This window comes from Uloborus diversus, chromosome 6 (assembly GCF_026930045.1).
Source record: "Uloborus diversus isolate 005 chromosome 6, Udiv.v.3.1, whole genome shotgun sequence".
Classification (NCBI taxonomy): domain Eukaryota; kingdom Metazoa; phylum Arthropoda; class Arachnida; order Araneae; family Uloboridae; genus Uloborus; species Uloborus diversus.
This window is the reverse complement of record NC_072736.1, coordinates 125667172-125796133: the sequence shown is the minus strand read 5'-3', so window position 1 is coordinate 125796133 and position 128962 is coordinate 125667172. Positions and strand designations below refer to the sequence as shown.

Below are 128962 nucleotides of genomic sequence, written 5' to 3'. Positions count from 1 at the left end.
TTGGTTGATCGGATTTTTGTGAAGGGTCTGTTAACGGACTCAAATATCCTCTGACCAGACCCCTGAAGGATTTGTGATGTGGAAGTTTTTTTTTATTAACTTGCCTAATAATTATTGGGGAAGAGGAAATTGAATCAGTGGTTAATTGAATCAACCCCTTTAATGAATCAAATTGTCGAAAACAGAACGAAATCCTGCTTTATTGAATTGGCCGTTTTATTGAATCAGCCGCTCAATGGAATCAAAGCTATTTAGAACAAACGTAATTCATGTAAGGGGCAGCCAGTGTAGTGGGAAAAAAAATCCTGGATTAGCCCCTGCATAAGCATATAGCCGTAAAAAATGTGGTGTCACATTTCTCGTTACTCCCTCCCTTTTAACACATACGGTTACAATTTCACAAACCCTTCACCCAGTGGCAGATACAAGGGAGGGAGAGGGTCATGCCCCCCCCCCCCAACCGCGGGGAAAATTTTCAATATTTGCTTGAAAAAATGAAATATCAAAATTTTTTGAGCATTACATGAAGTGGTGGACACAAAGAAAGAGGGAGGGGGTCAGGGGAGTCATGCCCCCCCCCCATCTGCGACAACACTTTTTAATCTGTTATAAGAAGGGATTGCAATACCGGACCAAAAATGCAATATCTGTATTCGATATTTTTTTAACAGGATACTGGAATACCAGTATTAATACCAGTTTTAGAAATTTCCCCAAAACATAATGTTTTGTTGCCATATTTTGTTATTTTTTGCAAAAAGTACATTGTTTAGTTATTTTGAACAAATGTAAAATGAAGCAACAAATATCATAATAAAAAATCCATAATAGCAAGAAACATAATGCATTTATTTAATTGTCACAAAACCTGGAAGTCATTTTACTGAAATATTTCTTACAGTTGAAAATATTCTTCCTGAATTCATGCAGGCCGGTGATACTATTAATAATTCGCAATACACCTCATGTATTGCCTGGAAGTCCTACATTTTTAAACAATTCGGTCTTTAACTCGCTGATTTCGGCAAAATCAGTTTTGTGAGTGTGGGTGTTTCTTTTGTATTGTGGGTAGGGTTTTTTTAAAATCATTATTTATGGAACTGATGTGATATACCCCACCCTTGGCGACTTTTTCCTGTTGGCGCCAAGAAAGCGTCGCCAAGAAAACGATGTATGACGACATATGTCATACATCGTTCTTAGCGATGCTTTTTTAGCGCCAACAGGAAAAAATCAGATAAAAAAACATGATCAAAGCACTTCAGAACACAATATATATAAAAACAACATAAAAGCACAACAAAAAACATCACGAATATATGCTTCAAAAATGTAGAGGGCCGGGGTTTTTTGTAAACATATTAAAATACAATGAAATAAATTATTGTATTAATTACAAGTCGAAATTAATGCATTAATTTTTTTTTCATCATTTCTCCGGGATACGAGCCCTTGGTCTCATAGTACTTTCGTAATGAGACCTCGGCTCGCCGGCCCTGCCTCGGTCTCATTACGAAAGTACTATGAGACCTCTGGCTCGCCAGGACCTCGCTCCGCTCGGTCCGTTATCCCTCCGACTGTTAATATACATTACAGTCGGAGTATGGTCACAGTTATGTATATTTTCATGGAGACACCCAAGGGTGGCTCCTTCCGTTCAGTGTACAATAATGACACAGTTTTAAGTGTGAAATATGCACCATTATTGTGCAGATTTATTAATAAAATTCAGCATTTTTAAGAGCACAACCCAAAGAACTTTCAATTGTTAACATAAAATTCAGTACCTAAAGGAGGCACGTTAATAGAATGTCTAAATAATTCGTGGCATCGATAAGAATTAACTTTTAGAACAAAATAACCGTACTATTTCTGTAAAATTAATTTACATACAGTAAAAATAAAGTTAAAAACTACAAGAACCCCTCAAGGATTTGTAAAAACAAAGAATTTTGGAAGTGAGAGGTTTTTTTTGAATTCTAAAATAAAGAACTTACCTTTTTATATGGTATAAATATTCACACTCAGTCTAAAACAATACATCATATGACAATGGCACGTTACAGATACACACCACGTTGGAGTTAACTTTTAATTAACCTTCAAGTTTGAAGAAACTGGCATTTTCTAATGTTTTTACTTCAAAACACAACTACTGAATCTAAACTAACACAAAATAAGCATTCCTGTAAGGTATATTGCACAAAACAACACGTATCTCTCCTGCGTAAAACCAAGTAAAGAACCAAAGTAAACAAGTTCGAACAAGTTTGCCTTCGCGTTGCCAACCACAGGTTAGTTTCACCAGGGATGCCATGCTTAAAAATTTATCGCCTCATTGGCGAGAAAAATATTTCAATTTTGTGCAAAAAATGGGATGTCGCCAAATGGGGGGGGGGGGGGGTATATCACATCTGTACCTTATTTATAGCTAATTATAACTTCTTTGAAGGACAGTTCTTTTTCAGTATTAGCATCATATTCAACGAATTCCTCTTTGTCAGAATAGGTTTGTGTTTGCTTTTATTGACACTTCAAAATTCTTTATAATTTTGTAAATATCTGAAAATATGTTAAAACTGATTATGACTTACCTCTTTTCAAATGTTCAAGGTGTTGTAAATATTATCTCGCTTGGTATAAGGCTGATTAGCAAGATAGCACACTAATACCGGTGATAAAAAATTACTGTTTGTTGTACTATATAAGAAGAAAAAGTTTTTCACAAAATTCTGTACAGTTGAGACAAATATGTAAAAAAGTAAATAAAGAAAGAATTGTGTGCAATTGATGGTTGGAATACCTTGTTCATAGCACAAGCACATTCTTATTACACTTAAAATTAATTTTCAAACAGGGGCAAGTCAAGGAAATGGGGAAAATAAAAACATGGTTCGCATAAACTCACAAAAGTGCGATTCATCACACCATCTGGCAGGGTTGGCAAGTTTCTGCCGAGGTGGTTAAAACCACTGGTAGAAACCGGTTAAAACCGGCATGGCTTCTGCCACTGGCACGGCAAAAACTAGTTTCTGCCGGCAGAAAGCCAACCCTGCCATCTGGTGATGAAAATATTATTTTGTAACCTTTCCGCTACTTTTATTCATTGATATTCTACAAATTCGGGCTTTTGAAGTCAAATCTTTATTGCAATAGAATGATTTTGGTACTATCTCATTGAAAAAGAAATTTATATTTAAAATAACAGTAGATATCTAATTAATTAAATCGACCAACTCTTTAATTAAAAACTATTTATTATTTTTAGCAGATACCGAAAATACCAGTATTCTACCCCATCAAATACCGGTATTTCAAAATTACAAAATAGCTCCAAATACCAGTATTCGGTATACTGGTATTGTAATCACTAGTTATAAGGTTCATTGCATTTGAGTAGTAAAAATTGCTGCTTGAAAAAGAAAGAAAAGAAAGCCTGACCGAAACCACAAGAGAGAGTAATAATTTTTGAATTCCCTTTTTTTTTTGGGGGGGGGGGGGGGTATTACATGTCACTTTTCTATTTATATGTAAGCAGTAAAATAGCTCTGCTTGAGACAGTCTCTTTTTCGTGGCAGCTGTCTTCAGGCGCCAGTATAATGAAAAGAAGTGTCTGCTGCCCGATCGCTTTTTATAGAACAAATTTAATCACTGATAGTTTTTGTACTGTGTCATTATTTTTTATGTAAAGTCTCTGTAGATTATTCTTTTCTGTTGTGATTTTTAGATAGTTTCGTTTTTGTTCATGCTGAGTTTATTTTTAAATAAGCTGTAAATAGTTAGTTTAAATCAGTGTTTTAGACTTAAAGTCGGGCAAGAAATGTAAAATTTTAGTATCGCATTTGCCCGAAACCTCGATACACGAGGGTTTCCGTAAATTAGCCCATCATATTAGACGGAAATTGTGCTGAAAAAAGCCGCATTTGTTTGAAAACTAATGAAGCGTTCAAGTGACAAAACATTGTTGTCTTTTTTGAAAAGTTTAAAAAATTGATGAACCCAAAACCTATGGAACATATCCGGAGTTCTTTTTACAACTCTGAGACTGTGACGTCTTCATTCGCCTCTGATTTTTCTACGATTGAAAAGAATCAGTCTGTATTCATCAATGTCCGAATTATTTTCATAAAATATTTAATTTGTAATAAGATTTTTGCCCCATTTTTTACTATTATTTTGTGAAGTTTATTGTATTTTTCTGCATACAAGATGGATGTGTGTCCTGTGTCGAGTATTATGCTAATGTTTAAACAATCTCTAAAATATTTAATGTCATAAAACCTTTAATTTTTATTAGATTTTCGTCGTATTTATTTATTGTATTGTGTTGGCTGGTGTGAATACTGGTCTTAATAGGTTATAATACAACTTAACTATGTCCTTTTAATCTATTGAATTATTATTAATAAAGTTTAATTAATAATAATTTTAGTATTTAATTTATAATAGTTAAAACTAAGTTTTCAACCAACTAATGGCCGATTTTGTGCTTTTGTTGACACCTAAAGAACCCTAAGTTCAAGAAAATGAAAGACTACATTCTTGAGCATGATCCCCTAAAATGAAATCCTGTATCCGCCTTTGCCTACACCCCTCGCAGAGCGTTACATCATTTGTTAATGACTCCAAACTGTCAAGACAGCAAAGAAAGAGGTTCAAGTAGTATTGTTCAATTGTTTAACAAAACCAAGATAATAAGTTATAATGATGAAACTATCAGTGGAATCACTAAGAACAAAAGAAGAGTGTAATACACATTGTGGAATTGAAGTACTTAGCAACAATTAATTTTGATTTATCAGGGGTCTGGCCAGAGCAAATTTGGGTCCCTTAACGGACCCTTCACAAGAATCCGATCAACCAAAACAGACCTTTCACAAATATCCGATCAACCAAAATGGACCCTTCACAAAATTCTGGTAAACAAAAACGGATCTTTCACAAATTGTTTATTGAAAAAGCAAATCTCAAATTAAAATAATACAGCATATTTAAAGTTAAATTAGAGGAATCAACTTATACAAAATCAGCTAATTTTGCAAAAGAAAAAAAAAATCGGCACTCTTGTGATGCTCCTGCAAGCCATAAATAATTACTACCGCCAAATAAATATAACGCCTGTTGTTAGTTTCTTTGAAAGAAATTAACAGCTGAAAGTCAGTTTGGTTTATAATTTTGCTTGTTTGTTTTATGCTGCGGTGTTGTTGTAAACTTCTTTGGAAAAGCGTCAACATTCTCTGAATAGGCGTAGTAAGCACTTTTCTTCCCACTCATGATTTAATCATCAATAATATACAGCGAAATGAATTTAGAACTGCAAAGGATCGTATGGTTGGGGCAGATGTGATCGCTTCAGATAGGGTTACAAAATTCAAACTTATCGCCACTTAGTGTCTGGTGGTGCGATGTTAAACTGTTATTTTGGAAGAAAGTTATATGGGTTTGGTTTTTCGATACTAAAAAGGATAATTAACTTTAAATAAACTTTTATTTACCGTTATTTTTTCTATAGATGCCTACATTTTGAAAAACGCAATCTTTTTACATCCGATATGAGAATCATACTTTATTCTTTTTTTCAAGCTAACTTCGCTTTATTAGGATGCAAATAAATGAAAAGTCTCTTTATTTTTGTAACAAAGCTAATTTCAAGTTTTTAAAGGGGAATTCCATCTAAAAGGGGGATCTCAATCGAGTCAGGTTTGACACCTTTTTAAAGTTTTTTTTTTTTGATTTTATAGTTTTTTCATGATCAACTAATTTTCCAAATTCAGTCCTTTTTAGTTAGTCATTTGGTTGAAAGCTGTGATGTTTCCGGAAATATCCAATTTCCACAGAAATAAATAGCAACAGTCCAGTTAAAAAAAAAAAAGAAAAAAAACTCCCACGTGAAACGATTTTTATTTTTGACACCCAATTTGTGGGAAATGTCTCGTTTTTTCGCGTACAATTCTTGAAGTACTGGCAGAACAATTTTGGTCAAATGATTTTACGTTGCAGAACATCGTAAAGTATTCTGCTTTGAGGCGGACCTTGTGAGAAATCCTGGACATACCCCTGTTTATAATACCTCTTAAAAATGTTTTATTCATACTTTTCCGTCAAAAAACAGACTCTGAATTGAATAGTTGAAGCTAGAATGTTTTCAACATGGTTGACATAACATTATTTTTAAACATTAACTAATTTTAAGTTTCTTCAAAAAAAAAAAAAAAAGTTTCAAAGCAACTAAATCCAGTTTAAAATTGTTTTTTTCTAAAAAAAAATGAATTAATTACAAAAGCTATTTTTCGAGTTATTTGCTATCGTTACAGATTTCCCAATTTTTATGGTGCAAGTTTTTGTTATTTTTATTTTATTTGTTTAATATTTTAGTTGTTTAATTAATTTTGTATGAAACATAGTGAAGCCTTTTATTCACAAAATAAAAAAAAAATATGTATGCATATTTAATATTCTTATGAAAATCCTTCATCTTAAAATGAAGAACATTTAAAAAATATTATATGTTGTTAATTTGTCTTTTATATCTCTCACTTGGTGTCGAATCTAACTCTTAATTTCTGTACAGCAAATGTATATTTGAAACCTTTCAAACCATGAAAATTTAGTGTGTTCATTGCAGTTTATTTTATTCTTTTTTTTTTCAGAAAAAGTTAGATCTTTGTATAAAAAGTGCATTTCTCTCGTCTGTAACTGTATTCAAAACCAGCAATTTGGAGAGGCTGCAAAACTATTATGGATCATGAGCCAAGAGAAAGCATTTTGTGACCACTTTTACTACAAAGTACGTTAACTTTTAAGTCATCTGAAATTTACAGGTAAATCTTTTGTTGGCATGAAACAAAATGGTTAAGCACATATTGAAACTTCTTGGAGCAACCACCTGCTGTACCAAGCGAAATTGGTTGTTATGAGTGCCGGTTGCTCAATTGCTCCAAGAAGTGCCAACATTAGATTGCTTAAACAACTTCAAGAAAAATTTTAGGATTAATAATAAACAATACTAGAAACAATTGTTCATGCTTTTATTTACCGAAATTCACTTATAGGAAGGATTATACATTTTAAAGGCTACAAAATCACCCAGCATGGTATGACAGGTGCAAGTTGCTTCTTTATTAGAAAGATTTTCCCTAAACTTTTATGGGGTTCATATAGATGTATATGAGCGAGAAAAGTTTAACATTATTGAAAAAATAACTAAATTAAGTACTTGTCTCACAGTCGAATGTACAGTAAAACCCCTCTTAACGGACACCCCTCAAATGCGGACACCCACTATTATGCGGACAATTTTTAATTCCCCGATTCCAAGGCAAATAACACTATTAAACCCCTGTTCAGTGGACACCTCTCTTTTGCGGACAAAAAAAATGTGTCCCGTTAGTGTCCACATTGGAGGGATTTCACTGTATTTTTTAAACTTACATATTGTTTGCATAGTTCCTTATTTGGTTATACAGTCAACTCTCAATAACTCGAAGTCGCAAAAGACCACCTAAAACCTTTGAGTTATTGAAGTTCCATTCCCAGCCTTCTCAAGAATAATTTCTAAGCAATAAAGTTTAAAATATTTCAATGTAATAAAGTGTGAATAACTTTTCATCCTTTTAGCTTTGGGCTGAAGAGTCACATGCTTATGCTCACATTTCATTGCATTGAAAAATGGGTTCCTTGTAAACCTGAAACACGCGTCTGCAAATTTTGTGCAATAAAACATTGTTATATTTTACTTAATTTTAGGTGTTGATGAAATGTTCTGATAATGAACATTGAAGTTATGCCACCTCACATGCAATGGCATGAGTATCATTGTTGGTGATGTCAGAGCGTTACGTGATCACAGATTTTTGCATTGCCGATTCTTGACTCTTGGAGTCGGATGCTTCCGATTCCAACTCCTAATTTGGATTCCTCCGCCAAAAAAAAGAAAATATTAATTAATGTGCCCTTTCATTTCAAATCAGACAGGTAGCTCTGAAGTGTCTTATTTATCATGTCTAATGGTTATATAAAATATTCCAGAAGAGTTTTGCTAACAATTTTTTCTCAAAGGCTTTTTAAAATTCAACAATTTGGCCATTCTCTGAAATTTAGCAAAACATTCATTTTGAAGAATATTTAATGTATTCAGTCAATTTCTAGGGAAAACGAAGGAACAACAATTTATTTAGATATAATTTTTAAAAATCTTGATGCCTTTAAAAAGTTTTTTTTTGATCGACAAAGAATGTTTTATTGATCTCACTTTGCCTGCTAAATATCGGTTACAGGGTGTTGTCATTTCAACTAATAATTTTAAATAAGAACATTATTTTTGATGTTTATTTCTGTTCTTTTCACTACAGCGTTGCTGTGATCCCTATTGGCTGTGTGATTGTTAGATGTGTGTCACATGATCATTTTTAATTGCATTTAATAACTTCTACAACAGAATCATGCAACTGAAATTTATGTGTTAAAATTGATCAGAAATTGAACCCTACTTTTGTTATAAAATTTTCTGAGCAGACCTTCATGGGTTTTAAAACATTAATTATTTGCAAAGTTTTGGCATAAAATATTGTGCCATATCTCTTTCATCAATTTAGACAGGTCAACTTTCTCCAATAATACCTTCTGACCATTTAACCATTTAAAGTTATATGATAGCCAAACAAATTGTAAAATTTGAATCTATCCATTAGGGTGGAACGAAAATGACCTTAAATTTTTTTTTCAAATTTTTTGGTTTGCCGTAGGGGGGAAAAGTTGTCATTTAAGTTTTAAAAGAAGCAGAAGAAATTTCATTGCTTTACTACAATATCTTTAGGTGCCGCAACGAGCTTAAAGTTTGATAATTACCGAAATTTCCATTTAACAATGAAATTCCTTTTTATGCTTTCCTACTGTATATAACGGCACAAAATATGGCAGTGAATACATTTTTTAAGCATTACATTCGGAAAAAAATACTAATTAAAAAATACAGTTAAAAAAAATCATAATCTCTACTAATAATAAAGCTGAAAGTCTGTCTGGAGATCTAGATCTCTGTCTGGATCTCTGTGACGCGCATAGCGCCTAGACCGTTCAGCCGATTTTCATGAAATTTCGCACAAAGTTAGTTTGTAGCATGGGGTGTGTGCACCTCGTAGCAATTTTTCGAAAATTCGGTTTTGTTCTTTTTGTATTCCAATTTTAATCATATTTACTCGAGCAAAATTATAAGATGGGCGAGTAAATTACCAAGTTGTTATAACGTGAAACCGTACCATGGGCAAGCCAATTGGCAAGAAATTCTTCTTACATTATTTGTAAATATACAAGCAAACCAAATGACCTTTTAATTTTTCTACAACGGGCAAAGCTGTGCGGGTATCACTAATGTACTATAAAAGACATTAACAATTCCATTTTTATTATTCAAAGTATTCTTAATGATTGTATATAAATGGTTAAACCTGTATGATGTTTGTGTCTACTTCTTTGACACATTAAAGTTTTTTTTTTCTGTACAAAATAACACTTTCTTCCAAGTAACTCTTGAGTCAATTTTTCGTGTCCTGCGACTGAACCATACATTTTAAGAGCCGCTTACGGGTTACAAGTTTCACTTTGAGAGATTCACTAGACAAATGTTTTACCAAGGGGGGTTCGGTTATTTCATTTTCACCCCATGAGATCAAATCGATGTAATCTTAGGCAGTATTATTATTTAATTATTTGTTAGTATTATCATATAATTATTTGTTGAACTTGAAACTTCTTAACCCCGCCTCTACTTTGTGTTCTTGCATTCAACACACGTCGTAATCCAAGTTCTCTTACATTTCTACGCTCTTTGCATAACATAGCCAAATGGAGATTTTCTGTTGCATCAAAATACCCATTTCTTTATGTAACCTGGTCTATAATATTCTTAAAATCATGAGAGAGAGATCGTGAATGTAAGATACATTCAAATAAATGTTTAGAGCCGTAAGTACGAGAAGGTTTTAACTTGATGTTAAACCACACAGGAGCATACGCATTGCCCACTTGATCCGTACAAGAAATGGATCCTTTCTTGAAAATGTATGAATGAATAATGATTACTATTAATATATTTCAGTATTATTATTTGTTTTAAACAATTTTCCCGAAGTGCCACGCTCATATAAAGGAAACTATACTTTACTACACTTTAACAATGTACTGAGTCAGTCTTGAGATTTTCAGTCGGACTTTTAGTTGCCACGTATAATCGAAATATACGGTTTGCAAATGTAAGTCATCTGGAGTGGGGAAGTTTTTTCAGGTTCCTTGAAGAGAAATCTAGTGAGCAAGTCCCACTTGATATACTGAAACACATATCCAATACATATTTGTGATCGGTACTTATATCCTGTATGTTCTCAAAAAGAAGGTTATTTTTAATGGGTAAGGAAGTAACCACAGGAAGATTAGAACAGGTTTCCAGCTATTGACTTAGTTTGTCTTTAAATTCGTTTGATTCTTTTGTTTTACCATCTAAGAATCCATTAGGCTTCTATTCCTGTTACCTCAAAGAAGCTCTTGACCAGATGTAACCTATTCTGGAAACTAAAAAGTCATATATATTTCACTTACAGAAAGATCTTTTCCAGCCGCACTTTTTAGGCCGTGTCTAATAAAATAGTAGCATTTTATTATATCTTCGTAAGTGGGTAGTAAAACTTCATTGAAATCGCTAAATATTCCAAAAATAGGACATTCTGACATTTGTCTCGTCTGCACTTGTTTAGACAGAGCCATTGCAAATCACAACAATGAAGTTCTTACCAACTAACGAAATTTTACGTTACTCACTAACTCAACTCGACAAAGAAATTGACACCTGATCTGAGCTTGGCCCCACTCACACAAATCACTGCTTACCAGCCCCGCCCCATTTAAACATCAACTGCTGCAATGACTCAAGCTCCCAGATGCCAGTGCATTCGGCAAAAAGTGGGTTTTTGCGAAACTTACTTTGCTCTTGCGGCACCTCAAGACATAATCCGAACAACAAAAAAAAAAGTTATTGTGCGACCTGTTGAGCATAAAAATTGCTTTTCGACAGCATTTGAAGCATAAAGATAAATTTGAAATTTTTTTAAAAAAAATTAAAATGTAGCAAAAATTGCAATTTTGTAAAACTTTATGCTCTTTGCCGCACCTCAATACGTGCTTCAATATTTTTCATATTTTTTTACATCTTGCTTGCATGAAAAGGCAACTTTTCCGCACTACGGCAAATTGAAAATCAAAAACTTTTTTTTTCGTTCCACCCTACTATCCATGCATCCAAATTTTAAGAAATACCTCAATTTGTTTTGCATGCTCTTTAAGAATTTTGATTTTTAAAAAATCTGGCATTTTATTATTTAACCTGAATCGTCTAGAATACTAATTATGAATAAAGCTGGGTTGTGAGAACCTAGCCTCTTGGCAAGATTGACAATAAACAATAAATTTGGCAAATTTATTTTAAATTTCAAAACTATTTTCATTGGGGAAAGTTTGTAGGCTCTCTTTGGAAATATTTCTTTGTTGAACTCTGAAAAATGTATTTTGTGTTCTCTGTGGTGATGCTAGGAAAAGTGTTAAAGTTTGGGGGCTGTCCTCGAAAAATTTGTGATTTTGAAGTTTTAAAAATACCTTCAGTACAGGCCGACATGGCTTCTTGTTGGCCCTATGCACATTTTTAGGTTTTATTTTGAAATTTTAAAGATGGAGGCTGGGTGTTCTCCTTCAAAAAATTTTCGAAATTGAAGGCCTGAAAATAAAGCTGAAAACTGGGAAATTTGGTTAGTAGCCAGTGGCCGGTAGACTCAGTTTTATTAGTAGCCACTTTTTAAAACTGCAACTATGTTTCAAATTTTTATTAATAATGAAAAAAATTATCGTAATATTGCTCACATGCAAGAAAGGTGACACAACCAAAAAACATCAAATTTTACAGTAGAGACAAAAAAAAAAAAAAAAAAAAAAAACCTTTTAGTACAGTGCAAAACAAGGAAAAAGTTCAGTTTTAGAGCATTAGTAAATCATTTTACAATCCATAGGGGCCTTTATGATGTTTTTCTTGTTGTAAGCAACATCTCAAACTGTTATACATTTTTAAATTAACTGCAAAATATGTATTTTGAGTTGTGTTACTTTTTCTGTGCATGAGCACTTTATTAAACATTGTTTTCTGTAACCTGCCAACTATTCATGAGCATATTTTGTTGTAAGTTACCGCCCTAAAGCCAGGGCTAAGGCAGAAATACTTAAAATACAACGCCAGCTCAGTTATTCCATCCGAGGACTGCAGTTTCGTGCTTTTTAGCACTCATCAGCCCGGAATAGGAATTTTTCGCCTCCAGCTCGTGTGATTCCTATTCCGGGCTGATGAGTGCTAAAAAGCACAAAACTGCAGTCCTCGGACGGAATAACTGAGCTGTCGGTGTGTTTTAAGTATTCATGAGCATGTACTAGGAGATGTATGCAAAAGGCTTTTAGTTTTTAAATATGACTGGTAAAAGACATAAAAAATCTTGCACGATATGTTTCTGTTAATTTCAAATCTTAAGAAAAATGAATTTGTGTTAAACATTGACACTTCACAAACTTGATAACAATGAATCTATGATATTGAGAATAAAAAATATAAAATGAAATTGTTCATACTTGTAGCATCGCACTAGACCACTAGAGTATAATTAACTGGTATTTGTTGAATAAGACTGATGATTTAAAATTTTCATTAGCTCATTCTCTTTTTCTCTCGCCACCCATTTGCGCAAAACTATTAGCGCATTTCGAATAACAATGAAATTAAAATACCACGTGATTGCTGAGCAGCCATCGCAAGGCAGGTAGCACCTGTAGGGTTAAAAGTGCAAATGACAGTACACTGCTGCAGCTGAATTTCTCCCTCTTGCGGTGGGGAAAAGAAATACATCGGGGTAGCTCGGAACAGGGGGAGGGGAATGTGGTTCAATTGGGAATGCAAGTAGAGTGACTGAGCAAGAGTGACGACCGAGGGAGGCGATGGATGACACATTTTTTAATCGCCACTTTTGCAACTTTAATCGCCACTTGGTGAGCGGCTACCAGGGTTGGTAAAAAAAACCGTTTTTTTCTTCAAAAAAACCAAAAAAAAACGTTTTTTTTTTGGTTTAAACCGGGTTTTTTTTTGGTTTAAATACTATTTGTGAGAAAAACAATTGATTTTCGGAAGGTAATTAAGGTTCCATGTAATTAACAGTTATTCAATCCTCACATTATACCTAATTTCTTGATTAATTAAAGAGATAAGAACAAAATCTTGTAACTAAATTAAATAATTAAAATAGCTTTCTGCAGGGAAATATTGATTGAAATGTTTCACTTGATTAACATATTAGTATGCATGTATATATAGACCCTTTATGATACGAAATACTTCAAGAAGTGGTTGTGATGCGGGTTAAGATAAAATATAATGAAGATCCAAGAAAAAAACTTTATAAAACCAACATAATATAGATAATTATCGAATAAATGTAAAAGTTATATTTTTAAGCATAATCTTTTCAAAAGAACAATTTTCAAATTTTTTCTTTCTGATCTTACATAACGCTGATTTTTATATACACAATGTCGCAAATATTGAAGTAAAGCAAAATGTACAACAGTACATGATTGAACAGTCAAAAAATCGATTGCTGTTGTACTGACAAAGTTAAAAAAAAAAAGTGCTGCTCTATATTCGACTCCGTTCTTATTTTGGAAAGACTTGGAAAAGATATCGACTATCGCTAAAACAAAGAACCAAATCAAAAATACAAAAATTGGTGTAACATGTCTTAAATTACAGCTTATTTACTGGCATACATGTTGCATCCAGCATTGAAATTTAAAAAATATTAAATGCAAACTCTTTAGAACAAATAAATGTGTAGCAAATTCTATTTCAAGAAATTTTTTTTTTCCAAAAACGTTATATCTTCTGCAACAGTGACTGAGTGGTGGAAAAGCCAGGAAAAAGAATTTGAAAAATACAATGCAACCGTCTTTAAAAGTCTTCAACATTACTGAAACCAGCTTCAGAAAAGTGCAGTGCATATATTTCATTTAGATAGCATTCATAACTCAAAAATTGATTAGGCTCTGGAAAAGCTTCAAAACTTGCTTTTTGTTCAAAGTACTAAATAACATAAAAATAATATTAATTTATAACGTAAAAGTTGCTATGTATTTATGCATGTGTTATTTTGGTGTAAAGTTGATTTTATGTAATTGTAAAAAGATTTATACACATATTTCTGAAATGAGTTGAATACATTACATATACAGGGTGTCCGAAAAGTCCTCGACACATAACAATGGTATTTTAGGTTAAATGTGTCAAGGACTTTTCGGACACCCTGTATATTTATTTATAAATGTAATTTTACAGTTTTTGTTTGTAACAGATTAAAAATATTTTGCTTTAAACCAAAAGAACCGTTGTTTTCTCCAACAGTCTTTAGAAAAAATTCATTTAGTTGAAAGCCTTGAACAAAAAGACTAACTTTGAAGCTTTTTCCAATCCTAATTTGTTTCTTATTCAATATGTGTGGGGAAATCAATGTAAACCTGTAAAATGGATTTTTTTTGGCTTTTTTTTTTTTAAACCATTTTTTAAAAAAAACCGCATGTTTTTTTAAAAAAACCAATTGGTTTAAACCATGGTTTAAACCAATGTGGTTTAAACCAAACAACCCTGGCGGCTACCTCTAATTTTCAGCTTTACCTGAAAAGGTATCTTTTGGCTGTTACTTAGTATGTCTAACAATTTTACATAAATCATTGAAGGGTAAAATTTCTTTATGTGTTAGAATTTTTTTTGTATTTAATTGTTAATAATTATTCTTTTTTTAGGCGATCATGATTGTCTTTGAAAATCTGCAGCTAACTAACAAAAATGAACTAATATGGACATTTGTGAGGTAATTTTGTTTTTGGAAAATGATCATTTTGAATTTTACAACTTTCTCTGTGTTTCATACAAATCTATTTTTGTATAAAATGGAGTAGGGAACTTGAAAATAAAGTGAACATTATTAGTTGAATTTTAATGATTTTCATTTTCCAAGAAAATGAATAAATTGACAAATAAAACACTTATGACACCTACAGTTTTTCAGATTAATACATTTCCATTCTTACATATGTTCGTAAATAGCTACCATTTTATGTGTACCTTTTGGTTACCTTTTGGCTAATAATCTGATTCCAAAAAATTGTTTAGTTGTGCAGAAAATGTTAAAAATTTTTTGTTCTTGTAATAGTTACTTGTAATATGGCCTCACATCGCTCCTATATTCCTATATTTTTCTATAAATCCAAAAAAGCCTATTTTTTCTATAGTCTCCTTTATTTTTTTCTACCCGCTTCCTTGAACTTCCTATCCCCCCCCCCCCTCCCTAGATCTTCGGCCACCACTGTAATTTCGACTAAAATACATATGTTTTGAAAACATACCATCACAAATAACGTGCTTCGCCAAAAATTTCTTGTCTTGTTCGAGATTTCAATTCTTTCACATTCTGTGAAGATTTCAATTATTTTTGAAGTTGATGTTTATTTTGGCTCATACTATGTTAAATAAGTTTTTCGTTCTTTACTTCACAAATGTTATGTATCATTTAACTTTTATTTTTGTTGTTGAACCAAATCAAACAAGAAAGCACCTATTTAACACCTATAATTTCGGATTTTGGTGAAACTTGGCATGTTTGGTCCTCCTATGCCTTTAAGAAAGCTTGCAAAAAAAGTTGATGAATCTCAAATGGTTTAGGTTTTACAATCTGTTAAAGGTTTTGGTTCTTCCAGGTTTTTATGATTTGATGAGGAAGATGTTGTCAGTTCTATTATGGAAAATAAGTTATAGATTCACTTTATGTAAGGAATCAAGAAAAAAATTAGAGTTTAAACCATTAAGTACATTTGCCATTAAGTAGACTTTGTTGACCCACAAAAGGCAAAGTTATTGGGAGCCATTTATTTTCAAAGTAGAAACATAAAACTATTATTTAAAAAAAAAAATATGGCACAATTGACTTAAGGATCTAAGGTACATCATATTAAAAAAAAAAAAAAAATCTCGAAATTTTATAATTTTTTGAATTTTTTGATTCTGAATTTGGGGTTTCAAAACTGAAAACGTAAAATATTCAACTCTATCAGTGATTGGAAGTAGAGCGCTACAAATAGTGGCGCTACTGTATTAGCTACATTTTTTAGTAGTTTGTAGTGTAGCGCACTACTTTAAAAAAACTAGTGTAGTGAGTAGTTCGATACGAAAAAATATTAGTTTGTAGCGATTTCTGGAAACTACTTTTAAATAAACTTTAAAGAAAAGAAAAAAGAATCAATCAATTAATCAAGGTTAAATTTGCCTGTCGCAAATTTTACACAAGTACATCAGTCTACGCAATGAGAAATAATACGACTCATAAAAATACAAGCTGACCTCGGGCATATAATTTTGACGTCATACATGCTATCTGTTTGACACCATTTGTTTGTTTACCATCATAATTTTCATGTTTCGCCAATATTTGTATTGAACAGAACTTGACTTAAAAATAAAAGTATATGAATTAGCGATAACCGCCAGTTTAGTAACGCCTTTGTTTTTTCTGGCTGCCGAGAATGTCCTGTGGACGAACGCTTTAGATTTCAAAGAGATTATTGTTCCAATACTGTAAAAGCACTTATTTTCACGAAAATTAAGATATCGGTGATTTCACAAGTTGAAAATTTTACGAATTTTATATAGACAGACCGAAAGTTGAAAAACAAAAGTATTTCGCGAGGCTTAAATTTTTGAAAATCACGAAAATTAAAGTTTAGCAAAAATAAGTTCTTTTACAATATTCGAAATAAAGAAGCAACTGTAAATGTTATAGAACAGGATGATATTGAATTGTCCTGGCCGGCTTACAATAAATACGAGCATTACAGTGTTATGAGAGAGTATGATAATGGACATTTTTCATTAAAAAAAGAAATATTAGATAATCATTAGTAATATTCCATGTTCAGATGAGCTAATTTATCAATCTAACCTTTTTTGGTTCAATCCTCTTACAGTGTGCGTCGTGTGTATTAGGATGTTCTTGAAAAATCGTCTTATATTTTTCCTTTTCCATCAAAACCCCGGTAGCAGAAACTGAGACGCGAGACGTGCGTCGCAGATTTTTCAGCGACCTGCGGACAATTTTTTACAAAACAACAAAAAGAAAGAAAGAATAAATAAATAAAATTTAAAAAAAAAAAAGAAATACAACTTGGCAAAGATCATTTAGAGATCAATTTTTGACCGGAAAGTCGATGGATTCTTTCAGCACATCAGCTAGAAACATAGTCGCTATATTTGGTCATTCACAAGATCAAAGTAGATAAGATGCTTAAGTGCCTAAGTTTTCAAAAACGAAGCAGAATTGGATGTTTTATTTAACAGCAAACTAATGAAAATAACTTAAAATGTGCATCAAATCGCTTTTTTTTTTAATTTTTATTTTTTAAAGTAATTTTCTTTAGAAATGAAAAGTTTTAGATTTAAAATTTCACCTTATCCTCATTGCTTTGGACGCAAAAGCGCTAAAAACTTTTCAACTAAAGTGTAATCTCATGAAGACTTTTGTTTTTAAATTATTTTTTTGCAACAAATTCAAAAATTTATATCTTAATTTTCGGCGTAGTCGCCATGTTTGGTCCTTCCCAAGATGTTGGTAAGCAAGACTTGGTAAGTGCCTATGTTTTCATAAACATAATTGGATGTTTATTGCAATGCAAACTGCTGAAAATTATGCAAAATTTGCCTTTTTTTGGATAATTCTTAATTATTGTCTTAAAAAATGCAAAATTTTATCTTCAGAATGTTATCTTATCTTCATTGTTTTAGAGGCTAATGTGCTAAAACTGACTATTTCATCTAAGTTGTAGTTTTTTAAGGATTTTGAATTTTTTTCTACTTTTATGTTAGAAATTCAAAAATCTATTTAGAATCATTCATTTTTCTTGTTGACGCCATGTTTGGTCATTTGCAAGATGGGAATAGACGAGACTATTACTTCCCTAAGTTTCCAAAAACAGAATTTAATGTTTACCTCAATACAAATTATTGAAGATTACATATAATGTACAGTAAATCATGTTTCTTTTGAAATGATTTTCATAAAAAATGTGAATTATTACCTGCACAATTGTATTTGCTTTGGAAGCTTTGCTGCAAACTGAAATATTCATCTAAAATGCAGTTTCCTGCCAACTTCTCATTTACTAATTTATTTATTGATTCATTTTCTGAAAAAAAAAAGTTCAAAAACCTATTTTAACTTAAATTTCCCACATTTAAATAAATATGTATTGAATAATTGCTTTTCATAGTGCGCAGAGTTCTATTTATTTTTATGAAATTAGTGAAAACTGTCCCCCCCCCTTTTTTTATACTTTAAAATGCGGCGACAGTGGTGGCCACTAAGTTTTTCAGGTCTAGCGCCCCTGGCCAGTTGGAAAATTTCTGAGTCTTGACCTTTACTTGTGTATTTTATGAAAACTTAAAATGATTAAAACTGATAATGATGCTGCAGATTGATTTCAACTCCCCAAAATAGTGTCGCAGACTGGCTAGAAAGTTTCTGCTACTGAGTTCAAAACAATATGTAAAAAGAGTTTCATATAATTTGAACAAGGCAACCTGTGCCTTTTGTCTGAAAGTGTGAACCAGCACTAATAGGGGATAAGTTAAAACAAAAAAAAAAAAAAAAAAAAAATTAGAAACTCAAAACTTCTGTTGATAAAACGTTGTCCCTATACCCCACACCACAAACACATTTCTTCAAATTGAAAAACATTTACGTATCCCATACTTGGTGTAAAATTTATCATTTTCTTCAAAATATTGTTTTTTGTTTTTTGTTTTTTTTCGATGTATTTTTAGCCTACTTTCCCAGTAAAAGTCAGAAAAAGAAGAAAAAAGCATGAAAGAAGGCTTAATGTATCTTAAAAATATCGCGAAAAACAAAAAAAAAGTCAAAAATAAATAAAATAATTAAATAAATATTGAAAAATTAAAAATTGGAAAGTAGGGTATTGAGATAGGGAAAAATGTCTGTCGGTCTGTCTGTCCCCCCCTAATAACTTTTGAATGAATAGTCCGATTCGAAAAAACTTTTTTTTGTTCGAAAGATCTCGGCGAGGACACCTCATTCCCATATTTCACTTTTTGATTGTTCAATTTTGAACAGTTCAAAAAAACTTAACATTAGCTCCTACAGGGAAATTCAAGGGAATTCCGAACTGTGAGGCGAATTTGCTTCAAACAAACTTTGTAGGAAAAAGCTTTTGATGAAAAACTTGTACAGGGGTCTGTCCAGGATTTTTCACAGGGTCCGTTTTTTGTGAAAAATCAAATAATTTTCTTTAAAAAAAAATTTTTTTTTTTTTGGTAAAAACGTAAGTTTAGACATTTGAGATAGTGGAAACTGAATCATTGACACTTAAAGTTGAGTGTTTTCTCTCTTTTCTGTTAAGAATATCATTCTTGAGTGTTTTTCTAGTATTTGGGGAGAGGGGGGAGGAGGCATCGCTCCCTGGAAGATGGGCACCCCTCAAGTATCAATATTTATCTATCATTCTACATCATGTTAAATTATACTAGAAATGTTATTTGTATAATATTTAAAATAACTGTAAGAAAAAAAATTCAGGCAGGTTCAGCATTTAACTTTTTAACCCAAGACACTGTTTAAGAGCAGAGTTTCGTTTAAACCTTATAAACTCTGTGATTTTTACAAAAATAAAAAAAAATATTTTATTTGTTTACCTCTTAACTAAGCGTACTAAACATCGAGAATTCGAAAAATCAGATTTCCACAGCGGATGCAAAGAGATTGCAATCCTTAAAGTGAAGGCATTAAAAGTATAAAAAGGGCTTGTAAATCTAATTTTTTGGATAAAATTATTTTTGAATTGCATTTTAGAGTCCTATGATAAACATATCATTAATATCTGGACACAGTTGAAGGAAAAATAAATAAATAAATAAAATAAAAAATAAACCATCAATTCAGCATTTTAATTATTGACTCATAAAAGAAAATGGAATTCCACTTTAAAAACTTGAAATAAGCTTTGTTACAAAAATACAGAGATTTTTCATTTATTTGCATCCTAATAAAGCGAAGTTACTGGCTTGAAAAAAAGAACAAAATATGATTCTCATATCGGATGTAAAAAGATTGCGTTTTTCAAAATGTAGGCATCTATAGAAAAAAAAAACGGTGAATAAAAGTTTATTTAAAGTAAATTATCCTTTTTAGCATCGAAAAACCAAACCCATATAACTTTCTCCCAAAATAAGTTCAACATTGCACCACCAGACACTAGTGGCAATAAACAGTTAAACATCGCACCACCAGACGCAAAGTGGCGATAAGTTTGAATTTTGTAACCCTATCTGAAGCGATCACATCCCCCTCACCCCTACACTGCTTTTTACTTCTAAGTTCATTTCACTGTACATTATTGAAGATTAAATCATGAGTGGGGAGAAAAGTGCTTACTACGCCTATTCAGAGAATGTTGACACTTTTTCAAAGAAGTTTATAACAACATCACTGCATAAAACAAACAAGCAAAATTATAAACCAAACTGACTTTCAGTTGTTAATTTCTTTCAAAGAAACCAACAACAGGCATTATATTTATTGGCCGTTGTGATTATTTATGGCTTGCAGAAGCATCACAAGAGTGCCGATTTTTTTTTTCTTTTGCAAAATTAGCTGATTTTGTACAAGTTGATTCCTCTAATTTAACTTTAAAAAAGGTTCCAAACATTATCGTTTTTATACAGGAAATATGTTGTATTATTTTATTTTGAAATTTGCTCTTTCAATAAATAATTTGTGAAAGATCCGTTTTTGTTTATCAGAATTTTGTGAAGGGTCCGTTTTGGTTGATAGGGATTTTGTGAAAGGTCCGTTTTTGTTGATCGGATTTTTGTGAAGGGTCCGTTAATGGACCCAAATTTGCTCTGGCCAGACCCCTGTTGTAGATAAAATATCTTTTTGATTTGAACAATTTTTCGTTCAATATTGAACAGTTCAAATCCCCTAACATTAGCGCCTACGGGGAAACTGAAAGTCAATGTAGATTCCGTACTTAAAGGCGGATTTACTTCAAACAAATTTTGTTGGAAATAGCTCTTGACGCCCAACTCCAGACATCGACTCTGAGAATTTAGGGGCACTTGACTCCGACTCCTGTGCCCAACAATTAATCGGACTCCGACTCCCCGACTTGGACTCTGACTTCGTAGCTTTGGCAAAAATTTATACGCGGAGGATAAATGACTGACTCCGATTCATAGATATTCGACTCCGACTCCGCAGCTATGGTTTTGACTGTGAAATAATTATTGTTGATGTGACTTATTTTTTACGCTAAAGTTTTAGTTTAGGTATTCAGTTTTCGGTGAATAAACTCGAAGTCATTTATGTTTCCACATAAAGATATGCGCAGACGATTTTTTTTTTGACAATGAAAATTATTTCTTTAAGTTGACATTTTATTTTTTTTTATTTTTTTTGGTAAGTGCATTAATTCATTTAAAAAATTGTTTTTGGCAACAGGGGAAAAAGAAACGATTTTTTTTTGATGTATTTATTTTAATGAGCTTGTTAATTTTAATTATTGTTTTTTCGTTTTGTAAGCTGTTAAAGATCTTTTGAATGGAAAAAAGTGTATTAGCTGCTTTGTTTAAAAGTTGCTGCTATTTTATTTGTTCGTTTTTTTTTTTTTTTTTTTTTTACGCATCTATTTTCTTTTTAGATGAGTGAGGAATATTTTATTCCTAGAAACCAGCTTAAAGTATTTTGAAAATATGTTTGAAAACATTTGCGATTTTAGCTATTTTTGAGAATATTGATCAGGTACTAGAAAGTAGTATGGGTATACGGGAAAGTAGGCTCGTCTAGTTCTAGACAGAACTTCTTGTTAAAAATGTGAAGTAAATTTTATGAAATTATCAAGCTGAAAAAAATAAACATAAAAATAGGTAATTAGCGTTAAATAGAAATTTTTGCTCACCTGCAATATTTAAGCCCACACAGTACTCAAAGATATATATTTTTTTCAAGGGTAAGTTAAATTTTTATTTTAATTATATTATTTTTTTATTATTCATTTGCAAATATTTATCTGAAAATGTGTTCGCTAATAATTTTTGAACTTGATATTTTATTTAAATGCATATGTAATTTTTTAAAAGTTGAATAGAAAAAAATCAATATTTTGAAGAAAATTTTAAATTTTAGTCCAAGTGTGGGATGTCTAAATGTTTTTAAATTTGAATAAATGGTTTTGTGGTACATGTGGGGTATGTGGGCTATAGGGGTAACATTTTATCAACAGAAATTTCGAGTTTCTAAAAAAAGTTTTATTTATTTATTTGATTTGGCCTAGCATACAAGTACTGGTTTACACTTTCAGAGGCCAGTCAGCATGGGTTGCTGTTGTTCAAATCATGTGAAACTTTTTTTTCACAATTATTTTGAAATAAGAGGAAAAATACAAAAGGGTATGCAATTTGAAAAATCGACTTTCAGTTTTTGTGGGACACCCTATAGTGTGTATGCTTTTATTTACTTATTTTTGAAAAGTAGCAAAGTAGCGACTACATTTCAAAAGTAATTTGTAGTTGCTATATTTAAAAAAAAGTAGTTGTAGTTAACTACATTTGTAAAAAAGTAGTTGTAGTTCGCTACGAAAAAGAAAAGTAGTTTTCCAACCACTGAACTCTATATCTTTTTTTCTTGTTTTGCTTAGTGATGCTGGAAGATTAATTCTAATAAATAAAAAAGAAATCCAGTTGGAATACATTATTTATGGCTTGAAAAATAATGTACCTGATCTTCGGCTTGAATCTGAAGTGAGTAGATAGTAAAATTAATCTTGACTATTTCAAAATGTTTTCCGACCAATTGGTGCTCTGTTGATACAAAATTCTTTTTTGTCTACCGATATCATTTATTCTGTTCAATTTTTTAAACTTAAAAGCAAAACTTTAATTTAAATTTAGCAAAAAACAACTTTTGAAGATTTTTTTGTTTTCTTGTTGTTTAATACATTGAATGCAACTTCAATTTCTGCTCTCTTTGTGTAAAAAATAAAAAAAAAATAAAAAAAAAATAAACCCTATAATTTACATGATTCAAAGCAAGACTGCAGAGTCTGAAGGAAAATGGCTGACTCTGACTCCTTGATTTTAAGATGTCCGACTCTGACTCCGACTTCCGGTTTTATTTATTTATTTACTTATTTATAATTTTTTTTCCAATTCCCCCCCCCCCACACCTCATGGGAAGGAGGAAAAACCTCTAAACAGAGATTGAAACATTAATTTCTTATTATGAAAAAGTTGCAACTTGAGAGAAAACAAAAAGTAATTTGACTTTTTGCAAAGTCAAAAACCTTTCTCAAAAAACCTTTCTCAAGAGGGAGCAGTCCGCCAGGGTGACACCCATCTGATGGGTGATACCCCAAGTTAATTTCAGATTTTACAAAAAATAGAAATACTTTAATTCTGAAAAATGTCCATAATAATTTCAAAAATACATTTCATCAATAAAATTTCGACGAAAATAGGGCACTATTTTGTGGGGAGAGGCCTGGTACATGTACGTCTGAAGCAAATTTTACGCAAAATGCGGCGTTATTCAGTTTTGTACAACTTTAATTTTTATTGACTGCTTTAGAATTAACCGTTGTATGAAGATTTTAAGATTAACTGCAATTATTGAGTGTCGTAACCCAGAAATCATATACTTATTTTTTCATACATTTTAGGGAGAATCAAACCTCATAGATACAGTGTTTAGATTTAAAGACACATTTTATCAGATCTTTCTAGTGTGATTTATATTGTTCTAGTGTACCCCTTCCCCTCCTAAAGAAAAAAAACTATTCACGTATTCAGTTGTTTTGAACTTACGTAATTCACTCTTATTTTCAATGCAAATATGTAAAGAAACTTAACGTGTTGTTACTTATTTGAATTTTTAATGTTTTTTATAAAGTATCTCTACTTTTATGCAGGCAATAGTGACTAAAAGGATGAAAGACAAATTGTACAAAAATGAGAGACTAGACCCTATATTGGATGCTTATTCCAATATGATTAACTATATAGACTGGTGCAGATACTTGACTGGTTTGTATGATGGCTATTTGTGTATTTCTATTTTAATTTAATGTTGGATTTTTTTTACAATCAACTATATCAGATTTTATGTTTGATTTGTGTTTTATTTGAATCACAATAACTATTCACATTTAAAAGGTAATACTTTAAAATATATAATTGCTTGAATAAGAATGTTTGTTTAATGTAGATTCTAAAATCTGATCAGTTAATTTTTATTTTAAAATGCAGTAGTCTATTATTTTTACATTGCAGGAAAACCTCGATATCTCAGGTCTCTTGAGAAGAGAAAAAAATTCAAGACATAAGGTTTTCGAGTTATCAAGGTTTTGAAAAAAATACTTCAGTAACTCTTAAAATTACATACACATAAGTTGTGTATGTTTATTTACAAACTATGCAACCACTTTGCATAACAATAAAACAAGTTATTCTTTAGCATTTTACTAGATTTGAAATTTATTTACACCTGTGTTTTGATTTAAGAGTGTTAATTTTTTCAAATTGTTACTAGAAATTATTAAACTGGATTGTTAGCTGCTTCTGACTAAGCAGACTTCATACTTTTCATTTAAAAAATTTTTTTTTTTTTGTCACAGATTTTTTTCAGTAACTTGATGGTTTTTTATTATTTTAAAAAGTGTACAGGAAATGTTTCTGAAATAAACAGGAATCTCAACTTTCTTTTTTAATCTACAAACTTAAAAATTCAAATTTAATCTTGAACCAATAGCACATTCAAAAGCTGTTTGCTTGAAAGCTGACAAAAAATTGATGCCATGTTCTCAAAGTGAACATCAGAAGAGATCTAAACTCTGACAAAAAAACAATGCAATAAAGAAGACTTTTACAGCATTCCCTTCATACTCACACACACATACACACTTCCCTATTATCTCGCCTCAGTCCTCCATTCTTAAAATTTCCAAGGAAAAAAAAATGATTAACTACTTGCAAATGTCTCCAGAACTGGTTTTACTACAAAAATTGCCAAGTAAAAACGGCAATTGAAACTGGCTTCTGTTATCTTTATGAAACTTGCTCACCTAAAGTGAAACTTGCTTCTGTTATCTAAATTAACCATTTAGATTTTAAAATGTGCAAGGAATCTAAACTCTGAGGGATACAATGAGATAGAAAGGACTTTTGCAGCATCCCCCTCATACTCACATTCCCCTAATATCTTGCCTCAATCTCCTATTCTTAAAATTTCCAAGAAAAAAGGATGAAAAACTATCATCAAATGTTTCCGGAACTGGTTTTTCTACAAAACCTCCAAGGAAAAACAGCAATTGCTTCTGTGAAAACCTCGACATATCAATGTTTTTGAAAAATAAATTTTGAATGGGAAATACAAGGAATTTTTATGAAAATGAAGGTTTATTCTTTCTTTTTTTTAGATATTAAGGGTTTTGAGGTAAGCAGGTTCGAGATATCAAGGTTTGACTATAATTTTTTTCATTATGCCACCAACACTTGTCTGAAATGCACATCAAACAAGTTATGTACCCCCAATGCTCATGGTATAACGCTTTGAATTAAGTATCACTCAACAAAATAAAACTATTTCTATTTTTACTATCTAATATTGTCTTGCTTACCCAAACTGTTAAAGGATTTTAAAATTTAAAGATTTTCTAAAAGTTAAGCTTGAATAATATACAGTAAAACCGTCTATGACGATGCTGTTGGGACCTAAAAAAATTATTGTTTTAGACAGTTTGACAATTTATGATAGCATTTTCTCCTCTACATATTGTGTGCACATAACAAAATAAGTTTTATTTTTTTTAAATAATGTTTTTTAAGAATTTTAAAATTTATCTCTATAAAAGTATTATAAATTATTTTGTTTTAGATAATTTAATCATTTAATAATTTTAAGTTTTTCTAGTTGATTAAAATAGAAATTGAAAACATATATGCATAACACAAGGGCATTTTAGAAACTATTAGCATTAGGAACACCTTTAAAAAATAAAATTTTGATCAACAGTCAATATCACCAAAAATGGCCCCTTTTATTCATTTCTGATTGGTGACTTTTTTCTGCTGCATTTTAAATATTTTCCTTTAAAAAAAAAAAAGCTATGGTTCAAAAAGAAATACAATTGTCTTGAAGCATCCATCGTGCTTACATCTTTTGATATCTCATATTCAAAACCTGATTTCTTAAGATAGAAAAAGCTTAGTAATTAAATAAACGTTTTTTTTTTTTGGGGGGGGGGAATATATGAATTATCGTTATAGACAGTTGCATCTGAAATGTAATTATCACTGTAGGCAGGTTGATAATACATTGAGTAAATGAGAATTTTGTCGGGGACCGAAAAACATGGTTGTAGTTATCGTTTATTGTTATAGAACAGTGTTGTTATACACAGGTTTCACTGTAATGTTTAGTGCTGTGAATTGGGAAAAAACTGAAATCATGTGTTTCATTTTAAAATAAATGATAGCTTAACTCTAAATGAAATATATTTCAGAAGAGACAACCCCAGAATTATGTGCTGATGCAGCAGAAAGAGCCATAGTTAATTTAATGAACGTTATAAAGAGTCCTGGACAATGGGATATTTTTGTACTGAAAATAATTGAAGTATGGCCATCATTTATGTTTTTATATAAGTGATTTATCTGTGTAATTTTGTTTAATAGTGTGTATATTCTGTTTGAAAGCTCACAGGTTTAAGGAAACTAAGAAACTTATAAAGAAACAACTTTTTTTCCTATGGCAATGAACTTGGATGTAAAAAAACTGTAGGAGAAAAAATGGTAAAGGAAGTAAAATGAGAATCAATATGAGAGGAAAAAAAGTGTCTAATTCCAGATTATAGCATCCTAAGCTTTCTCAACGGATGAAGCCTCATGTAGTGCTCTGCAATAAAGAACATAGTGAAAATTTATAAGCATATCATTCAAATTACCTACAGAGACTGATAAGAAGCATTATCAAGACTGGATGTATAGGAGAAGAAATTAGGCACCATTTTGCAGTACTACAAGCCAATAATTCTAACTCAACCAAAATAAAAAAAAGTAAATTAATTTGAATTCTGAAATTTTTTATTCAAATTACGTGTTTTGCAATCACGAGTTGCGACAGGACCCTGCTCATTGGGGACTATTGTTTCTAGAAATGGCTCCTGTCCCCCCAAGCCTGCCCCTCCTCTCGGGCATATGTGTATAGTTGTGTGTGTGTAAACCTGTGTGTATGCACGTTGATGTATGTGTATGAGCTTGCATGTGTGCAGGACATGGACGCCACCAACCAGAAGAAGCAGATTCTGGGGGACAGTGCTCAGGACCAGAGGAGCAGCGCCTGCGGAGGACGGTGGGCGGCAGTGCTGCTGAGGGAGGCGGGGGAAAAATAAAATCAGAGCGTAACGTCAAGGACAGTCAAATAAGAACAATAAGCAATCATGATTGCTCAAAAAATTTTACAGCCTCTGAAGTCCTAAGATAAAATTATAATAAGGTTGGACTAAAAGGCAAGCCATTTTTTCTCTATGCCAAGAAAGTTAGTGACCACTTTAGAAAGTTATTTCAGAAGTGTAATATAAAGACCACATGTAAGCCCATACTGAAATTGGGCTTGTAGTTAGTAAAATATCTGACTGCCAATTAGGGACACTGCTATCCCAAAACACTCACAAAAGTCAACCATTGCCAAGTATATTGCTGTTCCTGGACGCCTTTTTTTTTTTTTTTTTGAAGAAACTGAAGTACTTTTCATAACAGTTCATTACTTTCCTTGTCCACAAGGAGAAGCAATAGAAATCTGTAAACATCCAAAAACTTTAACAGAAAAGAAAACATAAAGTTAACAAATTTTAGTTTCCAATAACTCGGAAAGTATAAAGCTAGATGTTCTCTTAACAGTAGATAGATCCGCCAATTTGATGTTCTCTCAAGATCAAAAAGGATAAGCCAATCAGAAGTCCTCTCAAGACCATAAAAGTAATCCATTCACAGACATTAACATCAAATTTGAGATTGTGCTGTATTCAGCAAGGAAGATCAATATTGGCATACAACTTCATGAGAAGATTATTTTTTTGAATTCATTTGTGCTCTGAAGAAGTCTGGTGCTTATCAGGTAAAATTTATCCAGAAGCAACCTAGATGAACCACAGCTTGGAGAATTATTGCAATATGATGGACATCACCCTTGAAAGCCATGACCCTCACACTGACAGAAGTTTCCAAAACATTCTCAATAGAGAATAACAAGTAAAATTTAATGATAAATAATTATTGGGATTCAATCTTAAGTTTTGTCTAATAAAACAGTTATTCCATCTTATTCAGACATATTTTATTGCTGAGAATACTTTCATTTTTGCCTAAATATTCCAAGGAGGAAAAAACCTATTAAAAATCCAAAACATATTCAAAAATCCTTCAAGTTGTCCTCAATGTTAATAAGCACTGAGTATTTATATAGAAATTTATGGATCTCCTCATAGGAAAAGTTCTATGTGTTTTTATTAAAATGTAGAATTACAACATTTATGTCTATGTTTTCAAAACATAGATGTTTTTCCCATTGATGTATGAAAGTTTATGTATTGTATTTATTATTTTCTCAAAAAAAAAAAATAATAATAATAATAATAATAACCAAAAAAAAAAAAAAAAAACATCCTTCTGAAGATGCTGTTATGCTAAAAATTACCTTCCCATAATGGCGGAGAACAGTTACAATGTTAATCAACAATTACAACATCCATGCCATTGAGAAAAGTTAGCTGTGTTCAACAGTTAATTATCTAAAGAAGTGAACTTCAGTGATGCATTGCTTTCCAAATAAAAATATGTATGGACTTCTTTTTTCTGCAAAATGTGAATAGTGTCAATTTTTAATGAATTGTGCAATTTTTAGAAGTTAATTGTAGTAATGTTCAACTTGCCAGTCTGGCAGCTGTTATTACTATTTATTTGTCTAAACCAATAAGCTAAACTAAAAAAATTATACTTAAAAAAAAAAAAAAAAAAAAACATTAAAATCTTTAAAGTGTCCAGAGCCAAAACTTAGAAGTGTTATAAAACTCAGTGTTGTTCTAGGAAATTTTCTAATGAATAGCTTTATTAGAAGACATGTTATTGTACCTCACTACATTCCTTTTTTTTGTTTTAGATGTTGATATATTATGAGAAGCATGATGAGGCTGAAACTGTGTTATTAACTTATTTAACATGGAATCCGAAACACATAAATTGTTATATTTATTTATGTACATATTTGATTTCATACCATCCTGATTCTCCTCTTCTTATGAAGAATTTAGAGGTTTGTATTTGTTTCAAATTTTGACTGTTGCCATTTAATTTTATCTCTCTCTCTCTCTCTCTCTCTCTATATATATATATATATATATATATATATATATATATATATATATACACAGGGTGCCCACAAATAACTGACAGCAAAATTCATTCGTGCATAATTTGCATTCAAGATGTTCATTAGTGTTGGCAACACTTAATAATTTTAGTTTAATTCTATTAGCAATAGCGCAGACGTTTAAATACGTTTTATTCTTTGCATTAGCAAGATGGACGTTAAACGACGTTGCAATTAAAAGGTAAGCAGAGTGGTGAAATTTTTAAAAAATTGAAGTATTTAAATGTGTCAGAGAGATTAATAGAAAGAAATTTAAAACGGTTTAAAGAAAGAGGTAACGTAGAAGTAAGGCATAGTGGTGGAAGAAAATACTGTGTATGAACAAAAAACCTAATAAAATGTGTCTACGAAAGAATTCAAAGAAATCCTGCTCAATCTGCCAGAAAAATGTGAAGAGTCTAAATGTCTAAATTTGTCAAAAAGTATGACAGGAATCATCATAAAACAGGATTTAAAATTAAAAGCTTACAAGAAAATGACAGTCCATGGATTAACAGAGAAAAATCAAGTTGAAAGAAGAAGAAAGTTCAAAGAGCTGCTGAAAACACATGCTGCTAATGAGATAACTTTTTCGGATGAGAAATTATTTTTTCAACAAGTATCTCATAATAGGGAAAATAACAGGATTCATGCAACATCAATGTAGAATATCAGTTCAACTAAAAGAGGTTCCAGAAACCATTTTCAGTAATGGTTTGGGGTGCTATAAGCAAGAGAGGGAAACTGCCCCTTCTTTTTATTGAAAAAGGTGTGAAAATTGACAAAAATTATTATTTACAAAAATTATTGAAATCTCACATGATTAAAGATGCCTAAAAATTATCTTAAACGTATTCATTCACATTTCAGCAAGATTCGGCACCCACCCACAAAGCAAAGATTGTTCAACAATGGTGCAAACATAATTTTCCATCCTTGATTTCCACAGAATAATGACCTGATCTCAATCCACTAGACTGTTGCATATGGGGATGTATGGAGAATAAATTGAAAAACCTATAACCAATGTCCACAATTAAATTAAAAAATTTACTACTAAAGATATGGAACGAAATTTCATTCTCTGTAGTGCATGACGCTGCATAAGCCTTTCCATAAAGATTGTCATCTGTGGTTACAGTTAAAGGCGCGAGGATAGAAACCATTACTTAAACATTGAACAGCAATGATGTTAATTTTATTTGACATTTATTTTATCATTATAGAAAAACTTGTATTACAGTAATAATTTTTTTTTTGAACCGTCAATTATTTGTGGGCACCCTGTATATATATAAAGGTGAAGATGCTTCTTTTTTTGTTCATTTCTTTCTTTGTACCCAATGGCTAGGAGGCCCTAAAGCACCTACAGCCCTGAAACTTGGCACAAAGTTCGAACGTACCCCAAGGGTCTGCACTTCAAAGCCGGAATTCTAAATTTTGAACTAGTTTTGTTTTAAATAATTTTTTAAATTAAAATTTGCATTTTGCCTACTCGGGTGGGGGAGGGGGTGGGTAAAAATCCCTTCACCCTGTAATCTTATATTTCATTGGAAAGGTTTTTTTTTCTGAATAAGGAGATGTTTGTTTCATTTCTCTAATTAGAATAGGCGATACAAGCGATTCTAATTGAGCCAATTTTCAAGGCTTGGCTCAATGCAAAACTACATTACATTACGGCAAAATAATCAGTTTCAGAAATTTCATTCTGTGACATCATGTTCAGCATTTAGTGACATGTTCTAAAGGTCCATTCGGGATTTTTGATTTATTTATTGCACATTTTAAACAAATAAAACATACGACATTTTCTTTTTTTTTCTGACGACGAGTTTTGGACGTCCCATGAGATTTTTTCCTTTTCTCAAACAATAGCTTTTCCCACAGTGTCTTAATTTTTTTAAAAACATTTTGGGGAAAGTTGGCATTATTGTTTATGGATGTGTTACTGTTATTATTTTAGATTAAATTAATTTTGCGTACGCCAATTGATTTTCTTTCCGTTTTCCTGCATTTGTAATGCGGATATTTTAATGTTTTGTCCAATTGTTTAAAATTCCAAAGAGATTTTTATATATATCTATATATATTTTTTGAAAAGGTGTTTATGCCTTTTAGTTAAAGAAAAATTATCATTTCACTTCAGAAGGAGGGGGGGGGGGGGGGTAAATTTTTATTTAATCAAGGGACTTTCCTCAAATTCTTAGCACGGGCATAGCTGTGCATTTACAGCTAGAAGAACACAGAAGAGGATTTTTAAAAATATCTATATAAAATCAAAATATTTTAACTTTAATTATTAGTGACAGTTAAACAATATTTTAAATGCTTTATTGAATGCTTTCAATTCAAATAATGCGATTTTCAGATGCAAATTTTGCTTTTTCATTCTAGGTTTTAGCTCAACTCTGTCCTTCAGACGAAAGAGTACTTATGTTGATAGAAAAGAGAGCATTGCTAGGTATATTTTTTTAAAGAACCTATTTGTATTTTAAAGCATGCTTTTGAACCAAAACGAATGATAATATTTTCCAAATCTTGCAAGGTGAAGTAAACCTGGAAGTGCCGAGCGCTCTTTTTGTAAATCAATATTCAAATGTGTAGGATGGAATTTTTTTAATGAGGCTTATATACTTATATATATTTATAACTGGTCATTCCAGAAACTAGCTTCAGAGAAAACCTGGAATACTCAGAGAATTTGAAATCTTCAATTCTCAGAGAACTCTTGCAGGAAAATACAATTTGTATATAAAGTGTGGGAAAAATAACTGATCACCTGAAAAACCAAGTTTTTCCCTACATGCTCAAAATTGAAATGCATACTGTTTTTCAGCACGAGACAATCCAAACTGCATCAGATTTAAAATTTGTGCTCAGCAGAATAGTTACTTTTAGCACACTATAACTTTTTCTTTGGCGCTTAGATAGGTGAGCTGTTATTTCGTCAAACTGTGTGTATAATGGTTTTTAATGATGCTCATGGTCAGGGGCATGCACAGAAATTTTGGGGCCGTCACAAATGACTTTTATGGGCCCCCTCCATATTATTTACGCCAACATCCCTACATATATTTCACCCCTCATTTTAAAAACCTCGGGCTCGGGCCAACAGGTATCCCTACCCCTTTCTGTGCACTCCCCTGCACATGATGCTTACTGGAGCCTTCTGTCTCGGATGTCTTACTTATTTGAAAATTTTTGTTTTGATAGATTAGTTTTTTTTTCACTTGTGCAACTGAGAATTCAGTCATTCAGGAGAACTTTGATCCACAATTTTTCCCCTTTTTTTAACTGTCCTACTCAAATTTTTATAGTGTTTATTGGAAGTTCCTATGTTGTGCAGTAGTGATAGCATTGGTGTAAGTTCTAAGATTCATCACATTTAATCATTTATTATAAGGAACAATAAACTGGTAAAAGCTTTAAAAGAACATAAAAGGTTAAAGCTTAAATAAAAACAGATAAAAGTTGTTCATACATCCATAGCTAAGAATCGTGAGCTTCTGACACGTTTGTTCTTTTCACTATGACCTCTAGCGACAAGTTACTCAACTGACTTCACTTCACAATCTTTTATTTTGGTTCGCGCATCTGCATGGCATTTGGTGCCATCACAGTGTTAATTAATCTATTGGAATTAAATTGGAAAAACTAAAATAAAATAAAAATCTTCATTAGTAGTGTATAATTGTGCAAAAATTAATAAATTATGATTAAAAGAAACATAAATGCTTAACTTGGTTCAAAATTGACCTGCCACTCAGAATGACTTTGAATCATGTGAGAAATGTAATGTAAAATAAATTGTCTAAATAAAAGTAGTGCAACATTGAACTGGAAAATTAATTTTCAATGTATTTAAAATCTCCCCATTTTTATTTCACAGCAGCCCATAACTTCTGTTATTTATTTCAAATGCACAGAATATTACGTTGTTTGACAATAAAATATCAACAATGTAAAATCAACACTCAACATCATCTTTCAAACAGTAACTTCATGATGTGCACAGTGTTGGCAATTTATTTCTTTAAACTCAAAGTGGAAAACTGCTACGATAAGCTTGACAGCAGAGGGCTTTGCACCTTCCTCAAATTTTTTTTTTAAAGTTACATGTCCTGAAAAATATGAAGTTGTTTAATGTTAACACACATGGTCACTCCAAATGACTATGCATTCAAGTCTAAAACTGATAATGAATAAAAAAACTCAATTATTATAGCACAAGCTTCTTTGGTGATTGCTGTTTAGTATTGCAAGCTCTAAATTTTCTGCATTCTACAGCAGGGTTCGTTGATTTAAATCAGCTTGATTTAAATCCCTATTAAAATCATGATTTAAATCAAGTGATTTAAAAAAATCAAAATCAGCTTGATTTAAATCACTATTAAAATCATGATTTAAATCAAGTGATTTAAAAAAATCAAAATCAGCTTGATTTAAATCACTATTAAAATCATGATTTAAATCAAGTGATTTAAAAAAAAAAAATCATTGATTTAAATCAATTGATTTTCTTAACAAAATCATTAATTAAAACCAGTTGATTTTATTTTTATAAATTAATTTTGCATTTTTGGAATGCATTGCTCTAAATTTAACTGTACAGTTTTACAATCTGAACTTCAACAGGCAGAACTACATAGATCATCCCTCTTTCTGTGTATGTAACAGATGTTTGCTCTTGAAATATTGCTTTTACTCCAAAATTGCAGTTCAGAACAAAATAAAAATTTGCAGTTTTTTTAATGCACCGTGACTAATATAGTTTCGAAAAGTAATTGTTCAACATATTATTTTACAGTAAAAGCGCACATGATGACGGAAACCTTTAAAACAAAAAGCATTGATCAAAGCATTAAAACAAAATCACATCTTATTTAAGCATTACAACGTATTTATAAATCTTAAAAATTTATTGAATAGTTAGAGAACGTATCCTAATTTTAAAAGTAAGCTTAATGAATTCATATATTGTATGAAATATATTGTTTATAAATGTAAAGTAATTAATATCTACAAGTTTTTGAAAAAAAAAAAAAAAAAATCTGATTTAAATTAAAAAAAATTCGATTTCTATGATTTTTTAAAAAAAATTAAAAAAATTCACGAACCCTTTTCTACAGACTTGTGTATTAAATCTCAAATTAATACAATATCTAGATGCTTCTTAATGAAGTTATTTTTATTTATTATTATTATTATTATTTTTTTTTTTTTTGTATTTATACCTTTAAGTGTGATAGAATTGATGTCTTTGTTTTTGTTTAATACTTTTCATTGTGAAATGTGTTAGTTCTCAGGTTCTTTACAATTAATAAAGCATCAAAAGTTAGGATGATTAAGTACATATGAGACAGTTAGTCATTAATCTGGAGGTTCTCTGAGTGTATTTTATGTTTGAGATATTGGCTTAAGTACGGAATTTACTCAAAGGATTTTTTTTTAATGGATACAAATGTATTTTAACTGCAAAGGTTATGGCTGTAACCATACTTTAAAGAATTGAACAGCTATGGCTACATTAAATAATAATTTCAAAACTAACTATTTAAACTAACTTATAGTTCTGTAATTTTTAATGATATAAAATCTGATTTTTTATCATTATCTATCATTAAAATCACATAAATCATTTAATCATTATCAATCATAATCTATCGATAGATTATGATTACTTAAAAAAATGAATTATTTTTTAAGAAATCATAAATTGACTAAAGCTGTGTAAAGCCTGAAAAACTACAGTCATTTATGTATTAATGTATAAAAATATATCAACAGCAAAAAACTTTTTTTTTTACAAGTGCGTGAAAATAAAATTATAGGAGATTTATAGTCCAGAGGTTCCCAAACTTCAGACCTCCACGCACCCTCTCCGAAAAATTTAAGAAATTTGTGGACCCCCCCCCCCCCCCCGTTGCAGGCCAAAAAATGATTTGACATACTAAATCTATTTTTTTTTTCTGATATATTTTGACAGTTTTTTCCTTAAAACTTATTTATTCATTGTTCTGAATATTTTTCAGAGCTTTTGTCTGGTTTCCATTTCCTACATTATTATTTTGAGTTATAGAATTAAAATTCTATTTGAAATTCAATTAAGAATAAGAATGCTATCACCAAACTACTACAAGTTTACTAATAAAAATGAACTTTTGAAGTTAGTGAACAAAACACTGTTAGCCTAGTTTAAGTATGTTAATTTTTCATGTGAGTTGTATTTTTATAGCGTATTAGGATTTTAATTATTAACTACTAGTCGACCCGTGCGGAACTCCGCACTGTGCTTCAAATCGTTTCATAAGGCATTTCGCTCTTTAAGAATTTCAAAGGAAGAACATTATGAAGAAGAACCGAAAAAAAAGTAAGCGCAGAAGAGAAGGCATGTAATTTAAAGACATCAGTAACAAAACCTCGTTAAAAACAACGTTGTGATAATTTGATCATAGCTCCCCTTTTAATCGTACATATTTTCAATGCAAACATAAATGTCATTAAAAGTGTGGCTGAGTGGTGACTCGTGAAAAAGCAATAATTGTGCATGTGAAAAAACAGGTTATGGCAAATACAGTCCTGCACATGTCAGCATCTGACGGGAAAAAAAGAAACATTAAAGAGATATTTATTGGCACGTATTCGAATTGGCGCCATTCTGACTAACAGCCCGACACCCCAACAAACCTAGCAATTGCGCCTTCCTTTTCGAAAGCTATTCATTGAAGGAATGAGTAGTAAAAAACAGCAAAAAAGCTTTTTGCCAAAAAAAAATAATAATAAGATCATGCATCTGTGTTTTGTCATTAACCAGCATGATACGATTAAAATTATTCGCAAAGCATGGAATTTGATTAAAGAATGACGAAGATCTCACGTAGCGATTGAAACAAACATTCTAGAGAACTAATAAATTTGATTGAAAATAAGTGTTTTTATCTTTGAATATTGAACTATTTCACATAGAAGGTTGCTTTAACCGTTACGGCTTAAAATGCCCTCACATGTTTCTCTTTTAATCGAACACTTAAAATTCAAAACCAAAACCAGTTGAACCGAGTCCGTTCTTAAGTGTAATTTTTCGAACGTAGACAAAATGTATTTTTTTTTTCAGCAGAAAGCAGAGGAGTAGAAAATAATTTCTTGCTAATGAAGTAGATAATACTTTTAATGCTTTATATCGTATTCGCGCGAATAAAAAATTAAAGGTTTACTGAGTGAAACTCGTAGTTTTAATCGGGCGTAGTATTTTTTCATTTGTACAAAAGGTCGAACACTGCTATTAGAAACATCTACATTTTAGCATACAATAAAAATGTTTTTCTGCACAAAAAGGATTTCTTTAGGTAAATCTAATACTTTTTTATGCTTACATTATGTTGAGTGGTCTGGATGTAGTCAAAGAACACAGTTCGATTAACAATCAACTTATCCAAATGATAACTGTAGCCTGCATAAAGGAGTCGAAACACCAAGTAGCATTCCCACTGCATTTTATTAGGTGTGTATGTTATGAGCACATGTAATGCGTAATACTAATATAAATTTGATATTATGTCGGACAGCCCAAGCTTGCCCGAAGTTCAGATAGTTTATAGCCGAACGCTCTACCGAAAAAAACTTATCAATTAAACCGAACAACTAAGTCCAGTGCTGTTAAGCTTTATTAAAATATGAACACACACAAAGGCTATTTTTTTTTTTTTTTTTTGCCGAAAGCGACGTAAAAAATGGAAAACTGCATTAGAACTTTGCTTTAAAAATTGCATAAGAACTACAGGCAGCATCAAGGTTTTGAAACAGCAAGAGGCGATTTCGAAAACTTGAATTTTCGACCGTAAGTCTTTTTTTCGTCATTGGACAGCCTGATAAGTTTTAAAATGAGAGGGGATTAATATATAAGATAAGATATTGAAGAAAAATGTTTTTATTTTTGAAAATTTTTACAATTTGTTATCGCAGGCTGTTTAAACTGTTATAACTTAGATGACAGCATGTGTTCATCATTTAACAGCACGGTTAAAATACAAAATAAATTGAACTATGCTCTTTTTTAAGCGTAGCTTTTCGAATGTAGTAAAAATGTGATAAGCTATTTGTTTTTTAGCAAAAAGAAGAAAAAATATATATTTTACCCTTCAAATTGAGGTAGTATTTTATTTATTTGTACAAAGAGTCAAAAACTCATTAGAAGAATATATATTTCAATATACGATTTATAATTTTTTTTCTGAACAAAAAACAATTTTATTGTAGTCTGAAATCTTAAACCTGTTACTTATATTTTCGCCTACATTATGCTTTAATTTTCTTTCCAGAGCCAAAGCTTCAAAAAAAAAAAAAAAAAAAGTGCAATTTTGAAGTAATTTAGCACAAAATCACTGAATGTTTTCATATCAGCAAGGAGCATTTCCTTCTCATTTATTCTATTCCCTCATAGTTGTTATTCATTTAATTCAGTGTTCATGTAATGCGCGATATTTCTCTAATTTTTTTGTTGCAGATTGTCCGGACGTGGGCCCGAACACGTAATCTCCTGGTTACGAAGAGAACGCTCTGCCGATCAAGCTACTCAGCTCTGTTGGTCATAGCGCAAATTAAAGTTATAAGTTTGACCGAAAACCTTATTCTGGTTCTTTAAAACAGGTTTTTCGGCTAAAAGAAACAATTTTTAGACCTTGGGTCTATTTTTGGTCAGTAGCCAGCACCATAAGCTATAAAATTAGCCGTAAATCAAAGAAATCGATCAAGAATTGAGGGGAATTTGGCGTAGAAACCAAAAACAGGCTACAGAAATAATATATAAGGATGGTTCGGGCAAACCTACCCTGGCAGCACCTTAATGCTGTGATTAGGATCTGCGTAGTCTTCACAATGCTGCCTGCTTAAGTTTGCCTCAATTATTGGGAGCTACCACCCTCCGCTCTACTCTTCCTCATAAATGTGATTTCTTGTTGAATTAAAATCTCGATACTTGTCCTTCAATCTCAATTATACTTAACGTTTTAGCTGGATAGCACTGAGGAACCCATGGCATGGACTCGCAGACCCCGGGGGGTCCATGGACCATAGTTTGGGAAATTCTGGCCTAGTCAAAGCAAAAAAAAAAAAGGTAGTACTCAATAAAGTGCTTTCTCTCTCTCTCTCTCTGTCTTAAAATTTAAGAATTTTGAATCATAGGCAACACTAAGGGCCAGTCAAAGAACACTCGTACTGTTTTAGTTTAATTTCTGATTGAAGGAAAACTTTTTTTTTTTAGGGAAAAAAAGGAAAAAGAATTTGAAATATATATTTATGTTCCTGGATTACCCTTCAAATGCAAACAATATTAAAGCATGGCAGTTAATAGCTAATGTACTTCATCAAGCTGTTTCTAGGTAAGAGACTGTATAAAATATGAGTCACAGATTAATTTCTTTTAACTGCGTCATTCTTTTGTGATTTTGTGTCCCATAATTTTACTCCACTCATGGTTGATTTTCTTTGCTCTTACTCATAATTAATGAAATTTTTGCTCCCTGCACTTCACATTAAACTCCTGCTAAAAATTAAGAGGTAACTTCCTCAACTTTCAAAACCACATTCCATTCACCTGCTGCAATGCTGCACTCAAACGGGAAACTCTGAAATTACATCCTCTTGTGGCATGGGGGAAATTTATAACATAAATTCAATAAGAGTGAGTGCTGCTTTGCCAATTCATGTACAAACATGGATTTTCCTTATTTTCAACATGGTATTTCTTAAGTAATCGTGTTTGATATCTCTATGTTTCACTTAAAAAATACAATAACAATTGTGGCATTTGCAATCATTCAAAAAAATCAAGCACCTTTTAATTGTATAAAGTGAAATATGCTGTTTTTTTTGTGATTTTTAAAGTTTGAGCATCTTTTATATGTGCAATTTAACTAAACTATTATGTCCATCACTTTTGATATACATTTGTTTGATACTGATTCTCTGCAAAATATTTTTCTTCTTGTGAACATTGTTTCTGAAAGTGTCACAGTCAAAAGTAACTATCGGTTTTGTAGTATTAATTACAATTTTGTACATTTAGTTTCATACAAAAAATATCAATAACAATATCTCAAAAAAGTTTCAAAGTTAAATCTCATGTTACTTTTTTAGCAATAAATCAAGTGCCTTAAAAGTCATCAAATCTTCATGGCAATTGCGCAAAACATATTGGAACTACATGTATTTTAATGTATCAAAACTTCATGAAAATAATGAAATTAATATATGTAAAATTCAAGTGTTAAAGATACTCGAACCAGGTGAGTGAATCTTTTCTTAACTAGGTATTTTTTGCCTTGTTTTCAAGTGCAATTTTTCTAATAGTTGTCTTTTTCAACAAAGGTTGGGTGTATTGGGGAAAGGAGGAAAATGTTTCATAGGAAGAATGATCATATTTTTGAATATAGTTGTTTCATTGTCTTTTTTTTTTTTTTTTTTTTTTTTTTTTTTGAGATCCCTTAAAATGTTGAACTCTAGTATCTCCTTCAGTTTTGGTCACAGATTTTTTGTGTTGGAATTACATTTCAACGGAGATTAGTTCCTAAGTATAAAATAGGTGACCTAGGGTCCGTATAATAAGTAAGAATTCGTATTTTTTCAATTTTTCTTTTTTGCTTCAAACTTTCAATGTCTTAAATCTGCACATGTTTTGACCATTTTTGCAATTGAAAGTATGCATATAAGAATAACCGTTGCGGAAATAGAAATATCTTAGGTAGAGATGACCCCTTCCCCTCTCAGTTTTTGAGCTATGAGAATAACCCTGGAATTTTGGGTGTGTTTGTGTGTGTATATGTTGGTACCAGTGGTTGGAAGTAGTGAGCTACAAGTAGCGATGCTACTTAGTAGCTACATTTTTTAGTAGTTTGTAGTGTAGAGCACTACTTTTTAAAAAAAGTAGAGTAGTGAATAGTTTGCTACAAAAAAGAGTAATTTGTAGCGATTTCTGGAAACTACTTTGGAATGAAGTTTCAAAAAAAAAAAAAAAACTACATTTTCAAACGAATCTGACTGGTGCAAGTCTTACTCGAGAAAAACTTGCACCAATCAGATTCGTAAGATTGAAAAATATGAGCTGACATCTGACACATTATCTTGACGCCATACGTTCTATCTGTTTGACGCAATTAGTTTGTTTGGCATAGAAACTTTCACATTTCCCCTATATTCGCCTTAGATGGAGTGTGGTTTAGAAAGAAAGAAAAGGAAAATTTTCCATTTCATGTAAACTTTGTCCATTAAGCAAAAAGCTTTCGGTATGAATGCCGTCGGACATGCTGTCGAATCTCAAATTACGGGACGGATGCATTCCTAAACTCTAGGTTGATATTTTGTGTTGTGGAAAAGGCTATCTATACAAATTTTTATGAACATACCAATTATTTAGCACTCTTAAAAACACCTCTTAAACTGTTTTAGCCCATTTCTTAACTTCACATTACCAAATTTAAACATAAGAGTACTGAAATTTTACTGCACTTAAAAAAAAGCTGTTACTGAGTAAAAATACGGTTAAGATGCACAAAAGCAATAGGAAAGAATGGCATAAAATAAAACAGTATGTACATTACGCATAGTATGTAGCAAAAATAAAATGCAGCACAACAAAAGTACTATATAGTAGATACAGTAACTTTTTCGACGCACCTTTTAGTTAAAGCACGTCAAAAATCTGTATATTTCTTAGTTTGTCAGAAACTTTCTGTTTTTCCTTCCATTTTCAAACTTTAGATAAACAGCTCGCTTGTATGAAACGAGCCACCTGCGGCGACCAGCTGCTTCGCCTTTTAACTCCATTAGAGCCTGTTCACATATCGGCCGTCCGTTCCGTCCATCACGTTTTATTCCTCACAAAACAGGTTTTCTTTGTTGGTTGCCATGACAGCAAGCCATCTTGTACGGGACCGGTTTCAACCAGAGGAACCTTGATATCTGACAACCGTCAAAAGTTAGGACAGCATTTCATTGATTCCCGCCAAGCAGTGCGCTCTTTTCTCTGGTGGGTGAGTTCAGCCACATGATTGATGTGCGGCGACCGAATGTGAATGCTACTCTGTTTTCGTCGGCCGTCCGTCACGTCGAAAAACGGGATGGACAGGACGGATGGCCGATAAGTGAACTGCCCTTTACCCTTTCTATGCAAGCAGCCACCTATGGTGTCTGTTTGGCCTTCATGTCATTCCCCTTTTTACGCCAAGATTGCCGCCTTTGGCAGCAGTTTAAATAAAGTTCACTGCAATATTTATCAATCAATATCTATCTTTATCAATATGAATATGAATAAAAAAAATTCTGTATCTATCTCCAATCTATTTTGTTTTCTGCCATTCACCTTTTTATGGCAAGAATACCGTCTGGGGCGGCTTCTATCTACTTATACAACCTATCTCAAAATTTTCTAATCCATCTCTATTTATTTTAACCTAAAAAAAACTCTCCTATGTTCCCCATAGTGTGAGAAAAGTAGCAGCAAAAGAAAAAAAAATGCTATTTTTATTGAATTAAATACCCTGGCAGCGCTAGGTACCTGAAAGTAAAATAGTATTCCTTTTTTATTTTATATTCATAAACTTATTAGTAATGTTACAATTTTAATTCAGATTAAAAGTGCTCAATTTAATATTAAACGTTGGTCAGATAAAAGAAAATGTTTTATGACTGTGCACCAACTAATACATATTTTGTATTTCTCAATTATATAACTATGTAAAAGTAGCTAACAGAAGAAAAATGAGTAAAACAGCTAATGCTAAATTAATTCCATTAAAACTGATAAAAATGTGAAATGAAATGTTAGGTATAAATAATGAAAGAAACCTTAATTTTAAGGCTACATATTATAATAACAATACATTGAAACCTCTCTGAGCGGCCACCCTTCCGTTCCGCAAAATTTCAGCCTTTCAGAGGGGGTGGTTGCTTTAAAGGGTTTTTGGTACAATTGTAATATAATTCTATAATACATAATATAGGCAAGTCTAATACATAGAATGAAGTTTGACGCCATTCTAAAAAGGAAATAGTATATTATTTTTTATTGTTTACATTTTTCGAAGAAAGGATATAATTTGCGACTTAAATTTTCAATCCTCTCCAACAATTGTTCACAAAATCAAATTCAAAATGTTGCTTGTTGAAATTCAAATGTTTTTCAATTCAAACTGACAAATAAATTGCTCTAACCAATTTTTTGTCATTGCATCTGAATTTTCGATGACTTTATTTATTATCCCCTAAATCATTTCAGTTGAAAGTTTAGTTTGCTCATGATTACTCAACGTATTAGTAAATTGATTGTCAGAGGCCGAATTAGTGCCTGAAAGGCATAAAAATGTATTTGCTCAAAAGACGTTAATAATACACACAGCGATTAGTTAATTTAAACCAATCCCAAACTAATATTAGATTTGATTGAAAAACGCTTATTTTCTCTGGCTTGTTAACCAGAAAATGTTTGTCTCAGTCGACAGTGTAATTATCAAAGCCCTCCATTGCTGTTTCGTGCTGGAAAGAATTCGAAATCGTACTCTATTTATTCTCTCGCTGATTTTCCACGTTCATATTGCTCAGAATTTCAATATGTAGCTCAAGATTCAAAATATGATCTTCAACAGTATTGCAACTCAAATTACACATACACACTGACCAACTAATAAAATAAATATGAGTGATATGTTTACTCCAAAATTATCGGAATTTGTTAAAGGCCAATAAGAATTCTCCTCTTTGAACTTGGTTGCGTGGGCATTGCTAGGGGTTTTTTTAATATCAAGTCTATAGGCTAAAAAATCCGTGCTGCAAAAAAGTGGCCGTTCAGAGGGATGGTCGCCCAGAGAAGTTTCACTGTATAAGAAAATAAAGAGTGTTTTGAAGGTGCATTTACTATTTTGAAGACTTTAGTTTGTGCTGTGATTGAAAATATCGGATATATCAAAATATCTGATATATATCAAAATATCGGATACTGTTGATATTTTCCAACTGTGATTGTACTTGAGTTTGTCTGGGAGAGAAGGATTGCCTATACGTACTATGTGTATGACGTACTATGTGTATACATACTATGTGTATGATATGTATTTACTATATGCCTTAAAACTAATTTCTGTCATATATTATCTTTATAGGTCATCCATTTGTTGAAGCATTTCAAGAATGTTGTTGATTTGTCATCGATGAATCCAATTCATCGTTCTTCAATTCATGAGACTTTGAAACCATTGGTTATTATTTTTTTTGTAAAAAATTTTTAAGGCAATGAGCTTACTTGTCACATAATAATGAAGTAATAAATTATGTTTTTAAAAACATATTCTAGAACTAATTTTAGTAGATTTTATTTATTGATTTTTCTGTAAAAAGTAAAACTGTTGATTTACTCATAAGGAAAAGTTGTGGTACCTTAGAACGACAATTGTACAATTGTTAAATAAAACAGTATCAACCATTTAGCCATCACTCTAAAAGGTAAAATTAGTAGTTGCCACCAGAGCGACTAAATGGATAAAATAGATATTTGAAAGATAATCTAGCCATCACCACCTCAAAAAATAACAAAAGGACTTAATTGTTAAAAATTTTTAAACTAAAACCAAGAGGCAGCCTTTATGAACTAATTTATTAAAAATACATACAGCGTGTCGGAAAAGTCCTTGGCACTTATAAAAAAATCGTAGAAAAGCAATAAATTGTTGCATGAATATGCGGTTTGAACAAGAATACTTCACAGGTTCACAAATTTCCGACATTGTAAAAATGTTTAAAAAGAAAAAAACGAGAAAAAACTTCCAAAATATGTTTAAAGGTGGCACTGTAACGTCAGAGTATGAAAAAGTTGTATGTGTGCACCATTTGTTGCTCAAACCACATCTAAACGGTACTAAAGTTCATCCCATGTTCTAGTCAGCATGGACTGCAGACACAGATTTGGTTATTTGTTATTTGCTTTTTTTCAGATCTTCAATGATAGCAGTGCTACACAATTTGACACACACACACACACACAAAAAAAAAAAAAAAAACATGAATCTGAGGAGAATTATAATGCAAACCGTATCCATACAATTTGTTGTTTTTCTATGAATTTCTAAAATGCGGAAAGGATCTTTCGGACACCCTTTATATTGTTTAGCAGTGAAAGAAAAAAGTGACCACTGTTTCATAAAAGTGGCTACTTAATGAAATTATTACTACCAGCCACTGGCAACATAAGAATTTGCCTTACATATACAGTAAACCCTCATTCAGACCCTATTAAACTGAAACCAGACTTCACGACTTCACTTAATATGGATAATCATTTCAATGTACATACTGTATAAGTAAAAGACGAGTTAGCGCAATAATATATTTTTGTAGACCGTATTTTGTACTTTATTTTCATAATTTTCTCTTATACAGTTCTATATTTCAGTCTCTTGAATTAAAAGTAAAATTTTTACTGCGTACAGTTTATGTACCTTGGCTTAGTTTATAGATTATTTCGGGTGACCTGAATCCTCTATTAGACTGAATTAATGAAGTTCTACTGTATTACAATAAAAATTAGGTAAGGTATCAATGGAAATATATTAAAGACTTTTAAATTATTGAAATCTAGGATACATCTTTTAACGTCATGAAAGAAAATGGATTAGTTTAGAACAGTGAAAATGCCAATAACGATCTAACAGTGATGCAGTATGCATTCCATTCAGAATTCTATAAAAGAAACTTTCAAGAACAGGGTTGCCACTCAATGCTATGGAAGAAATTCCCTTTGTTTTCCCTGTATGAATATGAAGCATTAAAAATGAGCAAACACTAATATCTGTACAAGAGTCATTTTGAGGTTATGAAATTCAGAAAAATTAAAGTGGGTGGAATCAGATGAAACCTTTTATAGAGATAGATATATGTAAGGGCTTTATGAAAAAAATATTGGTCCTGAAAAATAAAGACATTTTTTGAATAGCACTATATCCAGGGTTCGTACGGGTCATGGAAATCCTGGAAAGTCACGGAAAAAAAATAAGCAAATTTCAGACCTGGAAAAGTCATGGAAAATTGAAATTTTCATTCCAAGTCATGGAAATTCATTTCAAGTCATGGAAAAAAATTCCTGGGCAAAGAGAAATAACAGTGGCTAAAAGAGCATAAGAAATCTTGAATGAGTTCACAGTATTGCACATAAAACTCGAAAATTGAGCGCTCCCAAAAGCAAATCTGTGTTTTGAAATCTCCTTGCATCCACTTCCGTAGCAGCCGTTCATCTTTTTTTGCAATGTGATTTAACTGCTTGGAAATCACTCATTTTGAATTAACCATTATTTTAAACATTTCTTAGATTTTATTTCCTGTAGTAGCGAACTTGCACGTTCTTGATTTTGCCACGCCCACTCAAAAGACGCATTTCAATTGCATCCGATATTGTTTCCATCACTCGTAAGAGCTTTTATTAAACTTGTCAGAGTTTATTTTAATTTGGCTGACGGTTTTAGAAAATAAAGATCTTTAGTCGGGCGATAGAGAATACAGAAATAGGGGAATTCTTATACTCTTCTAAAACAGTGGTGCTCAACATACAGCCTGCAAAACTAATCCATGCAACCAACTGCTACATTCAATGTCAGGAATCAAATGCTATGTTCTGGAATTTCTGTACCTATTAATTTGTATGCATTTGAAAATGTTCAAATAAGTAACAAGTATATTTGAATCAAAAGACCTATTCACTACTGAATGGTTTAAAAAAATATGTATATGGTTTAGAAACATGAATTTACTAAAGAATGCGACTTTTGTTCAAAGAACCAAAATACTGTCAAGCTATGTGTATGATTAAATGCACTATTGACACTAAAATGCAATCTTTGAAGCAAATTTATTGGAACTTAGTAATGACTCATTCAACCTTTGTCCCATTCATTATCATTCTGCCCGTTTATCAAAAAGTTATTAGATATTTAAGCATCATTACAGTCCATTCACTGTATTTTTACTTTACTAAAATTTATTTGATGAAGACAAATAAGAATAGCTTAGTTTTTTACACTGATATTTTTTCAATCACAAGTAAATGCTTCTATGAGACAGTGAGTGGCATTCATGTAGAGGTTTTGCTAATGCTCTTTTCAAAAAAAAAAAAAAAAAAAGGCAAATTTGATATTAAATATTATTTTCTTCATATGAGACAGTGGGAAGCAAAGGGATGTAAGTGGCAAATCTAAAAATTAGGAGATAACCAGTACAAATGGTAGGGGAACCTCTCCTCTGTCTTGGGGCTAGAGATAGTAGCAGTAGCCCTGGTAGGTGCTGATTTACAGCATGATTTAGGAAAAAAATTCAATGAAAGCCTACCTAGAACGTTTTCTTTAGAGACGTACCGAGTAGCACTTTGGCCGAGTACCGAGTACTCGGCCTTTCACTACTCAACCGAGTTACCAAGTACCAATTATGATTTAAGAAGAACCACCGACACACATGTGATGAATTTTGAACTTATTGGAATAGTAGTAGAGACCTCCTTGTCCATATAATAGTTTTTAAAGCTTAAATTCCTGCAGAAATTTAATTGCGCATTGTTGAATTAAAACAAATTACAGTAAAATCCCTCTAATGCGGACACTAACAGGACAATTTTTTTTGTCCGCAACAGAGAGATGTTCGCAGGACAGGGGTTTAATAATGTTTTTTGCATTGGAACTGGGGAATTAAAAATTGTCCGCATAAGAGAGGTGTCCGTTAGGAGGGGCTTCACTGTATACCAATCAATTACAGTTCAAGTCCGCCAAAACATAAATAATTTTTAAAAGCAGATAAAACAAATGTGCAGGAACACTGCAGACACGTGTTTATGCCCCCCCCCCCCGATACAAGTAACGTCTTTTTCAGTGCATAACATGTGAGCTAAAGAATAAAGACATTCGACAAAAAATCCGACTCTTGTCGGATGCCTTTAAATCCACGAGCTCCCATTTTGTGCATTGAAAAAGGAATTCCTTGTAATGCCAAAACACGTGCCTTGTAACGCCAGTGTTCCTGCACTGTGCTTTTAACGTTGTTTCATTTCCATTTATTTTTTAAGCAAAGGTATTTTTATATTTTTTATGACTAATTTTTGTTTGTAGCAAAAATCCATTTTTAATATAAAAATTCCATATTTTCTACACTTACCTTTTTTTGCATTATTTTTAATAAATAAGTTTTGTTTACTTTGGGGACATTAAAATAAAGATTTATTCCATTGAAGCATTACAAACTTCATTATTCTCAAAATTTAAATTTGACTTATAAATTTTAATTGTAAATGATTGCAGAATATAATGCTTGCTCTTTTTTAATAAATTTTAGTATCTGTCTTGGACAATATTCAATTTTTTGCAACTACTCGGTATTGGCCGAGTATCTGATCAGAATTTGGCCGAGTGCCGAGTAGTTACCAAGTACTTGGTACGTCTCTAGTTTTCTTTATACGCGTTTTACTCGAAACTTGAAAATGTCCACTTACATCCCTTTGCTTCTCACTGCCTCATATAACAAGGTCATGAAATTTTTTTATGAAGTCATGAAAAAGTCTTGGAATTTTTTCATCTAAATATAGTATGAACCCTGTATATCCTCGCTTAAGCATCATTCCCTCACTAGTGAGGGAATGACGAATTTATTACAATTGGATTCTAGTTGTTATGCCTAACTGATATTTGAGTTTATTCGCATACAAATATTCTCAAACGAGGAAGTAACTTATGATAATTTAGTTTTCACGCATTATTTTATTTTTCTATAAAAACAGATATGAGGGAATGAGGGATGTAAAACACTTTATCTGGTTTTATGCTTGCATATAGATTTCAAGTAAACATTTCCGACCGATTAAAGACAAAAAATAAAAATAAAGGGAAGTAAAAAAAAGAATTCAAACTGAAATGATAGAATTGTAACTGAAGATTCACATTAAAACTTTTATTTAAAAAAAAAAAAATCTTTCAACCATTTATTACTTGAACCTTAAAAGATGCAAAAGTGAAACAGAACAATAATCTCAAGCTTTCAAAATCAAATTTATCTAAAATTAAACATGTCAAATAAAACATAAAATAATTATGATAAACATTTTAATATTTACTTGAACAAAGACAGAAAACTTTAAAGTGAAATTTTCATTTTTCTTTATTGTTTTATTTTATTTATCCATTTGAAAAAATAATATTTAATTATTTTTGTAGTTCATATATTTGGTATTGATTTTTGCAATTCTAATTGAAAAAAAAGGAAATTCCCCGCACTTTTCAGGGAGGACATTTTAAAAATTATCTGTATCCCCTCCCCCCCCCTTTTTTTTGTTTATTGAATTGTATTTTTTTTTTTCAGGTTTCCCCAGTGGTGTAACATTACCACATTAAAGTTAGGGAGCACATTCAAGTCCCTGGTACTTTCAATTAGTATTAGAAGGTGGGAGGGGGGGGGGGTATCTTTATTTGAACATAGATTTTGCTATGAAATGTCCAAGAAAAAATTTTGTATTTACTTAAAAAAAAATTTCACTAGTGACCATGATCTGAAAAAATTGAACTGCACTTAATCCTTATATATTATTTCTGTAGCCTGTTTTTGGTTTCTACGCCAGATTTTCCTCAATTCTTGACCCATTTCTTTGATTTACGCCTTATTTTAAAGCTTATGGTGCTGGCTACTGACGAAAAATAGACCCACGGCCTAAAAATTTTTTTTTCAGTCGAAAAACCTGTTTTAAAGAACCAGAATGAGGTTTTCGGTTAAACTTATAACTTTAATTTGCGCTGAGACCGACAGAGCTGAATAGCTTGATCGGCAGAGCGTTCTCTTCGTAACCAGGACATTGCGTGTTCGGGCCCACGTCCGGACAATCTGCAGCAAAAAATTAGAGAAATATCGCGCATTACATGAACACTTAATTAAGTGAATAACAACTATGAAGAAATAGAATAAATAAGAAGGAAACGCTCCTTGTTGATATGAAAACTTGAAATGAATTTATGCTAAATTACTTCTGAGTTAAACGTTTTTTTTTCTTTTTAAGCTTTGGCTCTGGTAAGAAAATTAAAGCATAATGTAAGCGAAAATATACAGGTAACAGGTTTAAGATTTCAGACTACAATAGAATTGTTCTTTGTTCAGAAAAAAATAATAAATCGTATATTTAAATATATATTCTTCAAATGAGTTTTTGACTCTTTGTACAAATAAAAAAATTACTACCTCAATTTGAAGGGTAAAACACATATTTTTTCTTCTTTTTGCAAAAAAACAAATAGCCTATCACATTTTTACTACATTCGAAAAGCTACGCTTAAAAAATAGCATAGTTCAATTTATTTTGTATTTTAACGGAGCTGTTAAATGATGAACACGTGCTGCCATCTAAGTTATAACGGTTCAAGGAGCCTGCGGTAACAAATTGTAAAAATTTTCAAGAATAAAAAAATGTTTCTTCAATATCTTATCTTATATATTATTCCCTTCTCATTTTAGAACTTATCAGGCTGGCTAATGAATAAAAATAGACTTACGGTCGAAAAATCAAGTTTTCGAAAACGCCCCTTGCTGTTTCAAAACCTTGATGCTGCCTGTAGTTCTTATGCATTTTTTAAAAGCAAAGTTCTAATGCAGTTTTCCATTTTTTACGTCGCTTTCGGCAAAAAAAATAGCCTGTGTGTGTGTTCATATTTTAATAAAGCTTAAAAGCACTGGACTTAGTTGTTTGGTTAAATTGATAAGTTTTTTTCGGTAGAGCGTTCGGCTATAAACTCGGCTATAAACTATCTGAACTTCGAGCAAGTTTGGACTGTCTGATATAATATCAAATTTGTATTAGTATTACGCATTACATGTACTCATAACATACAAACGTAATAAAATAAATGCAGTGGGAATGCTACTTGGTGTTTTGACTCCTTTATGCAGGCTACGGTTATCATTTGGATAAGTTGACTGTTAATCAAAGGGTGTTCTTCCTTTTTTTTAAGCTTTGACTACATCCAGACCACTCAGCATAATGTAAGCATAAAAAAGTATTATATTTACCTAAAGGAAATCCTTTTTGTGCAGAAAAACATTTTCATTATATGCTGAAATGTAGATGTTTCTAATAGCAGTGTTCGACCTTTTGTACAAATGAAAAAATACTACATCAAATTAAAACTACGAGTTTCACCCAGTAAACCTTTAATTTTTTATTCGCGCGAATACGATATAAAGCATTAAAATTATTATCAACTTCATTAGCAAGAAATCATTTTCTACTCCTCTGCTTTCTGCTGAAAAAAAAAAAAATTCTACGTTCGAAAAATTACACTTAAAAAACGGACTCAGTTCAACTGGTTTTGGTTTTAAATTTTAAGTGTTCGATTAAAAGAGAAACATGTGCAAGCATTTAAGCCATAACGGTTTAAGCAACCTTCTATGTGAAATAGGTCAATATTCAAACATAAAAATACTTATTTTCAATCTAATTTATTACTTCCTATAATATTCGTTTCAATCGTTACGTGAGATCTTCGTCATTCTTTAATCAAATTCCATGCTTTGCGAATAATTTTAAATCGTATCATGCTGGTTAATGACAAAACATAGAAGCGTGATCTTATTATTATTTTTTTTTTGGCAAAAAGCTTTTTTGCTGTTCTTTTCTACGCATTCCTTCAATGAATAGCTTTCGAAAAGGAATGCGCAATTGCTAGGTTTGTTGGGGTGTCGGGCTGTTAATTAGAATGGCGCCAATTCGAATTCGTGCCAATAAATATCTCTTTACTGTTTCCTTTTTGCTGTTAGATGCTCAAATGGGCAGGACTGTATTTGCCACAACCTGTTTTTTCACATGCACAATTTTTGCTTTTTCACGAGTCACTACTCAACCACTTTTGATGATATTTATGTTTGAATTGAAAATATGTACGACCAAAAGGTGAGCGATGATCAAATTATCACAACGTTGTATTAACGAGGTTTTGTTACTGATGTCTTTAAATTACATGCCTTCTCTTCTGCGTTTACTTTTTTTTTCGGTTCTTCTTCATAATGTTCTTCCTTTGAAACTCTTAAAGAGCGAAATACCTTATGAAACGATTCGAAGCACAGTGCAGAGTTCCGCACGGGTCGACTAGCATTTACCTAAAGGAAATAATTTTTGTGCAGAAAAACATTTTCATTATATGCTGAAATGTAGATGTTTCTAATAGCAGTGTTCGACCTTTTGTACAAATGAAAAAATACTACACCAAATTAAAACTACGAGTTTCACCCAGTAAACCTTTAATTTTTTATTCGCGCGAATACGATATAAAGCATTAAAATTATTATCAACTTCATTAGCAAGAAATCATTTTCTACTCCTCTGCTTTCTGCTGAAAAAAAAAAAAAAAATTCTACGTTCGAAAAATTACACTTAAAAAACGGACTCAGTTCAACTGGTTTTGGTTTTAAATTTTAAGTGTTCGATTAAAAGAGAAACATGTGCAAGCATTTAAGCCATAACGGTTAAAGCAACCTTCTATGTGAAATAGTTCAATATTCAAACATAAAAATACTTATTTTCAATCTAATTTATTACTTCTCTATAATATTCGTTTCAATCGTTACGTGAGATCTTATGCTTTGCGAATAATTTTAAATCGTATCATGCTGGTTAATGACAAAACATAGAAGCGTGATCTTGTTATTATTATTATTTTTTTTTTGGCAAAAAGCTTTTTCGCTGTTCTTTTCTACGCATTCCTTCAATGAATAGCTTTCGAAAAGGAATGCGCAATTGCTAGGTTTGTTGGGGTGTCGGGCTGTTAATTAGAATGGCGCCAATTCGAATCCGTGCCAATAAATATCTCTTTACTGTTTCTTTTTTTGCTGTTAGATGCTCAAATGGGCAGGACTGTATTTGGCACAACCTGTTTTTTCACATGCCCAATTTTTGCTTTTTCACGAGTCACTACTCAACCACTTTTAATGATATTTATGTTTGAATTGAAAATATGTACGACCAAAAGGTGAGCGATGATCAAATTATCACAACGTTGTATTAACGAGGTTTTGTTACTGATGTCTTTAAATTACATGCCTTCTCTTCTGCGCTTACTTTTTTTTTCGGTTCTTCTTCATAATGTTCTTCCTTTGAAACTCTTAAAGAGCGAAATACCTTATGAAACGATTCGAAGCACAGTGCGGAGTTCCGCACGGGTCGACTAGTTGACATTTAAAGAGCTATATGTAATGTATGTATAAAATATGCTACCAGAAGAAGAGATTCAATAACTTTATTTTCCAAAACAGTTCAAAATAGAAGTTTTGTGTAATAAGTGTATAAAAACATTTGGACGGAATGAAATGATTTAATAAAATTTATGGAATATATAAAAGTAATTTATAACTATATACCAACAATATATAATTTGATGAGTAAAATTTTTTACATAAATCCTTTTCATGCTATGCATTTAACAAACACTAGTTACAAAATTTTTGATTTATTACTTTTTCCATTTTTGGACGGAATGGTTCAAAATATTGCAAAATGAAGCAATAATAATCTAAGAAACTACACGTATATATATTAATTTCTAAAATACATGAGTACATTTCATACAAAATGATAGTAAAATTTTTACACAAAACATGAGATTCTCCATCAAACGCGCGATTTTCCTCATATTTGTTTATCAGAGGCTAAAATCCAAATTTTTCAGAGGAGGGGAGACTTTCTTCTAAGTTTTATGCAAGGAGAAATTTAGAAGCTATTTTGAGGGAGAAAAATCCACAATATTAGGTCACTATTTCAACCTCTTGTGCATTCCTGCAATTAAAATTTTTATGCCAGCAAATATTCCAAAATTTAATAAATTCCGCAACGCAAACAGAGCAGCATTAGAATTATAAGTCAGTATAAGTTTTGTTCGTAAACCTTCTGAGGGTAGGAATATCTAACTTAAATCATTTTTCAAGGAACTGATAAATTTGAGAGGAGGGGGGATTCTTGCTCCTTGTTTTGAATTCTAGCCCCTCATATACAGGTTTGTACAGTTGTACTAAAATAGTTATTAATGATAGACAATTTTCAGAAAAAAACCCAATTGAAAAAAAAAATTCAGGAAAAAAAAAAGGAAAATGTACTTTGAAAATAAAAGAAATGCTTACTAGGTACAGCAGTAAAAACTTGAAAAAAAAAAAAAAAAAGAAAAGAAAAGAATTTTATGGCATTTTGATTTTCTAATTGAAAAAGACATGAAGCATTCTTTCTTTTTCTTACTGATATTATAATCTAGCATTATTTCAACTGAGTACCAGTTTACAATTTCTTACTTGATGAACCAATTCGGTTTTTCTTTTAATCAATTAAAATGACCTAACTTAGCTTCCACACCATATGATTTGAAAATATTTTTTCTTTTAAAAGAAAGTTAAGGGTGAAAAATTAGTATTTTTCATGTATATTGGCAAGGCTTACCTTGATCTTCTTGGACTAAATGAATGATTAAATATAAAAGTCACTGTTGCCATAAAATAGTAACATTAATAGTTATTATAGTGAGTTTTAGATAAAGGTTTCTTTAAAAGAAATACATAATTCACTTGGTCTGTTTGAGCTAAGGCCACTATATAGATGAGTCGACGCATCAGCTTAAGATTAGCCATTTTGGGTCAGAGCGTTTGTTTGAGTGGTTGTCTTTTCTGGTGAGTTATATCATTTGGAGATTTTTCCCTGCAATCAATTATTAGCCACACGTGAATTGTTTATTAAATAAAATATTATTTTTAGCCAATTTGGCAAAACCCAGAAACTTTGCTGTGGTAGTTCTCCACAACAATGAAAAATCCAATCCAAAATGGCTAAACTTAAGCTGATGCGCCGGCCTATCTTATATAGGGGCTTTAGTTTGAGCTAATGACATTTTTAATGACTTCAAAATGAGAGTTGCTGATTTCTACTGTGCTTGTGTTTGTCTATCTAAATGCAATCTAATCTGATGGAACCTTTTTCATTCACATAATTACAAAATGTACTAAAACATATAAAATTGATTTTCTGAACATTTAATGCAACCTGTAAATTTTTTTTTTTTTGAACCTTACCTAGTTTGCGACAATTCCTTCTTTAATTAAGTATTATTTGCATTGATGAAAACATATTAGTCAAATGGTAAATATGTTTTGTTCATAATTTTGCATAAACTTCAGAAATTGTGCTTAAAAATAGCATTGATGTTGTTTATAGATCTAACTTATTCTTTATTTTTTAAGGCACAACTGATAATTACATGAGTGGTTCTAAGCAGTTGTTTACAATCCTGAATCAATATATCGGTTATGGAATCCAGGGATTACTCTGGTCTGCTCTGTAGCAGTCTGGTGATGTCATAACCAGGCTGTTGGTATATTGCATGCCTTAACACTTTGAATGCCAAGTCAAAATTGCAAATGTTACCAATTTGCCACCAATTTGTGGTGGTCTGGCTATCAGATATGACTAGTTATCATCTCTGATGAACTGTGTCCCAACGGAAACATCACTAGCTATCGCATATGATAGCCATGGCAAGTTAAAGTGTTAAGGGCAATGGCAATAACTTACTGTTTATTACCAAAGCTTTTATCTTTATTTTACGAGTTGAACCGGCGCATCATTGCTTGCAGACTCTTTGTTATGTTGCTTGCAGTGTTATGTCACTAGTTTGAAGATAATCTTAGCTCCAATAAGACGACATCTGCGTCCAGCTCGATTATTGACTATTTCAGACTAATGCGTCCATAACAAGCACGAAACTGCAGTCTCTAGAAGTCATAACTGTGCTGTCAGTATATTGCATGTACACGAGATTCAATTTCTAATTTTATACACTGCATCCCTCTCTTCTCACTTTTCTGCAATCCCATGGCTGTTACGTAAACTTTTAAATGCAAAACTGAGTATCTGTTCTTGCATAAAAATCAAAAAACAATATTAATATTTCATATAAAAACAATGATTTGACTTGAAAAGTTTCCCACCAAAATAAAAAATCCATTTCAAATTTCAGTAGTTCATTCTGAATTACAAGCAATAATTTATAAATATTTGGAGATTAAACATTGCTGACAAAAAATAATTTCTCACGATACTGCCGTGTTATGCACAAAAGTTGTCTGCTCTTTTTATCAAAATTGAGTTACAGTCACCAGGTGGTTCTTTGTCACATTTTTTACCTAAATACAATGTTTTAGGTAACTTGTCAATGTCAAATATTTTTTTAAAAAATCTGAAAAAGTTGCATCTGCATCAAATACATAGAGGTACAAAACTTAAAACGGCAATTTTTCATTTTGAACTTGACTGCAGTTACCACTTTTGCACTTAGCATGGCAGTACACAGCTGAACTACCTTTCAAATACATTCAGAGCACATAACATATTAAAAACACTTAAAAAGTCCATTATTTATAGCATTATAATGAAATGTATAATCAAATCGATTACTTCAGAAAGGGATTTCCGCAGAACTTATGCCCTTTCTGAAATAATCGATTCAATTGTTTGATTGAACATCCAAAAAACAATGAATAAAACCATAAAATACCCACTATATCACTACTGCACAAGTGCATAATAAGCATCCAATTAGAACCTTGGCTGCATATTATACACTAAGTTGCTCACACGTCGCTTATGTTCACGTGCTCGTTTGGTGTCAGCAAAAAGATAAAGAGCAGAGAAAATATGAAAAAACATGGAAACCACAGCCAAGCCATATGCCCATGAAAGATGATTGAATGATGGGTATTGCAGCCAAGACCTGTCATAGCACATTCCTCCAAAAACACTTACTCCAAGAAACATAATAACAGCTGTGAAAGAAAATAAAAAGTTATTGATTGAATTTTCGTAACAAGCCACAATTTTGTTATTCAATATTCATACAGTAGACCATCAAAAATACAAACATGCTCCTATGAAGTTGCAATAAATTTTCTTTTATGTTCAGAAAACAATGAGAGTTAATTTTTGTTTAATTACATATTCTAGCATTATGCACTGTATTGTATGATATGCATACAAAGGCGCCCATATGAAGGGGGTGGAGCAAGCCCCCCCCCCCACCCTTTTGGAATTAGAACTTTCTTGCTTTTAGTACTTTTTCTTGGCAAAAATGTAAAAACATTTCTTCTCCAGCAATTAATGAATAAGTTATTAAAAATGTCAAATTTTATAACTCTAATCTGTACTGAAATCGGTTTCTATGGGGAAAATATCCTGCTACAGTAGGTGCCGCTTAATGTGATCACTTTGGGACAAATATAATTTGATAACAATAACCTACTGATAACAATAACCGAAAAGAATCCAGGAGACACAAAATAATGTTTTTTTTACAATTAAGGTCCATTTATTTTGTCAATCTCAAATTAAAATCACAATGACTCAACTGAATGCAATTTTAAATTATAAATTATTAAATTAACAGAATGAAAATATCTGAATTATAAAAAGTTAAAGCTAAATTATGCAATTTTTCATCACATAGTAATAGGTGAAGTGAAATATGACCGTTTTCACTGACATTCGTAAACCAGTTTCAAAGCACATTCAGCGTTTCTATCTTTTCCAGCATGGTTTTGCTTGTTGTAAAAATTTTAATTTAATTTCGTTTTGTTTTCAATCTCGACACGATTCTTTAACAGCTTACAAAGTAATGGTAACAATGGAGGTCCTACATCAATGTCTGGAACATGTCCAGAGACTAAATTTTTTTAGGTGCAAAAGAAAGTTTTCTTAGGGGGAATCTGTGGTCACTGGGGGTGAACTTTCTGCACCTTCATTCCTAGAAAAATTTTGAACTGTTATTGAAAACCACGAAATGCTACACAGAAAGCTAGTCTCATCAGGATTTGCCTATGTATTTCTATTAATTAAGGAACAAAAATGGGAGAAAAATTGAAAGTTTATGAAAAAGTGATAACAATAAACGAAGACGCTGATTACAATATCTAACTTTTTTAACGTGTGTTAACATACAAGTGTTGTGGGACTTCGTGATTCTGATGACATTAAGCGCGCTTACTGTAAACCATTGGTAAAATATTCTGAGCCCCCCCCCCTTAAAATGTTGCATTTGGGCACTCTTGTATGCATATACATATTGCATAAGCACTTTATTTGATTAAATGACACACTGTTTTCCTATACGGAATTTCCTTGGCTATTTTTGAGAGTATAGTTCAATTACAGGTTTTGGACGTTCTAATGTACTGTTATAGACAGTTAAAAATTATAATAATAACTAATGTGCAAAAATGGTATGTAAGAATGTGCTTACACACCAGCTTATTCTTTAGCCGTGTTCACATGAGACTTTTGTACCTTGCAATTCCTCACTCCAGCTTTAAAAAAAAAAAAAAAATGGAAAATTCACTTCAAAGTTGTAGGGTTGTACCCGAGAAAGCGGTTTTAACCAGTCTCCTCAGCAGCTATACCCAGCAAGTCAACAAACTTGTTTCGCAAAGTGCATTCTAGGCAAAACCCCACATTTACTCCTGATGAAAGCAGGAGGAAGAAAGATCCACATTTACCCAAGAAATAACTAGAATGCAGTTGAAAGTAAGTTTTTTCCTGAGATAAAAAAGGTCTATGTGAACAGGGCTTTTGTTTGTTATCAAAAATTATGTCCCAAAGTGATCACATTAAGCAGTGACTACTATAGCAGATTTCATTGATCAAAATGAACAATTCAACAAAGAGGGGGGGGGGATTAATTTTTAATAGAACAATGTGTCATCTTACCTATAACCGATTCCAAACAGCAAGCTGCACCAATAATATAAACTTCAAATTTGAGCATGAATCTCATCAAAATAATACTTGTGAATGATAATGCTAGCAGAGAGAAAATGACAGAGAGTGACATTACAGCCTGCACAAAGATCAGCCAACCTGAAATACGAAAAACAATATCAATAAACATTAATAAAGCAATTTTCATTGATTCAAGACAATAATTATTGCAAAAAGGAGGACAAAAAAAGTGATTTTTTTTAAAGAAAGAATCCCACTAGTAACTAAGTGCCAAACATACTGCTGCAGTTGTAAAAAAAAATATTCGGGGGAAAAAAGCACCTTTTTATCAAGTAAATGATTTTTTTAGGCCTAGATCAAAAAAGGTCAGTTTAGATTGATTAACCAGCTTGAGTGAAGGTGATTTAAAAGAAAATCTTACAATAACATTATCATTGTAAAAGTAAAAAAACTTTGGAAAAAAAAAAGACATGTTTCGGGTAAAAGAATAAAACGACTGATGCATTGGTCAAGCTTTAATAATTACTATTGGTATAATTTCTTGAAATTCGTGCAACTCCCTGTTTTCTCAAGAATTGGCAGTGATGATACATTAACTTGACAAAGTTAAAAGTGTTTATTTGTTACTGAAATCACATCACAAATATATTCAGAAAAAAAAAAAAACTCACCAGGTTGCATCCAGTCTCTGATGTTTTGGTACTTGTAACTGAACACCCAGTGGCAACCATCAAAGAGGTCATCATATTGGTAAGATGGATGACGATAATTCTTGAAACAAAAGTTCCATAACCCCATGCGAACAAATTCAGAATATGTCTCAGGGTATGATTCCATCCAGTAGGGGCTACAAAATGCTATGAATAAAATAAGGGCAGCAAGAAAAGCAAATATGCTTCCAATAAGAAGAAACCATGTTGACCTGGCTTTTGGCTGTGCTTCAGCCATTGGATCTTTCTGCAATAAATATTCAAAATCAGAATTGGTTATATTAAAATTCAATGAATTCAAAATATAGAAAGTAAATAAAAGCTCTTTAACACTAGAATTACGGGAGGGGTCATTTTGACCCCAATCAAACTTTTTTTGCTAACTACTCCTCTGCATTTTTGTAAAAAGCTTAATCCTTCCTTGACTTTTCCTAAATAATTGTGCTGTGTAATAATAAAAAGTTTTCAAGAAAATTGTAATTCTTTAAAACCCAAATTAAAGGAAAGTCAGACCAAACAACGTAAGTAGAAGCACAAATTTGTAAATTACAGCAGACACGTGTTTCGGCGTTACAGGGAACGCCTTTTTCAATGCAAAAATAATGAGCTTATGGATGAAAAGACATCCGACAAAAGCCAAGAGCAGATAAGCAAGCAGTTTAAAAGATAAAAACAGCGGATTAGCCAAACACCAATGACAAAGTTATAAACCGATCAGGAACCAATAGGAATGCAAGCAAAGGTCAGGAGCTTTCGCTTAGGTACGAACCCAGAAAGAAAGAATTCAATTGGACAAGGATTAAGCCGAAGCTTAAACAAAAAGAAAAGAAATTGTCAGTAACCGTGAACCGCAAGAAAGGAAAAGCAGAATGGAAAACCATGAAATAAGATAAACAGAAACAAAAAATATTCGAAAAAAGGAAAAATAAAGATAAATAGAAGAAAATTGGGGGGGGGGGTGTCAATCAAGACAAAAAGGCAAAAATAAACAAAGGAAGGTCTTGATTGACACCCCCCCCCCCAATTTTCTTCTATTTATCTTTATTTTTCCTTTTTTCGAATATTTTTTGTTTCTGTTTATCTTATTTCATGGTTTTCCATTCTGCTTTTCCTTTCTTGCGGTTCACGGTTACTGACAATTTCTTTTCTTTTTGTTTAAGCTTCGGCTTAATCCTTGTCCAATTGAATTCTTTCTTTCTGGGTTCGTACCTAAGCGAAAGCTCCTGACCTTTGCTTGCATTCCTATTGGTTCCTGATCGGTTTATAACTTTGTCATTGGTGTTTGGCTAATCCGCTGTTTTTATCTTTTAAGCTGCTTGCTTATCTGCTCTTGGCTTTTGTCGGATGTCTTTTCATCCATAAGCTCATTATTTTTGCATTGAAAAAGGCGTTCCCTGTAACACCGAAACACATGTCTGCTGTAATTTACAAATTTGTGCTTCTACTTACGTTGTTTGGTCTGACTTTACTATTCAGCACAAAGGTATTTATTTACCAAATTAAAGGGTTACAACTAAAATTCCGGGTAGGTGTCATTTTGACCCTTTTGAGAAAAAAAGAATTGCAAATACATTTACTGATGCTGAAACAGAGCAGAAACTCAAAAATGTCTCTTAGAACATATCATTTTAAGAACCAGAAGCATTTATAATGTTTTTGTACATAAAAGGAACCATTAGCCTAAAGCTTCTGAAATGCAACTGAAACAGCACTGGTTTTTTGAAAAGCATTTGAAAATTTAAAAATATTTTATAATGTACCCTGAAAATCTCTGTATTCTTTAAGAAAACTGCATTTATTATAAATATTTTTATTTTAAACTAATTTTTAAAAATATTTAACATTATGTAGGAAACTATGCAGATTTCTTCTCGGTGGTCAAAATGACCCCCACCGTATTTCTAGGTATAAAATGATCACCATAATTCTAGTGCTAAAAGCCAAGAACAGTGACAAAAACATTGATTCACACAGAATAGACATTTTATTCAGAATTTCAGGTTTTTCTTCAAAGCAGATTCATGAGAACATATGCAACAGACTTGTTGTTTTACAGTATTCACTGTACAGTAGAACCTCTTTTATCTGGATCAAATGTGTAGATTTTCAAAAATATGGTAACATAGATGATTTCAAATACAGTAGACCCTCATTTTACGTGGATTTGATTATACATGGTTTAAGATATGACACCTTTATTTTATTTTACGTGGATGAATTTTGTTTTTACATGGATGAGGCATTTCAAATAGATAAATTTTCCCCTCTTTCAAAATCCAAACTCCTGAGATTGCAGATAGAGATAACACGTAATGAACTGCATTTTGGCATGCTAATAAGCGAGCTTGGGCCACTGGAGACACATTTTGTGATTGCTTCTGAAGCCCTTTCCAGGAGTACAGGCAATGGACTGATCCAATTCAGAGCTCGCTGAAAGAAGAGCTTTTAGAAGTGACAAAAGAGAATGAAACCAACGAGGATACCGACAGTGATGATACACAACTCAAAGCTTTCACATTGAAAAATTTGAGCCCTTCCTTGAAAATGGCAAAATGATCTTTCTGATTTATTAATGAAGGAAAATTACATCATGGAAATCACGTGAGTGATTATGGATGTGTTAATGCCTCACAAAGAACTAGAGAAAATTATATATTTTTATCTATCATTGGAATGAATATTTTTTGTTTCTCATCAATGGAACCTCCCCGCGTAAAATAAGGGTATACTATAATGATAGTTAAGTACGCCGAACATTCGCTTTTTATTTTGATTAAATGTACAGCTCCTGCATAGTTTGTACAATGAACTATGGTATAACAGGGATGTGCCAGCAGCGCCAATTGAGCCAAATATACCAATCCTGCACCAAACTGCTCCAAAAGACCGCTAAATGAACTTTTCTGCGCCAAAATCAGACGAACTTGCGCCAAAAGTGAGATTTTGCATGGAACGTTGCAGTTCTTTCAACATATTTGAGTTTTTGCTGATTATCATCAAGTTTGTGCATTAGGCACTTGTTTTTATGATTTTTTCGACTTAGTCCCGATTTTTTGCACATTTTAAAATCTGATTGCATCCGCTTTTGAAAAACTCAATTGTTTTAATTTATTATGTGAATCTGTTCCTTTGGCTTGAAAAAATTTGTATTGACCATTATTTTCAACCGTTCTTATCTTTTGTTTTAGAAGAAGAGGACTAGTAAGATCGTCTTCTTACCACACCCACTCGAAATGTCAATCTAGTTGCATCCAAATTGATCTAAGCGAATGCCATCTGTAAAAAATAATATTGTTCACCAGTTTTCAATCTTGGGTTTCTTAAGATTTTAGAACAGAAAATTGATCACCAATTTTGGTTGGAGACACTTAAGATAGCAACAATTGAGGAATTCTAATGCTCTGGTTATAAATATGCAGATATTTCAAGTTTCTCAGATTCAGGCATTTTTTCCATATTCTTAGTCTGTCTTCAATTTTTATTTTTCCTTATTTATTTTATTTATTTATTTAACATTTTTTTTCACATGTATTTTAAAATTCCTTCTCTTATGACATCATTTCTCAAAATCATTTTTTGTTCATTATAACTTCATTTATTAATTTTGTGATTAAATATCAAACACTTAAAAAAAAGGTTTTAATGTTGCCTTTGCTTGATCTTCAGATTTGTTAATCAAGTTCATTATATAACATATATGCCTTTATATATATATACTAGTGGTACCCGCATGGCTTTGCCCGTAATAGAAAAATTAAAAGGTCTTTTGGTTCGCCTGTATATTTACAAATAATGCATGGTGAATTTTCTCGCCAGTTGGCTTGTACCCATCTTACGGTTCCACGTTATGATAATTTCGTATCTCGCCAATTGGCTTATGCCCATGTTACGGTTCCACGTTATGATAATTTCGTAATTTACTCGTCCATCTTATGATATTTTTTGTTCTTAAAATTGGAATAGAAAAAGAACCATATCGAATTTTCGAAAAATCGCTTCGAGGTGCACACCCCCATGCTACAAACTAACTTTGTGCCATATTTCATGAAAATCGGCCAAATGGTCTAGGCGCTATGCGCGTCACAGACATCCTACGGACAGAGAGACTTTCAGCTTTATTATTAGTAAAGAAGAAGAAAAGAAAAGAAGAAAGATAAAGAAGTAAAGAAAAGAAAGGTAATTTTCAGCACAAATTCTTTCCAATTTTATTAAATTTCTGTGAAAAATGGGCTTAAAATTGGAATAGAAAAAGAAGAAAATCGAATTTTCGAAAAATCGCTTCGAGGTGCACACCCCCATGCTACATACTAACTTTGTGCCAAATTTCCTGAAAATCGGCCGAACGGTCTAGGCGCTATGCGCGTCACAGACATCCTACAGACATCCTCCGAACAGAGAGACTTTCAGCTTTATTATTAGTAAAGATATATATATATATATATATAAAGGCATAACATATATATTATATATATATATATATATATATATATATGTTATACAAAGTCAAATAAAGTAAATAACTTACACATACCAAAAAAAAAAGAAAAACAAAAAGATTACTTGAGGCAGTGAGAAGCAAAGGGATGTAAGTAGACATTTTCAAGTTTTGAGTAAAACACATTTAAAGATAACATCCTAGGTAGGCTATCGATTTTTTTTCTAAACCATGCTGTATAGCAGCAACTACCAGGGCTGCTACTTATATCCCTTTGCTTCTCACTGCCTCATTTCACAGCTCTTTAAAACTGACTTGTAACTTGCTGAGGGGAAGTTTTTAAATTTAACCACTCTTTTTTGCTTTCTTTCTTTTAAATTTTATTTTTAGCCTTTTTGAATATGTTTTTGAGTTTCATGAAGCAAACAAATTTTAAAAATAGGTATCAAAGCACTCTAACTTAAATGTGCACTTAAGTGATGTATTAAGCAAAGTAAATGTGTGAACTAAGTTTAAATCAGAGGAAGTGTAAAAAAAAAAAAAGTAAAGCAGGACAGGACTAGTCTTTTGAGAAAAATATTAGACAAAAAAAAAAATAAATAAATAAATAATAATAATAAAAAAAAAAATAAAAATAAATAAAATAATATAGCAAAAAAAAAAAAAAAAAAGTAATCAAGAGAGCTTCAATTAGTAGTTGGAATTATGGTGGTTTTGGAAGCATAATCTTCTTCTTTTGTTGTTTTACTATGTCACCCATGCTTCTGTGTTTGAAATATACATTGTTACTCCAAATTGATGCAAAACTAAAATTTTTGCTGCTGCAAGCTGCTCCAATTTAGTGCTCCAGATTGCTCCAAATTCAGTTTTACTGCTTCAAACTCGCCATTTTCTCGCTCCCAAGATTTCTCCAAAAGTGAGTTTTGGTCGGCACATCCCTGAGTATACCCTGTATGAACACCACTGCTTACTTCAAAACATACTTTTTGTAGCTCCAATTACACTATTTTTATTTCTGCTCCAAGTTTCTACAAAACAAAGTTTTGTGCACAAAACTGCCCTAGTTCCCTATTTTCCTGAGCCAGGCTGCTCCAAAGTTACTATTTTCCTGCGCCTGAGATTGCTCCAAAAGTAGGTTTCAGCTGGCACATCCCTGGTGTAATACAAACACCACCCACAAACAACTGAATTTGATGATAAAACTTTAGATTGACCATGTTTTATTTAAATAACACACGTGTTTGATCCAGAAGACAGCGGACCAATTCTTAAAAAAAAATGTGTGAAGAATATTTTGACATTTTTTTGTCTTATAATCAGTTCTATTTAATTTTGCTACAAATTAAATTTTTATCTTCATGAACAGTAAGTCTGCTTATTTTCCATACTATCCAGCTTTTAAATAACCCAGATTGCATTTGGTCCTAGTCAGTCTGTATAAAAGAGGTTGTACTGTAATGTCAGCCAATTTGCAATCTGCAGTCTTAGAAAATATGCTATATAATAAAATAAGTTTGTGTATAAATAAACTAAGAAAACAAAAATTAAAGCTTTATTTATAAAAAATCGATAATGTTATTTAATTTAAGGAAATGAAAGTAAAGAAAAAAGCCTGAAAAACAGTTTCTTTTAATGTAATAATTTAGATTATAAAATCATTGGGAAAAAAACAACAACAACCTTAACTTTTTAATTTCAATACAAGAGATGCATGATAAATTTAATGCATGGTAAATGAAAGCTGCAGGGCTCCCATTGCAACATATTTTATTCATACAGTTGAAAAGAGCACTTATGAGCACAATTTAAACTTTCAAAGAGGGCTTAGAACAGAGCAGTTTAGGCCCATCTTTTCAGCAATTAGGAGGAACACAAACCCTTTACCCCCTGAAAATTTTTGAAATGACAGGCCCAGAGCAGTGCTCAAAATAAGCAATCATTAGGTGAATTTTATTTTATTTTTGGGGACTGATTTTTTTTTTTTAATGCCATGATTCACAAATCTTAGTGCCCAATTGTATACCAAAAATTTTGGATTGTATCAAACATTTCCCTCTTAGCACATCTCTATCACGACCTTAGAATAACAAAAAGGATATTTCAATTTCCATTTCTAAAGTGAATTTACTTCCCTACTCTTTGAAATTTGTTTTGATAACCTCACCCAGAAATTTTACTTTGATGGCTGGAAAACTTTTCTCACGCATGAACATGAAGTTAATACTCAAAGCTTAGTTCCTCATCTTTGAAAAATCATTTTTCATTTTGTTGAAAATTTTCGGATTTTAAAGGCTTTAATAATTAGCTTTTGTGTCTGGAGAATGGCGGTACAGTATATAGAAACTGAGTGGGTGAGTTATGCAAGTTAGTGCAAATCATTACTCACAAAGTGTCTGAATGTGGACTAAAGTGAAACGATAAAAAGGGGCCAAAAATGATATTTGGAGGGAAAAGACCATTTGAGAGCCCGTATGTGTCAAAAAAAGGGGATATTTCGATGATTGGGAATCTGGCGCGGTCGTCTCATTTTTCGCGTAAATAATTTTATTTTGGTAACCCTGCTGATTTATAGTAACCCTATGTGAATAGATGTTTCCGATCCCTTTGTTTTGATTAGTAAAGAAAAATATCTCTCGCGCAGGCCCTTGTGCCAAAAATTGACGCCAATGAAGAAAGATCGCTAGATTCCCAATTATCAAAATATCCCCTCAAAAAAAAAAAAAAAAGAGAGAGAAGAAAACATTTTAACTAGAAATTAACAAGCATGGAATAAATAACAAATCCAATCGTACGATCGAAGGCTGAAGGTTTGCCGAATTTTACGCACAAACATATTTTAAATGCAGTGTGAACAAATTTTAAACCATACAAATCAACAACTTATAGTACTATACAAGAATTGAATTTTCTAGCATAACTACCTTTTCAAATTGAAAAATATGAGAGTTCTCAGATTATTACATTAAGAAAACATTATAAAAACGCAGGTGTTGCGAATATAAAATTAAAACTCTTCCACCTAGATCACAGGACACACCTTTTCAATATGCGACAAAATACAAACATCTGCTTCAAACAATTTGAAGTAAAAGTAGAAGTTTTTGAGACGATATTTAACTACAACAATATTTTACGATGATAAATAATGAAAACCATACATTTATGCGAGATAAGAGATTTCTAAGAAAATTATGGAGATTAGGAACACTAACTTTACTCATAAACTACTATTTTGAGAAGTTTGAGATTTAAAAAAAAAAAAAACATTAGGGTTAAACAAATGAAGAAGTAACTGTATCCGGCATGTCAGCAATGTAAACAAGATTCCGTGATGTAAAAAAGTCTTGTTTATCGCAAGAATTATAAATGAATGTTTTGATAAACAATAAGCTTTATAACTTTTTCAGTAGTTTTTTAATTCAAAGTACAGATGAAAAAGGTTAATCAAGTTATTACTTTTGTATTTTTACTCGTCCTGTGTATTGGTGGAATTGGAGAAAGAAGTTCTAGAAAACGTTAGTATTTTTTCCCCCTAGCTTACTTTCTTTGCAAAAACATGTAATATTCAAAGAAAACAAGCAGTTCTACCAACATTTTCATGATTTAAAATGTTTGAATAAATATTGTTCCTAAATTTAAAATCCTGCATTGAACTTGCATTTCTTCCAGAGTACCAATTTAAGGAAACTGAGTAAAAAGAAGTCGGGTGTTTCACTTGGCAAATTTTGACGCTTTCGCCGGCAATAATTTCATTTTGGCTAACATTAGTGTCTCGTCTATGCTCTAGTGTCTTTGCGACTGAAAAAAATGCCAGGAATCGCATCAAGGTTCAATACTTTATAGTTATTAAAATAATAAAGTTTTAGTCCAGGAATTTTTTTCCTTAAATAATAATCATCAAAGGAGGCATTTTTAATTGCCTGGAATTGCTTTTTGAAATTTTAAAATAAATATTTCTAGGCAGGGGATGCCCTTACAGTTATTCTTTCTATAGACACTTTAAAATCATTTCGTGATTGGAACTCTCCATCGTGCTTTTGCCCAAACAGGAAATGGTTGCTGTGTTTATAATCCATTGACCTGCCCTTGTAATTGTGATGGGTGTTATGCTCAATCAACCCCTTTTAACAATTGGTAGAAAATTTGATTGGTACAGTAGAGTTTTAGCGTGAGCTTTAAAGAGACTATTCTGCGCCAACCGACAGTTCGAAAGTTATAAAAAAAGGAGCCTAAGATGAAAAATTACTTAGAGTTTAAAGGGTGCAAATTTAGCCGTAAGTAAACTCTAATGCTAGGTGATGTAGAAATATTTACATCGTGCTGTTGCAATACATCACTTCACAATGGAGATCAAGTAGGTTTTTTTTTTGTTTAAAGCTTTGCTTAAACTTGTTAAAATTTTATAAACTGTATGAGATTTAAAAGTATGTTGAACAAGATAATTGCTAAGATTCTTGGAAGAAATTATCAAAAATAAAGGAAACAAAATTGCCTTAAAAGCACAAGATGGCCATAAATATTGCAGGCATGTGTTTTGGAATTACAGTGAACATATTTTTTCAATGTAAAAAGATGTGAGCTAATGAAAGCGAAGTTATGCATTCCATTCACAAGCTGACATCTTCTTACATTTAAAAAAGGGTTCTTTGTAACAACAAAATAGGAGTCTGCAATTTTTGTTCCTACTTTGCGCTTTAAACTTTTTTTTCTTCTCATGAACGATTATGTATGCTGAACTTTTGCGCAGTATATTTTCTGTTAAAAAATTTTAGAAGGGGGAGCAATTTGAAATTGATATATATATGTATTTTTTTTATGTATGTATGAATAATCTGTTGTTTAAGTATGTAGTAAAATGAGACATCATAAAGTGTGCATGTATAAAAATTCAACTCAGTATTGCATAATTTCTGTTTCTGAAAAATTTAAGTGTTTTTTTTCGCATGTAAACTATAATTTATGTGATTTTGAAGTTTGAAATTAATTTTTTTCTATTTACAGATAGCATATTTGCTCCTAGTTCATCGCATGCTGTTCGTCATTCTGGTAAAAGACACATGCTTGCACAAGACCCTGAAATATTTGAAAATACAACAGCTTTTTTTGTTGAACATTCAAAACCTCAGGCTGAGTCTTTAATTCAGTTTTTAAACAGTTTGAAACCAGACAACAATCGTACTACAGCTTCAAGCATGAGCACGGATGGCAATTTATCAGATCAGTGCCATACTGAGAAACTTTGTGAATCACTGCCAGTTAGCTGCATCAAATGTACTTTTAATTATTCCTGTGTATATGGAGAGGATGTCAATGTTTCATGCGATGCAAAAGATGATGCTCGATGCCAGGTAGTGATTTATTTATATTCCTTTCAAAAAGTAAATATATGATTATGAAACTGATGAGCTATTAATATGATTGAAAATTGCTTTCGTTTTCTAACTTTCTTTCTTTTTTGTGTTAGTATTCTCAAAAAACAAAAAAAGAAACAAACAAACAAAAATCCATCCTCAGTTTGATTCTATTAATTTGAACAGAGACTACTATGCACACAGTAACTAAAATTACCTGTGCACTCAAAACAATCCATGACAAGAAATTGGAACAAATTCGAAACATTAAGCATTTTTCAGCAATCTGGGGGGAAGGGAGCAATTTGACAGCTTTTGAGGGAAAACTATGTCATCGCTAATGGATGTTGCATTCTTAAAATTCAGTCACGTGATGAAAATGCTCCTCTTTTATGGGCAATAGTTGATATTTCAAACAGAAATTCGATAGCTTGACACATTTTAGCGTCAAGTTCTGGTCAATATACTACTGTAAATTAAAATTTTTAAAAACCATTTAAGGTTTTACAGTCATAATATATTAAATAAATAATATCAATTTGTAAACAAAGCAGAAGCAAAGAGTGAGAACTTTAATGTTTATTAGACGATGCCCTCATCTACAGTGAATGTGTCTGTACAGTGACCAACATGGCTGTGCACATATGTATCTATATTATCTCATGGTTTCAGGGTTTCAAAGATCATATTTTAATCAATGCAAAAAGCTTGACTTTTTCAATTTACCTATATCCTCACGACCTTTCTACTTTGATGAAAGAATTCTTGGTTCCCCTTAAACACGTAAAGTATGAAATTGAATGTTTGCCTGTGCATTAACTATTTTGACAATGCTCATTTGCTATGCTATTCATCTATTTTAATGATATTAGAGGGCTCCACTCCCTGCTCACTTTGCTTCCCAGCTGCGTTCGTCACCTGTGGTTTGTGACAATTGAGGCAATGAGAAGCAAAGGAATGCAAGTAGACATTTTCAAGTTTTGAGTAAAACACATTTAAAGATTAGCTCCTAGGTAGGCTTTCATTGAATTTTTTTTCTAAATCATGCTGTATAGCAGCAATTACCAGGGCTACTAGTACCATCTCTTGTCCCAAGACAGAGGAGAGGTTCACCTACCATGTGTACTGGTTATCTCCAAATTTTTAATTTTGCCACTTGCATCCCTTTGCTTCTCACTGCCTCAATTGATAATTTTACTGCTTTAACCCTGGATGTCCAGCCTGTTAAGGGGGAAGACAGAGCGGCATGGCTTCCACTGGAAGTTCTGTTTTCCATGTTACTTGTATTGACCTGGTAGACATAGCCAATACGGAGGAGAGGGGGTTACAAATGTACAGACACTGCACACAGATAGACACGCACAGGATTAAACGCATAGATTAAGTCTTTGGCTAAGTCATATCTGCCCCAATTCTTCTCTTTTTATCAGTGTGTGCTTACATTTGTAAATACTGCAGATATGTGCTCTAGAAGCTGGCTTTAAGCACATAATGCAAAGGGTAACTTTGGTCATAGTCACTATGAGAAAAATTTACCCTCTCATATGTTTTCCCTATTAATTAAATCTGACAATGACAATAACATTTGAAAAACTCAAACTAAAGGGCGGTTATGGTATGCTGTTGTGGTTTCTCCATGGAAACAACTGTCAGAACTTTTTTTTTTTTTTTAAAACATTTAAACTTATGAATGTTATTAGCTTCATGGTGACCTTTTTCTTCTATAGAAAGAATCGAAGTTGCTCAGAGTGGTGTATATAATGAAGCCTTTATGATGCTTGTGCAGAAGACTTGTGATATTTATAAGAAATTCATAGTGACTATCTTGTTTTTTATAGAGCATCTTTTCTTGACTTTTTTTGGCTTGCACCCAGCAAAACCTTCTAAAAAAATTCCCAAACCAATCAGAGCTTGGTTTTTTAACTGTTTGAAAAAAAAAGAAACTTTCCGACTCGCAGATCATTCATAACTTAAGAAAAAAGATTTCAACTATGGTTTTCCCCTTTTTTACCTTTTTTTTTCATTTAAAAAATCAACTTGTGGACCAACTTGTCATACGAAATTTGGAGACCATTTTTTTTAACCCATTCCTTGCCCCGGCCGATACAGGATCGGCCGCGCAGTTTGTGTTAAAAGTGCCCCCGCTGATTCAGGTGCATCACAAGAAAATGGTTCCTAACTGCCTTCGATGAACCTGTGCCGTCACGGCTTTTCTAGCAGTTTTTGCTTCGGCCGAATATGTGTCGGCGATGCTTCCAGGGGCAGAACCCTGTTATTGCGCTTCTCTGTTGGGTTCTGGTGCTTTTAGGGGAGCGGTAATCAAGCTCTTTTTCTTAGACAAAAGGGATGTAACTTATAGTATTTCACGAAACTTGTTGTAATTAATTTTATTTTACTAAGATATTAACCTTTCAATGACTCTTAGATGGGACACGTATAATGCTTCAAATAATCAGGCATTATATTTTTATCCTTTCATGGAAGCTTTGTTTCTTAGCATTCTGGCATTTGAACTCCTGATGAACAAGAGTGAAAATATTTCCTTACATATTTACCAATATTTCTATGCCTGAATAAAGCAAAGAAACAGAAATATTTTTTTCTTGTTATCAAATATCCACTTTCTTACACAAGCATCCTTCACTAAATTTTTCAAAATCCTCAAATTTTATAATTTATTTTACACAATATTATTTTTTTTAATTATATCTTACACATCTTAATTTTGTACAAGTATGTTTTTTTTAAATTATAATGTGTTTACTACACTTTTTATTTATTTGTATACTATTATTATTATTTATTATTTATTTATTTTTAAATCATGATATTTTCAAACATAAATTATAACTTTTTTATATTCCCGGCACCCTTTGATGGATTTTTAGTGATACAGTTTTGAATATTTTTTATTTCACAAACAAAAATTATGACGACTGCATTGACTATACGTAATAGTTGACCATGCAAAACATAAAATATATGCTACAGTACAAATGAAATGATAATGTCTTGAGTTCTTTTTGCTTCACTCATACGAAATGAATTCCTTTTCTCCCTTTCTTTTTCAGATTTTATTTATTGTTTTAAAATAGCTCCAATGTTTTAATTGCACCTTCTTTTATGAGATTTTAAAAATAGAAATAAAATATTTGGTTCTTTTTCAATAATCAAATTGCTTTAATTAGTAAATAATCCTATGAAACTAACTAAAATTTATCTAAGTATGTTTAAAAAAAAGAAAAACAATCCGACTCGATTTCAAGCGAGATTTTTTTTTTCTTTTGAAGACATGTTCCCAAATACAAGCAGTAAAGCTTGCTTTGAAATTTCTTTCTGATTCAAACTGAATTGTTGTAAGAAAATAATGTGGAAGGGTTGACCGCAAGACACCAAGGGGGACACCTCCTTAGGGAATAATTCGCCCAGGCCATCTCTGTTATTCCTCACTCAGCTGGGTTCTTTTAATTGCATGCACAAAAGTACCCTTTAGGGAAATAGGGGATTAGCCTCAAGTTTTGATCTTTTGCAATCATTTATCTTTAAAATACTTCCCACGCTTGAGCAGCTGATATCTGGACACTCAGAAGGGATTTAAAAGTCATCAGAGTTATGATAAAAGAACCGACCATCAAAGGGATATCTCTGTGTTTGTTGGTCGTTTTGAAGGGTCACAATGGTCAAAAAGGCACCGAAGAATACTTTTTATCCTCTTAGAAAATCATTCCCACAGTTAAATCATTTTTGTCCATTCAATTCCCTTGCTCACAGGTTGGAGTGATCAGTCAATGTTGAGCCCTTTTGAAAGATAGATCATCTTACATTTAACAGTTTTGATTTCTTAAGTGTATAAAAAGAAAAAAATGGTATACTGAGATAAAAGTAAAAAGACAAACAAATCAATAAAAAAAATTAGTGTTATAAAAATAATTGCTTTTCGTCCTATCCTCTATTGTTTATTATTTTCCTGTTATGCACTGTGTAAATTTAATGAATATTTCAGCACACATTAGCAACCTTGTATTTTATTGCACTATTTAATTCAGTGCCAAAAAATTAATAAAGAGAAGCGATTTTTGAATGCAAGCTGAATATCAAAAACATTCATTGCATTCCACTTTACAAGTTTCCGTTAAAACATTAACATAAAAAATTTATCAATTCAACTCTTCCAAAAAAAAAAAAAAAAAAATCTGTGATGTTGAATAGGGTTTAGTGAAACTTATTATAGAAAATCAAATTGCTCATTAAGTTCTTTTATTAGATAAAAAATGATAAGTGAAAAAGCAGACCAACGTGCCCCACCTCCCCTTATGCTGTTAATTGAATGTTTTTGCATTTGTATCATGTTTCTTTCTTTGTTTCAGGGGAATCGAACTTTTTTAAGAAGTCATAGTTGTAGGTATTGCTATCAGACACCTAGTTACCAACATGTATGCCAAAGAAATACTTCTTGTCATGTAGTTAGTGCACCACGGCAGAGGTATATTGCAAAATGCAATGTTAAACCACACATTTTATGTCTCGGTAAGTATGTTTTCCATTTATAACTCGATCTTTTTCCCCTTAAAAAAATGTTGGATAAATATATTACTTTTCATTTAATGATTTTAGGGTATTTTCTCAGAGATTGTTATATGTTATGTGCCCCCTATACAGTAGCGTTACTAGGGGCTGGCAGGAGTGGTTCTCGTCAGGGGCGCTGCAGCCAGAGGGGCTGTATTTCAACTGTTAAAAAAAAAAAAGTTTTTTTTTTCTTTTTTTGATCATAAAATTTGAAAAATGCTTTAAAAAAATGAAAAAAAAAATCTCGCAAGAAAAAGAACTAGAGATTCATACATAACATCTACTGGGAAGGAACATAAGGCATCATTGAAAACAATTCTAAAAAGCAAAATAAGAAAAAAAAACTACAATGCTGCCTCTTATTCGAATCAACTAATCAAAATGTTCCAAAAAAAGAAAAAAAAGAAAGAGAAAAAATTTATTATTTTTTTTTTTTAAAGGTCACAATGATTTCTAGTGACTTCCCATGTGGGCGACGCTGCGGGGGAAGGGGTGCAATTTCTTTAGTTTGCCAGTAGCCAGGGTTGGCAAAAACCCGGGTTTTTTTTAAAAAGCCCATGGACCTAGGGTTTTTTGGGTTTTTTAAATAAAACCCAACTAAAGCTGAGTTTTTAAAAGAAATGTGGGTTTTTTTTGTCTTTTTTTAGGGAAAATGTGGAGTACTAGTAGCATATTGTAGCGTAAGTATATGGACAAAGCGCAAAAATTGTTTTCGGGTGAAAAAAAAGCTGGAAAACTAGTTAAAATTCAGCATTTTCTGGAAAAAAGTATAAAAGATGACAAAACCCAAGAATGGCGAAGTTTCAGATTTTTTAGTTTTCATGATTACCAACAGTTAAGGCAAAATTACTTCTCGAGTGATAAAATCTATTGTTCTTTTTTAGTTACTTTTTTTTTTTTTGCATTTTACTTTATTGTATTTCATTTTGTTATGCAAAACTACTGTAGAACCTCAAGTAGTTTAAATCCCTTTTTACTGAATTTCAGCTTAATCAAGACATTTCTTTGCATTTTATGTTGCCTGTTTTTCTATTTCTGTGCACAGAGTAAGAGATATTCAACTTTTTCGTAAGATAATGAAAATACTGTACATCCTGTTCTGTTTTCTGTCGACCGTTTGAAAAACCTGTTAATTTCTAAAAAAATATATATTTTGTTTATTCAAGATTTGTGATGTGTTGGTTTGCAGAAAATAATTCACATGAAAGCCTTTTAGCTAGAGTAGTTTCCTCTATACAATCTACAAACATTGAGAAAATCAGACGCAACAGGACTTAGTCAAGATAATTTGAGTTATTTATAGAGACCAGTTAAGAAAAAAGTTAAATACATTTATTTAAAATCTTTGAAGTATTTTTTTTGTAATGCCATTAAGAGTTAAGAAATACAATTAAAGTTCAAAATTCATTTTTTGTGTCCATTGTCTGTGGTGAAGAACAAATAAAAAAGAAGTTTAAATTAAGAAAGTATTTAAATTAATTATTATTTTTTAAAAACTTCTCAGAAAATTTTAAAAAACCCAAAAGTGGGCTAAATAATGGGTTTTTTTAAGTAGGGTTTTTCAAAAACCCATTGGGTCCAATCCGGCCAACCCTACCAGTAGCTCTAGACCCCATAGTTATGCTACTGCCCCTATATACACTGGTGTGCAAAAATTAAGGACGAAGTCGAAAAATTAGCATATCAGCTGAACGAAGAGGCAGAGCGGACAGAAAGACCAATCAGGAGATTAAGTAAGGTGATGTACGGTAGCACATGCGCAGATATGCAGGCAGACGTAATGGGGGAGTGTCTGAGTTGTATAAAGCATGTTGTCGGTGTAAGATCAGTATTTCTGGCAAAGAGATTGCACACCGTATAGCAGTTAAAATCACACTGAGTTGCTGCCTCAGCGAGAAATGGCGAATAATCAATCTGTTAGACGACATCTGGATGCTTTTACCCGAGGTCGAATCATTGGGAAGTTGGAGGAAGGCCACAGTGTGACAAGTGTGGCTGCAGAGTTCGGAATTGCTCACAGCATCGTTTCACGACTTTGGATACAATTTCAAACTACAGCTATCCGGGGGTTTAATAGTGGTTGTCCACGAGGAACCACACCCGCAGATGAGCGGTACTGTCTAACCTCGGATTGTATGGAAAGGTAAACATCCGGTTTACACGCGGAAGTGGAAGCATCTATTACTTTTCAGGGATGTTAGATGTTGCAGATGTATGTTACCCTCTAAATTAAGCTGAGGTCTCGTTCAAATGAGCGGAATATGTGCATAAAATTTTTATTTTTCACCTCATTCAGACGGAGTCGCCCCAACTGGATGTTTGCCAATTCCATACAATCCGTGGTCAAACAGTATATTGTCTTACAGGCCAGAAGAAACAGGCGGCAGACAGCGGGAGAAATCGCTAGACACACGACACAGGCGACTGGACGACCGATATTGCGTTTTACTGTGGCCCGAAGACTGCACGGTGGTGGTCTGTTTGCACGACGCCCTAAACGGTGTGTACCTCTAACGCTTGCCCATCGGAGAAGGCGTTCTCTCTGGTGCCGGGAACACCGGAATTGGAGAGACAATGAATGGGGACGAGTACTCTTTACAGATGAGAGCAGATTCAGTCTGAGTAGCAATTCTCATCGCATACTCATCTGGAGAGAATGGGGAAGCCGCAATCATCCCTTGAACATCATTGAAAGGGACAGGTATGGAGGTGGCGGTGTTCTCCTTTGGGGAGGCATCATGCTTGGTAGTCGTACAGACCTTTACATCTTCAACGCAGGTTCAGTCAACGGGACCCGTTATTGTAACGAGATTCTTCTCCCATATGTGGGTCTTTTTAGAGGCGCTATGGGTACCCAGTTCCTTTTCATGGACGACAATGCACCATGTCATCGCACAGTAGTTGCCGAACAGCTCTTAGAGAGTGAGGATATTGAACGTATGGATTGGCCGGCACGATCTCCGGATCTCAATCCCATCGAGCATGTATGGGATTTTCTAGGCAGACACTTGGCAGCTCGTACCTTACCACCAGTAACGATTCGGGAGCTTCGATTGGCGCTGCAAGACGAATGGGCAGCAATGCCTCAACAACTCATTGACACCCTCATTCTCAGCATGGGCAGACGCTGTGAAACCTGCCTAGCAGTCGGGGGAGATCATATCCCCTACTAAAGACCGGATGTTTCTTGCTGGACACCCATCACAAGGATGTTTCGGCCTTCAGCCGCATTGCGTTCCATGCTACTTTTTCAATAAAGCTTCTTTTTATCCCTCTGATTTCTCTTTTAGTAAGTGTTGCTTACATTACACATGTCCTTACGTATTGGGGATATTACGGTATTAAATGTGTTGATTTGGAAAGCTTTTGTACAAAGTTATATTAAAAAAACCGTCTCGTCCTTAATTTTTGCACACCATTGTATGCTTCCTGTTCTTTGAATTCATTAAAAGCATTCAGATCTGTTTTTCCAAAAAAAAAGTATCTTACTTTTATGTAAAGTACAGTTATAATTTTTTATTATTTCAATACTTCTTGATAAATATATAATACTGGGTGTCCGAAAAGTCCTTGACGCATTTTAAAAATTCGTAAGAAAGCAAAAGCAACAATTTTTCTTATGAATGTGTGGTTTGTTCTATAATACTTCAGTTTTTTTTTTTGACATTGTTAAAAAATGAAAAAGAAAAGAGTAATTATTACTAATCATTGCTCCATCACACTAAGAAAAACAAATATCATGTGATACGATCAGTCATTTTTTTCACTGAAAGCAATACCATATATACTCCTGTATAAGGAGAGAAATTTATTTAAAAAAATGAGTTTAAAGTTAGGGGGTTAACTTATATGTGGGGCAGAATTTCCGAAAATTTTCCCCAATTTTTCCTTGAAAAACATCTTTTTTCAGCAGATGCTAAAGAAGTAAATACTTAAACGTTCTGCTATGATTTTACATGGTCTGACTGTGAAATAAAGAGTAAATAATTACAGTAAACGACCGACTATGCAAAAAGTGCGGGGTATTCGCTAAATTTCCCGATATTTGCGAATTATTGCTAATTTTTTAGAAAATAATATGATATAGCTAGAGCATAAAATTTTATTGATATAAAATCAAAATAAAAGCAACAAGTAAAAAAAATGGTAAGAGCAAAATTGAACCCTTAATCAAAATCACTATCGCAAAAGTGAACCCTTTTGGTGCAAAAGAATAAAAACCGGGCGTTTTTTAACATAAAAATGTTCATTACTTTTTTTCTCCTTTTTATAACCTTTAAATTCAAAATTAGTGACCAAACGCTCCCGTTTTTTCCAAAATTAGGTGTTTGACTTTATGTGCGGGTTTTCGTTTTTTTCTTCTGATTTTTCTTCCAAAAGTTAGGGGGGGGGGGTGGACTCATACGCAAGATCGACTTATACGGGAGCATATATGGTACCTTTTATTACCAGAGTTTAATGTGTGGACCGTATATTGCTCTCTTATTTTTTGTGCCTATGATACAGTTTCCGGGCTAGAGCGTACAAAGTTCAAGATAAAATAAGAAATCAAATATGAATATGTGTATTGAACAAACACTTTTATTTACATAATTTTTTTAGTAAAAAAAAGTTGGCACCTTTAAAACCGCTTTCTTAAAAAAATAATATGATCGTTAAGGGGTTAAGTGGAAAATACTCTTGATCCACAAGTGATGCTCGTGACACAAAATGAAAATATTTTTAAGATCCACCAATAGCTCATAGAATGTGTTAGAAACAAAATTAAATTTTTCTGTCGGGAAGAATTTTTCAATTTTTGTAGAGCAGGAAATATTTTGAGTTTCTTTCCTATAGAGCTGTATACAGTTGATTACTGCTAATTATTTACAATCAACTTTTATTAACATCAACCCTGAACCCTGATGATTGCAAGAACTTTCTCTAATAATTTATTTGATTGTTTTGTTATTTGTAGGGAGCAGAGGATTTTCTAAACACGTTCCTTGCAATTGGACAAAAGGGTACAGTTGGGGAACTGCCTTACTTTTGAGGTAATATTTGACTTTTTTATTGTTACATAGTTGTATATTTAGCCAAAGTTATTTATAGATGTTGAACTTATTTTTTATTAATGCCTCTTACTTATATTTTGAAATAAATGCAGTTATAAGCTTTACAAGTCTTTTTTCTAGTTAAGCAACCCTTTTTAAAAATAATTACTGAATTTATTATTCAACCCTTATTCAGTCATCTGTTATTAAGTTATAAGTATTTAAAATAAAAATTGAAGTGGGCTTGCTTAAGATAAAAAGGTTAGTCTTTTTACTCTGGTTTAACAAAACAGCTCGAGCTTCCTCATAGTTTCTGAAAATTTCACTGTCTTCAGGAAATTTTCCACTTGCACCCCTGGTCTGAAGAGATTCTACTCAAAAATAAATTTTTTTCCAAAATTTACCCTAAAGAGTTAAGGGGTCAACTTATTCACGAGTAAATATTGTTTATAAGTTTTTTTTTATTGTGTGTGTGTCAGATTAATACCTTTGTAAGTTATCTTATTTAGTTTATCATGGTGTTTTTGTTGATGTTTAATAATTATTTCAGCAGACTAAATATTTTATTTTTATTAAAATTAATATTCTGCTGATAGAGGTATTGATTATTTGATTCTGATTTTTATGAATTTAAAGTTATTTTTCCAAATTGCTTTCAGTATTGTCTTTGGAGGTTTTGGCGTGGACAGGTTCTATCTTGGTATGTGGCAAGAAGGAATAGGCAAGTTATTTAGTTTTGGCGGTTTAGGTGTATGGACATTAGTGGATGTTATTTTAATTGCCACTGGATATCTTGGACCAGCAGATCATTCACTGTATATCCGGAATGAGTTTCTCAAAATGTAGCTCTATTCTAATTAATGTAAATAAAAATGTAAATTTTATGTTCTTTATATTTACTTTATTCTTTATCATCATCGTCATATATATATTATTTCTCAAAGGTTTTTTTCTTTTTTTTTTTTTTTATGGAAGTGCCATAACTTATTTAATACTTTATCAAATTCATTGGTAAAGCATTATTTTAAAGGTTTTTTACACCGCTGTTGGCAAACAATAAACAAACAAGTAACATTTTAGATGTTTTGTCAAAAAAAAAAGTTTATTTTGTTTTTTATTACACATTTCTTTGAAGTGCTGCATCCAGAAATTGAGGCCTATTGGATCAGTTTGTTACAGTGCCATATCAATGCGAAGATTGTGAGTTCGATTCCCCATTGGCCAAAAGAAAAAAAAAATCATTTTGATGTACTAATTTTCTTAATTTCTTTGAAATCAAAATCTTAACTCATTGCTGGATCCTGAACCATGGTTGTGTTGGTACATTAAATTGGAAAGGAAAATGTTTATTTTGCATTGGTAAATTAAGATTGATGGACTGCTTCTGCCTCCCCACTGCCCAATTCTAAAATATGAGAAACTTTTAAATGAAATATTTTTTTTAAAGTTTAAAAGAAAAACTTTTGTCAGAGTAAGCAATTCTATTCACACCTTTCTAGGGTGTTAGCACATCTTTTGAGACACAGTTGAACTTGGTTTGTACGAAATATCAAAAATTCAGGAATTTGTTCATATTAGACATTATTAGTTACTAGAAAGTCGCGCTTCAAGGGGCGGGGGATGAAAGTTGCTTTTCTTCTTCTACATTTTAACAAAGCCATTGCCTGTTTGGTGATATTTTGATAGTTGAAATTGTAACCCTAACTCCAATGGATTAACCCTAAACTTCAGTTGGTAGCACTCATTGCTGACCGCTTTTTCATTTCTTCATTCCCCTGAAACATTAAGTTACCGGATCGAGTTCAGCCTTGACACAAAGCCTTTCCCTGCATGTCAAACATTACCGAAACATATCAAATTATCTTGCCGTGGTGCAAGTTTCATTGTTGAAGCACGCGGGTTACTCGATCATCGGCTGTTATTTATACGATTATAACTATGAACAAATATAATTGAAAAACAAAACAATATACATATCTCTATTTTAAAAATAATTTCTGCTATTTAATTCTTAGTAATACAAACATCGGAACTTAATTACATTAAACCTCCACTGGAAATATTTCGACATTGTAGTCTCAAAAACGCAATAAAGTAAATTTGATGAAGATAGAGGAAAGGGAACTGGGGTTGCCTTAATAATGTTTTTCAAAACTGAAGTCAATTTTTTAGGCTATTTAGAGAATCAGGGCCTGATTACTGATTAGGCCAAGGCCAACTATGCCCTATGTCCTTTAAATGTCAAAATTGTTTTAGCCAGTGGATAAAACTAAGGTTTGACTACAGGGACCCCCGAAAAGGTGTTTGACCTAGGGCCCCTCAAGTAATCGGGTCCTGTAGAGAATAGGAAAGTGTTGAAGGAAAGGCAAGATTTGAGTTACTTCAAGTAAAAAAGTCACTCGCGAAACTTCTTACGAACAAAATTTCATACAATCTTGGTGACGTTAAGGGAAGGGAAAAGCTTCTGCCGCTTTCTTCCAATACATTTCATCGTTTAAGTATTTTTCGTTATTATTCGTACGTCAACAAAACAGGAAAGATTCGGGATCCCTAGAAATTTTGACATTACATTCTGAAAACTAAAATGCATGCCATCATTGGTGACGTTGTCGGATGACCTAATACAGTGGCCGCCGCTTATAAAAATCACATTTATTCTGAGCAATTTTGGTTCCTTAAAGCGGCTGTTTCAATAAAGCTGGATTTTATTCTGTTTCTGACTATTTGATTCATTAAAGCGGCTGATTCAATTAACCGGCGTCCACTGCATCACCAAAAGTGAAATCGAGCGGTTCTTGGGAATTTTTTTGGAATTGACGCTGTAACAACTAGGCAACATCAGGCTTTGTTTAGTAACGATGTTAGGAAGAGAAGAAAGGGGGGGGGGGGTCCTCTTGAAATCTTGTTTAAAACTGAAGGCAATTCCAGGCTATTTTTGGGAAAGAAAGGTTCTATGGCTATCTCTCCACTGGAAAATTTCCGAAATTAAAGGCCTATAAACGCAATTTTCGACTTTCTTTGATTTTATCAAATGATGTCATGAGCCCCTTTTGAATTCGCGCTTGACTGCCACATTAGAATTTGCCACTCTCAGAAGTTGCTGCCCGACGCACGGACCCTGGTTAATAAATATAATCTTAATTCTTTATCCAAAGATTTCTTGCAAAGGCTAATAAATATTTTACGGTCTAGTGTAAGAAGTTTCACACAAACAGAGATCTTTGTATTTTAAATTTTTTATACAAATAATCTTTTACATTTATATAAATAAATAACAACACACATTAAAATAAAATTCGTACTTATGTACATTTTGGAATCACATAAGCTTACATAAGTCGTTGAACAAACAAAATAAAAAAATGCACTGATAGTGTTCAGTGTATGATTTTATCAGGTATTACTTTTCACATAATCTATTTCTCGATAACATATTTCCTGCATCATATGTCTGCACAACAGTTAAAGCAGTTTTGGAATAGTATGTGCGCTCATAAAATATTTTCATTTTGTATATATGTTTGAAACTGATGTGTGTTTCAAATTAGAATAAGATCATTTTACCACTTTCTTTGTATCTGAATGCTCCAATTTGATGTATTCAAATCAAAGTATTAATGTTAACCCTTGAACAGAGTTTTAATGAAATATGTTTTAGTTTTGCTTATTAATGTGAAATAGTAACACCTGACTAAGATGAAAAATGCCTCTATTTTTTGCACAAAACCGCCATAGCCACAACCGATGCGATCACATGTTCCAAAAAAGAATGAAATATAAGTGTCTTTTTAAAGGGTCCCGTCTGACTGCCATCAAAACCTGAGGAACACCCATCTGTCATAGATGACTAAGGAAGGGAAATGTTTAACCTCTTCTGAAGTAGATATGGCGACCATCACCTACGTCTTCATATCCTCCGGAATAGCCATCAGCAATATGGCCATCAGCGATGTGGCCATCAGCGACGTGGCCAGCAACGTAATATCCCCGATCTCCCTCATAAGCACCAGCTTTACCGTGGACACCATATCCTCTGTGTCTTTTTGCCGCTTCATGGTGGGCTTTTTGCTGTCTACCGGCATCGTGCTGTCCTTGTTGATAGACTTTCTTGCCTTCTGAGTGATGACCCTGTGCGTACCCTTCGTTGTGTTGCTTGCCACTTGCCTGTTTAAATCCATCTCCGACGGCATGATGGTTTCCACCCTTCTTGTAACCTCCTTCCCTGTGGCTTTCTTGTCCAGCTTTGCCAAACTTGTGAAAGTCGCTGCCGTGCTTGTTTTCGTCATATTGTCCCTTGTTGGTGTGTTGTTTCAAGTGCTTTCCTCCTTGGTGATTGTAATCTTGATGTTCGTCATGGTACTTCTTCTTGTGGTCGGTCTCACGATGTTCGTCGTGGAAAGTTTTGTGCTCACCATATTCCTCTGTCAAGAGAAAAGAAAGACAAAAACATATCATTAACCCATACATAGTTAAATTTGCATTAATAGGGGGATGTAGTGTTTAGTTTTCCTCAATAACTGACTTTTAGATAGTAAGAAATACTTGTGGGTAAACTTGTACTTCATTTGCTACGGGAATTTGGAATAATAACGTATGCCTTTCAAATTTTTAAACCGTTTGGTGATTGCTTGACATTTGGTGACGAATTTGATAACATCTCTCCAAATTTAGCTACGTTTTGGCAACAGCTTGGACATACATTTTGCCAAAGTGGGCACCAGCCATCATGTCAGACAATAAAAGTCCCAGATGATATTCAGGCACATATTTCAACAGCAGAATTCAATAGTACAGATATACTAAGAGTAAATATTTCTTGAAGCACTTATCTTCCTTTAAGGATAGCTTAAGATTTAAATCACATTTATAAACATATTATCTTTAGCTAAATTGGAGATATCAATTGCTAGAATCAAAAATGTACAATTATCAAAATTATAAGAGGGGCGTGAAAAAAGTATTTAAAAAGGTGCTGTTTGCAAGAAAATATTTTTCTCTGAGGCTTATGTTTCTTTTTTTCAGAGTAGGAGGATAATATAAAGAACAACGAGGTTATTTCACTTCTTGTTAAACCTGGTTGAAAAATAATCATTTGCAATCTTAAATCAATTTTGTTACATACCTTTGTGATAAACGTTCTTGAATCCGTGGCTTTTGTGTCCTTTGTCTTTGACGAATTCGGTACCAACTTTGGCTCCAGCTTGTCCATGTCCTCCGTGCTTTTCAATTTCTTCGAGGCCTTTCACGTGCTGGTTCTTTTCGAGTTTCCCTTTGTGATCACTTCCGTGCTTGTCGTACACTTCACCCTCTTTCTTGAAGCTTTGATGTCCGCCTTGCTCGTCGCGGTGGTCATACTCTTCATGGCCTTCCTTATTGTGCTTGCCATGGGCACCACTCTCTACCTTGTGGTTTTTATAACCCCCTGTTGAAAAAGAGTTGAGATACAGGTTGAAGTACAAAATAAAAACGGAATAAATAGCAAGAGGCTCTGGGCCCAACGTGGATAGTCCTAGTTAATTTATCAATTCCCAATCAAGATAAAGGGCCCTCTTAAAACTAATCATCCCATTGCAAATAACGGCTGCTTCCGGTAAACTATTCCAATTGCCTACCTCCTTGTTGAAATTGTAATTTTTCGTAATTTCAAGAACAACTTGATATTCGAAAAGCAAAAAACTATGACCCATGATTTTTCTGTTTCGGTGGAAATTTAACTTATCAACACCCTTTATTTTAGTAAATTTAAATATCTGGATAACGTCGCTTATAGCTCTTCTTTACTCGAGACTATATATATTACACTCGAATATTTCCGTTAAAAAAAAAAAAAAAATGCGTACTTTATTATTATTTTTTTAAAGAGCACTACATTAAATATTTTATAAAGGCTAAAATAAATTTCTATCTATCTATCTATCTATCTATCTATATATATATATATATATATATATATATATATATATATATATATATATATATATATATATATATATATATATATATATATATATATATATATATATATATATATATATATATATATATATATATATATATATATATATGTATATAGTTTTCATTTAAATACAAGATCTTATAACACAAGGAAGCAAGCTTTTCTAAACCTCATGCCGTAAACCGACAATACAACTGATATTTGAAACATCAAATAGTTTTAGGATTCGACAAGTTTCATAATTTTGATTTTGAACAGTTTGAAATTGCAAAATTTTTTTATATCTGCTATCAGCAACTAAATAATTCGGGTTTGTCGAAATAGATTTCTTTTGCTGTTTTACTGTTACTGCCGTATTAACACTGAATTTTACTTGTGCCTGACACTAGAGATAATAATTCAACAACACAGTTTGTAAATAGACAATACAAGCATTATTTGTTAATGCATACGTTTTGCTTTTAATGATTTATAAAGCGTGAGAATTCGTACTTTTAATTAGAAAAAATATCTTTAAACTAGTTACAAGACTATTGTGTTCTCAGAACGTTTTGTAAGTGACACTTTTAGAGTTAACAACAAATATTTCAGGAGTACTTAGCGATATTAAAAAATATTTTGCATAATTTTTATTTTCTCAACACTTGGAAGAAAAAAAAATTGCATTGGGAAAATGCTATTCTTATTCAAAATAACTTAGTCTAATAGTTAAATTCTATCCATATAATAAATCAGGTAGAGGCAATCTTAACACTTGTTATTTCTGCGATTAGATGACAAATGAGAATTGTTAGCCTAACGCATCAGCAGAACACAATGCTTTTCAAATTTTAAATTCAGTGCTTCTCCTCAAATCTATGTCGGGGGGTTGAGCGTTTCACAAACGCTCCTATGAAGTTAAAAGGTTTTTAAATAGAAACTAAAGCACAAGTTATGTTATTATGTATTTCGGACTTTCCTACGAAATAATTTTTGGTTATGAACTGAAGTAATGCAATGAAAATATATCGAGGAAAAATAATTTACTGGACTGAGCCAACTATTTGGACAAAATCTAGGCCGACTACTTCCCTCACACTTAGTATAAGTTACTATTGTTCAATAGACCTTACTTACGGTTTGGCAACGGTCCATTTATACTTTCGTTTGCGGATATTTGGATTCAGTATTCACTGTTCATTATAGTTTTAAAGATTTTTTATTCAATATTCTTTGGCATCTATATGCATTTTGATCGTCGGTAATTATACGAGGGGTGTTGAGAAAAGGGACGTGTAAAAATAAAATGGGAGTTTTCACCGATTGTCTAACGATATACCTTAAATCTAGAAAATAAGATTAAAAAGGAGGAATTTCTTGCCAAACGAACAGTTCGGTCTCAGTTCTCCGTTCAGAACATTCCTGACTCCTGAGCAAGAATAAAATAAAATAAATAATAAATAAATAAAACCCGTCTTTTGTAAATCCCTTTTGTAAATAAAAAATAGAATTTATGAGCCTCAAAATTCCAATGACACTGAAGAAATCAAACTCTGCTAAGTTTGCATTTACAGCTTCATGTATCCGTAGTGGCGTCAGGGGAATCAAGTCTACCTATAACAAATCTTTTTGCACACTTTACCTTGTTTTTGATCCTCGTAATGACTGTGGACACCGCCGGCCTTGTGTGCTTTGGCGTGTTTTTCTCCATTTTCGTAAGCCTCTTCTTCTCCATGGTATTCTGCATAATCTTTGTCTCTGCTCCCCAAGTATCTCCCGAGGTGGGAACCTCCTTCTGGGACTAAATCCGAATCTTCTTCTGCTTCTAACTCTTCCTCCTCATCATCATATTTTTCTTCTACTTCTTCTTTTGCCTTCGCTGGCATTGCGAGGGCGTAAGAGACCAAGGCTAGGCATCCAAGGATTACCTAAAAAAGTAATTTTTAAAATTATTCTAAATCAGTTTGATTATTAACCAGTTGGATTTTTTCTTTTTACTTCGCATCTTTTTGTTTTGTTGTGTGTTGTACTGAATCATTTGCCAAAACATCTTTTACTTGAAATTTTAAGCGCGTATTTTTTCTCCATTCCTACTTTCTATTTAGTGTCTTCTAGTTTAATTCTTTCGCTCGTTAACTGCAAGAGGATCCCTTAGATCAGGAATTAAAATGGAGGGAGCAAGTCTAATCATTGGCTAAGCAAACGCTTGGACAAAGAACTCAAGTCACGTGACGTGAGAACGACGAATGGTTGACACGCTTTGCATGAAAGTAGCAAAAGAAATCTAATTTCTTCCAATGCTTTTCCTTAAAATCTATCACGTGACTTGGGATCTTTCCTTCACAAACGAAAGTCTTCCCTCCCTCCATTTTATCTCTTCTCAATAGAGGATTCCTACCAGACCACACGCGCTGCTGACCAAGCGCAGCGCACTTCTCAGAATGGAACTCGATGCAATAGAAAATAATTGGTTTCTGATTCAGGTACTAAAATAGGTAGTGATAGTTGTTTTGAATGCAATGAAGATACTATTGACCAGATTTTTCAAGAATAGGAGCTGTTCTATGCACTCAAATAAGCATATCTCGAATACGGGGGGGGGGGGGGACGTAGCGAAAGAGTTAAATAAATCTTTCTTTTGTAAAACTGAAAAAATATTTGTCATTTCTTTCTCCTCAAAAAGTACAGGGAAACATAATATTTAATTGTACTAAATATTCGAACGTCATATGAGGCAGTGACAGTGTTGCCAGATTAGGGGAAATTTCCCCATTTTGGGGAAATCTGGTGATCTCTGGGAAAATTTCGGGGAAATGGGTTTTGAGGGGAATTTTTTTGGGGAAAATTTTTTTTTCTTCGGGAAAACTTGGGGAAAAAACCACAAGGAAAAAAGAATTTTTTTCGTATTTAGATTCGCGTCAAGAAGTAGTAGTTACATTGCTTGTATCAAACAACGTTGGTTTAGCTTTGCTCAACTTTATGGAATTCGCATTTCGCATTATGTGGAATATAATGCTATGGAATTCGCATTAATGTTCTGCATATGTGAAACGGGTAAAAATAAGTGGGATGAAGAATGTTCTTGGATAAATATATACAAAAATCATAGTTTAAATGTTCATACAGAAGCAGAGTAGTAAATGCAAGTAGGAAAAAAAAAAACATTTGGCTATTTCTTATCTCCCGGTCAGGCGCTTGTATTTATGACTAGTGGCACCCGCATGGCTTGCCCGTAATAGAAAATTAAAAGGTCTTTTGGTTCCCCTGTACATTTACAAATAATGCATGATTAAGTTCTCACCAATTGGCTTGCCCAGACGTTTCGGTTCCACGCTATGATAGCTTGGTAATTTACTCGTCCATCTTATGATAATTTTGCTCGGGAAAATGGTCTTAAAATTGGAATAGAAAAAGAACAAATCGAATTTTCGAAAAATCGCTTAAAGGTGCACTTCCCCATGCTACAAACTAATTCTTTGTCAAATTTCATGAAAATCGGCCGAACGGTCTAGGTGTTATGCGCGTCACAAAGATCCTGACAGACAGAGAGATATCCAGACTTTCAGCTCTATTATTAGTGCAGATAAAGAAAAATAAAGACAAAAAAAAAAAAAAAAAAAAAAAAAAAAAAAAAAAAAAGCGAAAATGGGAAGGAAAAAAAAGTTGGGGAATTTTATAAGAAAATTTGGTTATTTGGGGGAAATTTTTTTTTTTCAAGAGACAAAAATATTAGAAGAAGTCGATTTATTTTCTGAAAATATTAATGGAAAAATAATTTTTGAATTTGGGGAATTTTGGTAGAAAACATTGCTTTTTGGGGAAAAATTGGAGGGGAATTGGGGAAATCTGGATTTGACCATCTGGCAACACTGGGCAGTGAGGAGCAAAGGGATGCAAGTGCCAAAATTAAAAATTTGGAAATAACCAGCACAATTAGCAGGTAAATCTCTCCTCAGACAAGAGATAGTATACCATCATCCGTGGTAGGTACTGCCATACAGCTCAATTTAGAAAAGTCTCATTTTGATGCTAGTTTTTGAGGGGGGAGGGGGGTAAAAGAAGAAGAAAAAATATATAATGAGCTGTTTTTTTTTTTTTACTGGGCTATGTTCATTCATCCGTCGGAGTACCTTTCATTAAACTTTCGTTCGGGCAGTGAGATGCAAAGAGATGTGAGTGCGAAAATTAAAAAATTGGAGGTAACCTGTAAAAAATGGTAAGTGAGCCTTTCCTCTGTTTTGTGGCAAGAGATGGTACTAGTAGCTCTTGAGGGTGCTGCTGTACAGCATGATTTAGAAAACTTTTCAATGAAAGCCCTATCTAGGACCGGAACTGTAAACGTGCTTTACTCAAAGCTTGAAAATGTCTACTTATAACCCTTTACTTCTCACTGTCTCATATTTAATGTAGTCAAAATTTACCAAATACTGTTATAGTTAAAATTTACCATAACGTCCATGATCGGAATGTAAAATTTTAACTACTATAAGTAGAAATAAGGTATAAGTATCTTTCCTGGGCAGACTTCATCCAAAAGCTCACACTTCTTTGCATTGAAAAAGGTGTTCCTTGTAACACCAAAACACGTGTCTCAGTAGTTTGTAATTTTTATGCATCAAAACGTTGGTACATCATTCATTTAATCATTAAAGTAGAAAGATTTCAAATCAATAATCCTAAGAAATTTCCATGCAATGATCATTAATGGAATTTTATTTTACTATTTATTTCGGAGATCGCAGAAGACATACCATTAATATTGGCGTCAGTAGATTTTCTTTGATATTAACTGTTTACTTCAAAGACTGAAGAGCCTCAGCTTACTTTACGATTTTTGCTAGTCGAAGTACTTTGTGAAACTGGTAGTGCTCTTTTTTGATTAGTATAATCTTAAATTTCAGAGTTATACTACTATGTAGTTTATTGTTAACCAAGGAATTAATGAAAACATTAAATTCATTATGTAGTTTATTGTTAACCAAGGAATTAATGAAAACATCTAATTCATAAAAAATTGCCTTCGCAAATTTTACAGTACCTTGCAAATGAGTCTGAAGTGAGAATTATAAGCATTTATAACAGAAGATGACTGCCACTGATGATCGATTTAATATTTCGTGGCAGACAATAGGAACTAAATTTCATGCAGAAACTACTTTGTAAAGTTTAAATTGCGCTTTGTACAATGATTTGAAAGTATGCAATAAAAATTTAATTGATGAATTTATTATTTTGCTTCAATAATTTTTTTTACTACTCCTTTATTAACTGAACTATTTTTTAACTGAAGACAGTTTTATTCATCAACAGTATATTAAAATTTCTGTTGAGCAGGGGCGGATACAGAATATCATTTTAGGGGAGTCATGCTAAAAGTTTACCTCCCCTCCCCCAAACGAACCTACGATTTTGGGCACGAAAAATTTCTTAAAATGCTCGAGTCTCAATAAAAAGCACGAAATCGGTCAGGAATAGTACTCCTAATAGGCATAAATGTTGCATATTAAATTCATGAGCAATCAAAGAAGAAATTTCAAAAATAATTAATAAATTGAAAAGACAACTGAAATCGTTCTCATTTTTTATTCAAACAGCGTTTGAATACAATGTGGACGGATACTATAGTCGACGGTTTAGGGGAGGGGGGGGGATCATGACCCCCGGGACCCTTCCCTTGTATCCGCCACTGCTGTTGAGTTATAAACAATTCCTGCGGCGTTTAAATCATTTGCTCAATGTTGCATTAAAAGTTCGCAATAAAATATAATTCTCAAGAAATAAAACTTTTGTGTTTCTATGAAAAATGGAATTCTGAGGGACCTAAAATATGGTAATTAAGTCCTTAAAGTAAAAAATTTACAACAAAATCCTTTGAAAAGGGAGTAAAATGAAATTCCACTCTGAGAAAGGCGAGTAACAGACTTAAGATCCTGAAAGAGGTAATTAGAAAATAACTGTATAGTAGCAATATTTATTCAATTTCTTTAAATGAATATTGATAATACAAATATTTTCGAGCAACAAGGGTCCAGTTCCAAATTCTGAGCCAATTAAATTACTGTACAATGTAGTACACGGTATGATTGCTGCTGCATGCGGCATTGACCAGTGATTTAATAGATATGGCAAGTATGACAATTGGAACTTTTTTTTTCTCTCCGTAAATATTCATTCACCAATTTGCCCAAAGTTATTACAAGTTATCTTGCCAAGCCTGAACAAGTTTTGGTTCCTTTGAATACTACTTTTACACTCTAACAAAATTTTAAAATTTTGCTACTTGTCTCAAAAGTTGAAAATTTCAATTTCACTGTAAACTATTTGAATAAGAAAATATTACAACGTCAATCACGCAAATTTCAAGAGCACTGCAGACACGTGTTTCGGGGTTTCAAGAACCTCTTTTTCAATGCAAATTTGAACTGGATTTTGTTTCCAGTGGGGCTACGTAAGAGACAATTTGCTCATAACCAGACCTAGTGCGCTCCCCGACAAGACATCAGTCTTTTATGTGCCACCGTTAAGGCGCTGATGCATGACACAAGTAGTTTTGGACTCCCAGTTTCCACCAGATGGAGGCACCTGGGCTCTCTTTGATGCGAAATTTCAAAAGGTATTTAATTTTTCCCAGGGAATTCTAAGCCAAACGAATACCCAAGGGATCTTTTACATTACACATAATCATACGATATGAGCGTTGACGATTTTCTGCATCTCGAAAATCCACAGACTGGCCTGCTGAGGCAGACCAGAACCCGGGTCCGAGGCGTCGAGGGCCAGCGCCTTACCATCACGCCATCAGCCGGCAATTTGAATAGGATTTGAATTATTATTTTATGCAGATGGCTGGTACAAAGATTTAAAAGTCTTCGAAGGAAAGCAACAGCATCTCAACTTCTTAAAGATGCAGTGAGATGACAAATTTTAATTACGTCTGCAATACACAGATCTGCTTGAATTCGAGGGCAAATTAAATTTACTAGGGAAACCTTGGGACTGGATAGGGAATGTTGACATTTGGGCCTCGCGTGCTTCTAGAAATTCTAAAAGCTTACTTCCCTTTCATGATGTGACAAGGAAGTGCAAAACATTCTTTCCTCCCGCGCTTTTGGAGTGGTTGTGCATCACTGATTAGGTGCTACCCCAGATAATATCGCTTGTGAAGCGCGAGAAGTTAGTGGAGAATGACACTTTCGTTTTCGAATGCCTTCCAGGGTGAGGCGAGGTGATGAATTGTTTTACGCATCGGGATTTTATGTTTGAAGTTAGGTGCTTTATCATTTGATACAGAAAATGGATCTGGGACATCAGTGTAAAATCATTTAGCTGTTAAATTTGCGCCCCGAGGCACTTTGCGCCACTTAATATATTTTTTTCTTTTACTTCAAAAGAAACGGTAAAAGACCCAACGCTGACCTTTGCTGGCAACATTATAATTTTCGTTATCTATTTTTCATCTCTCGAAATAAAAAGTTCACAACACTGTGCAAGGCTCATTGTATAATCAAATCATTCTGAAGTGGCTTTACTTTTGAACACTAATTCGAAGGTGTCGAAATCTCTTGCCCTACGTTGCAATATTCAATGCAAATTTTAGGAATTTGGTGATGCTATAAAATTAAAATGAGATTTTTTTTTTTGAATTTTAGAAACCTTATTTTTATGGGTCAAATTGGCACTACTTCTATCTACAAAGTTTAGTTTCTATCACATTGAGATGGTGTAAGGCATTCTGAATGGCAGGATAATTCTGAACGAGTTTATCAATTCAATTTAAACGGTTATTATAATTAGTATTTCTGAAGTTTTGGTAACTATACAACACTTTTTGAATGTTCGCCAATTTATGCCAACAGATACAATAAAAAACTTAAAGTATGAACAGAAGAGGTTACACATAAAGAAATTTTGAATCAGTTACCCAGAACCACTATGTGTTATTACGACTCATTATGCATGTAGACTGAAATTAATAAATTTAAGATAGATGCCGTAATAATAAACAAAAATTTTGCTCTTTAGTAGTAGGTTTTTAGTTAATATTTGGTGTCAATCTGAGCTTTTACGTTTTTGCCCTGTTCAACTTTTCCACAGGCTGCAAGGTGAAGCTATATCCATTTAGAAAATCACTGCTGATAACAAACTACAATCGTTTAAAATTGATCCATTTATTTTGAAATACTTTATTAATGCTGCTGGAAAGTGACTTTTTATAGTCTTTCCAAAAGAATTAAAAAGTAGTAGATTTATACGAAGCAAATATTGCACTAGACAGAATTAAAAACAGTATATCTCCAATGAATGTGTAAATCTATAAGAAAAGTTTAGCGTCCTTCCCATTTATGATCAAACTTTATGATATCTGAGAAACACGCAACTGTAAATTTTGATTTTATCATTTGGGAAAAATTTGAAATAATAATACAGCTGACGCTCAATTTTTCGAATTCCTAGTGGCCACAGAAAACAGTTCACAAAAGCCAGAGTTCGTAAAATCAAAACGCATCGAGAACTGTATATTATAAATGGCAGGCATATTTTCATGGCAAGTTCTATCAGTACTAATAAAAGTTTTATTTTTTGTTTTGCGCCAAATAAAAAATTAATTATTTAATAAAAACAAAAAACCCGACTGCGTAAAAACCAAAAAAACTAAAAAGAAAAATGTATAAGCCCAGTAGTTTAGAATGCTATTAAGTACTACTGAATAACTGCACCATTGAAATAGTTTTATATTCGTACACAGATAAGACTTATCATAAATTCAAAAACTGAATAGAAGGATCAACAGTCGGGGCCCTTTCCTTTTTAAATCAAGGAACCCCGTAAAATTTGAATGGGCCCCAAATGTTGATCCTTCTATTCTGTTTTTGAATTTATGATATGTCTTATCTGTGTACGAATATAAAACTATTTCAATGGTGCAGTTATTCAATAGTACTTAATAGCATTCTTAACTACTGGGCTTATACATTTTTCTTTTTAGTTTTCTTGGTTTTTACGCAGTCGGGTTTTTTGTTTTTATTTAATAATTAATTTTATTTTACGCTTTTTACTTAATTTTCATTGACTTAGTCATTATGACTATAAGACTCGCAATCTTGTCATTTCGTTGAGATAGTTTGTATCGTGAGGTTTATTCAGTAACTTGCGGTGGTTTAAACTACAGAAAATTAATCCCTCTAGGGACCTAACTCGGCTTAAAGCTACATGTGTTTGACGTTTAGCAAAAATTCGAGAACTAAGTCAGCACAGCTATATAAACAGCCTGTATAACTCATGATGACGCGAGCTAGCAAACATCGTCAGTCAAATCTTTCTCGCAAAACTAAAAAAGCCTGTCGCGAAAGTACACGTAGCGAAACTCAGTCCCCTGAATCACGACAAAAACAAATGAGGGGGAAGTATATCCTGAGTGATGGTGGAAGTCCAACCCACCGCCTCAAGTGTGAGAAGCAATCGCTTAGACCACTCCGCCACTGAGGCCCCAATTAGTAGACGCTAGTAAACAAAAAAATCAGGCAGTGAAAGCTACCTGCATTTGCCTCACGTTGTGTCGCACGCAGGTAGTGAGCGACACAGCGACTGCGTGCGATACGATCCCGAACTAACAAAATGGCATCTGGTTGTTGATATGGAGAATTTTGATTATTGTCATAATTTTAGTGACACTCACAAAGTTAATACAAATCGATTGACGTAAGAATTAACAAAATTGGCCAAGGTGTTTAGCCTGTAGAACGCCACATAGAAACGGACATACATACATAGACTGATAAACACATTACCCTCCTTTGCGTCGCGCACGCGCAGTCGGGTAAAAAGCGTCTTAACACAGACATCCAGAAATTCAGATCGTAAGATCAAGGTCTGCTGACCACTTTTAAACTACTAATTTATTTCTTTATAAAAGAATAGAAGCAAAGGCGGAGGAAGATGAAATTACAATTTAAATGAAAGGGATTATCGTCTTCCTTAAAATTTCCTCTCTCTGGCGCAGGTATTCCTTGGAAAGAACTACTTTGACGTTACGTTCAGTTCGTAAACAATATATTTTTGCCGTTTCCAATTCGCGAAAATAGGATAAAAAATTACTTTGTTTCAATGTAAGATTTTTCGCGATTAGCGAAAAATCGTGAGTGGTCGTAAATTAGAGGTTCGTAAAATTGAGCGTCAACTGTAATTGTAATAATGATAGTAATATGTTCTAATAATGAAAATAACTAAAAGAAAAATGATAAAAAGTGCGTTGAGCTAAAATAAGAGCAAAATAAGAAAACAAAAGTATGTCGCGAGCGAACCAAAGCCTATTTGCAACATTTTCTTGACAATTTGTATTTCATTTACATTGATTTTAATTTCACTCAAATGATAATGACTATCAGCAGTTAAGTTTTAGTAAAAAATAAATAAATAAAAATAAAATAAAATAAAAACGATAATAAATAAATAAATAAATAAAAATAAAATGAAATAAAAACGAGAATAAATAAATAAATAAATAATTTGTGTGCATTTTTTTTATACTTCTGGCTTTTGGAGAAACAGTTTAAACTAATGTCAAGTGTTGCAACAGTGTGAATTGTTTAGCATATATGTATATTAAGTACGAATAAGCCTTTTTTGCGTAGAATTAAAAAATTAGTACAGAATCGATTCATAATACAATAAATGTTCACAGACATTTCCGATGCACTATTTAACGTTCAGGCAATAATTTGATATCCTTTAGATTTCCCTAATACTTATTATATTTGCACTGAGATTAATATTTTTGAAAAAATTTTACACTTGTTTTGAGTTACACACTTGTTACTTGTTTTTCGGTTAATATTTTTGACAATTTTTAAAAATGTTATTGAATTACACACTTGACACTTGAATTTGGGTTAGTATTTTTGACCAATTTTTATAGTTATTATTGAAGTTCACATTTTTTTTTTAATTCAAATTTCAAATTAATTGCATTAGTATTTGGTTTTTGGTATTAAAAATCTCTTTTTAAGCACAAAAATTTTACTTCCTTCCTAATTTTTTGCAAAATATTTAATGCTAATAAGGTAGAATGAATTATTTTGGTTTGTAAAGTCATTCAAATGTGTTAATAATATAATTACTGAAAGAAAATAAAAACTTGAAGAAATGTAAAATAAAACTGATTATTTTAAGATGGTTTTATTGTTATTTTTTTACTTTTACTAAAACTTACCATATTGTTTAGTGATATAGTTCATTTATCAGTGTTGGAAACTATGCTTTCCTAGTTGGCGACATTCTGCAATTCTGCAGCAAACTCAGTATTTGTCGCCATATTTGGGCAATGTTACAAGAAAACTACTTATTTGGGGACACCGTTCATTATTTTGTCCTTTTAAATGCGCTTATAAAGAATTAAAAAAAAAAAAAACATGCAAAAATATTTAAAATTCATTAAATTGTTGAATATTATACCAAATAAATAAAATAGGATTATTGAAATGTAAAATTCTACGCTATTAAATAGCATTGAAAGTTTCATTAAATTGTAAAATAATTCACGAAGTTAATCTAATTATCTGGTTACCGCAGGAGCTAGATTTAACTCTGCTAGAAATATATAGATCTAAAAGAAAAACTAATGGTGCATAAAAATGTGTTAAAAAAAGAAAGTAACCAAAAAAGGGTGTAATTTTTAACGTAAAAAACTGATCTGCTGATGTTTCTGTTTTTAACCGAAACGACACTTCATTACTAAAATCGCCCAGAGAAGCTGATACTTGTGCTAAACATTAATAGTAATTAAAAAAAGAAAATCGCTTTCCAAATTCCTTCAAATACATTGTATGATATGAAAATTTAAAACAAATTGTGAAAGATATGAACGCCTGCCATGAAATTTTTCAGCTCTTTTACAAAGGAAAAATTTTATATTTGGTTGAGATAAAATATTTTAATACATTGTATGGTATAAAACCTGAAAAGAAACGGCCGAAAAGAAATCTGATACAAATAAGATGATTTTAATCTGTTTTTACTTTTCTTCCACTTCTACTAAAACTAATTATGTATTTTTAAAGTAGAAGGAGTTATTCTGGTTTAAAAAAGTTTATTCAGATGTGTTGAATGATTTAAAAACTGAAAGAAAATGAAAACTTGAAGAAATGTAAAATTTATTACTGAGTATTTTAAGTTGGTTTTATTTTTCTTTTACTTTTGCCTCAACTTACGATATTTTTTTGAAGTAAAATGAATTATTTTATTTTTAAAATTCATTCAAATACATTGTATATGCTATTTGAAAAAAAAAAAAAAAATCTGAGGGAAGTCTGCCATAAAGCTGAGATATTTTTCAAGCTCTTTATTTTTCATAAACTTCTGATTTAAATAAATTCTTTTGGGGTAACTTTACCGTTTTTGAGGAAATTTAATGTTGACTTTATCGTTTTTGAGGTAAACAAATATTTCCATTAAATACATTGTATAAAAAAAAATTGAAAAAAAAAGTGAGAAATTTAGCTAATATGGTAACATTTTGGGGCAAGGCTGAGAATTTTATATTTTTAATACTTTTCGTTTTGCTTCTACAAAAATTGCTTACATTTTTTGAGTTTTTTTTAGTTAAAACCTCATTTATTTTACTTAATTTATTTTAGTTAAAAAAATTCCTTCAAATACATTGTGTAATATGATATTAAAATATTATAATGTATAGGAAACTTGCAATAATACTGAGGAATTTAAGTACTTTTTTCCCTTTTTTTTTCTTATGCTAAAATGAATCGCATTTTTTGAAGTAGAAGGAATTATTTTGGTTAAAATTTATTCTATTGTATGATACCAGAATGAAACTAAATTATAATTTTTTTTTCTAAAATATTAAAAATTTCGAAAAAAAAAAATAATTTAAAAAAATCCTTAAAATATGTTATATAAAGAGAAGAATAAAATGAAATAAACTTACCAGTATCCTTTTAGCCATTTTGATTTTGAACAAAAACTCCGAAAGAAAACCTGAAACTAATACGAAAGTGTTTCCCCCACTTTCACAAACCGAAACCGAAACTCCGCTCCCAGCCAGGCAAGAGAAAAATATCCCAAGTTCTTCGGGTGCAAGGTCCTAATCAGTCCCCTTTGTTGTTTTGCCGATGTTGTTCGTACTGGTTCGACAACTGGTGGTGAACCTGCTTAAATAACTGACCCACTGTTCCGTGAAGTTCAAAAAACGGTCACGTGATCGCGATCCGAGTAGGCAACGTGATTTTATTCATGGTGTGCCGAATACCTACTTGAAAGAAATAAGCAATGGGAACATCGGATAATCCGGCGGAAGCCAGAGAAATAAAGAAACAGGTCGATTTTTTTCGAGAATGATGTAAAAGAGGGATATTCTTTTCAGACACGGGGGTGGATTAGGTGCAATCTTGTTGTTAGTCTTAAGAACATAAGTAAATAAGTAAAAGACAATGGTAAACATAGAGTGGAGAAAGTATCCAATATTCAACACCCGTTCACAAAGAATTATACATTGTTTCCACGTATAGTTCATAAGCAAAATTTTTGTTGTTGATGTCAAACGCACATTGCTTAGAATGCATAATTCTTTGCTTTTGGGAAAGTCTGTAAGTGAATTGTTTGCAGTTAAGGGTTAAATGGATAGATATTACCTGGAATGGATGTGATTTTGATTTCATACTTGAGAATGTAGGAGGGAGTACTACGCATTTGCTATGAGCAGAAAACGATCTTGAAATTTGTGGGTTATAGGACAGGGGAGCCCTGATAGGAGGTCACTGTCACCTCCTAAAAATTTCTTTATTTGGCAAAGTTAATCTGAAGATTTAGTAAATTTAGAAATGGTGTTGCAACATTGCAATTTTTTTAACGCCTAACGTCTCTTCTTTTTAGATGTAGGTATGTGTTCATGCTCGTATTTAACCATTCGGCAAAATTCGGAGTTTCATTCCGCAAACAGAACTTCTCCCTTCCAAAGTAGGTGCCGAATTGTGGGGCTCTCATAAGGTGAAATCTTAAACCAAATATTAACCTTACTTATGTACAGAAAATGTTGTTTTTGAAATGTTTCTTTGATTAACGGTCTTTACTAAATGTGGGCCATTAAAAATTGCAGCTTAAAATGCTATCTCATTTTATACTCGAAAATGTATGTTTTAAAAAGCAGGTGCTTTTGGATGCGCCAGACCCAGGCCTTACGATAAATCAAGTCCTGAATATGAGATAAAAAGTCAACACAGAAAGACTAAGCAAATAACACTAAGCACATATTCTTAACCAATGATGCCCAACTTACGGCCCGCGAAGCTGACCAATATGGTCCATTGTTTTATTCAATGTTACAAATAGAAACCACGATTGATCACCATGTCTCGAATTTGTAGTCAAATATTCAGGAATTGATTTCTGGAAAAGTGATGCAATTCATAAAATAAGCATTAAATATCTGATGATAACGATTCCTGGTATACAGTTTTCTTTCCTTCACGATGCTTTTCCACGTTTAAAACTTTAAAAAATATATTTTGAAATTTTTTAAGTGTTCTAGTCCGCGAGAATCATTTTATTATTAGGTGCGGCCTTCGGGTAATAAAATTTGGGACACCACTGATCTTAACGATTGAAATGAAAAAAAAAAAGTAACTGAGGCATGAATTCTTATGAAAATACAGCATAGAGCTATTTCAAGGTCACAATGGAGCCTCTTCACCAATACAAAAGCGCTCAACACATAGCAAAACAAGCCGTGAGAGAACACTGAAGTGACTCCATGGCAGTTCTGAAATAACTATATGATGCATTTTCTCGATAATTTGCGCTTTATTTACGTTGTTTTTTCGATTCAGTCGTATTTTAGCACAGAGCATATTTGTTTCTTTTTCAAATATTCTTAAAGTAATAAATATTCAATGCACCTTTAGTTTTTAAACTGAAAAATTTCTTAACATATAAAAGAGCACTTCAATTTGAAACGGGTATTGTCTTTGTTAAACTTTGTGGAATGCACTTAACGTTTCGTACGTTCAATGCACTTTTCCTTTCAGATTTTATGTAGCTATTTTTTAAGACATAATTTTAAAACAAGCGTTTCTCAACCTTTTTAACCTGCAGACCAGCAAAAATTTAAAGATTCTGAGATTGGATAGTTTTTCGTTTTTTTTTTTTCAAAATGAAAAAAAAAAAAGTAACTAACTATTGACTGCTTACAAGATAACAGTTAGCTATTTTATTTTTTAACACAGAAAAAAGCCGGGAAAAAGCCGTGCGGGTGCCACCCGCACCCGTAGTAAAAAATTAAAAGGTCTTTTGGTTCACCTGTATATTTACAAATAATGTATGATGTATTTCTCGCCATATGGCTTGCCCATATTACGGTTCCATTTTACGATAACTTGGTAATTTACTCGTTCATCGTATGATGATTTCCTTGGGAAAATGTTCTTAAAATTGGAATAGAAAAAGAACAAAGTCGAATTTTCGAAAAATCGCTTCGAGGTGCGCACTGCTATGCTACAAACTAATTTTGTGTCAAATTTCATGAAAATCGGCCGAACGGTCTAGGCGCTGTGCGCGTCACAGAAACCTTGACAGAGAGAGATTCAGACAGAGAGACTTTCAGCTTTATCATTTGTAACTAGTTGCACCCCCACGGCTTTGCCCGTAGTAGAAAATTAAAATATTGCCGGACAGAGATCCAGACAGAGACTTTCAGCTTTATTTCCAGGAAAGAAGATTGCAATTGCATTGAAACGTAAAGATAAGTAGTTATTTTAATTATTATACGGGAATGTGGGGCAAAATTAAATAGGTAAAATAACTTTTTAAAAATGAATACATTGTGAAATTCATTTGGAAAATTATTGTCCATTAAGAAAGAACAACGTAGTTAATAATGAATTTTCGCGTTGAATCAATATTTTTCATTTTTGTCAATAAATTTAAACCTTAAAAAAAAAAAAAAAAAAAAAAAAAAAAAGTGGACATTTACATTTTTTTGAGGGGATAAAGTGAAAAATCAAGTATATTTCCAACGAAATATTTTCTACTTGATTAAGTAAAATATTTTCGATCAAATAAAGGAGTAAATAAAAGAAGGAAGGAATAAATGAATAGATAATGAAACAGTAAACGAATAAATAACTACATTAATTAATGAATATATGAGAGCAAATAAATGACTGAATAAAATGATGAATGAATGAGAGAATAAGTAAACGAATTAATAAAGAAGGGAATTAGTGAATGTAGGAATGTAATCGAATAAATTGATAAATGAATAAGCAAGTGATTTAGTAAATAATCGAATTAATAAACGAAATGAACTATTTCACTTTGCCTCATCCACTTCTACCCTGCATGCACTTGACTAATTGTACAAAACATTTAAAACAAAAATAAGCATAATATTAAATAAATAAATACTGCACAGAGTTAATTGTCGGTCGAAATTAGTATTTAAAATGTTTCTAACAAAAACTTTATCATTTTATAATAACACTAGTGGTACCCGCACGGCTTTGCCCGTTGTAGAAAATTAAAAGGTCATTCGGTTCACCTGTATATTTACAAATAATGGATGACGAATTTCTCACGAATATGCTATGTTCATTTGCTTGACAATGTTACGGTTCCACATTATGATAATTTCGTAATTTAACTCTTCTACGTTGTGATAATTTGCTCGGTAAAGTTTTCTTAAAATTGGAATAGAAAAAGAAGAAAATCGAATTTTCAAAAAATCGCTTCGAGGTGCACACCCCCACGCTATAAACTAACTTTGTGCCAAATTTCATGAAAATCGACCGAACGGTCTAGGCGCTATGCGCATCACAGAGATCCAGGAATCCAGACAGATAGATATCCAGATTTTAAGCTTTATTATTAGTAAAGAAAAACAATTCTTGACTTACTTTTTTGTCCTAATTTTTCAGAACGAATAAAATGTAAAAATATGTTCAGAATTGCTGCATTTTTTTCTAATTTTGCGGTAGAACTCAACTATAATTTCAAGTGTTATTGTTTTTTCTTTTATATATATTATAATAGTTCTTCTATTATATATTTCTTTTATATGTAGCTAAAAAAAAAATACAATTTTATGTACAGTAGGTCCGAGTTTTGAAAATTACAGGGGGTGCTCAAACACCAAGTGAAAACGAGTGGAGGAATGGGGGGGGGGGGCGAACAAGGGTAAATTTTCAAGATGTAACTTTTAAGAAAATGTACTTGGGATTTTTTTAAGGCAAATACTTACAGCAAAATGTCAACTTTTACTTCAGGTTCATACTTTTGAATAATTTTAATAGTACAAAAAATTAACATGAATATTAAAACAACATTTTATCAGAGAAAATATTCGAAAGTCATAAGTTACAAAAACGTTATAGTGTAATTTGTTCTTTTTGTTAAACTTGTTAAAAAAAATGCGGAAATAAATATACAAATGCAAACAAAGACAATTTGTAGTGATATTTTTATACGATAAAAGCAAATGAAAGTTTTTAAATATTAAGTAGTATGACTAATATTTTTGTAGGGAAAAATACGTCGAAAACAGTATAAAAATAAGGTATTTATAGAGATGCAAAGAGAAAAAAAAATCAAACTTAATGCTTTATCCATCCCATACTGTGCAAAAAATCATAATAGGTACGTAAAGAACATTGAATGACATAATGCAATTTAATTTTTTCTCATTCTTTCTTTTTATATTGAAGAGTGAATGTTGCACCAGTGGAGTTGACCCATTAGAAAGAAATAAATAAAGGAAAAAAAACTGCCTAATACAGCGGCTGTGATTTATATGTCGACGTGAATTGTGCGCATATTGCATGAGAAAAATTAACTTATTATTTTAAAATATACTCGCGACGACAGGAAAAGCACTCAACGGTGACAAGTAAATCTTGCAGTTCCACACCCCTGATCGTTAGTGGTCTTCTTATAAAATATTAAGAATGAGTTAAAAATATGAAAAGGTGAATTAAATGTTTTGCAAAATAATACTTTTTTGCCTTCGGAGTACTTACCTGGCGGCAATTCATGATTGAAAAACTTAATTTGACAGAAACAAAATGTTTTTTAAGCAATCGCAATTACTTATTGTTTTCACTTGACCGTAATTGGCGTCTGATCCTTTTTGAGCTTTGAGGCCCACCGGCCTCCGTGCGCAGGTGCTCCTCCTGGTCAGTGGTGAGGGTGGACTCCTGCGGCCCCTTGTCCATGTCCCCTGGATTTAATTCATACCCAACTCTCTCGACTTTGCACAATCCTCTTTAACAAAAGACAAAAACAGCATCCAGTACCAGTATACAACATCTAGCATCTGGCAAACAAAATCCATTATCCAGTACACAACATCCACTATTTGGCACCATTTGAACTTTGACGTCTTGCATTCAAATTATGTTGCTTGCAATTATGATTATGATAGGACCCATTTGTAGAAACAAGAAACCCAATAAAAGGTCCTATCACATTTCATGATTGCGAAAAACGTAATTTGAATTCAAGATTTCAAAATTCAAATGAATGCCAGTGCCTAGATATATATATATATATATATATATATATATATATATATATATATATATATATATATATATATATATATATATATATATTATATATATATATAATTTTTAACTTAGGTGCCGTAGATGAATTCTGTAATCACTGCGTAATATTTCAGTTTGTAAAACCTAGTTCGCACAAACTTTTCCTTTTTGTCATAATTTAGCGGAATCTTCTTCCATTGTTTTAGATATGATGAAATCTAAACCAAAACATTTTTATGTGATCATTTTTGTTGAAAATCTGACTTGATTTAAACCCCTTTTTGAATTCTTTATGGTCCAAGACAATAGAAAAGCAAATCATGCTTGAAAAGTTTAAAAGCTTCGTGGAGTTCTCAATTGTTCATCTTCCGCTAATGTGACAAATCACGCATGCAGTTTGCGTGTATGTTTGAAAATTGTGGTGGTAAAAAAAGTAAATCAATGTAAGTGAATAGCTTTACATGATATGTTGCGGTATTTTTAAAGTAGATAACAGATTCATATATATTTTTAAAAATATTTATCAGGTTGAAGATAATAGAATATAATCAACGATACTAAATTTAAGACAAACTTGTTGATAATATTTCTCCGACGCACTGCAAAATTAACCGCTACCATATATTTTTTTTAAATTATGAAATTAAATAAATAAATAAAAATAAGTAAACGAAAAACAAATAAATAAAAAAAAAATAAATAATAATAGATCATGAATGTAAGTTGTCAAATACAAAAATCGGTACGTTAGAAGTCGTACGTACTTCTTAAATTTATGGTTTTTTTGATGAATTTTTAGTTAAGTTGAGAGACATCTAAACACGCAACGGAAATTCCAATCAAACAAAAACTTTTTTTAGAGCTCACTTCTTTTTGGATTGAAAAAGAGTTTCGTTTTAATTCCAAAACTCGTTTATGCAATTTTGCATTTTTCTTTTCAACTTTGATATTTAAAAAAAAAAAAAGCTATTATCTTAGTTATCGTGCTGTGGTAATAGTTTGCTTCTGTATTGCATTGGTTTTGATTGTTATCAACCGATGCTATACACGTACCTTGGGAATACGCAAAAATCTGTAAAGGGTACATGGTTAACTACCAAAAAAGTACCCAAAATTCTGTTGATAATGCTGGAGACGTTTGTAGTTACATGTGCGACGAAGATTTAAAAAAAAAGAAAGAAAGAAAACGAAGATCAATCCATTTACACGGGTCTGATATTTTTACTATATATTTGCACTTTATTCCCAGAATTTTAAACTTTGGCTTTAAACTTTTATGAATTTTGAATGAAAACAAGCATTATGTATCATAATGGTATTTCTAAAGACTTTTTAAATTATATCTCTTATTATGAAAAACTTCGTAATAAAATGCCTATTGAAATACCATTTTTTGCGTTTAATATAAATTACCAATTTATGATTACACCATAACAGTTTAATAGTTGAACTATTAACTAATATAATACAATTTCAATAGAATTTAAGTTTTTTTGGTGGTGGGGGGGGGGCACATAGTTAATAATATACAAAAAAGGGTGCGTGGATTGAAACAGGTTTAGAACCCTAGGGTTATATTATTCATACATAAAAGAAAAAAAAAAACATAAAAGAAACACTCGAGAAACCGAATTTTTTCTGGGTAGTTATTATTTATTTATGTTGATTTACAAAAGTTGAGTTCAGAGGTAAAAATAAGATTTACCTGCTTCATTTTAAAATGCTCTTTTTAAAGGCTAATAATTCAGTAAGCAATATTATATCATTTTATTTTATATCAAATATAGGCGCTAAAACTATACCCTTTTTTTACGGATTACTAGCATAGTTAAAAAAAATCGTTACGCGTTTTCAATGTACAAACTAAAATCTTGTAAAATATTTATCTTTCCTGATTTTTAACGTTTACTGTTTTCCATAAAGTAACTTCGTATCGCCCGATTGTCCTGTTAAACGGCATGGAATATCTGCCTCTCGTATTGTCGAGCGATATGGAATAACCGGAGATTGCACTAACGAGGTATGAATTGCAGACGTTTTAGGCTGCTGTCGTGCGAAACGAGGCGAAAAGAGTTTTCCATTGTTTCCGCAACTCGCCAATTAAAATAAATACAATAAAAATTTAACGTCTCACTTTATCTTTTTACACGTTGTTAAGAAATATGAAAGAAATAGTGAGTTCATATGAATGAAATATTTAAGAATTGTGGAATGAAATATCAGGATTGTTAGCGTCTGTCTTGAAACTGTTTACAATGAAATAATGGTGAAAAGGAGTTCGAAGTTCTGGATAATGAAATGCGTGTATTGAGTCACAGAATACAATGTATCTTTCGATTCCTTCAACTCAGAAACATTGTTTCGGGAAACAGTTCATTGTTTAATTTCTGACAAACTCTAATGAAGACTGTCTGGTTGACTTTGTTATTTATGTAATTCCAGCACAGTCGTGTAGATTTTTTAAGTTTTGCAGAATTCCTTATGAAAAATTGAATTTTTGAGATTGTACGATGCTCTTGTGTAGGTTATGTGGACTGTATTTCAATAGGCAATAAACTCAATTCGAACAATACAATACATTTATTAAAAACGTGTAAATATAAAATCATACTATGAACTAAAGAAACTGAAAACACCGCCCTAACCATTAACAGAAAATACAACTGACAACAACCAACAAAAACTAACAACTAACCTGGCAAAAATAATCAAAATCAGTTTTTATGACATAGGGGCACGTGTGCGCACCTACTTGACGCACACTGCCAACGCGCCCTCTACTTTAATGTATGCAAGGGATTTAACACTCCCCCGCGATTGAAATTACTATTTCAATACAACATTCAAAACAAAAAGTTCAAAATAACAGTTGATAACATGAACAAATTAAACATTACTTACTCAAGCACAAACTAGTAAACATCCTAATTCCAAAACTATATATAAAAATTAAACAGTTTCTTCAACTGGAAGAATGCAAACATCTCTAACATTTCTTATTAGTGTGCTTCCACTTGGCAAACATAATTTTACTACTCGAACTCGATTATCACGACCAATGTTCGTCTCAATGATTCTGCCAACACACCATTTTGTCGATGGCAAGTTTTCTTCTCGAATGAGAACAAGAGTCCCTGTTTTAACATCATTTTTGCTAAATTTCCATTTATTTCTCTGTTGTAAATGGGTTAAGTAATCCCTTTTCCATAACTTCCAAATTTGTTGACTAAATTTGGTAATCCTTTGCCACTTAGAAAGGGTGTTTTCCTTAACATCAATCAATTGTGGTTCACTAAGGGTAGTGATAGGTCTGCCAATAAGAAAGTGACCTGGTGTTAATATTTCAAAATTGTCCATTTCTGATGACATTGGTATGAGAGGCCGGGAATTTAAAACACCTTCGATTTCTGACAAAATTGTAATAAATTCTTCTAAAGTTAAATTTTGACTGCCAATCACTCTTTTTAAATGGAATTTGAACGATTTCACCCCGGCCTCCCAAATGCCACCAAAATTGGGCGATCTAGGAGGAATGAAATTCCACTGAATACCTTCTGTTAGAAAATAATTTGACAAAATTTCATCGGGAATTCTAACCATTTTCTGCAATCGCTTGATTTCGACATTGGCACCAACGAACGTTTTAGCATTATCAGTAATGATTTTTGAACATTTTCCTCGCCTGCCGAAAAAACGTTTCAAACTTGCTATAAAAGCCTGTGTAGTCATATCAGTTACAAAGTCCAGGTGTATTGCTTTAGTACTTAGACAAACATAAACAACAACATACACTTTATTTAATACACCCTTCCTTTGGTTTTTAAATTTGATAAAGAAAGGACCACAAAAATCTATCCCAGTGACAAAAAAGGGATAACTAGGATTTACCCGGTCTTTAGGCAATTCAGCCATGATTTGACTAACAGTAACAGGTCTGTTTTTGAAACAGATCACACAGTTACGAACAATTTTCCTACAGCTATTCCTGCCATTTAGCGGCCAAAATTTTTGTCTAACTTGATGTAAAAGAGCTTGGGGACCTACGTGAAGATATTTAAGATGAACATTTCTTAAAATTATACTTGTTAAAGGATGTTTTGCAGGTAAAACCATAGGATGTTTGGTTGCATAAGATAAATCTGCGTGGGAAAGTCTCCCCCCTACTCTCATTACTTTATTTTTATCCAAAAACACATTTAAAGAGGAAAGTTTACTTCTGCTGTGAACTTGTTTACCATTTGTTAACCTTTTAAACTCATCAGAAAACTCACCTTCCTGGAGAGAACGTATTAACCAATTTTCTGCATTAGCAGATTCATCAATAGACAAAGGACCTATTTTCTTGGACTTTGGATTTTTACAATTATAAATAAACCTATAAAGAAAACTTACAATACGAATAAGTTTCATATAATTATTTGACTTATTAAGTATGCAATCAAAAACAGAATTTTCATTTCTCGCAATCAAGTTCATTAAACGTTCATTTGGTTCAGTTTTTAAGTTCGGTTTTAGTTCTTTATCGATTGCTCCCTCTTCGGGAACCACTGAAAGATGATCAGTAGAATAAATGTTCACGGATTTCAGAAATGTAGGGCCATACCACCAAGCTGTGCTTTCTAACAGCTGATCGATACTGATACTTTTCGTCAAAGCATCAGATGGGTTGTCACGACTTACGCAAAAGAACCATTTATCGGGGTCTGTAAGTTCCTGAATTTCCTTCACACGGTTGCAGACGAAGGTTTTCCACTTCAAAGCTGAACCTCTAATCCAGTATAGTGCTATTTGAGAATCTGTCCAAAAGTACATAGGAGGGGATATTTTCCGCTTCAACACATTTGCAACTTCATTTGCTAATCTAGCAGCAAGTAAAGCTCTTAGCAACTCCATTCTTGGAAGAGTAATCCTTTTTAACGGAGCCACACGGCTTTTAGATGTAAGAAAGTTCACAATAACTTTGTCATCAGATCTTATCAGTACAAACACGACGGCACCGTAAGCTTTAGGACTGGCGTCCGAAAAGGTATGCAATTCTATGTCACAACTTGAAAGTTCTGCACAATCAAGGACGTTTCTGGGAATTTGGAGTTTTAACAATGTAGGAAGTTCAAAGCACCAGCGATTCCAGATTTTTAAAATGTCATCTGGCAGCTCAGCGTCCCAGGAAATTTTTCGAATCCATAATTCTTGAAACAGGCACTTAATTCTGATGGTGTATGGTGTCACAAATCCTAGAGGATCGAATATTCTACCTGCTACTTGCAGCACAAATCGTTTTGTATTCTTTCCGGTCTTGATAAATTCAAGCAAATCCTTTACTTCTATAGCGAAAGTATCTTCCTTAATGTCCCACGGCAGTCCGAGAACCTTACTTGGTTCGTTACAGTTATTTGAGAGATTACTCGGTAAAATATTAAATTCTCGTTCTTCCCACATTTTCATCAACACTTCATCATTCGAAATCCATTTGCGGAGATTCATACTAGCTTTTTTCATTATGTTATTTGCTTCGATAGAAATTTTTAAAGCATCCTTTATATTGTCTGCACCAGTAACAAGGTCATCAACGTAAAAACAGGTATTGAGTACTTCAGTAGTAACGGGATAGGCTTCTTCATACTTTGTGATGTGTTCTTTAATGGTTGCAGACAGCAAAAAAGGGCTCACATTTATTCCGAATGTCAGACGTAAAAAACGATAAACTACTACTTCTACATTGTCATTCTTATTAGGATCATGTTTAACAAAAAGGAATCTAACCACATCTCTATCAAACTCGTTTAGAGATATTTGCAAAAACGCACGCTCTATATCCGATAACATGGCAATCTTGTTAATCCTAAAGTAAATCAACAGTTGAAAAATATGCGGGTTCAAATTTATACCAGACCAAAGACAGTCATTTAGTGACAGTTGTCCAACGTCGTTTGAACTAGCATCAAAAACTATCCTACATTTAGTATAAACACTTTGCTGCTTGAATACTGCATGGTGAGGAAGATAAAAAACAGGTCTATCAATGCGTTTTTCAGGTTCCTTGACTTCTTCAATTATTCCGTTTGCTAAATATTCTTTCAAAATTTCACTGTATTGAATATACAAAGTCTTATCGCGTTTCATTTTCTTGACTAAACCTTGAAACCGCCTTTCGGCTACCTCAAAATTGTCATTTAATTCCTTCCAATTTTTCTTCCAAGGAAAACTAACTTCATATCGTTCGTTGTTATAGCGTACCGTTTTATTAAAAACTTCTAAAGCGGCGTCTTCATCTGAGCGTTTTGAATCGTCTTTAATGCCAAAAGATTCAAGAGTCCAAAATTGCTTTAAAGCTGCTTCAGTTTTATCCTCTACTACGTAACATTTAAAATTTCTGTTTTCCCTATAGTTAAGTGTTCCCGTAGCAATCCAGCCGAATACTGAATTCTGCAAAATTACCGAACTGTCTTTCACTTTAATTTGTCCCGTTCGCAATAACTCATAAAATACATTGCCACCCAACAAAACTTGAGCGCGCTGCGGTTTGAAAAAGTTAGGATTAGCATACATTAAATGCTGTGGAAGTTTAAGGTTGGAAATATCAAGATGTTTGGATGGGGTCAAATCCGTAATTTTGGGTATTACTAGCATTTTAATAGTTTTCTGAAAGCTCTTACTTTTATTTGAAATAACCACATTTATTTCTTTTTTAACTTTTAAACCCGCTCCATTCAATCCCGTAATTAGAAAGTTAACCGACTGACCCTTTAATTTTAACAAGTCTGCAACTTCCTGTGTGCAGGCACAAATTTCAGATCCTGTGTCTAAAATTGTAAGAAAGGGCAAAAAGGAATCGTTTGCAGTTTTCGCATAAATAACTGCAGTCGACAACAGAACATTTGCCCGACTTCCCCATTGAGTAAAACAATTCTGCGAATCCCGACTACTATTCCCGCATGCACCGACTTTTTCTTCATTCGAAACCTGTTCCTCGGATTCTAATGCCTTTACTGTATTAAATTGCTCTGAACGCGAATTTACGTTATGTCGGGAATTATTCACAAACGTTTTGGGATTCTTACTTTTATCAAAATCTACCTTTGTGAAATTAGCTCCGTGAAGCATAGAATGGTGAGAATTTGTACAAATTCGGCATTTATAATCTAACCTAGAACATTCTGACCTTCTATGTTTACTTAAACCATTAAAGCATAATTGCAATTTACGAACCAAATTTAATCTTTCTTGGACAGGTAAATCTAGAAATTTCTTACATTTATAAGTTAAATGATTCTCATTGCATACAGGACAAACAACATTGTTATTTTGCAACACGAAACTTTTTTGTTTAGGTATACATTCTTGTTTAAATTTTGCAACGGGAACACTACGTTGAACATTCTCTAGCGCTTGAATACGTTTCAATAAAAACTCAATGAATTTTTCCCAATTTGGCAGATCATTACAATCCAAAGACATTTCAAATACCTTTCTTGATTCTTCATCAAGCCGTTGCAGCATAACATTCATTAAAATTGCTTCTGATAGAGCATTCATATTCAAATCTAACTGTTTTAAAGCTCTTAAATTATTAAGCAAATTATCCGTTAAATAACGCAAATCCTTAGGATTTTCACACTTTAATTTGTTTGCATTTAATATTTCAGATATATGACTTTGAACAATCAATCTTTTATTTTCATATCTATTTTTTAATGCTTCAAACAGAGAAGAATATGAATCATCAATATTTTGCAGTTGTTTCGCCGTTCCTGTCAACGCCGACTGCAAATAAAACAGTTTTTGGGAATCCGACAGTTGTTTATTACTATCAATTAAAGTAATAAATTGCGATTTAAATGTTAACCATTCGGTATATTTCCCCGAAAAATGCGGTAAGGAAATACTTGGTAGCTTGATTTTAGCATTCGCGATTGATTCGCTATTAGCTTTTTCAGCCTTACTACTTGAAGTATTTTGAATCTTTAACAAATTGAAGATACTTACTTCAGTTTCTTCTAGATAATCCTCGACCTCTGTTAAGGTTCTTTCAAAATCTTCCACGTCTTTGTCATTTGGAAGACTACAAAAACTTTCATTTCGTAAGGAATTTATCTTTTCCTTCAAGTTGTTCAATGAAGACAATTTCAATTCTAACACTTTCGAATCGGGCGGAGTTTCAGCATTGACACAATTTTCAATCCTAGTAATTTGGCCTTTGATGGCTCCTCGTTTTCTATTCAGTATTGTTAAATCAGAAACTTTCGTTGCAGGTTCCGTCATTGCAAATTTCCAATTTCTTTCAAATTTCAAAAACAGATCACAACTGAAACGCAATTCAGTTCCAATGTAATTCAATCCTGGTCGCACGGACCAAACTGTACGATGCTCTTGTGTAGGTTATGTGGACTGTATTTCAATAGGCAATAAACTCAATTCGAACAATACAATACATTTATTAAAAACGTGTAAATATAAAATCATACTATGAACTAAAGAAACTGAAAACACCGCCCTAACCATTAACAGAAAATACAACTGACAACAACCAACAAAAACTAACAACTAACCTGGCAAAAATAATCAAAATCAGTTTTTATGACATAGGGGCACGTGTGCGCACCTACTTGACGCACACTGCCAACGCGCCCTCTACTTTAATGTATGCAAGGGATTTAACAGAGATTTTTTTTTTTTTTAAATGAAAGTGTTAAACAATCTTCATATAATCTCAATACTAATACAATGTCTTATTCTTTTTTAGCAAAAGGTATGAAATCTTCATATAATCTCAGAAAATCATTCATTTTGTTTTGCAAAAACTACACAATCTTCACATAATCGCAATACTAGTACAATCTATTATTTTTTTTAAAGTCACTCTCGCAAAAGAAGTACTTTTCTGCAAGTCTACATGAATGCTATAGGGGAGGGTGGCCGAAAGTGGGTAGGCCGCCTAAAGCGGATGGGCCTTCGTATGCCTCCCCCCCATGGTGTGTAAGCGGCGATGCATACGTATGTCGTGTTTACATACCCCCCCCCCCCAGTTTTAATCAGTCACAGCGAAGCAGCAGTGAAGCGAAATGGCGCAACCAGGCTTAAAATAAAAAAAAAATGATACATTTCTAAAATAAAAATGAAGTTTTGTAACTTGTGACAAGCCGAAGACCAGCTTATTTTTTGGATTGTCAATAATATTATGTTATTCTGACACCATCCACCTACAAACTACGATAGTCATTTCGTTTGGTTCTTTTTTAAATTTAAGATTATAATTGTTGAAATAAAAAACGTGCCTTTGAGCAAAGCGAATCGAGCAAAGCAGGTATAGGATTTAACCATATATTTATTTATAATTAATTGACTCGTGTGTTGACTTAGATTTGCTATTTCAATAGCATAAGTACTAATTTAAAAAGTTATTTCTTAGGAGGGCAATTAATTAGTCAAATTCATTTAATCAGTTAGTTCTTTATGTTTTATAAACAAATGTTCTGACTTTAAATTGGATAAGTACAACTGTTTTATATTTTTTATATAATGACAGGTAGCTAGTCAACTATTTTAATCATTTATAACTTCATATTTGGTTGGCAAATGTATCCAAACCACAATTAGTTAAGTTTACCCGCTTTGAGCTCCCTGGTTTGGCAAAGTGGGTTTTTCAAATGTTTGTAAAGTTTGAAAATAAATAAATATTGCGTTTGAAATAATACAAAAATCACTTTTTATTTTGAAGTTCAAAATCCCTGCTGGAAAATAAAACCGAAATTGTTTACAAGTCCAAAAACTACAATTTTCGAGCATTCTTCGAACACCTACCCGCTTTGGGCCAACCTCGCCTATTCATTCTCGGGTGGAGATATCGTTCACAATTCTAATTGTAATAAAGAAATGTTTTATATCAATAGTTACAATACAATTAAATAATGGATTTCTTGCAATGTATTGTTTCGTGTCAATATTCGTCTGTAGGTATGGTCTCTATATTACTTTTTGTACTCAAGGATGTAGCTTATAGATATTCGTGGCGGGAAAAAACGTATGCTTTTCCAACTTGATTAAAATAATGTAGGATTAAGCCCGGAGGTTCCCGGGGTTTCGTTATCCATGGTCCACGCCCGAAATGCTATGGCGTAGGCTTGCCAGACGTCCCGGTTTTCAGACAAAATCTCGGTGTCCCGGGCCAGTTTACTTCACGTTCCGGTAAAAGATATAGTTGACAATAGATGATCAAAAAAGTATGAAAATATTTAACTGTGAAGGATTATTAAGATAATTATTTTGTCATTTGAAACATTGATTTTTAAAATTAATGATGGGTTAGCTTGTGAGGGTTTTTAGAAGAAGATTAAAACCAAAGAAGACTTTCTAAAGATAATCCTAAGCCAATGAAAAGTATACATAAATATTTTTCCGATTTTTATTCCTCATTCAAAGTGTTCCTTTGTACTAAAGTAACTTATAAATGTTAACATGTAGGAAATAAAATGTTTAAATTTATCTGTGATCGTGTACCTTATTATTACTCTTGCTTTAAGTTCATAATTAGTAACCATTTATTCATTAGCATTGAGAATGAACTACCCTCTGAAAGACTCTATCCGACCTGAGGCGTGTACTGTATACTGTTTTGGGTACTCGCGATGCTGGGGAGGGGGGGGGGAGCATTCTGGTGTCCCGGTTGAACATTTAAGAAATCTGGCAAGCCTAACTCTGGGGATTGGGGAAACATAACTCATACTACTCTAAACATGAATAAAATTTCACGAGGCACTTACGCATAGGAGGTCAAAAAAAGCTTAAACTACGTGTAATACTAAAAAGAAAAGAAAAAAAGATAAGTAATGCAGAAAAGAAAACCACTGAAAATCACAGCAATTAATAACTTATTTTCGGATTGCCCCCCTCCCCCTTTGAAAAAAAATGTTCCTCACTGGAGCGTGAGCCCCACGTTTGGAACCACTGATTTAGCCAAATGTGTACAAGAATATGACATTGAACTTATTCGTATTGTGCGTGTGGTTAATACTCTCATTAAGATTCAGGTTAATAATAATTAACGAACATATATTTCATTGTTCATTCTTATAACGGGAATTTCTACACTCAGTTCTGCTAATACCTTACACTAATTATATCCTCTCACCTACAATGATTTCTCAATTAACAATGTCGTGCTTTGATCTAACATAATAGGATAAGTTACGTGATTTTCATTAATTGACCTTTATTCTGAAATCAAACCTTCAGTTCACTCCGAGTGGGATGGGACTTCGTTGCTTATTTTGTAACAAATTCATAGTGTGTTGTTAAAGTTTGGACAATTAAATACTGTTGTAACTAGGAGGCAGAAAAATAATTGTTTCAACATTTATTATTTCGTAGAAATTGGAACTTGTAATATCTGTATCATGTATTAGTAATGTTAATACATTTTGTTAATCGTAAAGATAAGGAATAAAAAAACACTTAAACTGCAATATTGCTATAGTCGTCAGATTCTTAACATTAAAAAAAAATATGTATAAAATTTTAATTAAATTTTAGTACCTAAAATTTGTTTTGAATACCTTGAATATAAAATGTATAACTTCGACACTCGCCAATAGGGTAATTAAAGAGAGAGAAATAATTATGTAGAGTAGAATATGTACAGAATTCAAGTTCTTGTTCTTATACTTAACCTGTTTTCATGCGGATAATAAAAACTGCGAAAGAAATTTATTTTCTTTTCCTGAAATTTTATCTGTTAATACAAAATGTGTTGTTTGCAACGTGTTGGGAGAAAACTGAAAATAAAATCTATATGTAGATATAAAATGAGTTTTTTGCATTGTTTTGGAAGATTTTTTTTTTAATTTCCGTGGTCCGCATTATAAAATACATTGTTTGCAACACATTAAGAGAGCAAAATGATTTTTTTTTAAATTTTAGAAATAGCTCTATAAAATGCGTTGTTTGCAGCATATGGGGGGGGGGATATCTGGGTTCGAAAACAAGTTAACTGTATATGATCACACAACGATTACAAGGTGATGATTCGTTTTTTTTTTAAAGAACTCATGCTTCTGAATTTCTGTTAGTTAATTTGTTTCGCAAGGGATTGAGAATGAATTTTATTTGTGAAAATGCCTATTTACATGAATAACCACCCAAAAGTTGACAGTAAAACGAAACCAACTTTATTTAACGGAGAAAACATGGAAGGAAGTAATGCGCAACATGTAGCAATCATGCTTAAGTGATCTTCAGGAGTATTTACAAGTAATCTTCTTAAAGGCTTGTGTCCATATTATTGAACTTTTGAAGTCAATAAACTCCATATCCAGATTTCTATTTTCAAAAGTACTGAAATATTGCTGCTGTAACATATTGTCACAAATTTCATCAGATTTTATTGGTAACAAGTTCAACAGAACAACTGTTGCTTTAACAGAAAAATTGTTATTAATAAAACAGCTGTTGCTTTAACAAAACAACTATTGCTTTTACAGAACGACTGTTGCTTTAACAAAAACGTTGTTGGTTGAAAACATATTAACAGTATATGATCACACAACGATTACAAGGTAATGATTGTTTTTTTAAAGAACTTCTGAATTTCCGTTAGTTAACTTGTTTTGCAAGTAATTGAGAATGAATTTCCTTTGGAAAAATTCCTGTTTACATGAGTAGCCACCCAAAAGCTGACAGTGAAACGAAACCAACTTTATTTAACGGAGAAAACATGGAAGGAAGTAAAGCACAACATGTAGCAATCATGCTTAAGTGATCTTCAGCAGTGTCTTTAAGTAATCTTCTTAAAGGCTTGCATTTGTGTGTCCATATTATTGACCAATTGAAGTCAATAAACTCTATATCCATATTTCTAATTTCAAGGGTATTGAAATATTGCTGTTGTAATATATTGTCACAAGTTTCATCAGATTTTATTGTTAACAGAATAACAGAACCAGTGTTGCTTCAACAGAACAACTGTTGCTTTAACAGAACAATTGTTGTTTTAACAGAACAATTGTTGCTTTAACAGAACAACTGTTGCTTTAACAGAACAACTGTTGCTTTAACAGAACAACCGTTGCTTTAACAGAACAACCGTTGCTTTAACAGAACAACCGTTGCTTTAACAGAACAACACTTGCTTTAACAAAACAACTGTTGCACTGAAGAATTGTTTACATTGTCAAAAAATTTTTCTTGTTGGTCACTAGCTGATCCATGGGTCATAGGTTGCCGACCATTAGAGTAACTTAAATTATTACCGTGTAAGCGTACCGTGACGAGTAAAGAGAGAGAATCACCGCACAAGCGTGATGTCATTTATGCTCTATCTTACTTAATTTGCAGATATTCATCAGTTGTTACTGAAAACATGCGTGTTTCTGGAAGTGTTTTAAGCAGCTTGAACGGTGTTTTTAACAAGCTCATTGAAAACACCAAGGGAAAAAATGAATGTATTCAGGCATAGCAAAAGCCCTTGTGGTGAGACCTACTTCTGGAACGCAACGCAGGTGGGAAAACCCCCTCGCAGATGCTTTGGAACGCAACAAGCCGATGTGTTTGCTGATGCATATCGAAATGTTAATGGATCGTTATTTCAATTACATGTTAATGAGATTTGAAACGTTTTCACCTTTGGTCGGCTTAAAAAAGGGATCAGAGCTTGCTCTTTTCAGCTTTGTTAAATGTTGAATTATTTCTCTTTATGATACTAATGCACTTAACAACAAAATACGCTAAGACTATTAAATAGGAAAATTTACTTTTTTTACAACCAGGGCTGTGGAGTCGGAGTTCCACTGATATGGAGGTAAAAGAGTTGGACTGTTTTTGGGGAAAAGGAATCGGAGTCTGGAGCCCCCAAGACTTTAAAATTCTAAAAATCGGATTCGATAATTTTCCCTCCGAGTCCGCAATCTGCCATGCCTACGGAGCCAGAGTTGGAGTCGGAGTAAGTCAGACTTTGGGGTAATGGAGTCCAAGTCTGAAGTCGAAAACTTTAAAACTGTAAGAGTCGGTGTCGATAATTTTCCTTTCAAGTCCACAATCTGTTACGACTGTGAACTGAGTCGGAGTCGGAATGGAACTGACTTTGGGGTAAAGGAGTCGAAGACTTTAAAATTCAGAGTCAGTGTCGATAATTTTCATTCTAAGTCTGTAATCTGTTATGGCTGCGGAGTCAGAGTCGAAATCGGAGTAGGATTGATTTTGGGGTGAAGGACTCTGAGTCTGGAGTCGAAGATTTTTAAAATTCTAAGAGTCGAAACCGATCGTTTTCCCTATGAAATTCTGAATACCTCATGGCTGTGGAGTCATAGTCGGAGTAGGACTGATTTTGGGGTAAAGGAGTCGGAGCCTGGAGTCAAGCTCTTAACAGTTCTAAGAGTCCGAGTCGATAATTTTCACTTCGAGTCTGCGATCTGTCAAATATGTGGAGTCAAGGTTGTAGTCGGAATTGGACTGATATTGGGTAAAGGGAGTTAGAGACAAGAGTCAAAGACTTTAAAAGTCTAAGAGTCGGGGTCGATAATTCCTGCGGAGTCAGCGTCGAAGTCGAAGTAGGACTCATTTTGGGGCAAAGGAGTAGGAGTCGGTCAGTCTCCTTCTGACTCCGCAGCGTTGGTTATAACTTGCCCTCGATTTATTCAGTTGACTGTTTCGGGGAAAAAAAAATATGTAAGTCAACCCAAAAATGTTTGATATTTAACAATGACTATTTAATAACTAGTTCTTATCTTTTATCTTTACTAAAAATAAAGCTGAAAGTCTCTCTGTCTGGATGTCTGAACCTCTATGATGCGGATAGCGCCTAGACCGTTCGGCCGATTTTCATGAAATTTGGCACAAAGTTAGTTTGTAGCATGGGAGTGTGCACCTCCAAGCGATTTTTCGAAAATTCGATGTGGTTCTTTTTTTATTCCCATTTTAAGAACAAAATTATCATAAGATGGACGAGTAAATTACGAAATTATCATAACGTGGAACTGTAACATGGGCACAAGCCAATTGGCGAGATACGAAATTATCATAACGTGGGACTGTAACATGGGTACAAGTCAACTGGCGAGAAATTTCACCATACATTATTTGTAAATATACAGGCGAACCAAAAGACCTTTTAAATTTTCTTATACGGGCAAAACCGTGCGGGTACCACTAGTTCAATATAAAATGCAATAATATAATATTCAATAACTATTAAATCTTATTCAAATCACTGGGAAAATATTTTTAAAAAATCATTATTTTGCAACCTCAAGCTTTAGTTGAAAAACATCAAATAATTTACTGTAAATATCCAAAGATATTGATTCACATTGTTGAAACCTTGCTGTTTAAGAATTAAAATTTTATTCGTCATAGAATAACAAAAAGCTGGCATTCTCAATTGCGTAAAATTAAAGAAAGCGTCATGTACTTGTGAATGCTGAAACAATAAATGTTTTTTTTTTTTTAATTTCCCATCAGATTAGTTCTGCTATTTTAAAACTTAAAATTGATTTTATAATATCTTTGGTGAGTGTTAATTTGTTATTGGTAATTCTCATGGCATTTCAGAAGACTAAATTATATTTATGTTTTTAAATGGTCCCAAGCGGCGTTTAAAGATTAAAATTGAAATTGGAAATGAAAAATGGAAATATTTCAAATCTTAAATAAGTTAAAAATGAGATGGAATAGCTTCATTTTGTTCAAATTCTGGTCACGCAAAATTTGACTTTGGAACTGTTCACTTCCTGAAAGGAGAGAAGAATTATTGCTCTCTCTAATTTCCTCCGTTGACAACGCGACCCCTAACTCGCAGAATAAGTGCATTGCAAACCGCTGTACACAATGCTGTTAAACAATTAACTTCACTTTCTGTATGTGTGCTTGTTTACCAGTCAATGCTTCTCGATAGTTAAACAGTCGTTTACTGACATTTTAAAGAATGTGGGTTAGCATTGCAAGGGAACATTGCACAGGGGTGCCCCAAGTTCAATGGCGAAAATTCCTCCCAAAAATTTTTCTCACACATAGCACCCTTTCCTTTTTTATTTTATTTATTTTTTTGAAATTTTTTTTCTTTATTTTTTTCTTTGTTTCTAATTATTATTATTGTTATCATTTTATTAGAAAAGTTGTGTGCTATGCCAATGACACACACACACAAACTAAATAATAAATGAAATAAAATATAAACAAAATAAAATAAAATAAATAATTTAAATTGAAATAAATTAATAAATAAATTTAAATAAATAACTTTACCCCCCCCCCCCCAATGTGGCGAAACTTGCGCCATAATCCCCCCTATCGGTACCCTTGGCATTGCACCACTTCATATTTCACAGTATGCACTTGATTTCAAAAGAAACAAAGAGCTTAGTAGATAAGGTGATGGATTAAGGAATCGGAGGGTTCTGGGTTCGAAGCCTGACGCTAACAAATACTCACCGAGTATACTTGCAGAAAAAAAAAATCCGTCGTCTCAAAAACGTTTAATTCGGGGTCCTAAATCCCGTGACTGGTCACTAGCAGTTGTCAAGGTAGGCCCAATGCTGCACTCAGCTGGTAAGGTTATAACATCTGTTTTCTAGTTTTTATCCTGCATAATAAGATGACACACTAATTTTTCTATACGTTTCACTGTAAGATTCTGTGAAATAAAAAGAAGTTCCTAGAACTAAACGAGCCTACTTTCCCCGTATACCCATATCTAATTTCTAGTATCTGATCAATATTCTCAAAAATAGCTGAAATCGCAAATTGTTTCAAACATAATTTTTTAATATTTTAAGCCAATTTCAATTAATAAAATAGGCCTCACTCATCTAAAGAATTAGAGGCGTAAATATAAATAAATAAACGAACAAATAAAATAGCAGCACCGTTTAAACAAAGCAGCTAATACTTTTTCAAATTAAGAAAAAAATTCTTTAATCGTTTTCAAAAAGAAAAAAAAATAACTTGAATTCTGAAATTTTGAATTCAAATTATGTTTTTCGCAATCACGAGTTGCGATAGGGCCCTACTCATTGGGGGCTATTGTTTCTAGAAACAGCTCCTGTCACCCCAAGCCTACCCCTCTTCCTGGGCGGTTACGTGTGTATAGTTGTGTGTGTGTGCAGGCGTGTGTGTATGTGTAGGCGCGCGTGCGTGCATGTGTAGGCTTGTATGTGTGCGTAGACTTGTGTGTATGCACGTAGGCGTGTGTGTATGTGATAAAAGGCTTGTGTGTATGAGCGTGTGTGTGCATGTGTGTGTGTGTATGTGTGTATGTGTGTGGGCGTGCGTGTATGTGTGTATGTGCGTGTGTGTATGAGCACGCGTGTGTGTAGGGTGCGTGTAGGGGGGTGTCAGTGCTCGGAGCCGCGCCTGCAGGAGGCCGGTGATGCTGGTGTCTCTGGTTCAAGCTGAAAAAGGCACGGAACTCAAAAACGGTCAAGTGAAAACAATAAGCAATCGTGATTGCTCAAAAAAAAAAATAAAAAAAAAATAAAGCTAATTAAATTAAATACATCACATCAAAAAAAAAAAAAAAGTTTGTTTTTTCCCCTGCTGCCAAAAATTTTTTTTTTTAAATTAATTAATGTACTTTCCAAAATAAATAAAAACAATAAACTGTCAACATCTAGAAATAATTTTCATTGTCAAGGAAAAAAAAAAATCGTCCGCGGACATCTTAATGTAGGAACATAAAGGACTTCGAGTTTATTCGACGAAAAATGAATACCTAAATTAAAACTTTAGAGTGAAAATAAAAACAAATTATATTAACAATAATTATTTCACAGTTAAAACCATGGCTGCAGAGTCGGAGTCAATCTCATTTTGGGATAAAAGAGTCAGATTCGGAGTCAAAGGTATTTAATTCAAAGACTTGGGGTTGGAATTGGTCATTTCCCTTAGAGTACGCAACTCGGCCAATGTTTGCGGAGTCGGAGTCGTACATATTTTGTGATAAAAGAGTCGTATTCGGAGTCGAATATCCAAGAATCGGAGCCAGTCATTTTTCCTTCGTGTATAAATTTTTGCCAAAACTACTAAGTCAGATTCGAAGTTCGGAGAGTCGGTGTCCAACTAATTGTAGGGCACAAAAGTCGGAGTCGGAGACAGGTGCCCCAAAATTCTCGGAGTCGGAGTCGATAGTTTGTCGCCAAGAGCTATTTCCAACAAAATTTGTTTGAAGTAAATCCACCTGCAAGTGCGGAATCTACATTGACTTTCAGTTTTCCCGTATTCGCTAATGTTAAGGGATTTGAACTGTTGAAAATTGAACGGAAAATTGTTCAAATCAAAAAGATAATTTAGATACATGTTTTCCATCAAAAGCTTTTTCCTACAAATTTGTTTGAAGCAAATTCGTCTCTAAGTTCAGAATTGCCTTGAATTTCCCCATAGATGCTAATGTTAAGTTTTTTTGAACTGTTGAAAATTGGACGAAAAATAGTTCAAATCGAAAAGCGAAATATAGGGATGAGGTGTCCTTGCCGAGATCTTTCGAACAGAAAATTTTTTGTTTGAATCGGAGTGTTCACTCAAAAGTTATTAGGGAGGGGGGGGGGCAGACAGATAGACCGACCGACAGACATTTTCTCCCATCTCAATACCCTACTTTCCAATTTTAAATTTTCGACTGTTATTTAATTATTATTGTTATCATTATTATTTTGTGACTTTTTTTTTTTTTTTTTTTTTTTTTTGCGATATTTTCAAGATGCATTAAGATTTTTTTCATGCTTTTTACTTCTTTCTCTGACTTTTACTGATAAAGTAGGCTAAAAATGAGGAGTTTTAAACATTTAGAAATTTTATATTTTTGGTTCACAAAGTGGTTTGCACTACCTTTATCAATATAATGTATTTTGAATCCTTTTTTTTAGATGGTTGAAAATGACCCTTTGTGGCAGGAGAGCAATTCAATCATTCATTAAAAAAAAAATGTTTTACAAATTAAATTTAAATTTTTGGATAAATATGCAACATTTTAGGAGTGTTTCTTTCTTTCTTTTTTTTAAAATGCCAACAGATGCAATACTATTACTGTAAAAATTTCCGTGGAGCAGTAGAAAATAGAGAAAATGTAAATAAGAAACACCTGGATTGTTTATTTTTTTCCCCCTTTATAGCTTGATAATGCGGATTTTACACGTACAATGTATACTTCACTGATTTTTTTTACTGGTTTTTCTCCCTAATACACAGAAAATTTACAAAAACTGATAATGTTATTTTAGAGTTTCAAGGGAAATTTGAAAAAAAAAGTCAATTTATGTATGGATAACTATAGAATACTATAAAGAAATTATTCTAAATACCGTTTTATTAAACAACTCAACAATGATCCACAATTTATTTCGTAAATTTAGTTCACATTGAGAAAGATATTCTAATCATAAATTCAAAACTAAAAATCCAGATCAAATAACAATTAAAACAAATCAAGTGATTTAAAAGCACTAACATCTGGTTTTTAAACTCAACAATAAAATATAAAATTTGTCTAAGTTCTGACAATAGTTGCTGAAAACTTTATAAAATTCATATCAAAAATAATTTTAGCATTGAATTTGGCAAAAGAATATTTTTCAAACCAAATTAAATAGTAAGACTCTTATTTGGCACAGCAAAAATAGATATAATTTACAATTTAGTTACAATCTTTTAAGTTATCAAGTGTCAAAAAAAAAAAAAAAAAAAAAAAAAAAAAAAAAAAAAAAAAAAACAGAAGTCATAAAAGTTCAGGACAGAATTTCAAACCCGGAACATTGCAGATATTGCATAAATAATTTGCCAATATAAGTTTCACACAATTAATTTGATGTAAAATACCCCAAAGTTTCAGCTCACAAATTAGTAAATGGATTTGAGTAGCATTTAAAAGATTGTGCTTGTCATTCTTCCAAAATCCTCTTGAATTGTTAAACTGCTTCTTTTGAGATTAAGAAGAGATATTGCTTTCTGCAACACACAGTTCCTCTCTATTAGAGGTTCTAATCTTCATGTGTTATAATTCTCTGTTCCTATTATGAGTGAATATTTTTCTCAAATAGTAAAATGGCCTTTTTTCAGTTAGTACCTTTTCAAGAAGAATATTTCGATACATCACTTTTAAAGAGGATCAACAGCGCATTATATTGAAATATTTTTCTTTGCATTGATTGAAAAAATTAAAAATCAACTTCTCTTTGCCAAAATTTGCAACAAAGATCACATGCACGTGTTTCAGATTTGCATTTCTGTACCAGGACGGTACAGGACACTAATTTAAAATAACAAGATTTTTCTCGGGGTGAGTTAGAAGCTTTTATTTTGTAATGATGCATATTCCGTGGTGGTCCATCGAAGGGTCCCAGGTTCGATGCCATCTGGTCAAAGATCCTCCGCGTTCGTCAATGGCACGTTAAATATATCGTGGTCACAATGTTCTCCTAGTAAATCGATACCTCTTGGAGTGCTGGACCAGGGATTGTTCAACTTCCGGTCTGGATCAAAAAAATAGGGCCGTCTTCAGGGTCCCATTCAATCGGCTAAACCACAAATAGAGGTAGGCACTGGTACCCTGGAGTGTGATATCATCGTCATCATTCTAAACTAATGAATGTAAACTTTGGCCCTTTTCAGGAGCGCCAAAACACTGAATATAATTTTTTTCCCACCTGACGTGTTTCATTATTTTCAATATTTTAATTTTTATAGATAATTTTAAGAGTAAAAAACAATCTTTTGAAGCATAAACAGTAACCCTTTTTGAGTACTACAGCAAACATCGAATTTGAAAAGCGCGATTTTTCACATTCGTCAATTTAGCTTGGTGCCGACGACATGTGATGTATTACTAGATTGTCATTCTTGAAATTATAAAATGAAAATTTGTTTATCAAAATCTAGTGCTTTACACCTCTGAATAGAGTAAAAAATGTTGATTAAGACGGTGTTTAAATCTCGCTTTGAAAAAAAAAAAAAAAAAAAAAAAAGACATAGGGTAACGGCACCAGTAACAGACATGCTTAAGACATTGCTCTCAGGTTATCTCAATTTTCAGACCCTTTTAATGCATTTAGACTTTTAAAACTATTTTTCTCTCATGCATGGCTGTTTCTGGATCCTGTGAATTAGTTAATTTAATTTTTATTTGTTCATTTACGAAAAAAGGTCCAAACCCCAGTAACAGACACGGACAATTATGATGATGCCCAGTAACAGATAGAATGAGGAAAGGGCGAGTAATGGATAAAAGTCCCCTTTTCTCTTCAAAATGTGCAAAAGTTCTTTATTTTAAGAATTAAAGCCTTTGGTCCAGTTGCATACTTAGGGTAAAAGACCCTCCGTGGGAAATTTCGTGAGGAAATTGTGAGACCAATTCTAATGCATTCCTTATGGCCTATGTAACTATGCCTCACCGGGTGTTTTACTTGAATTTGTGTCAGAGGGCATGTGTGACGTCATTAATCCAAGATGGCGGCAGCACTAGATATTGATGAAAATTTTCGGTTTTGACTCATTTTTAAAGCATATTATAAAATGTTTTCAACTCTTATTATATATTTAATATTTTAATACTATTATATTTCAAATTTAAAAACAAATTATCTGTATAAAATAAACTATTTATTTTGTTATTTTTGATTTCCGATACAGATTTTATGAACTTTTTTAGTAAACAAAAGCAGTTAAAAATATTTTGGAAAGTTTGTACGATAAAAATCAAATTTATTATTCCAAAAAAACCTGTAAAATTAGTTGCATACACATGTTTTTGGGGTTATAAGAAGCATTTTTTTATGTAGAAAAAAATTTACAACTTCTGTTACTTAATATCGGAAGCAATGACAATTTTATTATTTACATTTTTTGTGCTCTAAGTAATGAATAAATTATTTAAACTCTGACTTTGATTCAAAAGTATAGATTTAAAAGTAAACAAACATTTCTTACTTAAAGTGTCATCAATATCGCTTTATTGGCTGTGCTTTTCACATAAGTCCTCATCACCTCCACACGTACACAGTTCAGTGCATACAATGTTTTAAGATTTGCATTTGCATGAAACAATGCATTTGCCGTTTACGCAGCTGCATCGAACTAATTTCAAGATTAATTCAGATGCACAAGGAAGTTCACATTACTGAAGCATAGAAGTTGTCTTTCTTTTCCAATCCGAAGTCTAACGGTGATGATGAATTCGGGTGCTGCTGGTGAGCAAGACGCCACTCTAATGCCTGATAAAGCGCTCTTAAAATATATGGGGACAAAGATGCTCTTGTAGGAGGCAAAATTTCATTTTGAGCCTACTGCTTGGAAAACATGAACCAACGAAGTTCTCCAATACATGAAATCTTGGTCAGCGGCATATACAAGGAGCAATAAATCCTTCAATAGCAACTTTCTCATTTGCATTAAATTCTTCGGTTGACCCCAGATGACTCAGAGTATCAAGAGTATTTTTGTCTGCCGTTTCTAAATTTTTAAAAAAGATGGTTTCCCTTCTTAGCAAGTAAACCTGTTGTATCACATCCTGATAGAGCATGGAGTCCTAATATTCCATGAGTTTTTTCTGGTCCTAATGCTGTCATAATGCCTTTAATATCTCTCTTTGTATTTTCTTATCTTTTAATGCTTCCCCATATGCTGAACATTTGGGCTTACTTGTCTTTGCAATTTTATAGGACGTTAATTTCAGTCAGGGACTGAGGTAATGTCGAAAGGGAACGGGATGCTGAAGGTATGGTAAGAGAAAGTGGAATTTGTCTATCCGAGTCTTTTTTCTGTTGATAAAGTACTATTACAATGCCATGCAAAGTACCCTTCCCATAAGACGTGTCATCAAGGAAATCAATGTTATCTGCAGCACAAAATAAAAATCTTGCCTTTTTCAAATCAGGAGGACTATACATCCCGCCACTCTCATCCATGCGCCTTTATTACCTCAATCGCTATCTGTGTTTCCAAACGTAGAACTTAAGCATAATCAATCGAAACACCAATTTTATATAACAAAATCAATTATATATTTGCTTCGGGTAGCAGAGTGCATAGTAAGGCCAACACCAACTTGCAAAGGCATATCTCGGGCGTGTCGATGAACAGTTTCTTTCGAAGCTTAGTATGGAGACGGTATTTTATACATGAATATGTGTGACAGTCTTTTAGCTTTACTCAGCACGATATTGTCCTGCACCTCAGAAATAAAATAAATTTCAAATTTTCCGTTGCAGCACCATTTAAAAAACTGATCAACTTCGATTGGAACGGCATCAACTATCTGATTCTGTTCAAAAGATCCAGTAAATGTCCATTTCTGATCAGATAAAACTGCTTTGCGTAAAATGTTTGTAGCTTCAAAGATAGTTCTTATGTTTTTTCCAATGTCTATAAAATAATCTTCTGCATTAGATAGAGTAATATCTGCAGTTTCCTTTAAAGATACACGTTGCGACTCATTTACACTTTTTGGATTGCTAAATATAGCGTCATCAATTTCTTCTTGAATGAGATTTTTAATTTCTTTTCACGTTTTATTTTTTCCTAAATTTTTATTTGCAACTGACTGATAATTCCTTTCAAGGTCTGCTATTGTAGCAACATTTCCATGAACAAAAAATCATTTAATGCACACAGGAATGCTACGTCTGTTGCTTTATTAGAAATAATGTCTTGTGACTTTGTTACTACGTCAGGATCGCAATTTTTTCGTAAAACATTAAATACATGTTTTGCCCTGCAATATTTACGGTGTAAAATGTTCTTTGCATGAGGGTCTCCTGGATCTATACAGTCACTGAGTTTAATTTTGAAAGTTTCATTTTTGGAAATTTAATGACTTTTTTAAATTGCTGACCTGCAGAATCAGTTTTTATCGCCACCAATGGTTTTCTTACACCGCCTTTTCCGAGGCAGAAAACACACTTATTTTTGTCACCAATGACAATTTTGGATCTCGTTGTGTGTAGCCTACAACATTGTCTTCATGAATGGAAGTAGAACAATATAGTTTATTCTTATCCATTTCGTGAAATCTCTTACTTCTGTCCATGCTTGCTTTATGAGTGAACTTTTCTTAGCATCCTGCAAGCCATGATGTGGTTTTCATTTTTCAATTCTTCTACGGTCACATTCGTTAATCGTTCAGTAAGTAATGTATCTTTGTCATTCCATTCTTCCCTCTTCTTGATACATTCTAACACTTTATCATAACCAATGGGTTTAACTAATGGGCACTTCTTAATCTGACAAAAAATACACAGTTTATAATTAATTTGTAGCCCTGCTTTTTGCGAAGATGGAGGCAAAAAAAAAAAGCTTGTAAATGAGTTTCTGGGAAAGAAGACATCGTGAATAAAATAGCAGTGATAAGTTAAGGAAAAAATCACCGTACTTGATGATTTACAGACTATTCACCAACGAACCGACAAACAATACTTTCTCTACACAGAAGCTTTCTCTTCCACTCTCCCTACAAATTCCTTAAGAGCACCCCCAATGTATGATATTCATATTCGGTCAAAGAGTTTAGGGGGTCAGGGGGTATACATGTTATTAGAATTCTGTCAAACGAATATGCAGTCAAACCTCGTTAAAACGAACTCAAAGGGACCTTCAAAGTGAATTTGTCTCAACAGTAGCTCGTTTTATCCGAAAAACAATAGTGTTAGGTCTGTTAAGTGATTTTCAACAGAAAGACGGGGATCGCAAATGTAGTTCGCTTTAGCAGTAGTTCGTTATAATCGTGTTCGAATTAATGAGGCTCGACTGTACTAATGTTTAGTGATCTTAGTCTGAAAATTAAAAGGATTTTTAACTGCGAAAGTTCATCCGAGGTACTTTTAAAACAGCTAATTCTGAGAGCCAAAGCGAAAAAAGAAGATTTATCAGAATTTTTTAAAAAATGAGTTAATAAACAAAAAAAATTAAATATTTTATTTTTAATTTATAATAAGAAGATGAATAGAATATTAATCAAGTAAATTCACCAGAAAATTGTCACAAAATACCCAAAAATTAACTCATAATTGCAAAAAATCATTAAAGCCGCCATCTTGGATTGATGACGTCATACAGGCCGTCTGACACAAATTCAAGCAAAACACCCGGTGAGGCATAGTTACACAGACCATAAGGAATCTATTAAAGTTGGTCTCACAATTTCCTCTCGAAATTTCCCACGGATTGTAGTATGCCCCCCTACTACTTATTAAATTCAAATAAATATGAAACACCAGCTGACTTCGTGGTGGCTGTTCATATAACCTTCCACCACTGCCTTATAACTATCATCTGGCTCATAAAACTCACTCTGATAACTCTGGATGGTTGCACCGTATTCATGAGTCGCAGCAACATCGGTTTTACCCGCCTAAAATTCTTATTACTTAAATCCAAACTTAAGACTGTCTGTTACTGGTGCCGTTACCCTAGTGCTTATTGTCAACCAGGTACAGTTAAAGTGCAAGAGCTCTTAAGTGTTTAGACCACGAATATGGTGATTCTGCGAGAAGAACAGAAGCCCATTCCCAGCGAAATCTATTCAAATTACCTGAATAGATGGATTGATACAAAATTTCATCCAGAACCAAATGAGCCTATTTCCCCGCTTTCAATTGACTAAGGCTACGTGTTTTGCTTACTTTGCCTCTAATTCCTCGAACTATTTATTTAGGTTGCGGTCTATGCAGATTGTATGTACAGTGCAACCTCGCTTATCCGGAACAACTGGGACCAAAGTCAATTTGGAAAAGCAAAAACCCGGATAACCTGGGTAATAGATAAAACACATTCGTAAATAAGCGGACTTATCTTTCATTGAAGAAAAAAAAAAAAAAACAAAAATAAAAAGAAAAAAAAAAAACAATGCTTTGCAACAAAAATAAAATAGGATTGTTACTCGCAAGCACTTTATCATTTATAGTTCAGCTGCTGTGGTGTCGGGATGACACTCTAAATACGCCATGTTGTTTATTATTAGAATATTATTATTAACCACCTATTATACAGGAGTTGTTCACTTAATCAAAATTAAGAGCGAGTATT

General features: G+C 32.5%; 4 protein-coding genes across 4 annotated transcripts; 2 read left to right on the top strand and 2 right to left on the bottom strand.

The window, feature by feature from the left end:
* Positions 1–6650: 6650 nt before the first annotated feature.
* Positions 6651–43882, top strand: LOC129225101 (TATA box-binding protein-associated factor RNA polymerase I subunit A-like; the record flags this gene model as incomplete). Its single annotated transcript, XM_054859660.1, is given in 10 exon segments — positions 6651–6787; positions 14875–14942; positions 22831–22933; positions 24100–24214; positions 26692–26804; positions 29346–29498; positions 31989–32055; positions 38854–38971; positions 39729–39877; positions 43745–43882. Coding segments are annotated over 10 exon segments (1061 nt in total), but the record flags the coding sequence as incomplete, so codon positions are not given.
* An 8984-nt stretch (positions 43883–52866) lies between these two features.
* On the bottom strand, positions 52867–66590 carry LOC129223802 (uncharacterized). The gene is made up of 4 exons (XM_054858157.1): positions 66456–66590; positions 59061–59346; positions 58378–58527; positions 52867–56444 (listed from the first exon to the last, which is right to left on the bottom strand). The coding sequence occupies exons 2-4, from the start codon at positions 59335–59337 to the stop codon at positions 56218–56220; spliced, it is 654 nt and encodes a 217-aa protein (XP_054714132.1). The 5' UTR covers positions 59338–59346; positions 66456–66590; the 3' UTR covers positions 52867–56217.
* A 257-nt stretch (positions 66591–66847) lies between these two features.
* Positions 66848–79356, top strand: LOC129224528 (TM2 domain-containing protein 3-like). The gene is made up of 5 exons (XM_054858995.1): positions 66848–67049; positions 68536–68882; positions 73253–73412; positions 78409–78484; positions 79144–79356. The coding sequence occupies exons 1-5, from the start codon at positions 66965–66967 to the stop codon at positions 79328–79330; spliced, it is 855 nt and encodes a 284-aa protein (XP_054714970.1). The 5' UTR covers positions 66848–66964; the 3' UTR covers positions 79331–79356.
* Positions 79357–82348: 2992 nt separating this feature from the next.
* Positions 82349–97472, bottom strand: LOC129224972 (filaggrin-like). The gene is made up of 4 exons (XM_054859519.1): positions 97360–97472; positions 86062–86347; positions 83607–83906; positions 82349–82905 (listed from the first exon to the last, which is right to left on the bottom strand). The coding sequence occupies exons 1-4, from the start codon at positions 97375–97377 to the stop codon at positions 82349–82351; spliced, it is 1161 nt and encodes a 386-aa protein (XP_054715494.1). The 5' UTR covers positions 97378–97472.
* Between the last annotated feature and the right edge of the window lie 31490 nt (positions 97473–128962).

What these genes read in the sequence shown, in the direction of transcription:
- LOC129224972 (XM_054859519.1), bottom strand. An exon ending in TTACGAGGATCAAAAACAAG is followed by an intron (nt 83,907 to 86,061) that starts GTAAAGTGTGCA and finishes CTTTTTCAACAG; the next exon opens with GGGGTTATAAAAACCACAAG. An exon ending in CAAGAACGTTTATCACAAAG is followed by an intron (nt 82,906 to 83,606) that starts GTATGTAACAAA and finishes TTCTCTTGACAG; the next exon opens with AGGAATATGGTGAGCACAAA.
- LOC129223802 (XM_054858157.1), bottom strand. Translation starts at nt 59,337, where the DNA reads ATGGCTGAAGCACAGCCAAAAGCCAGGTCAACATGGTTTCTTCTTATT. An exon ending in CAGAGACTGGATGCAACCTG is followed by an intron (nt 58,528 to 59,060) that starts GTGAGTTTTTTT and finishes TTCGTATTTCAG; the next exon opens with GTTGGCTGATCTTTGTGCAG. An exon ending in CTGTTTGGAATCGGTTATAG is followed by an intron (nt 56,445 to 58,377) that starts GTAAGATGACAC and finishes TTTCTTTCACAG; the next exon opens with CTGTTATTATGTTTCTTGGA.
- LOC129224528 (XM_054858995.1), top strand. Translation starts at nt 66,965, where the DNA reads ATGAAAAAGGTTAATCAAGTTATTACTTTTGTATTTTTACTCGTCCTG. An exon ending in AGAAAGAAGTTCTAGAAAAC is followed by an intron (nt 67,050 to 68,535) that starts GTTAGTATTTTT and finishes TTCTATTTACAG; the next exon opens with ATAGCATATTTGCTCCTAGT. An exon ending in AAGATGATGCTCGATGCCAG is followed by an intron (nt 68,883 to 73,252) that starts GTAGTGATTTAT and finishes TCTTTGTTTCAG; the next exon opens with GGGAATCGAACTTTTTTAAG.